At 35.9% G+C, this 144,179-nt stretch overlaps 1 protein-coding gene across 2 annotated transcripts; it reads left to right on the top strand.

Annotated features, from left to right (window-relative positions):
• Positions 1-39,989: 39,989 nt before the first annotated feature.
• On the top strand, positions 39,990-142,960 carry LOC149563504 (uncharacterized). Of its 2 annotated transcripts, none has more exons than XM_089826721.1 (7): positions 39,990-40,452; positions 40,542-40,606; positions 40,802-40,831; positions 41,022-41,231; positions 41,318-42,440; positions 42,681-42,875; positions 142,464-142,960. In XM_089826721.1, the coding sequence occupies exons 1-7, from the start codon at positions 40,354-40,356 to the stop codon at positions 142,560-142,562; spliced, it is 1,821 nt and encodes a 606-aa protein (XP_089682847.1). In that variant the 5' UTR covers positions 39,990-40,353; the 3' UTR covers positions 142,563-142,960. The 2 variants fall into 2 exon arrangements, with proteins under 2 accessions (XP_089682847.1, XP_089682846.1); XM_089826720.1 differs by having other exon boundaries at positions 40,216-40,452; positions 40,748-40,831.
• The last annotated feature ends 1,219 nt before the right edge of the window (positions 142,961-144,179 follow it).

Genomic DNA, 144,179 nt, shown 5'->3' with positions numbered 1-144,179 from the left:
ATTTAGAGCATATTGCATATGAATTAGTACATAAGGTACATTATGATTTCAAACGTCTTTTTCCTTTGGCAATTGATATCAAAGAGGGAGATTTTAGTGTCAACATGGAAGATGGTGAAAATTTTAGTATTAATGAGATTGAGGGAATGTCATGATAATGGAATATACATCTAAGAGGGTGAAAATGATAGAAGAGTAGTAACAAAAAATCAACAGAGATAAATCCTAGCAAACTCTTAGAGGGAGCTAGTATGGATGAGAATTAGAATGAAACTAAGGATATGATATAATTGCTTATACTTTTATCAGCTTATGTTGACATGTTGTGTTGTCATCAATTCCAAATAGGGAGTTCATTGGAAACAATTATCCAATTGTATATTATCATTGATGCTTACACAAATGTTAGTATTAACCAACCAATATAGAGTTTGTAGTATTAACCTTGTATATCTTAGTATTAACTGAGTTGTTAGGTAATGAAGACTTTCCAACATTAACCAAGTAGTTGATTAATTAAAGGATTTCTACTTGCAGTATTGACCGAGTGGTTGAGCAATGAAGAAGTCATAGTGTCAATCGAGTGTTCAATTCTAGTGTTGACCAAGTGATAGCAAATTGAAATTACAAAATGTGTTATTATTTGAGGCCAACTATATAGATATTTATTGACATTTTGAAAGGGTTTTCCAGCTGACTTTTCCTAGCTTATGATATATAAGAAAGGTTAATTTGTGAGGATAAAGTGTATTATTTTAGAATATTAAAAGGATAGATATTTGAGCAGAGGCAAAAGGCAACGAAAGAAAGTGTGGAAGATAAGTTGCAAAGAAACATATGATCAAGAATGATCCAAAGGTTAGGCTAGAACAAATATTTAAATCAACAAAGGAAGTTGCTTCATGAATTAGGTCAAATTGTTGTTGCTTTCTAACTATTGTAGTAGTAAAGAAATATCTTAACAGAGTTGACTTAACAGTCATTTTGTAAATCCTCTAACAAGGTGACATTTCAAGATTGAAGTGTTTGAAGACCTCTAACCATTAGAATTAGTATAATATGATTTAATAAAATATGCATGTTCAATTCTTTATACATCTTCATGCAAGTTGAAAGGTCACTTTATCTACATCTTCATTAGAAATTGAATGGACAATTCCAAATTGAAAAGTCATTAGAATTAGTATAATATGATTTAATAAAATATGCATGTTCAATTCTTTATACATCTTCATGGAAGTTGAAAGGTCACTTTATCTACATCTTCGTTAGAAATTGAATGGAAATTTCCAAATTGAAAAGTCATTAGAATTAGTATAATATGATTTAATAAAATATGCATGTTTGGTTCTAATCATTCCTCCCCTCTTATGAGGCAATGAACCCCATTGTCTTATCACCTTCTAGAGGATATAATCAATAATGATTCTACCATGTAGCCTAATAATGAGATCTTTATTAAATATGTTTATCCGGATGCCTTTCCAAATCTACTTTTAACCATCTCTTCTTTGTTAGTTTTGATGTGACTTATGAGATCAAGTTCAAGAAGTTGAGTGGATCAGATATGAAACCCTTTGAAGTACAGTTTTCAAGCTAAACATGTCTCTATCAGATGTGGATAGATGCCTGGAAAATTATAGAGGAGATGCATTAACAGTCAACTTGGAGGAAAATTTGTCATCCTTTATCAAAAGCTATGGCCACCATCTAGATGTTCACAGTCGATGATAAGAACCCTAATCCTCACAATGGGGTTTGCTTTTACTTGGTAGATGTCCTAGACCAATTGGAAGGTGTTATGAGTGTCTGTGTTTGTCTACAAGGCAAATGCAATTGTGGCTCAACATGGTAGATGCAGTTGAGTGTTATGTTAATTATGTAAAAGATAGCACTTATGAAGTAAATTTGTTTCTCTTCGAGGAGGAGATGATGCAACATTGCTTGGTGATGGGCACGGGAAGACCAAGATTGCATCTTACAAAAATGTTGTAGCTGCACCAATAAATTCACAACATGCTTACAAATATAACACTTTTCTCCTCCAATCCAACTAGTGTCTTTAACAAAGAGTTATGCATTAGGGTTTAATGGAATTTATCATCTTCATCAAAGGAGGGCTTTTCTTCCTCCCTCACTTCCTCAGTTTCTTTAACTGGTGTAGATGCATTAGTAACCTCCATTTTCTTCAATAGATGCAACTGCTTTAGTAGACTACTTGTTAAGGTTGATGACAACTTGTGGCTCGACCTTGACTTCCTCTGTAGAGGCAATATTTTTGGTGAGTGGCATTGCTCTAGTGCTCTTGGGAGTCTTTTTTGGGGTTTTCCTCAACCCTTCTTGGGAGTGGGCATCCCTTCTACTTTCTTCAGTATGCGGGGAGGTATGTTTATGGCCTATTCATACACAACAATGTAATTTAGGAGATTCAAAATCATGATACCATTAATCTGAACATGAACATGAATGAAACCATGAGCCCTTGATGATAAATCTTCTATGATATGTGAACTACCATCTTGTAAAGTTTAAAAAAAAAAAAAAAAGCTTCAACCATCAATATGAACTTCTCAAACTGAAATACTACATAAGCTTATCAACACAGAGATACAAAACATGTTGCTTTCTTGTTGATGCAATTAAAATGATCAAACTTGGCTCTGACACCACTGATTTGAATCATTTTTTCAATTTAGAGGACAATACCAAAGCAACAAATAATGGTATTGTGAACAAATAATAAACAATATCAAGAAACTAATTTATTCATAAAATAAAATTTCATACAATTGTGGACAATCTTGTAAGTGAGATGTATGCTTGCAAATCAATCAATTTTGGACAAACTCGTGGAGGAGTTGTGTGTCGAAGCCCATAAAATTTGGGTTATCTCATGAATGAGATTTATGCCTATGAACTCTTTAGGAGTTGGGCAATCTTGTGGTTGAGATGTCTGCCCATGAACTTTGTATATAAGATCTTATACAAATTAGCAATCTCAACAAATAAGATGTATGTCCATATCATTCTCCCCTGTTGAATTCAACTTAAGCCTCTTTCTACATCTTCATGGATTTTGAAAGGTCACTTTATCTACATCTTCATTAGAAATTGAATGGACAATTCCAAATTGAAAAATCATTAGAATTAGTATAAATATGATTTAATAAAATATGCATGTTTAATTCTGATCAATGTCACTCCTAACAGGATCATACTTAATAGTCCTCTTCATCTAATCTAGTAGGGTATCTTCCCTCCTTAATCTCTCCAATGCTCTATCTTTCTCCCTCAGAGCCTCTACCAATTGTCCCTCTAGTCTCTTTATCCACTTCTCTAGTTGAGATACTCTATCTACTTGTCTCTCTACCTCTAAAAATGACTCTATGACCCACTCCATCTCATCCTCCATACCTACACCCTAAACATAAACATCATTTCCCCTCATCTCCTTATCATGTCACTAACCTTGCAATAAATCATCATGTCTAGGCCTCTCTACCTCCTCTCCCTCTTTGGTTGCTCTTGGCTCCTATATAGGCCTCTACCCTTGTATTAGATGGAGTGGAGAAGTTGGTCTCTCTCCTATACCTCATACCTATCCTCCTCATGTGCAAACCTACCTCAATCTTCCCCCATCACCTCCATCTCCTCTCCCTCTTCCATCTCTTCAAACCTATCTCCTCCTTCTTTAGCCTCTCCTTTTCAACTCTCACAACTCAGGGTGGCTAATCTAGAGAATATATTTGTAAGATTGGGCATCTCTAAAGATACCTCTTATACACTCCTATCATACCTAGATCCACCACATCCCTCCTCATCATCCATTCTTGGAAGGGTATATGAAAAAATTCATGTATTGACACCTCGTGTGATGTCATCAGTCCCCAACCTCTCCTCTCTTGATGTGTCTGCAAAAACTCAATCATGCCCTAGGGAATCCCTTGCATTCATCCAAATTGTCTCTAGATGTGACACACTAACTGTCCCTCTGGGATATGTGGTGTGTGAGCAATCAACCATCATGTCTGAAAACAAAATCCTAACTCCATTTCATCATCCAATTACTCACAATCCAAGTAAGATCTCCATACCACCCCATCTAATGTGTCCAATACATATCTCCAATGTTCTAAGTGTTTCAACCTTGGTTAAGACTGTATCAAAGTATATAAGTGCATATAAGCTTGCCTCTCACCTCTAAATCTCATAAGAATGAGACGTGTCACCACTATATGTTCCTAGGCCCACATATGTAATAGAGTAACCTGACTGATAATGATGCACCTCCTCAATACATCACCTTGTGTAAATCATGATATAGGTGTACTAATATGCACACTCCCTAGAAAATTGGGTCCCCTCATCAAACATTTGCTACAATGTATGTCCCCATCCCATGGGGAATCCTTTGGATCTCATGTCAAGGCTAATATACCCAGCTATCATACCTGCTAGTATTATAGGTAATGGCTTGTAAGCCTCTACCATGAACTCCCAACTGATCTCATAGTCCTCTAGATCCTCATCTCCAAAAACATCTTGACACTCCTCTAATCTCCCACGTTGATCATACTACACTTACTCTTTGTTGATCAGGAGTCTAAGGATCATGTATACATCCTCAAGTGTCCCACTTATCTCCCCTATCAAATGACGAAAGGAACTAGTCTTTGAATGTCACCTCCCTATATGACACATTAGTAAACCAAGATTTGTCCTAGTAATGGGCCAAAACATAGCATGATATAGTCTATATGCAACAATCAACACTTGATCACTCTCACTTAATAGAGGCCTCAAAAATTATGTATCTGGAAATCTCTCTCTCAACATCTAAATATATGACAAGTCCTCCTACACAAATCAATAGAACACAACATCAACTATCTTCAAATTCTTTGTTCTACATGTTCTATCAAACAATTGATCCCATCACATGTTCATTGACAAATTTATCATTTGTCTACACCTAATGGGGTTTCTAGCTAACATTTCTACAATGATACATGCATTGGTCACATTAGCTATTCTATTTGAATGCTTGAATAGAGTACTATCCTATCCCTTGAATCATTTTTTAGCATATTCTAAATTCTAGATAACCATTTCTACCAATAGTATAGATGTACAACTTTGTTTGACAGATGTGTAGTATCAAACAACACTTGTGCATTTATAACACTTACAAAACAATCCAATACATATGTGTCTAATCTATCAACACATGTGCATTTATAACAAATACGCAGAATCCCTAATCAACCATGCATCAACACACCAAGGTTGCACATTTTTAGCAAATGTGCAACATCCCTAAACCTATGTGCAGCTTTCACATATGCAACCATTTACATAACCCATGCACAATTTACACCTACAAATGTGATCATAAATGTATAAACAAATAGACATGTAGTATAGTTACGCATTTGTGTGTTGCAATTGTGCACTCATCCGCGAAAATAAAAACAAAATCAATTTTTTTCCTAACTATCCTACAATCCTATCAAAAATATGTCAAAACCTACAAATCTATCATAAATTCTACCTAAATATATCAATTGATTAAGAGGGATAGACTACCTACCATCTCTTCATAGTTAGTTGGCCATTGATATCTTTGCACTCGCTCAAATCGATGATTTACAATCAGGAATGGCATCTTCGCTCTACTCACTCTCCACCAATCTCCTATCGCCAAGTGTGCAAATGATGACTCGTCCACCTTGTCTTTTTCCTATATATACCTATAGGACCCCTTTTCTTGGGAGTGCTACCATACAACATCACTTTTTATTATTTTCTATCACCTGGTCCATTACTTTTCGTCGCTTATCAAAACATTGCTCGAATTAACATTCTAATCAATCTTTCGAGAGGGTAGGGTCAATAGGGTCAATTTTTGGTTTTCTTTGCAATAATGTGTTATCCACACATTATGCCAAAGAGGGGGTAAATATATACACCCAAAAACTGTCAAGTTAATTAATCAAATATTTTAATATTTATTTAATAAAACCCCTTCTATTAACTTTACTAGATTATTTAATTTATTAAGTTAATTCACCTTTTTTTCCTAATTAATTAGATATTTTTATATTTAATTAATAAATTTTCCTCTATTAACTTTTTAAAATTGTTTAATTTATTAGATTAATTCACCTTCTAACAATTAATTAAATATTTTTATATTTAATTAATATTGTTCCTCTATCAATATTAATAAAGTATTTGATTTATTAAACTAATTCACCTTAGTTAATTACATTATCCTTAGTCTCCTAAATAATCCTACTAAATAATTTATTTAAATTACTTAATTATCTACTTTCCCAAATGACTGAGTCTTACACTCCACCTAGTTAGTCCATTTTATGTGTCACTTCATAGTTTCACCAATAATTGATCTTAATTAATTAATAAAAATCTTATTTATTCTCACCCATGTGTCCTATTTTATGGGGCAAAGAGGGGAGATGTGGCTTTGACTAACTCAACCTCTAAGACACATGTCTCTGGGTGGCTAAGTCATCTTCTTCTTCTACTACTAAATTGGAGTTAGTCAATCCACCTCATGCAATTGACAAGGGCTCATGAGACACTTGTCCATGGAGTCTTCTCGAGAGGTCTTTGATGAGATGTATGTTAGGTGTCTTTCCTCTCCCTAACTTTTCTCTCACAACTCAACTAAATCTTTGATGTCCTCCATCTCTCCAACCAAATCAATCTCATTTGTCAATGTATCCTTAATTATCTCTCCACTAACGGTTGTTTCCACCTAGTCTAGAGTCTGCCCACATTCTATAAAAGGGACCTCTATCTCCTCGTTCCATAATCTAGAATCATACTAAACTTTAGAATTTTGAATTAGCATTAGAAGCATTCTCAAGAAATTAGTTATGAATTCCATAGATGCATTTGCATCTAAATTCTCTCATCATTCATCTTCATCTTCATTTAGTCATTTTAGGATTATTCCATTTGACCTTACACTGAAATTCACAAACTCCAACACCTTGAAGCATCTTGAAGAAGGGAGCTGATCACAATATGAGGGCTCACGTAATTGTAGATGCTTAAAATCATCCCAAACACTATATTAATCTATTTAATATTTCCTGTGACATTATAATTAATTAATTATTAGTTAATTATATTTTCCATATTCTTCTACTTATTTAATTAAATTTATTTAATTAGATAGGTTCATTTCCTAATGTATTTAAATTTAATTTAAATATTTCACCTCTAATGTATTAAATTCATTTAATGCATAGTGCTCCATAAATCCCCTTTTAAATAAACTCTAATTTATTTAATCCCCTCCATTTTATTAAATTCTTTAATCTATGATTAAGTTAAATCCTATTTAATTTAATCCTAATCTCATCCTAAAACCTAGTCTACACCCATCACTCTCATCCTTTTAAGCCTACCCACTACTTAATCCCACTTATTTATCTTAAACACCTTTTAGCTCCTAAGTGTTTGCTCACACATGTGTGAGAAGATAATGATCCAATAAATCTTCCACTTCATTTGCGCTTCTTACACCTTTGTCCCCCACTCCTTCCCCCAAGGTTGCTCACACATGTGTGAGCACACCTTGAGTCTCTCAATCATAAAGGCTATTTTTGACTTTTGCATGGCTTTGTCCTTTAACCCATATGTCTCCCTTGTGGGACCTATGTGGATGCCACATAGATACCACCTCTCCAAGGCCTCTCTCAAACCTATAAATAGAACCCTTGTCTCAAGCATTTTTCATCTCCCTCATTTGCATTGTTATCATGCTAGTCAAGCTTTTGAGTTTTTAGAGATTTTATGCTTAGAGCTAACCTTTGCTAGTTGTTTGCATTGCTTAAATTTCTAGATTTTGCATTAGTTTCATGGTAGTATGATATTGTTAGGTTTCTCTCTCCATTACATTCCATCCACATTCACATCCATGGAATCCTTTGAGGGTGGCTTGCTTACAACCATTGTTTAAAGGCATTTCGCATACATTTTAGTGTAGCTTCACATTTGCATACTTACTTTCATTTGTGTCGGTTTGAAGGGATTCATTCATAGTTGTGTTTGAGGAGAGCACATCCACATCCCTACAATCTAAAGCACACCAACAAGGCCTCTTGGGTGCCTTTTGTTGAGCTACTTTGAGGTTGCATGAGGACTTTTCATTTCGATTGCATCAAGTTGTAAAACTCAAGTATAGATAGTTGTATTTCAATCTCATTTAAATATTTGATATACATGTGCAACAAACTTTGCTTGTTTACACGTGCTCCTGACAGATTAGGTTTTCACGCATACAGTAATAAGGAAACTCAAAACTAGGAGGACAATGGAGGCATGTTGCATATGGTAAGGGAAGGTAAAGATTCCATTTTGATTAACAATCCTTCATTGTGTATGTATTTATTGGCTTAGATTAGTTGTTTAGGCATTGACACCTCTCTCTCTCTCTCTCTCTCTCTCTCTCTCTCTCTCTCTCTCTCTCTCTCTCTCTCTCTCTCTCTCTCTCTCTCACACACACACACACACACACACACACACACACACACACACACACATATATATTGTGTGTGTGTGTGTGTGTATGTATATGTATATCATTTCTCCTATCTTTATGATATATCTTGGTTGTATGTGATGGTTTTGATTATTAGAGTAATTGATTATAATGGCATCATGATACTTTTGATTTCATGATATGCAAATAGATGCACGTGGATGTTTCTATTTGATTATGCACATGTATGCATTTTTTTGTATTGTTCACATGTTTATAGATGTATGGATGCAACACTAGATATGTGGACTAAGTATTTTTCTGTGTAGTGTTTATCTTATGTATGGAATGTAATGCAATGGTATGAATGCCAAAATGTTATTGGATGAGAATTATTATGAGATAGATTATTGATATCTTTGGATGCAGGAAATAACAGTTGATGTAGTATTAAGCCATTATGTTAGTTTGATGTAAATTTTGATTAACTGAAGAATCTTTGAGTTTCAATGTATAATAATCAGATTCATGTTAACCATCCATCGATAAGAAAAATGAATTGAAGATCAAGTAACCCATGCAACTATATTAATCATGAATGCATCTAAATTAAAATGAATGCAACATACACTTGTCACTAATTAATCAAAGTGGGGTCATACTTTCATCATTGGGCATTTTTTCATAATAGAATCATAGGTTACTACAACCTTCATTGGTAGATTTAACAACCATGAAGATATAACCTAAGAATCAAGACGTGTGTCAAGATGACTCGTTAAATACTTCCTTTTGATTTGATAATTGTCTTATGTTCATGTGTAAAATATGATCACTAACCCACAATGACCCTTATTTTTGTTCATATCCTTGGGTACATAATCTCGCATACATATTTACAAGGAATTTGATTTGTAATATCTAACAAAGAGACAAGGAGAATGAACCAACCTCACCAAATTTTCTATATAAAATGAGTTGACATATATGAGGCCATCCAATACATGACGGAGGAAATTATAGTGGACACGCAGATAATGTGGGTCCTAGGGATAATTGGAACAATCACCAAAAATAGAAAACAAAGAAAACATCATGCCCTCAAGCCTTGCAACTCTAGTCTTTTAAACATCCTTAAGTTGCTCAAAGTTTATGACAAGCAAAAAATCATCAATGGATAAAAAAAGACTTAAAATTCAATCACACTTCTCTAGTCATTGAGACATCATAGAGATAAGCACATAGATGTAAAGCAATCCTTGTTTAAGTTTTTGTCAAATGGTTGTGTCATGATTTCAACATGTTTTAGGACTTGTTTATGTGTATGTGAATGCTTGTTTCAAAGAAATGTTGAGAAATAGTTTTATTTTAGGTTCAATTGTCAATGTAATCTAATTGGATTATTGAGAAACATTATGGATTAAAGTTTTGAGAAACATTATTTTTGATGTCTATTATAGGAGTGTGGTGTTGAGAAACTCCTTTTTTTGTTTGTAGTAATGTTTATGACTATTGATGCATTTGGACTGTTAAGAAACACTTTTCTAATGTTATTGGAAAAACTTCCCTAGACCACAACTTAGGCATACAAAAGTTTGGTGGATCAGCCACAAATGGAAAGAAACACTTGACAACTAGATTGACTATGAGAGAGGTGCACAATGAGATACTTCATCCTAGGGCTTTGGTATGTACAAATTCTAGACTTAGGTGGATTTAGAATTACAAGGTTCATGTCAAGTTTTGTATTGTCAAGAAAGTGACTGAAGGATGTATATAAGATTAAAAGAAGAAGCCCAAGTGGTCAAGCAATATATTGATAGATGGAGTGTTGATCACAAGTGACACATGTTTACTAGGTTTTCACCATTTGGTAAAGATTCTATTCTTGCTACCAAGACGCCTATTTACCAAGTTTTCATCATGACACATTTTTTTCCTTTTCAAATTTTTTTCTTTTTTTTTCATTTAAAAAAATAAAATTGATACATCAAAGTGTTTGTTTGTCATTTTTTCACTAATATGGTCCATTTTATGAACTTTTCCATTATTTTTTCTTTTCTTTAGGATCCATTTTTGTTGTACAAGGTCTTGCCCCTACACTCTCAAGCATAAAACCATTTCAAATGTTGAGTGTTAATGTGATCTAGGAGAATGTCACCTTTAGCTGTGGCCAATTGATAGACACCTGATCCAAATGTCGTGATAAAAAAAAAGGGAGCCATCCAATTAGGTTCACATTTTCCCTTTTGGGACCAAATCTCCCACTTCAAACACTCTTTGTTTTACTTTCTTGTTTTATATGCTAGACATTTTGGTTTGATAGACCTTTAAATGTTCAACTGCATGTTGTCTACATTCATCATGTTTGTTGTCTACATTCATCATGTAATTATAGTTCTTGTAATCTTAGGATTTTGCAGTCCTCATCAATGACTAGAATTATTGGTGATATTCTTAGTAAAGGAATCTTGACTTTAATTACAAGAACAACCTCTGACCCATAGAAAAGTGCAAAAGGAGTATCCCTTGTAGGTATTTTGTTGTTTGTTCTATAAGTCCAAAATGATGGGTTCATTTGGAGATGCCTATCTCATCTAGACTTATTCACATTTTTGTGTATCTTTAGTAGTGTCATGTTAGAAGCTTCAACTTGGCCATTACCTTGAGGAAAATATATTGAAGACCAATGGTGTTTGATTTTGAACTATTTATAAATTTCACTCATGTCCTTATTCTTGAATTCCCCCCCCTTGTTAGTCATAATTGATGAGGGTACAACATATTGATAAATGATGTAGTTTGGAATGAACATAGATACTTGTTTACCCATTACATTGGATAAAGGTATCGCTTCTACCCACTTTGTGAAGTAATCTATGGCAATTATGAAGAAATTATGTCCATTAGATGAATTTGGGAAAATTTATCCCACCAAGTCAAATACCCATTGTTGAAATGACCATTGTGCTATAAAATAAATGAGCTCCCTAGATGGAGCATGAATCAAATTACCATGTGTCTAGTATTTAACAAAACATTTGACATAGTTTATAGCATCTTTCTCAATAGTGGGCCAATAGTATCCCATTCTTAGCAACTTCTTTGCTAATGAGAAACCATTCGAATGAGATCCACACACACCTTCATGAACTCATTCTAATGCACAATTCAATCTATCACACTCAAGACATCTTAGTAAGATACATTCAAGAGATCATTTATACAAATCATTGGCAATAAGTACATATCATGATGCAAGTTAGATAAAGCAATGTTTTTCATTTTTTTAATAATTTTCAGGAAAGGATTGATTTTTTAGATAGTTAATAATGTGTGCATATTGGGAATTTTCTTAGAAAATTGAACAAACTATATGAGAATCAAGTGAATCATAAGCATGGAAAGGTAATTCTTCCACTAAGAAGTTGTAGCAAAATTGGTGCTTTTCAAGTTGTAACATGGATCTTAAGGTGGTCATCACATTTGCTACTTTATTTTCTAATCTGAACACTTGTTGGAAACTAATGTGCACAAAGTATTTCTTCAATTCGTCAACCATTCTCTTATAAGTCACAATCTTGTCATCCTTAGTACGATATTCATCATTTAATTGGTTTATTATCAATTGGGAATCTTTGTAGATGAGTAGTTCTCCTGTCTTCCATATTCAACAATATTATTTGTACAAGGGAATATCATTTTGTATGCCTTTTGTATTTTATACCATGATGAGGTGATGAAAAATGAGACCTACTCATGGTCCTTGTTGAGTAAAAAATCTATCAAAATACGTTTTCCATGGATGCTTGATGAGATGCATTATTGTTGAATCTAGAAAATCCACTTGTAGAGGTTCATTATTAATCAACGAGGATTATGCTAGTTTATCTTCTATCACTTGTCTTTCAATTTCTTTTCATTTAACATATTCAATGCAAACTCACTTAAGGTGAGGACCTACTTTTCCAATCTTCCAGTTAGTGTTTTTTTTCATAACAATTACTTAAGTGGATCAATTTTAGCAATCATATTTACTTTGTGTGCTAACATGTAATGTCTAAAAAAATATAATGCAAAGACAACTACTAAAAATGTCTTATCTATTAGTAAGTAATTGAGTTCATAAGATACTAACATCCTTATAATGTAGTATAATTTTCTTTCTTTATTTCTTTCATCCTCTTGAGTGAGTAAGATGCCCAAAGATGTATTTATTGTTGATATATAGAGAAGTAGTGGTTTTCCTTGAATAGGGGGCATTAATACTAGAGGATGTGCTACGTAGTTCTTGATTTGAGTGAAATTGTTCTCACAATCCTCAGTCCATAAAATATTCTCTCCTTTGTTTAGCATCTTTGTAAAATTTTGAGCTTTATCCACAAGTTGTGAAATAAATCTTCTTATTGATTTTAGCTTTCCTTTTAATGTCCTCATTTAACTTATAGTTCTTGGAGGTTGCATCTCTAGTATTGTTTTCACCTTTACCGGATCTACTTCAATGCTTTTTACCAAAATAATGAATTACCAGATGATACCCTAAATGCACACTTTTTTGGATTTAACCTGAGGTTAAATTATTCCATTCTATCAAGGATTTCTCTCAAATATTCAAAATGTGTACTCCTTTCTTTTGACTTAACCAAGGCATCATATATATAGTCCTCCATGTTTTTATGGATCATATCATATAAAATTACTGTCATCACTTTTTGATATATTGATCCTACATTTTTTAGCCCAAAAGTCATATCATTCCAATAGAAAGTGCCCCATGCACATGTGAATACCATTTTCTCTTGATCTTCAGGAGCTATTTTGATTTTTTTATACCCCAAGAAGCTATCCATGAGGGAGTACATTTCATAAATTGTTGTCATGTCTACTATGATATGAAATTTTGGAAATGGAAAGTCATCTTTAGGACATGCCTTAATGTTCAGATCTCCAAAATTTGTACATACTCTTATGGACTTGTAAAATTTGCAAATGAGTACAATATTTGAAATCCATGTTGCATAATATATTTCTCTCATGAATTCTACTTTTAGGAGTTTTTCTACCTTTACTAGAAATGCCAAATGAGGATTCATCTTCTGTAAATTTTGTTTGAAAGTTTTTACTCATGGAGAAATAGATAAATGATGCATTATGATATTTTTCTAATATTGGCATATTAGAATAAGACCAAGAAAATTTGATATTATTTTCTCATAAGAATTGTGTAAACTATTATTTTTCTTCTTCTATAAGTGACTGAGCAAGTGTATGATTTTTGGCTTCTCTGTTGTACCCAAGTTGATAGGTTTAGTAGGATCAATCAATACTAAAGATTATTCTTGGAAATAATCAAGAATGATATCAAGTGTACCATCCTTTGGTTCCTTAGAGAGGTTTTCACCTTGGTATTTATCATTTATTTTTATTATTTTCAGATATAACACTACCATAATGTGGTTTTCACCACCAGGTCACTTTTTCTTTTTATTTCTTTGTTTGTGATTGAGAAAATTGACATCCCCTTCTATTATATTAATGCTCATTATGTTGGTGGAAGAAGTGCAAGGTTCACAAGCATTATGGTAGAAAGCCAAGGTATAGTCATTATCAAAGGATAATAGGTTGTTAGGTTTAGATTCGGTCCAACCTATAAGTTCAGGATTCACTAGTTAGGAACATTAAGTTATTTCCAAGAGAATAATCAGGAACATTAGTCATCTCTTTTTCATCATCAGAGTCCAAGTTAGGAATGTTGAACTATACCTAATTGGTCTAACATCAGAATTAGGAAATTTTCCTTGTTCAAATTATACCATGATATCATATGTATGTATCACATCCACCTCAATATCCATGGTGTAATTGGAAAACTTTTTGAATTCATATTCATGGGAGTTTTTTTCACTACCTAGATTCCACCCAATATATTTTTTCACTATCATGCGTTGACCTTTTTCTTCATTTGTTTCTTCCATTGTGTGATCAACATCATTATTTTTTTAATTCTTGCATAGAAAAATCATATTGTGTTTCAGGTTGTTATCTTTTTGTACATTACCTTCTTCGAGATTTTCTTCCATGGCTTGTTCTTGTAGTTTTTCATTAGTCAGTTATGATTGAAATGTTTTAGGTAAATGGTATAACTCTCCTTGATATCTAGAGAGTTGATTTTGAATATGAATTAATCTTTAATAAGTCATAGGATATGTTTCTTCTACTTATTCATTGAAACTATCATCATCATTAAATATGGGTTCATCATGAGTATTTATGCAAGGGTGAGATCTCTCTTGTTTAAATCCAACTCCAGTTTTGTCTTTATATTTTTTATCACTTGTGTGGCTCATGGGTTTAGATAAACATCTTTGATTTTTCCAAGGGGACCTTTTCCATTATATCAAATCTTTTTCAATAATTCATAAACTTTTCCATATCTTCTTGGTGAAATTTCAACATGTTTTACATTTTATGCTTCCTCTGTAGCTTCCTTCTAAATTCATGTCAAGACACCTTTATCTTTTTTTTTTTCTTATTTTAAAGGAATGTTACCTTTTACCTTTCCTATCATCACACTAAGTTGTGGTTTAATAGAGCTTGAAGGTTTGAATTCATCTTATGGTTTTTCATAGGACCTTAGTGAGATTGAAATGTTTGTTATGGAAGGTGTCATGTCTAGCTTGTATGTTCCCATTCCATTATTTTTTACATTTTTATTTTCTTAGGAAACTCTCTTAGTACCACATGTTTTGAATACTCTTTATTATGAGGTATCATACTATAAATTTTCTTTAGATTGTTGCAAGAATAAGTTGAATCTATTTGTATAGTTACTTCAATTTTTCTTTAGATTGTTGTGAGAATAAGTTCAATTTGTTTATATAGTTACTTCAATTTTGTTGTGTGGGAATTTGATGAATTGATGATACATTGATGGGACTACCCACATGGTATGTATCTGTATCCTTCTAATAATAATATTATATGCCAAAGGAAGATCAAAGACTTGACAAAAAAACATCTCTTTCAATAGGTCATACTCTAATGGGTAAGACCACAAGTCCTTTGGAATATATATCTTCTTCATCATAAGCTTTTATTGTGATTTCTCTTCTTGGATCTATTGCATAATCTAAGAAACCCAATTGTCTTACCAAATTTAAGGTACAAACATTTAGATGTGCACCTCCATCTGTCGAGACACATTTAACATGGTGTTTTTGAATTAGGACCTCGATGTGCAAAGCTTGATTATGTATGCAGTTTAGAGATTTTTCATCTTCTTCTGAGAATGATAAATAATGTGGGGAAGTAAAATGTCTTACCATAACCTACAACTCATCCACATATAAATATTTTTGTCCATTGGTTGTTTTAAACGATTGATCCAAGATTGATCTATGATTAGGAGATATTTTCAACAACTCCAAAATTGAAACCTTAGTAGGTGCTAGTTGTAATTGATCCATTAAACAATAATTATTGGTTGTTGATGAAGTCACTTATTTTGAAATGTTTGTAGTTTGATCATTATTTTCCATTGATTTTTTCTTAGATTAAGATGATCCTCTAAATATGAGTCTAACTTGGATTCTTGTTACTACATTTGAAGTATTGGTTTCATATTGATTTTGAACTCCTTTGAGAGTGATAATTGTAGTTTTATCTTGTACTCCTTTGAGAGTGATAATTTTAGTTTTGTCTTGTTCTCCTTTGAGAGTGATAATTTTAGTTTTGTCTTGTTCTCCTTTGAGAGTGAGAATTTCAGTTTTGTCTTGTACTCCTTTGAGAGTGAGAATTGTAGTTTTGTCGTATACTCCCTTGAGAGTAAATTATTTTGATTTCTTTGATATCCCTTTGAGGGTAATCATGTTAACTATTGTAGACGCTCAAAAATGGTTCGCATCTATGATTTCATCACTTCTTCATACTAATTTGTCCCATTTTCTTATTCTACTAACTCTGATCTTTTGGCCAAATTGATCATACTTTATTATTTGTATCCTCTTTCACATCAATTTCATGTCATTTCAAAATCATTTCAAATCAACTCGAAACCATTTCAAATCAACTCAGAATCACCCCAAATCAACTTAGAACCATCTAGAATCAACCATAATCATCACAAAATGTATCAAACATCTCAAATCAATCATCATCTATCCAATCCTAGGCATTTTTGTGGCTTTCAGTGCCTTGGAAACTTATCAATCTATCAAATCTTATCAATCTGACCTTAGTACTGTCATGGCTCTCAGTGCTAGGTCAACCTGTCATTCATGTCATCTAATTTTTGACATTGTTGAGGCTTTCAATGTTGGATCATGGAATTATCAACCAATTTTAATAATATTGATAGTGTCCATCAATATTATTATGATCGACCTTATCAATCAATCTCAATCTTGTAGCATTTACGATATCGATTAAATGTTACGTATCTTTAATTCATGTCATGTGTCCTTGGCATGTTATCAATTTAAATCAATCAATCAATTTGACCATGGATTTGATCTATCTATCATCATCATATTCAATCCATATGATTATCACATATTCATCAAAGGATACTGTTGCACTAACTTAAGCAAATTGGCCAATCACCTACTAATTTTCTCTATAGGATTAAATAACCCATAATTTAATCCTATCATTCTTACTAGTTATTTTTTCTAATTCTCACCCTCAATTAATTAATTAATTTTATTAATTAATTAATTTATCATTTGCAAACCATGGAAATTCTTAATTTCCTAAGTCACATTTTCCTCCATTAATCCCATTTTTACTAATTTCTATTTTGTGGAATAAAGGATTTTTAATTCAAATATTCCATGAAATATTGACATCATCATGACACATGGGTACAACACCTCATGGATTCTCCTTTGACATTTGGCTAAGATATGTCATAATCCAATATTCTTATTCCCTTACACATGTCTATCTTTAGCTTCGTTTGTCATAGATTCTTGGCTTTAAGTGGGCTTGAGGTGTCTTATGACATGTCATAGATTCTCTCCCACATTTAGCCAAGTTTGACTTCCATGTGTCATAGAATCTTACACTTGACATCTTGTATCATATGTGTCATAGATTCTCAAAGGAATCTTGTGCCAAGTTTCGTATCTATGGGTGACAAATCCAATGCTCTCACCTTGAGTGTTGATTATAAAATGAGCACTCTTTCTCTCATTTCCGGTCCCTAATTCTTGAGTTCTTGAGTCCCTAGTTTTCTCATCTTTTGCACTCTTTCTCTCACACTAAAATCACAACTTCAAGTATTCTCATAGCATTATCATAATCTTAGGCTTTTTCTTCATAATTGTGTGCACTATAGGCAATTTTGGAGCTACATCATTTGGAGAAGAAAGAAGGACATGGGAGCTACAAATGAAAGAGGGAGTTTTAATATTGTTTTGCTTCCTTTCTATTAGTTTGGCTTTCATGGTAGACTAGAGGGTGCTAGTGTATGTTTATTGAGTTTGTGATTTTCTTATAGTATGTTAGACATTAGCCCATTTTCTAGGTACTACATTTTGGTGAACCCGATGTGAACATGCTTATCTAACTTGAGTTTTCTTGTTTTGTGCTTGTAGGTGCAAGGAACGAGCTCACTTGGAGAGGTATAATGCTTATTCTCTCTTTTTTATCACACCTAGTCTAATTAGGGGGCCCAGTATTATGATCTTATGCTCTCATTTAGACATTTTGTTAGCTTGGTGTCCTGGGGTGCACTCTGCTCTGTCAGGGCACACTTAGGACCGCTAGAAGTAATTTTAAGGGCCTAGGAGCCACCAAACCCCCTTTCTGTTGTTATGAGTTTACCAACTGCACCCAAAACTTACTAACTGCACCCTTTTGGGCCCCAACTATGTCATGGGCACACTTTTCACTATCTAAGTGCACTTGGGAGTATAGGTTTTAAAATTTGCAGTTTCTAGGTCTTATTCAAGTACCCTTTCCCCACAACTTGCCTCTGACTTCCCAACTATGCCCAGAAACTACCAAGTGTGCCCTAGTGGGCCCCAAATATGTCATGGTCATAGCCTGTACTGTCTGAGCACACTTGGGCATGTTCTGAGTCATTTTGGCCTTCTAGGGTGCAGCCTGCTCTATCAAAGCACACCTAGTTCACAGAAAACACACACATAATACAGAATCTGCATCTAAGGTTTCTATCACTCTCTAGGACATAACTTAGAGGTTTTTGTATTATTGATGGCTTGTTTGTAGCATGTGGCGATCATTGGATGAAGACTAAGCATTGAAAAACTACTACTGTTTGTTTGTAGGACGTTGTTAAAGACCATTGTGTGCTTGTCAAAACCATGTGTGTGGATTTCCTAGATTAGATAACACTTCGTTTGGTGCTTAAAATAAAAATTTTCTTTTCTGTATGGTGTGTCTATGGTGTTTAAACCCTAGGGGTTACATTGGAAATATCCTCTCCCCTCACTATTCATGGATCTTGGGTGTAAGAGAAATTTGTGTAACTTCTATAGGAGGCCTACCTTGGACCACGATACTCGATATTGGGTATGCCATGGGATGACCTTAGAGTGATAACAGGCCAAAAGCTAGTCAACATTTCAGCCACTATATAAAATTTGATTACGATGAAAGCCATGTCAGCGATATTGCTGCTTGATAGCTCTCCTTAGTACCCTTGTGGTGCGTCAAACCCCGATTCTCGAGACTGGGAGACCTTCTACAAAAGTTTATCATTCACTTTCCAAACAAAATGCCCTTACTAAAAACCATGTTTTAGTGGCCAAAATCCTTTCTATCTGCTGCCTCAAGGGGCCACCCATGCTCATAAAGGCATCCTACATTCTCGTGGTCCTTAGTAGAGGAAACAATCCCTTGGGAAGTAGATCTTGGTAGCCCCGAGAAGTGAGTGCACCGTAAGGGGGAGCCTGTGGTGCCAAGATCCTAGGTTGTCTACTCTGGATAAGCATGGCTGAACTTCTATTCAAGTAGGGATTCAGTGGATATAGTCTTAAAGCCTAGGTTTTGGTGTGACTATTCACTTTTAACAACAACTATTCGTGTCTTAATTTGTCTTGTGTGTGTGTAAAACATAATCAAGATAAAAGCCAATTTACAAATTTACACCTTGGAACTTGCAAAACCTTGTCAAAACATTACACATTGTCAAAACATTACACATTGTCAAAACATTTAAACCTTGTCAAAACTTTACAAACTTTGGTTCAACACATACAAATCTTGGAAAACATGGCAACTTATGATCCTAAACATGCTTGGTAAAACATAGATTTTATCCTTGCATAGAACCCACTTACATTCACCCTAGTCTAGGCCTCATACTTGCATCATACAAGCTTTATCTTGCATTTTTTAGTCCTCATTCAGTATGCCTTACCTTTCACATTGCATCCATAGGGGTTTAGTTTGCCTCCCTTAGTTTTTGCATTCCCATCTCAAAATCATCACCTTGCTTCTCCCATTTTGCACCTTTCCATGCCAAACCCTCATCTTGCCCACTTTACCATCATTCTGGGTGTCCTATAATCATTTTGAACCTCCATTGTAGTCTTAGCATTTCCCTCTACTATCTAGCTCACTGTGGCAATAATCTGGAAAACATAGCACCTAGAATTGCCTTAGTTTCAACCCAGTTTACCAACTACACCCTAAAACTACCAACTGCACCCAAACTGGCCCCAACTGCACCATAGGAATAGTTGGTACTTTTTGAGTGCACTTGGTGGTTTGAGGACCCAGTTTGGGATTCCAGATAACATTTTGAGGCTTCAACAGTGTCCCTAAGTACCTGGGTAGGTCCCCTTGCATTAGCATGCCTTGATTTGCATCCTGTATCTCCTAGTCTTCATTGCCTTCACTTAGGACATCATTCCTTAGGTCATAACCCCTGTTCTGAACCTCCTAACCCATCATAACCTCAACCCCAACATCTTAGCTTCCTGGCATATCAATTTGGCAACCACATTACTCAGAATCAGCAAACCTTTAACCCAGCTTCCCAACTACACCCAAAAACTACCGGCTATGCCCAAACTAGCCCCAACTACACCATAGGCATATTTGGTGTTTCTAGAGTGCACTTGGCATTTTAATGGTGCACTTGGGAACCTACATGACCATTTTGGGCCTCCAAACTACATTTTGGGACCCTAAAACTGCATCTAGAAGCCTTTGTACATCTTCATTCTGCATTTGACCCAAAACCACATCTTGCACCCAAAATCTCATTTTACACCTTAGGACCATTGCATAGTGCATATCCAATCAGCATAACCACCATTTAGACTCCCTGAAACATCATTTTGAACCCCCAAAACCTTTGAACTTAGTCAAAAATCTGAACAAAAGTATGGACCCTAGAGTATTACATTGTGTCAATGGATAATGGATATTGACCATGGTCATTTTATCATTTTCTTTGGTCAAATGTTACCTATTTCAAGGTATATTTGACTTTGTCATTTTGATCTTATCACTTTTTGTCTTTTGTTTTGGTCAAGATCCAAAGTCTATTGTCATAACATTACACTCTTAGGTTAATACCTTTAAAAGATTTCACTTAAGTTCAAGAAACCTTGCATATACCTTTATCATTAGCACAATCGTATTCCTAGTGTACCTAAATGTCATTTTGACTTACCTTAGTGGTACATCTCCCCTCATCTTGCATTGTTCAAAACATTAGCATCATTCTCACTATCAAACACTATCAACTTGTCTATCAACCAAGTTGTCTTCTTGATCACTTATCCTCATTTTGCATATCCCAAACGACATTATCAAGCCTAGAACACCATCTCTTGCATAGTACACCTTTCATACATGAACCCCCTAACATCATTACCAAGTCCAAAATCCAACCCTAACCTTCATTTTTCATACTATAGGGTCATTTTCATCTCCTTTAGTCAATCTCCAAAACGTCACTTTGCATTTGCATTTGCATAGTGTTCCTAGGACATTGGCATCTTGCATATCAAAACCCCACTTCATTTGGCATTTTCCTAGGTTGCATAACATCCTTAAACACTTTAAAAGCCAAAAAAAAGTCATATCTTGCATACCCACATCCTCATTATCAAGTTTTGACTCGTTTTACCAACTGCACCCCTATTTTACCAACTGCACACTTCAGGTGCATAGTTGGTAGTTTCAGAGTGCACTTGGTAATTAGGCATTTCATAATCTGCACTTCCATAGGCTTCATTGCGTCCCAAAACTTTGTAAAACACTCTAAATCACTCAAAACATTCACATTTTGTATTTTAGGCACTATAACACCTCTGTTTACCCATTGCATACCTCTTACCAACTGCTTACCTTCAGGCCCCCAAGTGCAGCAAGGGCACACTTGGTACTGTCTGAGCATAGTTGGTAGTTTAGGTGTGCACTTGGGAGAAAAAAATCCATTTAGGCTTTCCTCCACTTCATCTGCATCCTTAGGTATCATGCCAGCACTCACTAGGACACAATCAGCTCAAAGGCATGAAGAACTTTATTAATCCTTATTTTTTGACGCACCAACACAACCAAAACCTTGTCCAAGATAGAAGAAGAGAAAGAAAACCCAAAAAACTTTTGATGAAGAACAATTTGAGGCATCACAACCATTACTTGCAGACCCCTTGAACATGTATCCACAAGATCACCATAATCAAGCTATGATACAACACACCTTAAACAATACACCTACTATGAGGTTTCCTTCAAACACTTCCCCTACACATGGGATGATTCAATGGAGTCCTAAATTTGAACCAATATTTGTGCCAATACCACTAGGAGGAGGAAGTGTACCAACCACACCTTAGGATGAACAAACACACTCCTTTGAATTCAGCAAACCCAACACTAGTACCTTCAACCCTAATACGTCAAACACACAACAAGGTATTGTACACCTAAGTGATGACTCTGACACTAACTATGGCATCACTAATGAAGAAATGGCTAGGGCATGTCAAGACAAAAACTTCCACAAGAACTTCAAACTTTTGGGAGCCCGAGAAATTGTCAAATTCAACCCAACTGTGGAGGGACCTAAGTCCAAACATCAAACCAACACAAAAATTGAAAACATACAACCCATGATCAATTTGGACTTACATGAGGGAAAACAACCTTTGAAGTTTTCAAACACAATAATGGCACCTATAAGACCCCATCAAGAACCCACAATCGAAATCCTCCAAAGTACATTTGAACACATCAACATTAATCCCTTGTTTGATGAACCACAACCAATGAAGGGAAACTAGAATCTCCCTAAATATCCCAAGAGGACATTAAGACTTGATTTTAGTCAGATGGTGCAACAATAAGATGCACCTAAAGGGACTTGTGCTCTAGCGATGCCAGATATACCTCCTTTGGAAACAAATAAAAAAAGTGCACCTTTGCCCCTAACTCTACCAAGTGTTATAACATCAAATGTTCTGGAGCCTCCCATAAGTACAATATGTGAAACATCAACTACAACAATCCCTATTGATGCACAAAGGAAAAGTCTTATTGACATTACACCTATTCCAAAAAGGAGTGCACCTCAGTGTCAAATCATCATGATGTCCCAAGGTGAAACCTCTAACACACAAAGGTGCCAAAGCAACAATACCAACATGGTGGTCAATTCACAAGGACACAATCAACCACCTCAACAAAATCAACCTACAAAAGTCCAAGGACCTAATGTTTCCAACACATATGCGACATGTCAAAAACAAAATCAACCACAACAATAACAACCTCAAATGGTACAAGCATCCAACATCCCTAACACACAACCCAACATAAACCCACTTGACTTCTATGCAATCTATCAACAAAAAATCCAACAACAAGCCATGTTTGCTAAACAACAAGAGCAACTCAAGCAACAACTGGAATACCAAAGATGCCTTGAGCAACAAATTACATACCAACAATATTTGTTACAACAACAACATGTTCCACAACAACCCCAACAGATACCTCTAAAACAACAATCACACACATGGCCTCACATGCAACCAATAGAGGTATCCCAACAACAACCACAACAAATGGAACAACAACAATGTATGGTACACCAATCACAATCGATACTACAACAAGTTCCACATCAAATACCACAACAAGTACCCCAACATGTGTTACAACAAGGACCCTTTTGTCTTCAAGGTGCCAACATACCTCCACCACCTAGTGACACATCACCAGACTCATAGACACAAAAATGTCAAAACTGAGTAGACATAGCTCCCGCCACAACAAACGATCTACTCGTAGGAACAAAAGACATGAAGGGAAAGCTATCATGCAAAACCCTAATGAAGAGGTATTACAACAATTCAAACAACTTTCCAAAAAAGTCAAGGCAATGGGAGTCCAAAAGAAACAAGCTCTATATACAGAGAGGGACCTACATCCTAATCCATTTGACAAAAGTCGGTATATGCCTCCATTCCCAAAACACTTTGAGGCTTTAAGGTTTGAAAAATATCACGGAAAAGGCAACCCTGTTGATCACATTTAAGAATTTTGTGCCTCTTGTACTGAACTCAGTGATGAGCCCACTTACCTCATGAGATTGTTCCCTCGTTCTCTAGGTGGGCCCACACTTGAATGGTACTCCAAACTTCCTGGTACTATCAAATCTTGGTCAAAGCTAGTAGACAAGTTCATCTCCCACTTTGCCTTTAACATTACGAATAAGGTGACACTTTCCAATTTGTGCTCAACTAAACAAAAGATGGGAGAACCATTCATCGCATTCTTACTATGCTAGAGAAGCTTAGTCAGTCAATGCTTACTAGACATCCCTGAAGAACAACAAGTTAACCTATGCATTGAAAAATTAGTCCCAAACTTAATGTACAAACTCAAAATCAAGAGTCCAAGCACCATTTCTAAATTGATGAAAAAAGGGGCTAGTATTGAAGATGCTCTTATCTGTAAGGGAATCCTCAAGATAAACAAGTAAAACACAAACACCAACTCGTCTAATGACAAGGCAATTTTTTTCTCCAAAAACAAGAATGTGACCAATGATGGCATTGTGGATGCTTGCATGATTAGCGCAACACAACCTCAACTAACTTCAAAAGGTGCAAACCCTACAAAATCACAAACTCCCAATCAAACATCAGCTCCACAACACAAAACTGAGACTTCCACGCAGGACAAACCCCGAAGACATCCTAGAACCAAAGATAGGAAATTCACACCATTGGGCATACCTCTTGAGACTGCACTACAATAGTTACTCAATAATAACTTCCTATAGTTACCCCCAATCAAAGATGAGCCATTAACTAACGCAAATTGGTGGGATGACAAAAAAATTTGTGATTACCACCGCACCAAAGGACATAAGACCTCATCATGTTTCCAACTAATGAATGCAATACAAGACCTCATTGATGATGGTATAATCACAATTGATCCATCATTGTTAGCATCCAATTCTGATCACACTATTTTCAAAGATCCTTTAGGTAATCATGACAAAGAGAAAATCTTCAGTTCAAACTCAAACTCACAAGGTAATGTGAATTACACACGCACTGGATATGACTACACCATCAATTGCTTTAATGAGTCTGATTCCTGCATATCCACATTCACATTGAAGGCTGAAGACCCTCGTTGTGCTGTCACTACATGTCATACCAAGATAACCCTACCTGCAACCCCATCTAGACCTACTGCTTCTACTAGACCTGCACCCCCTAGTAGACTTGTTGCTCCCACTTCATTTGATTATAGCCTTGTTGAACAGCTCGGCAAGACCCTTGTGCAAATATCCATCTTGAACCTTTTACGTGCATCTCCCCAACATCAGAAGATCTTGGATCAAGCCCTTAAAGAGTCAGTAGTCCCAGATAACATTGATGTTGCCCAGTTCCAAGCCATGGTTGGAAACCTATCTACATCACAACATATCACATTTTCCCCTCAAGATATTCCTAAAGATAGACCCAACCATAATGATCCCCTTCATCTAGAAGTCTTCATCCATAATGCCAAAGTCAAACGTGTCTTGATAGATGGTGGAGCAGGGCTGAATATTTGCACACTTAAAATAGTCAAAGGTTTGGGTTATTCTAAAAATGATGTGGATCCCTCTCGAAGGATCACAATCAAAGCCTGTGATGATGGTGAACACTTCTCTGAGGGTGTTATCATATTATCCATAAGGATTGGTCCAGCTACTGAAGACACATTATTCCATGTCCTAGATATTGAAATGAATTGCAACATGATATTAGGATGCCCTTGGCTTCATGCTATGAAAACAATGCCCTCTACATATCATCAATGTTTGAAGTTTTCCTACAATAATGTGGAGGTTACCATCCCTGGTGATCCAGACCCTTTCCATCTTTGTGCAAATCTGAGAGATGCTACTATGTACCAAGTCCCAGCAAATAATGAATCACAACCCACATATTCCTCCAAATATGTGGATGCTAATATACTCCTCAGTAAGGCTAAGGAAAAGTTAAAGATTGAAGACAACGGGTGTGGAGAATACTTTATGTCTCAAGTATCCCACATTAGGGAGTCACCACTTTCTCCCCAATCTTATGGTAGATCACATCTATTACAAGACCAACATTCTAAGATCAGTACAAAAAATTCCACTTCTATCAACTTTAGTAGTGGAGGTAGCCTAGTTGAAGAACATGTCTATGAGAATACATCTATTTGTATTGAGAAAGAAAAAGCAGAACAAAAACCCACTTTGATATCTCCTAGCAAGTATGGACTTGGGTTTACTATCATGCAAAAATAAGGCTATGATGGCTATAGTGGTCTTGAATGTCAGAAACAAGGAATAATTGAACCTATCACTACAAAAGGATGACCTCCTTGTTTGGGGCTTGGATTTAAACCATTACAAATAGGTCCTCCTAGTACTATGGTACCTACGTGTAAGACTATGGATGTTTTGAATGATGAAAAGGCACTTGAGGATATCCCACCTAAAACCAACAATCCTCTAGCTACTAATCATGAAAACTTTAGGAATTGTTGAGGTTCGCAGAACTGGTGAAGACCTTATCAAGGTTGGAGCAATTATTGATGCTATTAATTGGTGAATTTAAGCAGGAGGCTAAGAAGAGCTATGGAGAGGTGAAGAGTGACTTTTTGAAGGGTTTCTAAGAAAATTTGAGATAGAGATGACAATGAAGGCCAGTTAGTGGATCAACATGTGAGTCGAACTATGATCTGTCTTTATAAAGTGAGTTGTATTTGTTAGATCAAAACCTGTTGTTACTTTCTAACCATTGTATTGATATTGAAATGCTTCAATAAAGGTTGACATAACAGTTATATGTAAATCATTTAATCAAGGTGACATTCTAATGGAATGTTCTAAAGCCTTCTAACAAGGCCTCTCCTAACAGGGTGATTAAATTGTTTGAACAAGGTCACATTTAACAATATGTTTTATAACCCTTAATAGGGTTGGCTCCTAATAGAGCTCACTTCAGAAGAGTGAAATATTGGTGACATTTTACTAGTGGTCCAAATTGGGTTCCCATGTTAAATCCTAGTGTCAAACTTGTTTGGATGTTGTTCTAGTGATGATTTAAAGTTAAAGTTTTATATTTTGCAAGTCTATTATAATTAGGGTAGTTGACTTCTAGTTGATGTTATTGATAATTTACAATAGAGGCTAAGCTAATGGATGTTAAGATTAGAAGTGTTGAAGTGTTTATTTGTTCAATTGGTACACATGGACCTTGGATACCCCCCCCCCCCCCCCGCCCTCTTAGTTATTCTAAACATTCTAACAATGGGCTAAAGGGAAAGCCATGCAAAAGTTAAAAAGAGTCTTTTAAGGTTCGAGTGGCTCAACATGTGTGAGCAACCTTGGGGAAAGAAATGGGGGACAAAGGTGTAAGAGTGCCTTTTGGAGAAGTTAATGAAAGGGGGACTCCTTAAGATTGAGTTGCTCACACACGTGTGAGAAACCACTTAGAGGGTAAATAGGGATTAAAAGGAGATTTAGGATAAATAAGTGGGATTCACTAGTCGGTAGGCTTAGGAGGATGAGAGTGATGGGTGGTAGCCTAGGCTTTAAGTAGGATTTTAGATTAAATTAAATAGGATTTCATTTAATGGTGAATTTATGAACTTTTTTTATATTAGTAAATAGTTGTAGCCTTGATTGATTTTATTAATAAAAATTTAAAAATTTAAAAATTCCACCATTTTGATGGGCACTGGTAGGAAAGAATGGGGAAAGAAAACCTCCAGTCTTGCTCGGGACCATAGTCCTATATTATACATTGATAAAAGGGGCATACCCCAATTTTATTAAATCTTACATCGTGTCAAATTTATTACATCAAAAGAGATTCAAATATGTCTATAAACCAATCTAAATTTATAGCTGCAAAGGACCTAATTATAAGACATCACATAATAAACAACAAGGAGTGTCAAGGGTTAGTGAAAAACAAAGTGAATTAAGAATATCATTAAGTGGAATCTGGAGGGAGCAAACTCCATCAAATAGTAGATACTTGAAAGATTTTGAGGTACTTAGAAATTGTGACAATTAAGAGAGTAATCATGAAAAGGAATGCAGGCAAAAACAAAATTGAATTTGTATCACTTCATCAATGGTTTAAGTGATTGAACGATAATCAATGCCAAATTCACGTGTTAGGAAAATAAAAATGAGAGTGCCACTAAAGCAAAAAATGGGAACTCCAAATAATTGACAATAATGAATTCCACACCCAAATACTGAGATTTGAAAACCAGATAGAGAGGCTGGAAAATAGATAAAATACTATCTTCATTTATATTGGTTTAGATATATACATTTCAAAAACATTTATGTGCAGAATTCGGTTTGAGATGAGGATAGCTTATAAAATGTGTCCTTTCAACTAGCTAGTCAAATAGTATGTTAGGATAGTTCAACTATCAACAGTATGTAAATACCCAAACCTATTAGAAATATTAAAACCTATTATAATTGGGTCATATTTACTACCAAAATGACCCAAATACTACATTTGTCAATACATTTTCTTAAAAACCATGATAATCTCTGAAGCCTCATGCATATTTGTGGCATTTGAGCTTGGAGGAAACTCATAGGTTGTCCTTCCTCTGCTTAGGTAAATAGAATTCCACATTTTCCAGATTGGAGAGATTAGTGTCTGGGGGAATCTATGCATCAAAGGCCCTTAAGTAATTCATGAACCAATCTCTACTTGGGTCTTCAATAATACCTCTCCATCTAAGCAGGAAGTTGATGCTCATTTCCATCTTTGGCCACTCTTTAAAGAATTGAATGTTATCCCTAATAACTAGACATGGACACCTCAGGCTTCTTGCAAGCTCTAGACTATCCAGCTTGAGTTCCATGTATGCCTCAGGGAGGGGGATCCAAAGCCTAGTGTCGATGTTGGCTACCATAATTTCTAGCCCTATTAACCAACAGGGGTCAAAAATGTTGTAGGTTAGCCTTATAATGTCCCATTTCTCCACCCTTGCCCTAGCTAAGCAACCTACCCAGAGCCCTATGATATCACTATTAGTCCCCCATGAATACTCATAGTAAAAAAACCTCTTCTCCCAGTGCTTGGTTGACTGTGATTCGGCTCATATCATCAATTGGCTAAAATAGCCTATTCAATATTTCTTGCTTAATTGGGCCACAGAAAGCCATAGTACAATTTTCAAAAGCATGAAAAAGGCATATGTTAGTATCCATGGAGGACTGAAATTGTAGACCATGGGCTTCAACTAAAATGAGAAAAAGAGGTTTGATATTGATGTATATAGATATATGGAAAAAGGATCTTGATGCCCAAATAATGACTATGACACCCTAATGAGTGCGGGAGCGCCTCTTGAAATCATAATAACAAGGATAATTTAATACGAGAGAAAGATATTCCTCATCATCTGGTACAAGGCTTGATTGAGGTTTTATAAACTCTCACAAGGGGAATAAAGTGGCAATGCATAAAAACCAAGGACGAAGAAGTTTATAAACTTTGGTTATACATTAAAGAATTTATTCTATCTATTCCTTTATTATCTAGCCTATTGGTTTCCTCGTTGCCTTCTCTACATATATGTGAGAACCTTCTTCAAAAAAAATTAGATGTTTGATAATCGTTTCTAATTTAGAGTTTAGGATCCAGTTTGGGGTTTCTCCTTTTTTGAGAGCATTTATTATGATCTAAGAATCCCCTTCAATCATAATCCTTTTAATATTAAGGCTAATGCATAGTTTAATTCCTTCTTCTACTACTTCAAGTTCTGCTACATTATTAGTTGACATTTCCAGAGATTTAGATCTTTTTGCTAACTAGTTACCTGATTCATCCCTTATGATGCATCCTATGCCTGCCTTACCAGGATTTCCTCTTGAAGCCCCGTCAAAATTCACTTTCTTCCATCCAGGCGGTGGGGGTTCCCATTTGCAAGTTTGCCTAGCTAGATTGTTTTTCTTTTTATAATAGACGACAAGATTAATTAGTAGTGGCCATAATTTTTTGATCTCTGCATCTTAATTAGAAAATGTTCCTTCTTCTCTAGGTCTCTTCCTAAGATCACTATTCATAACTTATGTAATAGCCACTTCTATTTTTGCAATGAGAGCTTACTCATTAAGACTTTGATTTTGGAAGATGCGGCAATTTTTTTCTTTCCAAATCTCCCATATTAGAATTGCTAGGGAAATATTCCACAATTCTCCATATATTTTATTTGAAGTGTCTTTTGACCAGCCCAATAGGTGATCTATCCATTTGCCAGTAAGAGGGGTAGTCCAATTCAGTTTGCATTGGAGCCACCTCCAACATTCCTGAGTAAATTTACAACCATATAGGAGATGTTCTAAATTTTCTTCGTTATCTTTGCATAATATGCATCTTGAAGGTCTTTAAAAGCCCATTTTTAAAATTCCATCTGCTGTTAGTATTCTCATTTGTATGGCAGCTTAAAGGAAAATACCTGCTTTGGGGAGTCCTACTAGGTCCCAACATAGATTAATTGGGAGAGTGCTAGCTTCCCATCTTTGTGAATTTGTAATCAATCTGTACCCTTCTTTGACTTTATAAATCCCATCTTTAGAGGCTACCCAAATTAGTTTGTCCTCCCTATTTTTGATTGAAATTTGTCAGTTTTTCATAATGTTTTCAAATTTCTCTCTATCCATTTGGTTTAGTTCACATTTGGAAATGGTTTTCCATTTCCATATCTTACTTGAGTCAAAGTTAGATTCCTCTATATAATCTTCCATAAAGCTTTGTCGTCTTTCCTTATATCCCAAGTGAGGTATTTGGATATCAAATTTCAACAATTAATAAGGAAATTCCATCCCGCAGAGCCTTTGGGGGATTCTCTAATTTTGAATAAAGATGTACTATCTAAGGGGTTGAGATATTTATTGAATAAGATTCTGGCCCATTTCCTATCCCTTTCTTGATACAATCTCCATACTTGTTTAGCACCTAGTGCTTCGTTCTGCCATTCTAGATTTTTGATTCCTAGGCCCCCAGATTCTTTAGGTTTGCAAATATTGCTCCAACTGATTAAGGTCACTTTTTTCTTGTCCTCCAATCCATTCCAAAAAAAATCATGCAGTTTTTTTTTTTTCCATTTTAAGGTTTATATTCTTAGGTACTTGAGAATAAGAGAGTTGATAGGTGGGAATTGCTGATAAAACTACTTTGATTTTTGTAGTTCTCCCAACCGTGGTCAACAATCTTCCTTTCCATGATTTTGTTTGATTATCGATTTTCCTAAGAATGTGTTCCCAACCAAGATTGGATTTGTTACTCTTGTCAAGGTATATTCCTAGGTACTTAAATGGCATAGTGCTTTTTTTGAACCCAAATTTATTGCAAATTTGATCTTCTTGTTCTTTGGGTGTGTTTAAGAAGAAGATTTTTGATTTCTAGGCATTGATTATTTACCTTGAAGCTTTGGTGTATGTTTATAAAATATGTTGCATTTGATCTGCCTCATTCAAGGTGATGATTCCTGCTAGTATAGTATCATTAGCAAATTGTTGATGGGTCGTATTTTCTACATCTTTAGTGACTTTAACACCTTTAATTTTGTTTTCTACTTGCGCAACTTTGATTGCCCTTCCAAATGATTCTGCCATTATGATGAATAGAAATGGAGATATCGGGTCTCCTTGTCTGATGCCTCTGGAGGTACTAAAGAATCCTTCTGGGGTGCCATTGATGATTAGAGAAATTTTGGGGGTAGAAATACATTGGAAGATGATGTTTATCCATTGTTTAGAGAAACCAAAGGCCTCCAAGGTTTTACAAAGGAATCTCCAGTCTACTTTATCAAATGCTTTTGAATGTATAGTTTTAATAACATGCAAGCTTTGTTATTTTTAATTGCAAAGTGTATAGTTTCTTGAATGATAGATATATACTGTCTAATATAGATCTACCAAGGACAAAACCTGTTTGTTTTTCTGAAATAAGCTTTGGAAGGAAACTTTTGAGACGATTAGCCAAGATTTTTGAGAAAACTTTATAAATAGTATTACATAAGGCAATTGGTCTAAAATCCCCAGGCAGTACACTTTCATTTTTTTGGGGAATAAGTGTAAGAAAAGTGGGATTGATTTATGTTAATATTGAACCTCCATTTCGAGTTGCTTCCAGAGCTTTCCATAGTTGTTCTCCTAATATATCCCAGCATTGCTGGAAGAAGAATGCTTGAAAGCCATTAGGTCCTGGTGATTTATTTGGATTAATATTGAAGAGTGCAGTTTTAACTTCTTGAAGAGTGAAGGGTTCATTTAAGAATTTATTGTCCTCTTCTGGAATCAGCTAAGGAATATAATTTAGCATTTCCTCTTGAGCAATTTTATTTGATGAGTCATAATTGTTAAGGGTATCATTGAAATACTTAACGAAGATATCTACTATTTCTTCTGGGTTTTCCATTTGCTCACCCTCTAAATTCTTAATCTTTGAAATGTTAATATGGTTTCTATTATGAATAGTGTTGTTATGAAAGAATTTTGTGTTACGATCTCCTTTTAGTAGCCATTTTTCTATGGATTTTTTTCTCCAAAATATCTCTTCTTTAGCTAGTATTTCTTCATGTTTTAATAGGTACTCTTTTTCTAGTTGGTAAGCTTCATTATTCATACCTTTCATTATGATTTCTTTATTTAGGTTACTTATTTTTTCTTCAATGTCTAATTTTTCCTTAAAAATATTTTAAAAATGTGTATTGTTCCACTTTAAGATTTTTTCTTTAACACTTTTTAATTTGGATACAAAGTAGAACCATTTTGATCCTTGAAACTGTTCCTCCTGCCACCATCCTTTTATCTGATCCATAAAAGATTTATCCATGAACCACATTTTCTCGCATTTGAAGGGGTTCTTGCTTGGTTTGAGTTGCTCTTTGATTTCCAATTTTATTGGGAAATGATCTGAACCTGCCATTGGTAGGATTTCAACATCTACTACTTTGTCCATTATACTAAGCTCACCTTTTATAAGAAATCCGTCTAGATGTTCTGCTATGTAACATAATCCTTTCCTTCTATTGTTCCAAGTACATACTCTATTCTTAGTGGTGATATCAATGAGGGAGTCATCCTGGATCCAAGTTTTAAAATCTTCCATGGCTCTAGATATTGAATTGCTTCCTCCGTGTTTTTCCTCCTTTCTTAAGACAACATTAAAATCTCCTCCTAAGATGAATGTCTCTTGAGGTTTTTAGTTGATAAAAGTGCTAATTTTGTTCCAAAGCGCTAATTTGTCTACTAACTGCGTGGGTCCGTAAACATTTATTATAATTGACTGTAAGTTTGATTTTTTGCTGATTGCTCTACATCCCATCCAGTTAGTATGGGAGGTAATTACTTCAATATTAATTTTTCGAGGATTCCAAATAATTCCAAGTCCTCCTGAGGCTCCCTGTGACTGATTAAATTCTAATTTCCATTTCCCCAATTTATGACTTAACTTTATTCCCTCTTCTTTGTTTAATTTAGTTTCTTGTAATAGTGAAATATCTAAGTTAAACAAGGTGAGGTTACACTTTGATAAGCATTTTTTACTAGGGGCATTTAAGCCCCTAGCAATCGAGGTTGTGATTCTCATTGTTCATTGGGAAGGATCTTCCCATTCCTACTTTGTAGAATATCGAGGATCTTAGTTTGTTCCTTTACCTACCCTGCTGCCTCTCTAAGTTCTTTTAGCAATTTCCTTTCGCATTTCTGCTTTGTTTTTCCACAATTTGGAGTCTTCATTCCTTCCCGATTCATTGAAATGCCTATTCTTTCAAGATTTTGTTCTTTTATTACTTTTCCTACTATTACTGAATCCTCTCTTTCCTGTATGTCTTTTGTGATGATTTCTTTGATTATCAATTTATTAATTTGATAATCCTTGCTTTCAGAGACTTGGTCTTTCCCTAAATCCTTGTCCTCTATACTGTTCTTACCTTCACTAAGGCTATCCTCTGATTCACTCCACATCATTTGCTCTTCATTTAATGTATTTGATGGCTCTGACGATATTCCTCTCATTTTTTATTCTGATTCTAATCCTTCTATGGTTGGTGCAAGCATATCCTTTTCATTACTGGGAGTTTGCCAGAATTTGTAACTTTTCTTTTTCCCTTTTATTTTGATAGTTATGTTGCTCCAATGGGCAGAGTCTGCCGATGGGATATTAACCTCTTGCTCTGCATTTTGTCTTTAGAGGGCTTTTCCTTGTAAGTTGTTAGTTGTCTGTTCATTTCTTTTATCTATTCTTTGTTCCAACTGCTCGATTTCTGCATTTTCAACTTGCTCTCTTGCTTGATCTTTTCTTGGGTCCTCATTCTGATTATTTCCCTTTTCTGATGTTTCCCCTATTTCTATAGTTTTTATCCTTTTCCCTTTATGTTCCTTGTGAACTTCTTCCGCTAATAAGCTTTGATCTATTAGATCATTTTGTATCAAAAGGATTTCATGAAAAAGCTTGTTTAGTTATTTGATATTGAAATCCATTTCTTCAATAGTTTTTTTTTCCATTTGGCAATCCTTACACCTTTTAAGTTTGTTCAGAGAGTGCTAGTAGCTTATATTGCCCATCCAATCTTTTCCCATCAGTCTATCTTTATCCATTTGCTCTTGTAATATTGCTTTACCATTTTCTAGATTTCTTTTATCAGAGTTGTTGATTTCTTCTACTGCTCTTTGGCCTCCTCTGTTATTCTTTGACGTTAAGATTACCTCTTCTTTCCATGCTTTCCTTTTACCTTTGCTCCCTTTTGAGATTATGTTGTCTTTGATGTTATTTTTGATATGCAATTTAGTTAAGTTTGAATCCTTAATTTTTTCTATGTCTACTAAATATTCCCTAAATGATAAATTATAAATGGATATGTTAGTGATAATTTTCCTGCTTACTGTATTGCTTAGATTTGATTTTACTAGGACCCTAATTTTGTTTGCTTTATCTGTGTTATCTTCAAAACCTATGACAGATCCTAATGATTCACCAATTTTCTTAATGATATTATCCTCCATTAATTCTAATGTAATTTCTAAGCTTTCCATCCATTTGTTAGATTTTATGTTTTTAATATGGTTTTTATTAAAATTTGGTTTCCATGCTAAAAAATTAATGTGATGTCCTTTGTAAAACTAATTATCAAAAATCAGAATTTCATCTTTATCCTTTGAGTTTCAACATAAAATAAACCAATATTTATCTTTAAAAGAGGTTATATTACTTACCTTATTGCCCCATTTTTTAGATATGATGCGTACTAGCTTGATTTTCTTTCTTGGTGGACCATTCCAGTACATGTAGGTGCCCTTTTCTTCGCAATCCTTCCATCTTCCTTCACTATGTGGATTGCTGACGATAATTTCTTCGTAGTCTTTGTTCATGATTGGGAATCTTTGCTTAGGGTTTCTTGTCTCTCCTTGATTTATTGTTGCTCGATAGTTCTTCCGGTGTGGTGGAATGTAAACTTCTTTTTCTTGGTAGGATATTTCCTTTCATGGGTTGAAGTCACGGTTGCTCTTTAATGGATCTGTGGTACCCTTTGTTTTTGGCATACTCTTTGACGTCGGCCGTAAAGGGACATAGTTAGCCTTTGAGATAGTTTTGGGCCGTTCTTCTTGCTTCATCTGATAAGGTAATTTGCACATCTTGGGGCTAGGGTTTTGCTCTGATGGTGGAGCATACTTAGTTTTACTGAACAAATCTTTTTGGATTTGAAGTTTTGCTAAGCTTCCTTCTTGTTTTTGCCAAAAATGAGATCGTTTCTTCCTACTTTGCACGATCTGCTATCCTTCTTCATTTTTGCAATTTTGCTTGTCGAGGATTTCTACATTTCGTTTGTTATGTTGCCTGAATAGGTTTTCAAACTTGCTTGCACCTGTGCTGCTATTGTTTTCTCGGCATCAAATTTATTGCTCATGTTCAAAAGAATGAACGGTTTCTTTTGCTGCTGGAACACAAAATGGCATGATTTGGGGCGATTTGAGATTGCACGCAAATTTGCCATATTCGCAGAGTAGAATAAATTTCATGTGAATTTATGAATTTTAATCATGTGGAGGGATTCAATTAAATTAAATTTATTTAAAAAGGGGATTCATGGAGCACCTTGTATTAAATAAATTTAACACACCTAGAGGGATGTATTTGAATTAAAATAATACGTGAGGGAAGTGAACCTATTTAATTAAATATGTAGAAGAATATGAAAAAATAAATAATTAATAAATAATCAATTATAACGTCACAAGAAATATTAAATAAATTAATATAGCATTTGGAACAATTTTAAGCATCTACATTTTGCCCCTCTTTGATGTACTATCAGAACGACATTGCATCAAAGAAAATAAAGTATAGGTTACCCCAAAGAAGAGAGAAATCCTAGGAGTTGTGTTGTAGTGACAATAGGGTAGGAGGGTGCCCCCTTTAAAAAAATAGGGTTCAAAGGACCCATTTTGCCCAATTTTCTTGAACAAGAGCACGAAAGAAAAAATGGCATAAAGACATAAATTAGAATTTTGCATGACTTGTGGGATAAATGGGATAGTGATCAATTATCTTGAAAAACATGCATAATGAATCTAGTTCATCCTAACTACACGATACCGTGGGATTTGGTTGTGTTCATATGGGAGAGCACACCCTAGTTTGATTTTGTAGTTAACACTATGCACCAAGGTATGAGGAACCAAGATGACAATGTGTCAAGTACATGCAAAAAAGGGTCTAGTACAACCATATGCCTTGTGACACCATGATATGGAAGACCATGATGCTCATGACACTAGGATGCAAAGATCATGATATATGCAAAAAAATGCTCATGACTACAAGGAACAAGCAAACATGCACAACAAACCAAAAGAAAACCAAAATTTTGCCCCTAGTCAAGGTGAAAACCAATTGATGGATTGATTGATGATGAATGATTAAGGATGACAAAGCTAAGGATAAGAACAATGTACACACTAGGGTTGGGAAGGAAACATCCCACGATGGTGATTAAATTTGGTCAATGAATTATCAGATGATTCAAGTCAAAATGATGAAGTGATTAAGAAATGATGTTTTACATTCTGCAAGTTTGTTATATTTAGGATAGTGGACTGCTAGTTTATGTTATTGAAAGTTTACAGTAGAGATCGAGCTAATGGATACTAAGATCTGAAGTAGCTGAAGTGTTTGTTTGTTCAATTGGTTTTCTAGAAATATAAAACTATAAAAGGAAACAAAATAACACTTATGAAAATTCTTTTGCTAAAAACACTATAGCTTCATATTAAACAAATATGACACCATAAACAATTTTTTTGATGTAGAATACAAATGGAGGTTTACTGCTACCAAGTGTAGATTAAGTAAATATATCATTATTGTATATAATCCCAAGTACAATAGGGTAACATTTTATATATTCTTGATATGTTAAAAGTTGATTTCATCTTCATAAACATAAACATTTTATGTGAAAAATATAAACTTAAGTAAATACATTCATATTTTAAAGTTCATATGCATCTCATTTTAATATTTTCATCTGAAGTTGATACCTAGGACAACAATATGGGCTAAGATCTTGCAAGTTGATGTCATTCATAAAGGTCTCATAGCTTAAAAAATACCATGTGATGGAAAAATTGATTAATTTATTCATCATATGAATCATATTAATCACAAGTTATGTCCTCACTACAAGAATACTTAGAGGTAGAAAAAAAATCAAGAATAAAATTAGAGAATAGGGAACGTGGTTGGTATTAATTTTAAGAAGGTAAATCTAGAGACACGAAGGTGAAGGAGATGGACTAAAATATAATTTACCCTCTGGGTCATATTGATTGTCTTGAACTACCTTATTTGGGTCAAAGCTTAGTGAGTGGAACTTGTTAAGGAATTGGGGATGATGGATGAGGTGGTAAAGGTCATGGTTGGGAATGAGAACATCCTTCAAGTTATTTCATCTTTCAATTTATTTTTGAAAATCTATTAGATGCCCATTTCTCCACCTTGAATATCTATTATTTGGCTTGCTTCCATCATATGAAGTCAATATGCTTGAAAAAATACTTGTCGAGTCCCTTTGATGAGTTAAAGACCCTTATGGATGTTAATGTTCCCTCATAATGGGTGGTGCAATCAAGGAAAAAAAGAAGTAAATCATTCAAAACCTAAACACTTTTATCCCACCATTGTAATATGGTGTTCCAACTACCAATGATTAAAAATGGTTTACAAAGATTTTTTCTTTGAGCCTTGATGTTGTAGAATCCAATAGAAGATGAAAATAAAGAGTTGTCAAAAGAGGGAAGCAATATGCCTTGCTATGTGTAGAAGTGTTTCCTATATAGTTTATGCAACACCAACCTCTTCTTTTATGTTTATGCAGGGCTTGGTTGTTTCAAGAGTTCTCTCAAATTGAGCCTTCATTTTGTTGTTAAATATTGTACCTTTATACCCACTTGCTTGTCTCTATCACTAACAATGTGCTTGTCCCTACCACAACAAGTCAATATAACCAAGAAGAAGGGGAAATAAACCATGCACAATTAAAAAGGTTATTTTTTACTCGTTTTACTTTTTCTTGCACATTTCATCTTGGTGGAAAATAAAAGTTACATTCTATTTTGGTCACAAGTGCATATTAAAGTGCGTAACTCTAGCTCAATATATGTGAATTTATTTATGATATTTATTTTTGACTATGGTTTCCTTACGAGTTTCTAGAATGTAGTGCATTTCTTGCAATTCTTTTATTTCCTCCAGGCTAATTTTTGCCTTTCGAACTTGTTTGGACGGTCCATCTTTTCTTTTATGGATTAGCATTTGTACTCTTCTCCTAGAGATTATCCTCCCAAGTGTTGGTATATCCTTTTCAATAGTTGTGAATTTCATTGTACGTAGTTCACAATATGAAGACACACATAATTTATTCCCTTTACATTTTTCTTTCCTTTGGTATAGCTTTTCAACTTAATGCTTCACTTTTTAAAACTATACATTATCATATCCAATGATGTGGATAACTTTCTTTTTAGGCAACACCTTTTATAGAAGTTCTCAAAGGCTCTTGCCTAGGTGGACTTTCATGTTTTAATATTTGTTTAGGTTCACCTATAATATATTTTTGTAAGGAATTCCTTGGCCATAAAGATTGCTAAGATTCCCTTAAGATTATTTTATTCTTACTTTCATAATTTTATCTAAGCAAAAAAGTTGAATCCACACATTTCATGTGACCCATGTCCGACACTTATCGTAATGACCTTAATGACTAGATTCTCTAGGTTCTCTTGCATGAACTTTATTGAAGCAAACACTTGAATTGTGACAACCACCATGAACTTCAGTGGAATGATTGAGTTTCTAGTCCCCACACATTTAATACCCAACCAAAAATCCATAATATATTCAAATAATCATTGTCTAGATGTTCAAGATATACAAATGTTTATCCTCTATTTCTCTTTCCTTTCCAATGGCATGTACGTGTATCAACATTATCTTCTTTTAAATATTTTTTGACTTTTGAAACAATGAAAGAACTATTTTTGGCTTTGTCGTCCATTTCTTGATTCAAGTAGTTTCTTCATTCCTAAACTTCAACATGTTGTCCCATTTATTTTCTTTCTATATGCATCAACCTCGTCCGAACTATTTCCTTCCTACAATAGATTAACTATTAAACTAAGTTATTTTATAAAATTACTTAATATTAAATTAGAAGACGAAGTTAACCTTCTCTAAAAATTCTTACAAAATTTGTAAAAGTAAAAAATACATAAATTTATGTATTATCAAGATTTCAAAAAACTAACAAATCCACAATTACAAATCTTTTATGAAATCCAAAATATTAGGTTACAATTTCATTTTTTATATCTTTTATTTTTTCCTATTTTTCCTTTTATATGTTAGAATTTTATTTAAAAGAAAAGAAAAGGTAACGACTCATAGAGAACCAAGGAAAAGCTTTAAACGTAACTCTGGTGACCCGCCTCCAGTCAGTTTATCGACGAGAGACGTTAAACGGGATAAATTTGAAAATTTTATTACAATTATATATATTTGAAAATTTCACCTCAATAATATATATTTGAGAATTTCCCACAGAGCCATGAATTTAAAATCACAGCATCAATATTCATAGTGCTCTCAGAGGTCTGTCCCGTTATTTTGAACCAGGCAGGAGGGAGAGCTCAATTCTACACGGGGACACAAATTTGTAGCAATCGAGGAGGATAGACAAGATTATTTTTATGGAGGACCCAAATGCACATATGGCGAGATGAAGGTTCAGGCAGGTGAATACGAGCCGCTGAAATGATGCAGAAATTCAAAATGAAAACGGCCAAGGTGCCTAGTACACGAGAAATTGTTCGGAAGCCGAAGCCCGCATCGCCCGACTTTTGGGCATTCCTGGTTAGCCAAAGATTAGAGAGAATCTATTTTAGATTTCAGTTTTCAAGAAATGGATGCGTAGTTTTAACCCAGTTTTTGGGTGTTGACAGGAGGAAATAGATGCGCCTCAGTGGGTTGATTTGGATTTGGAAAGAACTTCCGATTGCCAAGAACGGTAAAACCCATTTCGAATTCATTGTTGTTTTTTCAAATGCGACCATTCACGGTAGATTTGTCCATTTATTTGAAAATTTTAAGGCAGATGTTTTTCAAATTTCAAATGTTTAGTTTAGGTTTTAGTTATGTTTTATACCAGGTTAGACAAAAAGGCCAGCTACTTAATATTTTGGTGTTGCTCAAACGTGATCAGGGATGATAGCTGGTTCGACACTGTGCATTCGTAAGATCTTAACCTCGTTTTGTTTAAATTTAAGCTTGTTTATTTGAAGAAGTAGTTGTTTAAAACAAGGGCATCTTGATTCTGTGTATGTAATTTTTCTTTGATCCATGATCGGCACAGTGATGGTGGTTAGTCTCTAAATTATTTGAATATAGTTAATGACATACACAATGCTGGTGATTCCTGTCAGGTTTCATCAGAAATCATTCCATGAACTAGTGTCTGCTTCCCCACTTGCCTTACAAACGAAGGGTAAGGTCAGAAAACCAGTTCATTTTAATACGGGCCTTGTTAACTCTGTTTCAAAAACAAGGGGCAGCAAGCAGTTGCCGAGGAGCAAGTTGGCAGGGATTCCTATAGATTTAGCAGGAATGGATAAACCACTTAACTGCCATACCAGGTGAAATCCTAGATTACAATTGAAATACTCTACTATGTACTATCCGTGTGACGTTTTTAAATTATTTTTCTGGATTCATCTATCAGGACAGCAAAGGGTAAATCAATGCCATTCAAATCAAATGGTCATATTAAAACAGGTAGGAGCGCTTTTCTGCAGAAGCTGAGTGATAACACTACAACCACATCTCGCTCACAGATTCCTATTATTGGAAACGGACTGGAAAATGCAAGATATGAACAAGTCAAGTCATCAACTGTTTATTGCCTCAACAATCAATCAACTGCTTGCAAACAAATCCCTGGCAAGGGAAATGAATCCAAAAATCAAATGGACGAAAAAGTTATGCCGTCAATGGCTGCTGGCATTTCCAATCAATCAGCTGAAGCTTGCTCCCAAATACCCAGTAAGGGAAATCAAATGGAAAACCAAATAGATGAACAAGTTCAATCATCAACAGTTGGTACCCTTTCTAATCAATCAGACGAAGCTTGCTCACAGATGCCCAGTGAGGGAAATGAGTTGAGAAATCAAATAGACGAACAAGCTAATTCATTAACAATTTCTGATCGCATCAGCTCATCAACTGAAACTTGCTCCCATATGTCCAGTAAGAGACATGAATTTAAAAATCAAACTGACGTACAACTCAATTCATCAAAAGTTGGTGACCTCAATAATCAATCAATGGCTGTTGAGATTAGAGCTACATTGTCTAGAACTACCGGACTGCTGTCGATGCTTAAAATGGCTAGCTTGAGGAGAAGTTGTGGAATGTTGCCAGTGAGGGTGGAGGTGAAGGATACTGAGGAACCAAAAGACAGGAGTTCTTCTAATAAGGTGAGCATTGGATCTTTGAGTGCGAGAAATAGAAAATGGTCTAGTATTGGATCAAGCAACAACAATATGCAACAGGTCAAGAAAGAGGGAAAAGTTAAACTACTGGAAAATCCAGTTCAAAATAGCACCAATTCTCCAATTGAACACAATGGGAAGAAGTCAAGCATTGGGTCATCTAGTACTATTGTAGAGAAAACTCAGAAAGGACGTGAAGCAGCAGTGGACCAAAAGAAAGCCAGAGGAGCTTTACAAGCAGCAGGAAGAAAGCAAGGGCAACCAGTCAGGGAAGTTTCACGAGATTTGGCAAGAAGGCAAGGGCAGTTTATTGGAAGTAGGAATTGTGATGTTCCTTCCACGCTAACAAAACACGTAAGCAAACATTTATTCTGATTACCTCATAATTTGAGTTCAAAATCAAACCGTGAAGAATGTGATATATATTGATAGTTGGGTTTCATTTCTTAAAATATAATGCTAGCCTAATATATCTGGTGTCAGATGCTTTTAGTTTGACATTTCTTTTGTCTTCTTTTATTTTCTATTTTCTTATATTTGGTAGCTAATTATTCCATGTATTTTCCATTTTAAAAACTTTTTCTTTCATCACAGGCATCTAGAAAACCTCTACAGAATGTACAAAATGCAGTCCTGTCTCAACGCAAGGTTGGCATGCTTCAAAACCAGGGGTTTGCTGGAAAAGAAAACAATCATTTGAGAACCATCCAAATCTCGAAAGTCAAGAGGGTAGAAGAAAAGAAGCGTCTTGCAACTGTAAAGGGCACCATGCAGCATCAGACGGGTCAAGTAAATATTATTATAACTTGTACTACCTTTTGACTAGGGCAAATTATTTGGACTGATTGTGTTTAATTCTGAATTCTGACACCTTAAGAGTTCTAGAATTTCATAGAAAAGCTTATTAACGCTTAGTCACTTTTTTTTGAATGGGATCTTGGAACTTATCTTTAAACATATATTCCCTGGTGTTTCCGGGATGGGGATAAGAAGCCATTGTTTGGGGATGACAATTTGAAAAAGGGAACATTTGGAAAATAAAGGAAATTCAAATTATTCATTTTATAAGGTATTCATTATATTCAACTATAAAGCCAGATTACATTATGTTAGAAATGAATTGAGTTGACCTGAGAGTTGACACAAATTAACAGAATATTACTGTTTTTTTATTGCAAATGGGCATATCCAACAAGTACAACTAAAGCTCCAGGGGCTACAACTATGAAAAAAACACTTTTTTTTTTGGGGGGGAAGGGTACTTTGCCAGACTTAGAATGTCAATCAACTTTATCAAACACGCACTGTAATTGAGTGTGCTATTGTATTTCATATTCCATTGATTTATCGAGCATTTCAATCATTAATGGTAATTTTTGACAGCCTAGATGTCTTTTCACAATGATTGAGCTATGTAGGGATCATCAAGCATGGCCAATCTTGTAGATATGTGACAAATAGGCAAGTCAGTCTTGAGGAATGAAAATCAGGCTCCTTTTCTATTCAAGCTCTAAGCCTGATTGACAGAGGGGAAAAGGGGAGGGATGCAAAATATAAATAACTGAAGTTAAAAGGTCCGTAATAGATATTCTTTTGCAATCCTTCCCAAGCCATTGCAACTCATGGTACAATAAGCAATAGAAGAATAAAAACGCATTCATAAGCATCCACCATATGATCTATTCATAACAAATAAGCCTTAGAACTGCTAGAATCTCCACAATTTATATTTATTCCTTCAAAACATATGATTTAACAATATACAAGATGAAAGGCCATGCATTTGGGACAAATATACAGAGGTTCCCTTGGAGCCTAATTATAAAAGAACAGAGAAAGCAACATGTGTTGAAGGCTCTTAGAGCTCATCTATGCAAAGCAAGGTCTGATTACAATTTGGAACATAGGCCTTTATTTACCATAGTTACACCACCCTGGGGGACGGGGGGACGGCGAAACGAGGGGACAAGTTTCCGGGACGGGGGGACAGAGGGGCCTTAATTTGGGGACGGCGGGGGGACGGTGGGGGGACGGCGGCAGGGGACAAGAGCAGTGTATATATCTATGCATATGGTATTTAAAAATGTTAGTTATGAAAATATGTATTGCAATATAGGATGTAAAGATGTAAAAGAGTGAATACTTGAAACATTGCATTGAATTGGAACATCGAACATTAAACATAAATAGTCGAATTTGCAAATAGTGAATAGCAGGATGTCCCCCATCCTCGGTGGAGGTGGTGGAATCTAGTGGCACCGCTGGGGACGGGGAGACGGAGTCCCCAAGTCTCCGGTGCGTTGAAGTCTCCGAGACGTCGGGCAAAAAGGGGGGGGACGCGTCCCCGTGTTACTATGTTATTTACAGAAAATTCTCAGTCCACAATAGAATTTCCCTCCAAAATGTCAAGAATTTGAGTTTGAATCTGGTGGAAGAAGAAATCCTGTTGGAGGTGTGTGGCAAAAAAAGCCAAGACTAAGAAGAATGGCAGGCATGAATGCACATCTTGTTTGTTGGAGTACTTCTTAGATAGATGAAGGTGTTCAATTTTGAATTCAATCTCTTTGCTCTATAGATGCAATAGTTAGGGTGGATGGGATAGATTGTTGCACTAGGAGAGGTGGCTGCTGGACTTGGAGAGCTTCTCAAAACCTACCTGCACAACGGCAGAGATTTGAAAATGAGCAGCAAAATCCTCATTGAATGTTTGCATTTTTCGTATTTGAAAGGCATATAAAGTGCGTATAGATGCTTCAAGCTTCAATAACTAGTTGCTGGGTTCAATTACTATCAAGCTCAGATACCGATTCTTCTTGCATAGGCCATGCTTCCGCATCCGAAGCGGACGGATGCTTGGTGCTTCTGGAAGCCCTGTGGAAGCTGGCAGGAAGCTAGCCACAAGCTTCCGGATACATGTGGAAGCCTGTGGCTAGCTTCCTGCCAGTTTCCATAGGGCTTCCGGAAGCACCAAGCAGCACGTATAGGCCTAGCAGCCAATAATGTGAAGAAAAACCCAAAAACAACTTAAGTTCCCTATTATGCATGTGCCTAACTTGATTTTTTAAAGTTAGTTTTTCCTATGAAACCCTAAAGGTGAATTTTAAGGCATTCACAACTCATTTTGGAACATAACCTATTTGAACTTATTGTCTAAGACTAAACTCTAATGTTGGACAAACACATATTGATATATGATATATCATATGAATTTTGAAATATCTTGAATTTTGATGAAGGGTGAAGTATCATAGTCATACCATCAAATGATTTGTTTTTGTATATTTCTTGCATTTCTTTATATATATATGTGTGTGTATAGATATATACACACACACATATATATCTATAGATATAGATATAGATATAGATATAGATATAGATATAGATATATATGTGTATATATATACATATACACACATAGATATATATGTGTATATAGATATATATGTGTATATCTATGTGTGTATATGTCTATATATACACATATATATCTATATCTATAGATATGTGTGTGTGTGTGTGTGTGTGTGTGTGTGTGTATACATACATATATATCTATATCTGTATCTATACACACACACGCATATCTATATATATATATATATATATGGGCTCCACTTGTTGTGGGCTGTTTGACCTTGATTGACCTAGCATTTTAGACAAATCATACTACTATGGGAGGGAAGTACTGTAACCTTCTGCCTTGATGTCCGAGAAGCATGCAATGTGGCATTTGTTAGGAAGCCTCATGGACAAAACCCAAGGAAATGAGAGTTGGGGCTTATAGCCAACACGGACTTTGGCATTGTAAAATGAGCGATTGGCCTGCCACACTCAAATGGTGCAACTTTGGGGACCTGCCTAAGAAAATATTCATAGAAAACCATGAATCCTTGTGCATCATTAGATGATGAATGATGTGGTGTGATCATACAACACCTAGTGCTCAAACTTTCCAAGCTACTGAAAAACCTAGTTTAAATATTTTTTTTGTTGCAAAACTATTAAGGCAAAAAGGAATCTGCCTTAGTTTCAAACCATGCGATCAAAATTATATTGAGGAAACAGGATTTTTCCATTTGCAGTGAAAATTCACTGTAGTTATGGCAACTTGCAAATGTTATTCTTTTGCACATGAAAGAGCAAGGAACCCAAATCTACACTATCCATTCTTTATGTATAGGTACTTCAATTTTTTTAGTGTTCTAAAGTAATGCTCTTGCCTATTAGATTTCCTATTGGAAATTTCTTAAACCTTGGTCATGCTTGTTGAATGAATATCTCCAACTCTGTTAAGGTCTTGAAAAATTATAGCATATTATCAATAAAGGGCGCTCGAGACTGTTGAGAATTAGTCCTCGCATTGGTTATTAGGATTATCATATTGTAAAATTATTTATATTTTGTTAACATGGTTTGAATATTGTGTTTATTGGTTAGTATAATATTGTTATATTTCGTTGTATTAGTGTTTGTAGCATTTTGAGTTGTTACAACTACTCATGTAATTAGGTGGTGGTCTGTATAATGTTGGACATTAAATTTCTATATTTAGGTAGAGGTTTATATAATGTTGAACAGTAATTTTTTAATATAAGTGTAATATGTATTGAATGAAGTGAAATATCAATATAATATTGTTTGTGTGCAGCTATTTAAAACTATCATGGTATTAGAGTGCCCCATTTCTCAAATGAGAAGGGCTGGAATATGGGCTTATTATAATTATTCTAGTTCTAGGATTAGAGAGGCATTGTGTCATGTCTGCGACATGAAAATACCCAATCAAACAACTAGAATCAAGAAATTTAGTATTACTAAATGCAGTGAATGTGTATTTAAGGAAGAAGCGATATCGTTAATAACTTTTTTGATAAAACAATTTAGCAATGATTATTTGAAACAAGCTTGGTTTGCAATAATCTCAGAAGGTAGCATTTTGTGCAGTAGTTAATACAAAGCATGGGGAGTTGATACAAAGTTTGGTTTGAAATTACCCAATCAAACAACTGGAATCAAGAAATTTAGTATTACTAAATGCAGTGAATGTGTATTTAACGAAGAAGCGATATCGTTAGTAACTTTTTTGATAAAACAATATAGCAGTGATTATTTGAAACTGTTAAGTGACACGGATCATTTCTGCAAATGTAATTATATTGCCACTGTTATAGATACTTTCCAAATGCAGATTTGAGGACTCATAAATATGAGAGGAAGAGACATGTCTCTATAGTTAAGCATTATTAGTTTGTGTGTGTGTGTGTATAAAAGAATATTTATCTAATGATAATTTACCATCAATAATGAATCTTATGATCATATCAATATGACAGTAACTACAACTTAACACTCCCTCTTAATTACTGTTGGTGTAAATAAGTATTTACTTATTACACTTAAGTTTACTTAGGTTAATGCATTATTTAATTATTTTGCATTATTTTATTATTGTTTTAGGTGAGACACTTAGGAGTTTGTGTACTCTCATTGAGTTACGCAACTCTAATTTTGCACACGGTGTCTACAACACAGGAATATGCATCATTCACTGAGTTGTCATATTGACAACACAGTTATCCGCACTCCTCATTTAGCACATGTTGTCTACACCATTGATTTGCGTGCTACACCATTGTAGGCTTATCCTCACATCATCGCACTTAATCCCGTGCTCAATTGAGGATAACCCATATCTGGTGGACATGTGCCTGGTTGTATGACATATCATGATGCTGACTTCTATGCATTCTAGAAGCTCTCCTGAGGCCTTTATATACAGGCACTCCTAGTGTACTCTCAAGCTGGCATATTGAATAAATATCGTCATTCTGATCATACTCTGTCTATTTTGGTCTACTGTGTGCTTGTGTTGAGTTCTTTAGTGCTTAGGTGAATTCTGGCCTAAGCCAAATTCTTACATGGTATCAGAGCTGAGGGAGATTCTCTGCACATAGCCGATTGAGACCGTTCATGCTTTAGCACCTCGACACGAATCCAAAGGATCCACAGAAATTGGTAGCGTCTAGAGCCAGATTTGACCTCACTGTTGCGTCTGGAGCATCGATTTGGTGAAGCTCGACTATAAATTTGCCTATGTTGGGTGAAAGTTGATCGTGAGGCAAATTTTTTTTGCAAATCGGAACCCGGAGGCCCCGATTTGCAGTTCGGGTATGGTCATTTCATTGATCTGATTGTTTGATTTTCGGATTTGAATTAATCTATTGCTGCCATTTTTGGGCATTTTTTGAATTGTTATTTTCGGAATTTTTTATATACTCCAAGAAGAGAATTTTTTTTAACGAACGGGGAAGTGACACCTCGACTCGGCTCTATAGTTGTGTTTGGTGGAATTTTTCGGATTAATTTATTGTAGGTTTAATTTTATCTGCGACCCATTAATCAAATTTGGGATATAATCCGTGGCCGTACACCTGCGAATTCCGGCATCAAATCTGCGCTCAACAGAGCGGCCCATTCAACAAATCTGCACCACCGGAGCATTGAAATTTTTGGCACCTATCCTGACAAAGCCCCTCAATGTCAAGCGGGCTTTTGGTTTAACTGTTATGCACTAAGTGTTTTAAACACTGTTCTCACTCCAATCCTAACGAATGTGGGATAAATCCCACAAAATTCGGCACGGGAAAAACCCATCGGCGGCAACCTGCAGTTAAAACCCGCCAATTGCAAACTTGAAACCAGCAGCAGCATTCAGGGCATATTCCGACAATTTTCCAGCAACAAGTACCCAAATTCCGGTGCATATTCTCTGCTAGCGGTGACTGCTGCAACATCCGACACACATTACCCCGCAGGCATGTAGCATTCACAGACATGCTCGCATTGACAGCGATGCTGCCACACGGCAAAATCCTACACTGTTGCGTCATCATTTGTAGCATCCACTTGGTGCCTGACACTTGGCATGAAACTTGCCACGCTGTACTGCTTGCCAACGCACGCAACACATCATCCTATACACGTCATCCAATCAGCATTCGAGCACCCTGACACGTTGGATTTTTCCATGCACTCCGTATGGTTCCGTACAGTACGTGGACACGTCATCTGCCACGTCACCAGGCCCTGACATTTTTTGCTGACATCATCAATCCACTGTACTAAAATTGACGGCCATCTGGACATCAAAACAGAGAAAATTATAACTACTACGACGGCCATATGACCATCAAATTTAACCCCATCATTCGCTGATGCAACCCCTCTCCAGATTCATTTTGGTTTTCGCAGTCCAACTTTGAGAGGCCATAACTCGGACATCTGGACTCCAAATCAGGTGCGATTTTTTTTGAAATTGGGTAGAATTTTCTAAATTTTTCAGTGGTGCAACTATTTTCTGGTTTTGGTGCAAGGATTGTTCAAAAATTGTGTTTTTTGGCAACTGTACCTGCATAATCCTACATTTTGCAACTTCAAACACTCCGTATGGGCACATTTGGAGTCAAAAACAGGTTTTGTTTTTTTTGAAAGTGTGTTATTTTTTGTTTACTTTCCATATCTGGTATCAGATAATAGGGTTGTGTGGACAAAATTGTCACTTTCAGCAATAGGGCCTTTCTTTGCTTTGTAATGCTTCAGAATTGTAGCACATTGTAAAGTTTCAGATTTGTACTCCATTAAGAGGTTGTAACAAGCAAAATCAGAAGTCCACGAAGGCCAAAATTGGCAAGTGGCCCATTGTAATCGCACTACTGATAAAGTGCCCAAAGCATCTATTTTGGGGGGTTTCTTGATTTAGTGAAAACGGGGGGCGTTCTTGGTGTTGTGTTCTCTTTTTTTTGCACTTTTCTTTCATTTTTTGCATTATTGGCAACTTTAAGTTTCCTAAATTAACTCCTCATAACTATGCTTTGTGGTGAATCAAAATGTTGTATCACTTAATTCACAATGGAGTTTCACAATATGTAGATGGTACTCTTCCTAAACCAGCAGGTGATAAAGTTTCGGATAGTGATATTTCAGCTTGGGTAGCAATGGATAGGAAAGCCCTAGGTGATATTTGTTTGGGGGTAGATGATAAGATCATGTATCAAATCAAGAAGTGTACTACATCCAAGGAAGCTTGTGATACCCTCGAAAACCTCTATGGTAAAGTGTCTGAAGAGGATGTTTTCAAGATTGAAGATGAGGTTGTATCCTTAGATCCTAAGTCATATGACTCAATACAGGATTTCATCATCAAGGTGAATGAATTAAGGACAAAGCTTACTAATTGTGGGAGTTCTATCAAAGATGACAGACTGATCTATCTCATACATAACAAGCTGCCATCGGAGTATTCCACATTTGTATCTTCTTTTAACACCTCAAAGACTACCTTAGGGTCAGCCTACAAGAAAGTCACTTTTGATGAATATGCTAAATTGTTGGATGATGAAGAAAAGAAGCTGAAATCAATGGGGATTCTCAAATCACCTTAGTCCAAAGCATTGGTGGCCAACAATGAGGGTTCTCAGCTGGATAGTCTTCAAATAAAGAAAAGGGTAAGAAGAAATGGAAGAAGGACAAATTTGAGGATGCAGAAAAGACAACACCTCAATCCAATCAACAAGGCAAGTCTTCAAATTCCCACAAGAAGGGGGACAACAATAAGGAGAAGAAGAAGTGTGCTTATTGCAAAAAATCGGGTCATGAAGAGCATGAGTGTTATCTCAAGAAGATTGATGAATTGACGAACATCATTAAGAAACATAATCTTCCATTGCCTAATGCTTACAAGGATAAAGGGTCGTCTTCAGATTCAAAGGACAAAGGGCAACCACTCATGGCTAATTTGAACTCTTCAAAGGAATGGATATTTGACTCAGGCGCCTCATATCACATGGGTTCTTCAAAGGAGGATTTTTCTTCAATAATGCAGTCCAAGGTACTGCACATCTTCATGGGAAATGATAGCAAAATGGAAGTTGAAGGAAAAGGAAACGTGGAAATGGAAAATGGAGAGTTTCAAGAGGTTCTCTATGTTCCAAACCTCAGTTCAAATCTCCTCTCAATCTACCAAATCACTTACCTTGGAGATGGACATAGAGTTGAGTTCCTTCCAGACTCAGTAAAGGTGCATAGTCTTAAAGATGATTCCTTGGTTGTAGTGGGGAAAGTGAATCATAACAAAAGGTTGTACTCTTTCTCTCATTTTGTACCCAAGTCTCCTTCAAAGGCCTTGTTATCTCAATCGAATTCAAACATGCAATTATGGCATGAGCGGTATGGTCATCTTGACTACCGCTATCTTCAACAACTTTGCACATACCACATGGTGAAAGGTCTACCTCAAATCAACTTTTCTAAGGGTGAGTGTTCAATAGATTCAATGGATATGCATCCAGAGGGGAAGTTACAGAGAGGGAAGTCTTCTAGAGCAATTGGTGTTCTACAGATGGTTCACATGGTATTAGCAAGTCCTTTTGCATTCTGCCAGGGTCGCTACATACTGACCTTCGTTGATGACTTTTCGAGGTTCACTTGGGTCTACTTTCTACATAACAAGAATGAAGTGTTGGACACATTTCTAGCCTTCAAGACTCATGTAGAACAGAAATCTAGAAAAGCCATCAAAGTACTCTAAATGGACAATGGAAGCATGTATGTGAATAGAAGACTTATGGACTTTTGTAGACTCGAGGGCATTGATCTTCAGACTCTGCCAACATTCAATCCGCATAAGACAGATGTTGCAGCTTTGAGGATCCGCACTCTTAAGTCTATGGCAAGTTGCATGATTCATGCCAAGTCTCTAGATCCATCATTAGAAGTCGAAGCAATCTCCATTGCCACTCACATTCTTAATCGTTCTCCTCATCCAGCCTTAGATGACAAAACTCCTTTTGAGGCATGGTGCGGCAGAAACCTATTGTGACACACTTTAGAGTCTTCGGTTGTCCTGCATGGGCAAACACATCCTCTAGGGGATGCAAGGCACAGTCATCTCGGCCTTGTACTCTCATTGGTTATGAAGATAGTGTGAAGGCATACAGACTTCTAGATCCAGAGACACATCAAATATTTGTGGAGAAGGATGTACATTTTGAGGACAGTTCACCCAGCTTGTCCTCTACTCCTCTTCGCACATCATACAGTGTGGAACTTGATAATGACACCAACGATAATGCTTCAACAGATTCAAACAGGTGGGGTTCTATCTATAGTTGCAATGAGAGGTCACTTCATTAGTTTAGTCCACATGCATACATAGCCATAGTGATAGATCTAGAACAACAGGGTACATCTAGTCTTCCAGATACACGTTTAGTGACAGATTTGGGGGACAGTATTGATGATTTGCCTCTTCTTCTTGATGCAAAATTACCTTCTTCAGTTGTCACGAGGGATCCATCCAACTCTCTTGTTCATTCTCTACATGATTGATCCTCACAGGTTGAAGTGATTGTGGATACTTATGATCAACAGTTGCAGCAGGGTTCTTCATCAGTTGCAGAGATAGACATTTCTTTGGGATAGGTTCTTTAGTCAGTTGAGCAGGTTTAAGAGACATCACTTTTCCATGAGATTCTTTCCACACACAGCGGAAGTGTCTCATTTGTACCCTTGGCATTGTTTCTTCCTAAGGGGAGGAACACCATTCTGCAGTCTTGGATTAACTTCTTCATCGGAGCAATCACTGTTGGGCATTCTTCTTTGGGGGGGGGGGGAGCCTATCCTGTCTCTCTTCCTCTTCTCATCATTCTCTTATGTATATACTGGATGTATGTCGTAATGGGGGGGTCTTGATTACTCCATCCATCCATGCATCCCCTTTATCTCTTTTTGGGGGAGGGTTTTTCCCATGAGGTTTTCCCTCTTTCCCCGCTTTATGGGAGATCGCATATCATTATGTATATGGGTACCTAGCATGGCCTAGTAGTCGAGACCCATTTTGCATTGCATCCTAGATTTCGTAAGCTTAAGGGCATTCCCCTAAGTTGCACTTAAGGGGGGGTGTTGGTGTAAATAAGTATTTACTTATTACGCTTACTTAAGTTTACTTAGGCTAATGCATTATTTAATTATTTTGCATTATTTTATTATTATTTTAGGTGAGACACTTAAGAGTTTGTGTACTCTCATTGAGTTACGCAACTCTAATTATGCACATGGTGTTTACAACATAGGAGTATGCATCATTCACTGAGTTGTCATGTTGACAACACAGTTATCCGCACTCCTCATTTAGCACATGTTGTCTACACCATTGATTTGCATGCTACACCATTGTAGGCTTATCCTCACATCATTGCACTTAATCCCGTGCTCAATGGAGGATAACCCATATCTGGTGGACATGTGCCTGGTTGTATGACATATCATGATGTTGACTTCCATGTATTCTAGAAGCTCTCTTGAGGCCTTTATATACAGGCACTCCTATTGTACTCTCAAGCTGGCATATTGAATGAATATCGTCATTTTGATCATACTCTGTCTATTTTGGTCTACTGTGTGGTTGTGTTGAGTTCTTTAGTTCTTGGGTGAATTCTGGCCTAAGCCAAATTCTTACAATTAGGAAGGATTGATATAGAACATATTATGTTCTTGAGTATACGAAGAGATATCATCTTAGTATGATATTTCTAGAATGGCATATTTAAGGATATCAACATAAATCCATCAACACACACATATATTTGTTGATGTCAGTTTTGTACCACTACATAACATATAACAATTGAATACTTGATATAGAATACCAAACACTCAACCCTCTCTTGAAAAGTAAATACTCATGAAGAACATGAGAAAAACTCCAAGGTTCCTTACACCTGTGGATACTAACTTAGTTATATTAATGTGATTTGCTGGTTAATCATGTAGGCGGGCTTACATTGTTCTTTCAAGGATGTGGAACTTTTGTTGTGATGGTGATGAAATCTAGCTTTATAACGTATATTAGTGCCAAATAATGTTGATGGCGGTGATGGAGGGTTTGTGCATTATCAATGCTCGAATTTTCTAACTTTCTTCTTGAACGAACTCCAAGTACTAAACGACTTACTACTTTACTTCTACTCCTATGAATGGAACGATTAGCAGATGGACGGGGACCAAATTTGATGAAAGCTTACTAGCGGCGCTACCTCCATAGATGCAATGATTCAAGGAAAAAAAGACTAGATTACCACGCAAGGCTTCCTAACAGGCTGCTAGGATGCTAGTGGCCTAGTTTATGGATCCCTATCAAACATTCACTAATATCACCATACAACTATCCATCTATTCTTACTCTTGCTTAACAACTTTCTTAAAATAAAATCTACTTTAACAACTTCAATAGAATTTAAGTTTAACTATTGGAAGTAGAAACCATGCAATAACACCAAGTGTTCTTAATCACCATGCAAGACACAACAATGATAAAGAGAAGCAATTTTGGTACTATCTTAATCAACAATTTTCTTCAACCTTTTACAAATGAGGGAAAATGGCCTTATATAGGGGCCAAAAATACAACCAACGGTAGAGATTAAGAGGCAAAATCAACAATCCAGATCAAATCCTGGAAACCTTAACTAGAGTTGCCACCCCATCGGCCAATGAGAAGATGCCACCTCATCAATGGACCAATGAAAAAAAGGAAAAGTGGCAACCAATGAGAAGGCACCAAAATGGTAGCCAATCAGAATCACACACCTATCCTACACAAGAAGAAAGGCGAATTTGCCACTTGGGCTTACATCAAATGATTCTCTAATATAATTCTACCCTTTTCTTTCATCTTCTTAGCCAAGGCAATGAACTTGGCTAGCCTGTCATTGACTTCCTTTATGGGAGGGCAAGGCGTGTGCTTCATCTTGAGCTCAGTTGAATTCATCATGTTGCTTGCTGCTTGCAGTGTCTTCTCATGATCTTTCTCATTTTCTTTCGCATATCCGATAAAGGCATTGAGGGAGACAAGGGTGCCCAAATGCTTCTTCCTGATGACAACCTTCCCAAACTCATCTAATCTCAATCCAAACTCTGTCTCATTGACATTCTGCTCTTTGATATCTTCAAAATCAAGTGCAACCCCAACATTGCTCATCATGGTTGAAATGGAAATGTCAACGCTTGGGCTATGTTGTGCAATCTTATTTCGTATCTCTTCAAGTATCCTCAATCCGATGGTCAAGGCTACATACCAAGACTCCATTGTACTCATTCCTACTTCATCCACCAACTTGGTTCTCTCCAAATATCTCTTTAGTAGCCCGATAATTGCCCGTAGCCTAGGAATGGCTGAGTCCTTGACTAGAAGGAAATCCTTCCACTACCTCTTCAAATGTTTTGAATTTGTCTCTAATTGCTACTAATGACCTGAATGCCGAGATATAGGAAGGAAATAAATTTTGCCCATCTCAAATTATATCACTGATCCAATCTTTGATTTTGTACAGTTGAGCTGATATCTCTTCTATGTTGCTCCCGCTGTCTTGCGAAAGGGCTGCTTGATACAACTGTTGGATAGGTTGGCAATCTCTCTAATACTTGTTTTCGGCCTCCAACTTTACAATCCTCTCGTTTGCCTTCCTCGATCTTTCTCTAATTGAAACCATGCCTTCCTGGATCTCCTCACACTCCATGTCATCTGTGATTCTTCCCAAGTTATGCTCTATTATCTCATATTCCTGGGCTACAATCTCATCCACTGCCTTGCTAACCTTTGGTATAGCAATTTGAACTTTTCGGTGACCCTCATCATCACTCCTGATTACCTTTGCCACCGTTTTTGCAATTGGTTTCTGTTTCTCACTATCTTCCTTTTCCACTAACCCTTGAATATCTTCAACTGTTCAGACAATCACCACCTCGCCTCTTGGCATAAGCATTTGCCTTAACCATAGTGGTGCAGTGCATCTCGCCAAATCTAGATTCGTTTCGACTAGCAAAGCATCACCAATAGCCTCAGGTGCTTGGCTTACTTCCTCAGTATCAATTGGTCTATCCTCTTGTTCACTAGTGACTGCCATATCATCTCCATGCTGGTTCTTCGAGAGAGGAGAGTATTCTGTACTGTCATTGTAACTACTTGATTTCGAATCAGAGCTCACCTCTACTGAGACCCTTTGTCCACTTGTATTAACCCCTTGGCTCCTAGCCTCAATTATGCTCTCCCTTAACGGTGTTGCATTTTGTCTCTTTGCTGGTGGCTTCTAATGTTCTTTACTTTTCTCAACCTCCAAATTTCTCTTGTTGCTCTTAACTATTCTTTGTTGTTGGCTACTGCCCCCACCTTTTTGTTTGATTGAATTCGCTAGACCTTCTTCCTCCGCTTTCATCTTCTCATAAGTAAGGCGCACCTTCTGAATTTGTAATTGCCTTAACTTCTTATTGTACCACGACTCAGTGTGTAGATCAACTGTCCTTGCAACTACCTCTAAGGAAGGATCTTGATGATCATCCCAATCCACTAGACCCAATTCTGTTCCATCCGCTATATCATAATCTTCGCTTAGCACATATTCATCATCTTCTACCTGATTGGGAATATCAAGGCCTCTCCATCTGATTGCCCTCATCATGCCTATTGACAATCTTGAGAAAGCTAGCTTCCTCACATGAAAGTCATCTTGTGCATTGGCCCAAAAATCTTCTATAGTATGAACATGTTTGAATGTCTTTTCGTTAGATGCCTTGATAAGACGATTAGGATAGAATCCCTATCTTGCTCTATACAATCCTAGATGATATTGCTCTAACTCCTTCTCTGTAGCTGCAAAAATGACGGGATTGGGGCAAGTATCATTGCCTATTCCAAATGAGAAGGTAATCCCTATCTCACCTTTAAGTTTCTTCATCTTGTCATAATGCTCAAGTTGCTTGGCCAACTCCATCAAAACTATTCTGTTGGGTGGGTACCTTGGAAGTCTCTTGGGACAAATTGTACTTCCTGCTACTCTAATATATGTGAATTGCGGAAATTGGATGAACCAACTCCCATACTTCTTAACTGTTGCTTCCGCTTCTGATGAGAGCCTCCTAGCAGGCATCCCTTGTAATATCGATACTGTCTTCATAGCAAAGGCATCATAAAACATCTTATAATCACTCATGCACCAAACATTGCCCCAATCCATTACCAATCACTCCTAAGGCCTTAAGTCCAGGATGTTCATATAGTCTTGCAATCAGATAGAAAAGGTAGGACCCCATGTAGAATTGCTTTTGAATTTGTATTGTCCTTAGTTGCAACTCCAAATTTTCACTTATATTTCTAACCCAATCAAACTCTCTCTTTCCATTTTTAATTTCATCAATAAAATAGTACATCTAGTTCTCAAATTGCATACCTTGAGCCATGTCCATGATTTGGCTGAGAAGCACAATAAGGTTGCCATACTCTGATTTGAAATCTGACCTGGTGAGCTTTGTCAACTTGGTAACTCCCTTCTTGCCTTCATGTAACCAATTCTGTTTTAGATGAAAAAAGTAGGCATCCTAATTATCCTAAAAGAACTTGGTTGTTTGATCCATCATTATTACTATCATGTCTTTATGTTGGGGAATATTGAATACTTCTTTGACCCCTTGTCCGCTGATGTTAGCCGACACTCTCTTCCCTTCATCAAAAATGATGGACTTGGTCACAATATCAAACTGGAATGCACACTCCATTACCAATTTCTGACAAGGCAAAGTAGGAGGGAAAGCCACCGCATGTACAATTCTGCTCTTGTAGATCTTCTTTACCATGGGGGATTGTCCTTCCTTCTATCTATCCTTCAACTGTACCATGTTCACCATACTGATATTGGTATCACTTATTCGCCTCACTTTCGAGAAGAAGGTGGTCTTAGGCATCGTGTCTTCCTTGTCTTTTTTTGGTATTTGTTCCCTTTGGATTCTTGCTTGTATTAACATCCACCATCCTAAACACTTATTTTTGCCTCTTCGTTCTAAATGATATGGACTACACTTATAAATCTCCCAACTTCTTTCTATCGATGGAATGTAACTTATTTCTGCCTCTTCAAATGTCCTATCTCTATATTTATAATCGTCTTTCCAGCCTAGGGGTAGGACTACCACGTATTTCTGTCTCTTCATTACCTTAGGATGGACTACACTTATATCTCCCAACTTAAATCCTAGGGTGGTCTTGCTTATTTCTGCCTCTCCAAATGTCCTATCATGAAATCTACACTTATATCTCCCAACTTCAACCTATCAATGGAGATGATGAAGTGGTGGATGAAAAGTGCAAGAAGAAGATAAGGGAAACTAACCAAGCAAGAACAAGGAATAAAATCGGCCTATAAAACCAACCTTCACCTCTAAAGATGAACGAAAATCTATCTTTAAATCTACCTTTTACCAACAATCGGGCCTCTTCAAATTTAGATCTTTAAGTCCTCCAAAATGTGATGCCCTGGCAAATGGATTACTTGGAAAAATCTGCCTTTTTCACCAAATTCTGACCTCCTTGCCAAAATCGCCCAACTAGAAGGAAAATCGCGGCTCTAGGGCAGAAAAGTCTGCTCCTAATCAGAATTTTGCCCCTTCTAAATTCGCCCACAATTGCAAAAAATCAGACCTGAAAGCACCTTGTCTCTCCACCAAACAAAATCGCCCCAGCTAAAGGAAAACAATTGCTGCCCTAGGAGGAAAATCAAGCTTCCTAAAATTGCTCAATTCTGCAAAAATCAGATCTTCACCTCCAAATTCGCCTTAGGGCAGAAATCGCCCATCCTCTAGGAAGAAATCGCTGCCATGGAAAAAATTAGACCTCCAAAAATCGGTGCCAAGGAGAAATTTGCCCAACAGTAGAAAATCACTCAATCTCTAGCAAAGGGAGTGGAAATGAATGGGAAATAAGAGGGGGGAAGCCTCTTATATCCTCCTGTTAGTCTCCAGAGTGGGCCGACCTGCCTGGAGGGAAACAAAAACTTAAGTTAGATCCCCAAAATGACCCACTTTTAAATAAAATATGAAAATAACTAAGCACCATAGTGAAATTGACCCCTTTAATTGTCGGTTTGACCCAAAATTGCAAAATAGAAATAAGGTAAGCTTAGGAGATGTCAAAATTTCCATTCAACAACATTTTGGCAATTAAAATAACATTAAAAGCTAATCTAGCAAGCAAAAAATCAATTTTCAATTCCAAATTACCAATTTCCTGTAACATTTCTAAAATCCTCTAGGCAAAATTTCAACCAAATTAATAAGATTTTGCAATTTAATCCAATTTCAATTTTGCAATACAATTTCAAATTTTTAACAAAATAAATCATTTTCCTGGGAATCAAAATTGAAACTTTAAATTCAATTTCACTATAAAAAATTTCTTTTCACCAAAAAATTTCAAGATTTTCCAAAAACGACAAAATTTAAAATTCATTTTGAAAATGTTCAAGTTTGTTCAATTAAATCAAATTTTCAAAATCCTTCTAAGTCCAAAATTTGCAATTTTATCTTGCCAAATATCGTTTTAGCCATCAAAAAAATGTTGTTGATTGAACCTGTTAGGCCTAAGGACAAAATTACATGTTCTAGAAAATCAAGTTTCGCACTATGTGAAAACAAACCAAATCCCTTCCCTGGTCCAAAGGCATTCAAGGTGTAAAATCGCCAATTCAAAAACCTCTGGACAACTCCAAATTTTGCTAAGGCAACTGAAAAATTCCCAACACCTGCGAAATTTGGCAAGGCTTGCCCAAAAAAGGGGTCCCCAAAAATTTTGGGGTGATAGTGTGAAAATCTCACAACAATATTATATATATAGAATTGACTACGATTCACAATGAGGTTAAATTTCTTAAGACTTTTTCTTTTAGCAAAGAGGCAAATTAAGCAATTTCTATAACTTTAATATAAGTTTAAATACCACTTTAAGTGTGGTCTATAATAGATTTAAGTTATGGTGTCCGACAAGATCCAACCTGAAGAACCATAACAACTTTTATGGTGTTCAGCAAAATCCGGCCCGAAGAACCATGATAAGTTGGTTATCAAGGTGTCTGGCAAAATCTGGCCCGAAGAACCAAGATAACACTTGCTCCAACACATTTGGTGTTAGGAGATAGGTCAACTATTGATAAGATTGTTACCTTACAATAGCTACCTTCTATTCGTTATCATAACTTTCGGGACTCTAGGACAACAACTTAATGTATTTTGTTATGATAATAGGTCCAGCTATTGATAAGATTGTCACCTTTCAATAGCTCCCCTCTAAATATATACATCAATCAAAGATCGTCACCTTTCATGACATAATCACACCATCATGTAGTAACTCACATAATATCCACCATGAACCAAGTTAGAGGGTGGACCCACCATAGCTACTACTAGAGGGTGGAATAAGGTTTTCACCTTAGACTTCTCTCTCATAGAGGAGAGCACATCACAAAGAATTCACTTAGAACTTCTCCTCATAGAGAAGATATCATCCACAAAGGATTGTATCTCAAAATTTCTCCCTTTGAACAATGATCCTAGGAAGTTAGGTCTTGTAGTTACTCCCTTTGAGGCTCTCTTCAACCAAGGATGCCTCTCGGACTCTCTCTTAATCTAATATTAATCTTTAAACCTTCAACATAAGTTGTTATTCCCTCATGATGTATATAGGGGTTGGCCCATCAAAATCATGTAGTCACATACATGTATTTTTAGACTCCCTCTGAATATCAATCTTCTAAGCTACTGCGTTGCTTTAGAGGAAGTGTCATACGCCCTCTTAATGTAGAAGGATCTCATAATCTCAACCATCAAAGATGTTTGTTTCAAGGGCGTCACTTTAACCATCTTGTTCATTAGGGTCTTTGGAACTACTATCAATAGATTAGGTCTGCACAATATTTGGCAACATATGTAAAGTACCAATCTTCTTTTCTTGTAAGAACATCCTCAAACACAAAGTAAAAATCAAGGCAAATAACCGTTATAGTATGTATAGAATTACAAATAGAAGAGAGACTACAATGAGCAGATAAAATGTAAAAGATAAGAATGCTTATCTGTACATCAACATCCTTGATACTAATTGCTCCAATGAAGGTCCATATGCATCACATCATGAAATGTCTCTAATGGGAACGAAACATTGGTTAGGATAATTATTTACCCCTTACAATGTAAAACTCCCACATATTTAATAGAGTCAGATTATTTCTTCCAATTTGCTTTAGGAGTGAGCCTATAATCCATCTGTGATCTTAGTATATATTTTCTTTGTATAACATATCATCGAGTAAGCTATATGTATCATCAACTTTGACTGTCATGTAAAAACTTCATTAAATCTAAAATCTGGTAAGCATCCTCCAATCCTCATATATAATTTTCAGCTTCCAATATTGGCTAAAATAACTTTTGGCAGTCTTAGCAAATCTCACTGGTAATATTAACCAACCAACCTGTAAGTCCCTCATTGATGAATCAAATGTATACAATTTTGAATTTGTTGAATTTTCTTCTACGCATGTTGCATAGGAACATAGATAAGATAATGATATTAATGTCCAACAAGAGACCAACAAGGGTCTAAGGGATTGAAAGATACAATAGTACAATAAAGTAAAGAAACCAACAGGATCACCAAATGATGACTGGAAAAAGAGCACACAACAAAGGAAAGAGACAAACAAAAGAGAGAAGGGAGAAGGACTTTCAGTCCTTTCTCAATACAAAGAATCCCGTATAAAGGGATATGGGCTAGGATGAGCAAGGGTTTGTGTTTAGCATCGTCTCTGTCTCTGTCGTCGCATAACCGTGGGGGTAGGGTGCTACTGTCTAAGGAATCCAAGCCAAGGTTTGACTGATTTGGTGTGTTGAAGACAATCGGGTGAGGTCGTTTCCTACCCCCGAAAGTGGTCGTGGAAGGAAAGAAGTCCGTGATGAGCTGATCTAAGGTCTGGTGTTGAGGGAACCAGAGCTGTAAGGTGTGATCTTTGAGATATGAGGCCTCCTGGAGATACAACACCAGGCACCTTTGGTTGAAATAACTGGAAAAAGCCGAAAGGGATCTATAGTCTTTGAAAAGACAATAAAATCTACCTTTGATGTCATAGTAGATGGGACATTTAAAGATAAAATGGGTCTTTGTTTCCATTTCTAATAATATGCAAAGGAGGCACACACGTTCCTCTCTAGATAGGTGGTGATCGGTTTGGCAACAGAGTCGGTGGGCTCCGACTCTAAATGATCCCAAGGCAATGCAAAGGGCATGACACCAACGACGGCTCAAATAAGAGGGGCAAACAATGATACCATCTTGGCTCTGAGTAGAATGCCATTCGAGGGCGTAACCCGCAAGGGGGGCTGATCCAAGTCGTAGAAATGTACTACCTATAAATGTTGAGTCTGATGTGGCTGTTCAGCTCCTGGCGAGAGGGGAGGAGGTGGGTGGGAGCATCCAATGAGAACTAGTATAGTGGAAGATGGTCAATGTCAATCTCGATTGAGCTTAGTAAGATAGTGGCCTGTGTATACCAAAAGCGAGCCCTAGTTGTCCCCGTCAAGTTGGTTAAGTCTTGTGAAGAGAAGCAAGCAAGGTATGAGTATCTGTGTCGGCCCTCCGATGAATCCACAAAGCCTCTGAGTCGGTGGATGAACCAAATCAAGTCAAAAATGGCGTTGAGCTGGAAAGGATGAGCTCCAAACTTAGCTAGAACAATACTGTGTGGGGTGAAATGGTGGCAACGGATGATCCGATGGAGGAGAAGTGTCTGTACCACTCAATCAAGGCCCAATTGGAGTCCAGAAGAGACAGACGCCATACCATTGCACCTTAAAGAACTGTGGGTCTGATCAAAGAGTCCATGATAGAGAGCTTGGACTTAATATCCTGGAAGTGGTGTCGGAAGCACTATCTCTCAAGGAGGGCAAGGGAGCCCATGCCCTTAGCCACTCTAGGAAGGTGGGCCAGTCTCATGCTGAAACGAGGGTCGGAAAACTTGACCCCCAAGTAGGTGTAGGAAGAGACAATCTCAATCTATTGACCCTAGAAGCTGAAATGGAGATGCGAGTTCTTCAAACAATTGAAGACCATGATTCAAGTCTTGCTCAAGTTCATCGTGAGCTAATGCTGAACACAAAACAAAGCAAGTCTATCAATAATCCTTTGGAGCCCCTTTGGTGATGAGGCCAGGAGGACCACATTGTCAACGAACAAGAGAATGGAGATCAGAATCTGGTACAAGTAACAACCATCCTCGGGGAGCGAAACCTCGCGAAGGAATTACTCCAGCTCATCAATATAGATGCCCAAAGGTGTAGGTGAAAGTGGGCAACCCTGCTTCACCCCAATGGTGTCGTATATCGGGTCCAAAAATCCCTTTGGAGTCCTAAATCTACCGATCACTGTCTCATAGAGTCTCATTATTGCTGTCACAAGAATATCAGGAGTGTCAATATCTTTGAGTCTCTGAAAGAGGGCTCCCCTAGGTACTGAGTCAAAAGCCTTACGAAAGTCTACGAAACAACAGTAAACTTTCGCAGAATGGTGCCGAGCCTCCTTAATGATAGCCCGTAAAGCTAGGATATGATCCATGGTTTGGTAGTCCGCACGAAATCTAGTCTGTCCACTAGCACAGCATTGATGACTATCAAATTGTCTGGTAAGGATAATGTTCAGCACCGTGGCATAAAGTTATGCCCAATCATGATGGTCCTGTAGTTACCAGGGTCGGAAGCTAGCCTGGATTTATGAATTAGGTAAATCACATGTCTCGACCAAGAAGCCGGAAACCAGTACAAACCACCATGTTGAAGAGCATCAGTAGAATGGGGCAGAGGATCAGAGTACCAAGCTTGAGAAGCTTAGCCTGAAAACCATCTTACTCAGCCGCTGTATTGCATCTCATGAGTCTAATGGCCTCACTAACCAGGGAGCGGGTGAAGTCTTTTATCAATGTGTATTCATCCTCCCAACTCATATTCAAGGAAGAGGAATGTAACTTCATTAAAGAACTTTTTAACCAACACATGCAATTCGATTCCCAAACAAGAGGCTCATGGTTGTCTTACTGATCATATCACATGCTTAAACTTTATCATTTAGATTAATAGCTTATCTTTAAATATATACCTTTGATTATTAGGGATGCTTGTTAACCCTACTGTGGACATGTGGTTGACTTGTCTTATGTTTGATATAATTCTTCAAAGAAAAATATTTATTTGTTAGCTCAAAGGATATATATTAAATGTCCTATCTCATTCGTATGTAAATCTTCAAGTTAATAATACCATCTTCTCCAATGAGAAGCCATTGTGATAGTAAAAGAGGGGCAAAGCTGTGACATTTTAAAAACTGACTGCAATGTGATTCTTGATCTGTGACGATGCTCACTGTGGCTTGCTCTCAAATTGAATGACATACGAGCCTTTGAAGATGATGCATCTCAAGAAGCTACTATTCATCATCGGATTCGCTATCATAATTCCACAACTACCTCTCCATTTTGCGACTTCGAAGAGATTGTATTGTTAATTTTATGCCCACTAATAATAACATGGCTCTATGATTTAACCATTAAAAACATTTTGGATGAATATATACTCGGTGTCCTTCAAGGTACTCTGATTTTCAATACTAGTTTTTCCCTTGCATTCATCATGATACTAAAGTATAGTCATCACCAATACTAGTTCTTCTTATGTAGAACTCCTAAAATGCGGATAACTTTGCATCATCTTCTTTGAATTGGTACGATTGCCATGTGTAGCAAATTGATTTTGCTCTTCTGTGTCCTCATCTTGCCAATGACTCTCCGTGTTGTCTAGTTGAGGCGGGTATTACTAAAAAATTTCATCGCCTTCTATATAAACCACCAACAAGAAGCAATGAAATACAATTGTTCCAACAAATTTCCTTTGTTCATATTGATTTCACATCGATTCTAAAGTATACTTCCCCTCCAAGGAAAAAAACTCAACCATATAAGTGCCTTCATAGAATGCTTCCACCTTATATTTGCCAAGTGGGATGTCCTAATAGAGAGGTATGAATGCCTCTCTTTTCCTTCCGTATTCCTTCCTACTCACGAGTCGCCCATAACAGTGGCTTCGGTGATAATCTCTTGCGTTGGGTCCCCAAATGTATATAAAGTTGCCACCTTTGGTAACATATAATCCTATCACCCTTTTATAATATTTGACCCATAGATTTAGTAATAGGCAATGATGGGTCAGTCCATGCCATACCCTTTTCAACTGCTTCAATTTGTATATTGGTTTCATAAACCTTAATGAAGGGGCTACTCCACGTTAGTCTATCTTTTCATGATTTGGCGCTCCATTAGTCATGTCTTCGATATAATTAGGAGGTGAGTGTGTAGGGATATTATGCTTTCATAATGCCCTGTCTCCATTATATTGTAGGTGTATTATTGGTCCGATGCTTGCTTCAATAGAGTGACCTAAGTGTATTCTATTTTAAATGCATTCCAAGTGCATTCGATGCCTTTGTAAATAGTATTCCTCACAGCGGTGACTTGGACATGTTGACCATCCACCTATTTACTTCGTATAACTCCTTTCTTGGAGCTTGGTTCATGTCGCCTTTTGCTTGACTTAATCCACGTTATTTCTAGGCTTATGATGGATTTTATTTATGTTGGATGCTCTACGATGATAACAATAACTTTGTGGTATTGTAAGGTGATGCTATTTGTTCGAACCGTTTCCATAGTCAACATATGACCATATAACTCCATTTACATATCTTTGGTAGCCACGTCATTAGTTCTCAATTGTCTCGTTGCATATCTCCTATGTTCTGGCTTTATCTCCTCACATCTCTCTCCAATCGACCGGTTTCCCTATGCCATGGTGGCAGTATGATGTTGAATATACAAAGGGGAGTCAAAACAATAGACCCATGTTGAATTTGCCAATCCTCATTCTGGTTTTGTATTCTTCATTTTATATTCCTTCAATTTTATTTTCTCATAGATTGGATTGTAATTAGACCTCAATTATTAAAAGGAGCATTACTTCCAATCCCTATTCGCATTCCTACGTGTGTTGTAGGTTCCTTCTGATATGGTCACGTAAATTACCTTCTTTCTGCGTGTTTGAACTCAGCTTGTGCTTTAGTTACTTCTTATCTTTTTAATAACATGTGGAGACATTCATACATATTCACTTCCTTTATGTTTGAAAGCAATCAATAAATGCATTTCTTCCCCATAATCAATAGTCCATCTATTTTATACAATCTCATATTGCCCAAGGTCATAGAGTTGTTAACAATGTCGTGTTTGACATATATACATAGGCGGGTTTGTAAAAGTAGTGCTCTTTATTATTGCTCGTGGCTCGCCACTTTCTAGTTCGAGCTCGGTCTGATTAATATAATTGCTGGCTAGAGCAAATCAATATAGATATCAAAGATCGATCTGTGCCTTCATACTTCTGACATTTCATGATGTGATGAAGTATGTTAAAGAGGAATGTCATCTTGTTACGTATTCATCTGAAGAGCCATTACTAAACACATCAATTTCCTATCTCAGCGTATTGTGCAAGATGATGTCGGCTTCTACCCATTAGCTATGTACAATTTGTCTTCTATCTTGCTCTATATGTTGCTTTTTTAACGTACTGCTCTCCAAAGACGTTTCAAATAGAAAAGAATCATCAGCCTTTTCCTTCATGACTTTCTTACATGTGCAATCTAGCTCTGATACCATGTCAAGTGACATGGATCGTTTCTGCAAATGTAGTTATATTGCCATTGTTATAGATATTTTCCAAATGCAGATTTGAGAACTCATAAATATGAGAGGAAGAGACATGTCTCATGAAAAGACATGTCTCTATAGTTACGCATCATTAGTTAGTATAACCATATATATATATATATATATATATAATGATAATTTACCATCAATAATGAATCTTGTGATCATATCAATCTGACAGTAACTACAACTTAATAGAAATAATTTTGGTTTGCAATAATATTAGAAGGTAGCAATTTGTGCAATAGTTAATACAAAGCATGGGGATTTTATAGAATTAAGGCAGAAACGATTCATAAAGAGAAAATGATTACGGTTAGGATTAGAGAGGAAGCAACAGAGATCATTATGATTAATAACACAATGATTCATTGTATGAGAAGGTTGTGCTTTTAAAGAGAGTTATTACTTCCTAGTGAGGAGCGAGAATTTATAGGAAACAATAACTCAATATGGCCGACTCTTCAATTGGTTGTCTTCAATTATTTTGGGTGTCTCAATTTCCATGCCTCAAAGTTTGTGACATTAAAATTTGTTCCTTAATTTGTCTGTGTATTCGACACATTCAAATTTTTGCATTCAACCATCTTGTCTTCTTGTTTTTCATACCTTGAAAAACATGCAAATGACATCTTTGTTCAAATTTTGTTGGAAGGCAGTAAAGAATTCAATGGCAAGTACTACAATACCTAGAAGCAATGTATGATGACAAATTTTGAGTATAGGTATCATGACAAAATTGTGTTGGACACAACTAAATGTTGCAGGATGTAGGTAAAGAGCAAGATAAATTTGATGAGAAGAGTTGAGAATTTGTCATGGTCATCAAGCTTTTTGTCACTGATCATCACTCTGATAGGTTTCTTTTGGTAAACTAGTTGCATAAATCCGGAGCTATCTGAAAGGTTTGCATGAAACCTCAGGTAAAAGCCATGCATTCTTTCTAAAGAACATGCTTTTTTTGATCATGAGGATGATAGGTATATCTACAAGAAATTTCAACAAAATCAAAGATAACTGTGATCAAGTTGGAAGCCATTGGACGTATAATGGAAGAAGACATGTTGGTAATTGCCTTGAAGAGTTTCCAATCTTCCTATGAGCAATGTTTTGAAATGTTCAACATTGCTTCCACTCATTCCAATAATTTTGTTTTTTGATCTCTATATAATGCTTCTACAACAAGATTGTTGGAAACAACAATTCAACAATGGTCCTAGCTCAACTTATACCACTTGAGCCTTCTCAGCTAGATCTACCTATAATTATTAGTTCTCTTAGTCTTCTTAGCATGATCTTTCTCCTCAGTTAGCAGAAGGCTTAAGCCAAGCAATCTAGTTCACAGCTTCAAGTGCATGCTTCAAAGCACACTAAGCCAAAGGAATCTGCCTTTTACACCTTCATGGCTAAAAGACTTGCAAATCATGTAAAACCCTTTGCTTGACATATTGATTTAGGTGCCTCCGGCCACTAAACTCATTTTCGGGATTTGTTCATAGATTTGCAACCATTCTTAGGTTTAGTTATTTTTGGAGGAGAAGAGTATACCTTTGCTGACACAGGCAATATCCAAATTTTGTCTAGAGGAAGGAATTTGATTCCCTTGACATGTGCTATGTTCCAGGCATGGAACTTAATTTTCTCTGCATTGGTCGAATCTTGAGACATTCTTCTTGGCTTAATGTGACCTTTAGTTCACATTAGTGTAGTATTATTGATCGGGAAAATCAGTTGACAACTGTCGTTGGTGTTGAAGATCATGCTCGTTTCAGACTTGTTGACTCTAGGGATTCTTAGGAGCCTGCTAAGGCAGTCCATTGCTCCTCCATTAGTACTCTTTGGCATCAACTGTGGGCACTCAAATGTGCACTATCTTTCTTTCTTAGCTTGTTAAGAAAGATCTTGTCACTTGACTGCAGAGATTCAGACCTAGAAACTTGGAATTTGCGGAGCATGCCATGTTGGGAAGCAACACCACATTCCTTTTACTGATGTTGACTCTACGAGAGCTTCTAAGGTATTTACAATCGGTCCATCTAGATGTTTGTGGACCTATGACTAATCCCTTTGTTACTCGATCCAAGTACTTTTAACTTTTTGTTGATGATTTTAGTCATAAAATGTAGGTGTATTTTCTTTATAAAGAATTAGAGGTGTTTATGTATTTCAAAAGTCCAAATCACTTGTGGAAAAAGATTTAGGTCAACACACTATTACTCGTAAAATTGACGATGTGGGAGAGTTTTGTTCCTCGACCTTCTCCTGCTTTTGTGATCAACATGATGTAAATCGCCAATTAACAACACCCTACACCCCTTAGCACAATAGTGATGCAGGAGCATCTTGCATTGGAAAATTATTGGAAAAAAAAAAAAAAAAATTGGAAAAAAGAAATTTTTTTTTTTTTTTTTTTGGAGAGAGAAAGTGACGAAAATTAGAGGAGAAATAATAAAAAATAAAAAGGAGAAAAGAAAGGAAAAGAGGATTTTTATTTTCGAGGTGCATAGGTGGCATAAATAGAAAAATTAAAAAAAATAGTTGTCATTACATTAATCGAGGTGTGTAGGTGGCATCTTAGAAGCTTGTGGAAAGTTTCTTAAATCTTGCATTTAATATTTGTTGTGATCCATAAAAGAAATGTAATTTTCTAATTGGGCCACATGGTGGTGCTTAGTTGTAATTCTAGAAGGTTATGGAAGTTGTAGAAGGTTGTGGATATTGTGTAGGTGGAATTCTAGAAGGTTGTGGATAAGTCATGCATTGGGTGGTAAGTGCCTATTTAAGCAAGGGATATGAGCATTTCTAATCAAGTTTGAGAAGTAGAAGCTAGAAGGCGTGAAGACTTCAAGGTGTGAAAGCTCTAAAGGTGTAGCTCTTAAAGTAGAAATTCTTGGTGAAGCTCTTGGTTTGAAGACTCTTATTTAGGATTTCTCTTATGTTGAAGAAGTCATATCATCTTGTGGGTGTTGTAAGGATTTTTCAAGTATAATAAAATTATTTGTGAAGCATTTTTTTTTTTTTCTTGGTCTTTATATTGTTGCATTCTTGCTTGTGAGTTGTTAGAGTGGTGTGGCCCTCCATCAAGTGGTATCAGAGCATACTTCATCAAGTGGTATCAGAGCGTACCTTCATCAGTGGTATCAGAGCTGTACTTCATCAAGTGGTATCAGAGTAGGAGTTCCTGAGTGTACAAGCAGATCGTCGAAGTGTGAGGCAGTTTGTACCAGGACCTTGGTTGGGCAAAGTTTATCAGAGCTGGTGGATTGCAAATCCGTTGTCCTAGACTTGTGATGTGGTTCCTGATTGTTCGTGCGAGGTGGCAGGTTGCGATCTGACTTGCAAACAATTTGGTTGTCACAAGGAGCGTGGGAAGGATTTGTTGCAGAGGGTTTACGAAGATCTTGGAAGATGGCTCCAAGAGGATTGGACCCTAAGATGATTGCGAAAATTCATGATATAGTGGAGAGAAATTATTCTAAGATGATTTCTCGGTTGGATGATAGATTGGCTGATCAAGTTAAGGAGGTTCGTGAGAGAAGATGGCATTGCAAGGTTGAGGTGGAAGAGGTTGGTTTTGCTGATCAGTCTGTGGAGTCTGATGCAGAACCTGTAGAGCAAATAGAGGTTGTTGCTAAAGATATTCCTAATGTTGTTGGGATAGAGGTTGGTTTTCATGATCAGTTGGTTGAGTCTGACATGGAGATTGTGGAGCACTCGGTTGTGGATGAACCAGTTGTTGTTGGTGGTGACTTGTATGTTGCAGAGCATCTTGTTGTGAGCAATGAGGTTGTTGGTGTTGAGAGTTTGGCATGTATTGATGGAGATCTACATGTTGGTGCTGATATGAAGTTTGTTGTTGCTGATGCGAGGTTTGTTGCTGCTGGTGTGGATTCACTAGTTGTTGATGTGAATGGGAGTTTGCTAATGAAGCATTATGTTCAGTTTGTTCTTGTGCATGAGCTTGTTGATTGGATGGTTGAGATGTTGGTGTGGAAGATTTGCATGGTGGTTTTGTTGTCCCTATTGAGGTGGAAGCCTTTGGTGAAAATGAAGATGGTGGTAGATCTTACTTTTGGCGTCAAAGTGTGGGACACACTTTTCTATCTACCGGGGGAGTCTGATGCAGGAGCATCTTGCATTGGAAAATTATTGGTAAAAAAAAAAAAAAAATAAAAAATTTTTTTTTTTGGAGAGAGAAAGTGACGAAAATTAGAGGAGAAATAATAAAAAATAAAAAGGAGAAAAGAAAGGAAAAGAGGATTTTTATTTTCGAGGTGCATAGGTGGCATAAATAGAAAAATTAAAAAAAAAAGTTGTCATTACATTAATCGAGGTGTGTAGGTGGCATCTTAGAAGCTTGTGGAAAGTTTCTTAAATCTTGCATTTAATATTTGTTGTGATCCATAAAAGAAATGTAATTTTCTAATTGGGCCACATGGTGGTGCTTAGTTGTAATTCTAGAAGGTTATGGAAGTTGTAGAAAGTTGTGGATATTGTGTAGGTGGAATTCTAGAAGGTTGTGGATAAGTCATGCATTGGGTGGTAAGTGCCTATTTAAGCAAGGGATATGAGCATTTCTAATCAAGTTTGAGAAGTAGAAGCTAGAAGGCGTGAAGACTTCAAGGTGTGAAAGCTCTAAAGGTGTAGCTCTTAAAGTAGAAATTCTTGGTGAAGCTCTTGGTTTGAAGACTCTTACTTAGGATTTCTCTTATGTTGAAGAAGTCATATCATCTTGTGGGTGTTGTAAGGATTTTTCAAGTATAATAAAATTATTTGTGAAGCATTTTTTTTTTTTTTCTTGGTCTCTATATTGTTGCATTCTTGCTTGTGAGTTGTTAGAGTGGTGTGGCCCTCTATCAAATAGTGTCATTGAACGTCAGAACTACAGGATCATAAAAATGGCTTAGTCTATGCTTAAACACAAGTGATGAAGGGTAATCCCCTTATTCACACAAACACATACAATAGAATAGAGAAATAACAACTTGCAAGAACAAACAATGGACTTCTTATTATCTCCAATAAAATGGGATTACATTATTCAAAAATAAAACATGCACAACCACGTGGGCATTTTGCTTACAATCTTCTGTAGGCCAGAGATTGTCCTAGACAACCCTACAAGCCCTCTTTTTTTATGCATTTTTCCATTGCCCAAGAAGGTTCTAGAGATTTTAGCCCTAACCTTTGAGGCCTATTAACCCTAAAATCTTTTTGTTCATATTTTATTATATTAGAGTAGTACCCAACAACTTTCAAAACACAAAAACAATTTTGAAAGAATTTCATTTTCTACATTTCAAGTGACATAACTTCTGGAGACCATAACTCATTGCCTATTGGTCTGATTGCCTATTATGACCCTATATTGGAAATGCCACAAAGTAATCAACAACTCGTTCCTTAAGCAGGCTCCAATCAACCGAGGTTTCACCCCTTTTCAGAGCCTCTAAAGCCTTCAAAATTGAGTTCAAAGTTTTTATACTCTATCGCCAATACCAATTTTTTCCAATATCTTCACAATTAGACATGATCTTGCATTGGAACTTTACTGGCAGGGTAATATATCTAAAATGAAGCTCCAGGGAAGAAATGAGAACATTCTGAGCTCAAATAACCAACTTACTAAAAATACTAAATGTGCACTGAGACAACCCTTTATTGAAAAAGACAACAAAAATAATTTTGGGTGATGCACAATTGCCCTTACATCTAGGATGCTCTTGCATCGACAAGCACATTTCCAAGAAATTATTGGGGTAAAGCCGTTTACACTACTATCAATTTTATCAATTGATCTGCTTTAGTGGTTGACAAGAAACAAACTCTAGAAGAGGCTTGTTCAAGCCCTAAACCTAGAATTAGTCATCTAAAAGTTTTGTGCTCCATTGCAATTTGTTTGGATCCCTAATGCTAAACACACTAGGTTAGATTCCAAGAGCCTTAAACTCATGCTAATTGGCTATTGTGATAATCACAAAGCCTATTGCTTGGTCGACATCGAGATTGATCATCTCATCTTTAGTTGGAATGTGGTATCTAATGAGGAATAAGGGCCATTTCAGCTCTCCTCCAGCTATGAACATTGCATATCCATCTCCCATTAGGTTCACCTGATGGGAGAGTTTCAACTGAGAAGGCTCCAATAGTTCCTACTACACCACTTGGTTTTGCTTAGGATTTATCTGACCTTCTGATGATGATGATGCTCTCCTTGTTGACAATTTGGCTAATGTAAAGTATTAGAGTTGTCATTTGTGTCAAAACTAGAGCTCAGAAATCCATAAAGATAACCAGCGACAATAAAAGAGAGAAAACTGAAACAAAGAACACCAAAATTATCTTGTGAAAACCCTTCGAGATTGAAGGGGAAAAACCAAGCCACACAATACAAAAAATCTTTATTGATATTGAAATGATCAAGTGTACAATATCCTTTGCTTGATACAAATATATAACAATAGGAGAGACTCTTCACATTATAACCAAAGGTCTCTTGAGATTCCCATAACTCCTATAATTAATTATAACTCTTCGAATATTCATGCCTCAATGCATGCAAATGACACATGTCATTTACATTTAATATTACAAATTAAACTAAGTGTCCTTTTTAGCTGAAGATGACAATAATGGTAATAATGTCCATATTTCAAGAGATACAGATCTCTATCACAACTACAAACTTTAACACTCCCTCTTAGCAAGAGAGAGATCTTTAGGTGAACAATCACACAAAGGGACAATGAAAAATGTCAATGATAAATTCTGATCATATGAATTCAAAAATAATTCATGGAGTTTACTCAACATGAAAACCTGTAACAATTACTCATATTCATGGAATCACTCAACATGAAAACTTGTAACAATTACTCATATTCATGGAATCACTCAACAGGAAAACTTATAACAATTATTCATATTCATGGAATTACTCAACATGAAAAGATTTGTAAGACTCATAGTTAAGCCTTTAATCACGGACCCTCTCAACATGAACTGTCATGGAATCTCTCAACATTACATCTAACTCCCATCACGGATTCTCTCAATGTGATGACATCATGGACTCTCTCAACATGATGTTTACTATCGCATAGTGAAAGAGGCATCATAGCTGATCTTACAATCTCATTTATTCACAAGAGAATAAAATAGGTAATAACAAACTAAGACTTGATTCCATTTAAGTCTCAAATTTTATAAATACCATAAGCATCACAAGCATCTATGAGTGTGGTGGGGATTCCATAAGTACTCCGTCTTAATTATAAAGCCTCTGTTTGAAGCTAAAATCTTCTTCTCAAGCTCAACATCTCCCTATGGAGCTATATTTCTTATCTGGTTACTTCCTGAAAGTAACCAAGAGAGATTAATAAAGAAATATATATACATTATGACAACCACCAATTAATAGAAGGCTTATCTCTTCTTCCCTTTTTTTAATTACGATTTTGAGCTTCATAAAATGGCAGGTTACTATGTCATTGCTTAATATTTCAACTTTGCATGCTCATGCAATTATCCCATGTGCAGACTAAAACACAGCTTAGTACTATAAATTCTCAAACAGCTCTACCAATGAAATATATCTGTCTGCCTGAAGGTATACCAAATGAACACATTCAATACATAAGGATGAAGCCTACAGGAATTTGATCAACAAAGATCAAATTTAAGTACCGCAAAACAAGTATACAGAGATTCTGTAGACGCCAAAAATGATTAGAATAAAATAACCATCGTGAATATCATAATTTTCTAGCCAAAGGAATACACTAGACAATTTGTATAACTTTAGTCAAGAAGAATGATAGACATGGTTTTGGAAAAATGTTTTTTAGTACAAAAAAAAACTCTCTTATCAATTAGAATGTGCCATGCAACCACGAGAGATTAATAAGTATTAATGACTTATAATATTAACTCTAAAAAGTTATGCACTATTCCTAGTAAAATGAATGATTATCTCTTTCGTATTTTTCTCCATAGAAACCTCTTGATACGCTAGATATTTGCTTGAGACTGTAAGAGGAAAGAACTTAGCTTGCCCGATCATAACGAGCAAACGCAAGAGGGGAGTGATTTGACTTTTATTCTGCCGCGTAATATACCCGACCATATATGTGGAAACATAAGGAATGACAATCTTGGCATATACTATCTTTACCGTTTCATAGGAATTGACTAGAATAATCCACCGAGGAGAATAATATAAATTACAGTTACGGAGGTGACAAAAGATTGGAATAAATAAGACAACTGAAACCAGTCGAACTGAATCCAACAGAGATAATGGGAGGAGAGTCAATGCATGAAAATAGAAGAACGCTTGATGCTGCCACAAGAAATGTGAGCTGGAGATGACACTCGTCCATGCATGATCATCTGCAATATCAATGTTGAACATATAATTATGAATATTTATCGCAGGTATGAAGATAGCAAAGATTGAGCCATTCCCTTGACATCGCAAGCAAGGGTTAGGAATTGACGGGTGCCTTGAATATCAAAATGAGGCCAATATGACACAATAGGAATGCTCTCTCATCTTTCAAATGACCAAGACGATGGAGACCAAGAATGTTCGATAAAAATAAATAAAACTTTATTGGCCTCCGCTAATCTAATAAACACCGTTTGATTGCATGGAGACAAAGAACCAAGATAATGAAGAGACACATGATGCCACAGTTCGATCTTATTTTCCATAACATATAAGTTTATAACCTTATTCTCTTGTACACTTCCATATACAGAGGTCTGTTCACTTTCTATTGACACAAAACCTCCATATGCCTGCGTTGCCTATCTCTCTCCCTTGAGAAAATATTATCTCATATGCTTATGCATAATCCACAAGCCACACAAGCACGAGCCACCAATAGATAATTAAATAAGCATAGCACAAATATGATTTACTGAAATTTATGAACAGGACTTTAATATCTGCTTGTTGAGCTGTTTCCAGATTTTGATTTCTATAACTTCAATATGCTTCTGCCTTTTCCTCTAACATGCAACTCTTGATCAGCATCACTCCTAAGATTGCTATTATCCAACCTAGCTTTGATACCATGTCAAAACTAGAGCCCAGAAATCCATAAAGATAACCAACAATAAGAAAAGAGAGAAAACTGAAACAAAGAACACCAAAATTATCTTGGGAAAACCCTTCAAGATTGAAGGGAAAAAACCCAGCCACACAACACAAAAAATCTTTATTGAAAATGAAATGATCAAGTGTACAATATCCTTTGCTTGATGCAAATATATAACAATAGGAGAGACTTTTCACATTATAAGCGAAGGTCTCTTGAGATTCCCATAACTCCTATAATTAATTATAACTTTTCGAATATTCATGCCTCAATGCATGCGAACGACACATGTTATTTACATTTAATATTACAAATCAAACTTAAGTGTCTTTTTTAGCCGAAGATGACAATAATGGTAATAACGTCTAGATTTCAAGAGATATAGATCTCTATCGCAGCTACAAACTTTAACAATTTGTGACAACATATAGTCTACTTTAAGATGGTAGAAGCTAATATGAAGTTTGAATTACAAAATTGTCTAAGTCTTAAAAAGGGAAACTATGTATAGGAAGATACTTTTGTTTGGTGCGCTTCACTGGAAGCACTTGAAGACTTGCACACTTGAGGGAAGGTAGTACATATAGTATAAAGCACGAGTATAAGAGTCCTAAAAGTAATATTAAGTTTTGTATGAGTTATGGAGAATTTATTAGTAGTAGGTTAACAAGGCAGAACGGAGTAAAAGGTAGTATAATGAATTTTTGGTTAAGGGATTGTTTTGCTTTACCAAAATAATTGTTTAACAATGTTGGGTTGACATCCTAGATGTTAACCCACACATGGTAGAACATTATTTAAAGATTTGGTAATGTGCAAGGCACCACAAGGCCGACTTTTATGAGATTTGGTATAAAGGAAATAAATTTTGTTAAGTGAAGTATGGCATTGTATTGTAATGATATGATTTTTATTTTGGTATTCTGTATGATTGAAAAATACATGAATTTGACGTTAGAGTACAGCATAGCAGCTTTGAAGAAGAACTACAAAGACTGACTAGATATTGAAGATATGTATCTATCTCTATTGATAGTATTGTACAATTGTATATGCATGTTTGAGCTATGGGCACTTCTTGCACTTTTCTATTGTAATAACAACTCCTAACAGGGTTGAGGCTTCTAACAAAGCCTAGTCCTCTAACAAGGACAAATACACTCTACGGATGTAATAGGCTCTTAACAGGCTCAATATCTTTCACAAGATACTTTTGATTAGTGGATCTTTTTGTGGGTACCAACCCACCGAGGTTTTCCTTTGGTTGGAGTTTTCCCTAGTTAACAAATAATGGTGTTATGCGTAAATTTACTTTTCAGTTTGATCATCTATGTAATGTTAAAGATTGTTAATAATACCCATAGTTGAGCAAAAGTTTGTGAAACAATGATTCAGACCACCTCTCAATATTCCCTATTTCTAACACTTCGTGCACCTCCTGCTTCAGATGTTAGCACTTCTACTCTAGCTTAAATGGTGGGTTAAGATGATTGGTAATCTTCATGATGATAAGCTCATCAAAGGTCAAACTACTTGGAAAAAGAGGAAACCTTTTGACTTGGTAAATTTTGTTCTCATGGCCAACATTCACAGTGTTTATGAACCTCAAGAATATACAAAGGCAAATAAACAGTTGAGTGGGAAGAAGCTGGGAATATTGAGGTTCATAGCCTGTTAAAAAACAATATTTGGGTTCTATCAAATCTTCCTTCAAGAAAGAAACCCATCGGTTGCAAATAGGTCTACAAGGTCAAATTCAAAGTTGATGGTACTTTAGATAAGTAGAAGGTTCGTCTTGTTGCCAAAGGCTTCTTTCAGCAGGAAAGAATTGACTATGATTGGACCTTCACTCCCACTACAAAGATGAGCACCATCAGATTAGTCCTTGCCATGACGACTTAGTGTGATTAGAAGGTCCATCAAATGGATGTCAAGAGTTTGGTTCCTGAATGATGAGTTACAGGAGAAAGTGTATATGACGCAACCTTGTGGGTTCAAGCTTACTGGTAAAGAACACCAAGTACTCAAATTGGTGGAAGCACTTTATGGCCTCAAATATGCTCCTTGAGGATAGTACCTGTGGTCTTGCATTTTGTCACCACAAAATGTAGGTAACAGTACGAAACTTTTTCAAATTAGTTTCGCATTTCTCTGAGTTTATTTCATTATTTAATTGGTTAGTATTGATCAACCAATCGGTACCAATTGATACAATGAATTTTTTATTGAAGGCCTTTGTCAAGTTTTTTTTTTTTTTTTTTTTGCTTTTTGTCGAGCCTTTGCTTGATTTTTGAAGCCTTCACAGTCCGTTCTTTGCTTTTGAGTTTGTGTTTTCTTGTTTTTGGTCTTTTGAATTTGCTCATGTTATGCCTTTTGTTTTTCCCTTCGATTCGATCTAACCTAGAGGTCAATCGGAGTAGTCAGTCAAGAGATATGGTCATTTTAGTGCCTCAAAAGTGGACATTTTAGGTGCAACAGCACGAATTAAAAGAATGATGTTATATTTTCATTTTGACATTCACTTTTTGAAAATATAACATTTTATTCATTTTTTGTTATGTTTTGAAGTTACTTTTCATTTAAATTTATAACTTAAAGTGACTATAGTGCACTTTATGTTATACTTTTAAGTTGAGTTACTTTTTAATTTTTCACTTAAAGTGACTATAGAACTATAGAGTTACTTTTTGAATTTTTGATATTTAAATCAAATACTTATATAAATGTCACTTTAACTTAATGTTTATTACTTATATTGATTAATATAATGCATAAATGTTATTTTTGACCCATATTGTTGACATTTTTATAAAAATAAGTGAAATGCATAACTTAAAAGCCTAAAAGTGGACATTTTATGTGCATATGCATGTAAAAAACTATGAAAAGTGGAAACTTTTCATGCTAATGCATATAAAAACTCATTTTGAAGACCTTTTTCATGCCATTACATCAAATGCTTGTAAAAGTGGATATTTTTGATGCAATGACATGAAAAGTTGAGTTTTTATGCTTGTGCATAAAAAATGTGAGATATGTTTATAAAATATGTAAGTGACTCCAAAAAGTGAGATTTTGGAGACTTGCACATTTTAAAATATGTAATGGGCTTCAAAAAGTGAGATTATATCTCAAGACATATTTTAAAACATGCATTGGACTCAAAAAGGTCCTATTTTGCCTTCCTACATGTTTTAAAATATGTAATGAATATAAAAATGTCCTATTATGTGAAGAAAACATGTTTTTGCTCCAAAAACCTCCTATTTTGATCATAACTTTTGATTTTCTCCATGGATTTGAATGAAACCAATTGCATTCATCATGTTTTGGAGAGGTGATCATTTTGCCCTCATCAAAAATCAAGTTATTGCACTCAAAAACGTGTTTGAAACTCCTAAGCTAGGGCACTTTTTTGCATAAAACTCCATAAATCTTCAATTTGGAACATGTTTTTGTTTGGAATCAAATCGTTTTGACCTTATTTGCTGATTCCATTACATTGTGATCATTATTTTGGTGTTAAAACCCCAAATCGTTTTTGCTTGGAGAAACACGTTTTTGCTTAGAATGCCCAGAAAATTGGGGTTTTAATCCACTTTTATGCATTTTGAAGCCACTTTTTTGCATTTTGATCCATGTATATCCATTTGGGGAAGTCGTTTTTGCATTCACAAGTCAAAAATGACTTTAAAACATGCATTTTTTAGTCACGTTTTTGAAATAACGGCCCAGATTTTTGAATAAAAAAGTCATATTTTTGTTCAAAAAATTCAAAAAATTGCATTTTCAGCCCATACGTTTGATCAAAAGGGATTGTTTTGGAGTTTTAAATGCATGACATTGTTTTTGGAGACCATTTATTTGGCACTTTCATGTCAAATCCGACCATTGAATGTCCATTACATGCAAGTGCGGAAAAAGTCAAAAGATTGTTTGAAAATTCGGATTTAAGGGAGAATTTGTCTTAAGTTTATAAAACTTGCTATTTTAGCTCTTTCTCCTTCATTTTTGGCACATATTCATCATGTAAGTGGACCTCTTCATTCTTACATTTTAATTCATGCTTATCCTTGCTGATTTTATGCATGAAATCGTTGAATGGATGCCATTTGTGAGAATCTTTGCCTTAGAATGTGCATTTTTCCTTTAAATATGAATTTCTCTTTCATTTTGATGTTTTTGGTTCTTCCCCAAGTTCCAAATTCAAATTTCATCTTTGGAGTGCATTGCATCTTGGCATGTTTTGAGTTGTTTTCAAAGGTATGTTTTTCTTTTGTTTTGGTTTTGTGTTTTTGTTTGCTGATTTTTCTCCATTTGGAGAAGTTGCAAGTTTTTTTCCCAAAAACTTGTTTTTCCTTCACTACATGCGAAAGCGTTATCATTTTTCGTATTCCATTTCCATGTCATTACATCTCACATTTCATCCGACAAATGCGATTACATGTTTTTCACTTCATTCGCCATCCACATATGCATGTAATCCCATTTTCCACTTCCGTTTTCACCCATCTCACCTTTCATTTCCATTCGCACGACACGATTACATAAAATGTCTTACGTGTAATTGCATCTAAAAGGTTAAATTTTGACTAAAAGTCACTTTTTGTAAAGTCAAAAAGATGTCATTTTCTCCTCTCCATATGCACTCGCATCTCCATGAGCAAATACATGTTTATGTATCTTTCCATGCTTTTCATCTTAGCCTTCATCTGCATATGCATGTAAAGTGTATCTCACACTCACACTTGCATCTCATTTCACCCTCCACCTTCCGTTACATGTTGCATTTACATGTAATCCATTTTCCGTGCAGTGACATCTTGAAAGCCGAAGTCACTTTTTGAAAATCGGCAATCTCCATTTACATGCATTCCCATGTGCCAAGCACTTTACTTCAAAAGAAAAAAAAAAAAAAGGGAGTTAAAGGTGCTGATGGAAAGTTGTTTCGAGTGTACATCCGAACATCGTCAAGAAGGTTTTCAAAGTGTCAAAGACTCCAGTTTGTGCTGATCTACAAAGGAGAATTCACGACAACTTGAGCGAGAAAAGATGGATCACATCAAGTTTCCACATGATAATGGACAATTCATCAAAGAGAGCTAGAGGTTATCAAAAGACGCAACACTATGGTTATCAACGTGAATGCAGCAATACAAGGTACAGGAACTCCCAATCCTGTTATCATCTGGGATTGCATCGTCAAGTACAAGGCCCTTTAGAATTGTTCTTTTCTCTTTTGTCTTCTTTCTTCTTCTTTCATGTTTGTAGTTGGAGAAGATGCATTACATGAAAAAGTGTAATTACATGTAATGCGAGTTGCATATGCAGTTGCATGTAACCCTTTATTTTCTGTAGTTAGATTTGGTCAAAGTTGGTTGAGTTGCTCTCACTTTTTCCTCCCCCTTTTTCTCAACTTCTTTGCCTGTATAAAGGAGTGCCCCCTCATTGTAAAAATTACCTTTTGTTGTATGCAAGAAAGCTCTACCACATTTGTGCAAGCATAACTTTGATTGTGTAGTACAAATTTGGGAGAAAAGTGAATAAAAGAAGCAATTGGATTCAAAGCTTTGACTAGAAGCAATTGTGATAGAAAAAATTAGAAGCTTTGACTATAATTTGTGCCTATTGTCTTGATTCATGTTATTATTGTGTGTTCAATAAAAGAGCATAGAAAGTTAAGAAACAATTGAAGCTTGAGCTTTGACCAGGAACAATTGTGAAAATCCATAGCTAGAAGCTTTGTCTGTGGCTTGTATTTTCATCTTAATTCGCAAAATAGTTAGATTGTTCTTACTTTTAGGAGTCTTTGTGCCCTAATTGTAGAGATTTTACCACATAGAAGTACAACAGGACTTAGAGCCAAATTGGTATGTTTTGGCTAGTCTTTGAGTTAGTTAAAATTTATCGGTATCACTGTTTCCAGCTCGTGATAGAAGTGTAATTAGAGATTCACCTTGCCCATTATTCGCCTTACGAATAAGTGGATCTTTTCTTGAAAGTTAAGAAGAAAAGATAATAGTAACACCCAATTTATAAATCTCTCAATTTCTTGCTTACCTTGAGTTGATCCAAGGAACAGTGAGAAGGGGAAGCTTTCCCTTTAAGGTAGGAGAGACTCTGTTTCACACGCTGTGGCTGGTCATCTTATTTTGCGACTGAATTTTTACTCAAAACTATCGGTTGCAAAATATCCACCCAACAGTACCTAAGAATTGATAAGTTCCTCACAAATCAGAGTTTCCATAGGAGTCCTAATTAAAATTTGTAAGTCAGGACTATGAGCAATGATATTATCATTCTAGTTATGTATGTTGATGTTTTGATTATCACTAGGAGTTCTTCTGAATAGTTGTTTTAGGGAATCAAATAGAATCTTTGTCAGTCTTTGGACATAACTGACTTGGACTTCTTCATTACTGTCTAAGTGTCGAGGAGAGACATTAAGCACATGGCATCTTCATCGTTCAATCTAAGTATCTACAAGCTTTGTTGGACAAATTCAAAATTTAGGATTGTAAGCTTGCATCGACATCTATGGAGTTTGGTCTCATCTGCCAAATTTGGTTTTGTTGAGTATGAATCCACATGTAGACAACTAGTTGGGTGTTTGATATATCTCACTGTCACTTGACCTAATCTCCGCTTTGCAGTGAGTTAAATTTTTCACTTCAAGACAACTTCCACTTCATATCATTGGGGTACAACGAAGTGCATCCTACATTATGTCAAGGGCACTCTTGATTTTGGTATCCTATATGGACAAAACACAAATGCCCTATTTATCAGTTACACAAACTCAGATTAGGGAGGCTTAGTTGATGACAAAAACTCTACTTTTGGACATGTTTTCGATTTGGGTAGAGGTCCTATCACTTGGAGCCATAAGTAGTAGGCTTTATATATTTCCTCAGATAAAGCTGAATTTAAGGGAGCAATCAAAGCTCATTGTGAGGCAGTTTGGCTTTTTAGGATGGTTTTTGACATCCATATGCCTCATGAAGTCCCTTCACCCCTCTTTTTCAACAAACAAGGGGTCCTCATACTAGTTGAAGATGGATCTGTGGGTTTGTAGGTTGTTCCAACAATTGACCAGACTACTGGTATTCTCACCAAGTCCTTACTTTCAGAGATTTTTTTCAAATTTATGGGGCAGCTTGGTGTCATTGATAAGACCATTAAGTGCAGGTATAAATATAATATCTGCTAAGTTATTTTATTTCTATTTTAATGGTTACTTCTAGACATTGTAAATGTCTTGTCTAATAGATTCTTTCTATTATTTGTATTTTTTTAAAGAAACATCTCAATTGTAAACTGTACAAGAACATATTTTTTTTGTTAATAGATCATTTGTTGATAATTCCTTTCTCCTTCCACTAATCCTTCTTTAATTCCTTGCTCTCCTCTTCTTCTTTCCTCTACATCCCCTTTCAAATGAAAGCTCCTTCCATTAATATCTTATTTTGAGGGATTCACAGTTCTTTGTTATGTATCTTTTGGCTTTTCATTAAATTTAATTATTATTATTATAATTTTTAAATTTTTTTTGATTGGTAGACAGCTGAAGCCTGGATTATTTATTATTTATTGGAATTAATTATTATTATTTGTTAAGCTCGAGTAAACTTGAACACAAGACCTTCCAGATAAGAGTCTCACAATTTGTTGTTGTGTTGTAGGCTCTTGCCTATTAAATTTTGAATAATTTATTTTTTATTATATGAATGAATGAATTAGTTTATATTTTAATTTATTATTATTATTTATTATTAATTTCTCATTTTAGATAGGGGACATCATAGTTTGTTAGTATAGTTTGAATATCATGTGTATAGTTTTTACTTCTATATTTGATGAATGACATACATGAAACAATAATAAAGATGGTAGTACAAGAGTAAAATATATCTTTAATTGCTCATAAAATTATTATAGAGAAGAAGACCATAGACTGTTAGCCAACGCCTCTAGTTCCTCTGACTCTATAATGACCCTTCTAGGATTTGATTCAAATTTGTTCTAAATCGCCAAACTTGGGTCAAAATTTTAATGGTCCCTTAAAAACTATTTTGAGGTTAATTTATTTCTATTATTTGCTTGAACTTATTCAATGGATAATGTGAGTATATTTATTGGCTATACCACTGATTTGTACAAAAAAATTGAAGCAAATAATAAGATTGCTTGAATACTTCTTATAATGATAGGTATGAACTTTTTATAGATTCTAAATTTTGATTTCCAAAGGGAATATCTAAATATGTAATGTTCCCGTCATTAAATAAATATTTAATCAAACATTTGTTAACGAGCCGATTGATTTAGTATATCTCAGACCCATTTTTATTTTTGTTTCCATAGGTAGGTGTAGTTGTTGGCTATGTTTGTACACTCACGAAAAGGTTTCCCCGACAGGTATTCAAGCACGGCTCATAGGTTGTTGTTAGTTTGTGATTTGGATTATTTTCTTTGTGAATTCCTATGGGAGTTCTGATTGTTTGCCATTTCAGAAGTGAAAGATCTTCCCTACTTGGCTCTCACGGTTTCGGTGGGATTCAACCCTCACCCTATTCCGTCTCTGTATCACTTGCTTGGATCTAGCAAATCGGAGCATTATTGCTATTTAAAAGTATTATTCTGGAATATCGTTGTGTCTGGACTTCATTTAGATCTATCTTTGTTTGTGTATTAACAAGATTGCATTCGCAGAAGGTGGTTAATCGTCCCAATCTCAAGCCCTTTTCTGTATGGCTAACAATCATCATCGTGCTTCTTTCTCCCTTACCGTACAACCAAGTTAGTAACCAAATTCATCACTGTACGGACTGTCTTCCTTCGTGCCATACGGCCACATGCCTCTTCCGTATGGCCACCCAACTACTACACACACCATTGCACTTGTTCACCGTACATCTCTTCCAGAGATCGTACGACCCACACACCTATCCACCATACATCTCTTCCAGAGACTGTACGACTCACATACCATCTGCGTACGGCCTGCATGTTCATCTACTCGCCCTCCTCGCATACCATATGACCTCCATAGCATCCGAAGAAGATATCGTACGACCTATCCAAGCTTCCCTGTATGGTCACTGTGACCCGTGCACGTTTGGTCGAGTTTGATTTGGGCATTTGCTAGGATCACGCATGGACAAATCTGGTCCTTAAGGTTGGTCAGACAACAGAACATTACAAAATATAGGCGAGATGAAAGATAAATTAATTCTGTTCCTGCCAAATATTTGTCAAATCCTTTCAACAGCATATAACATATTCTGTTGACTTCAGATTTTGAATGGAGATCTCATTTTTATCTTTGATAGGCTAGGTTCTATTGCTGACATGTCTCTCAAAATGTGATTGATTATAAAAGTCTGATGTTTCCTCATTTCCAGAAATGATTGAGAGTTGTAGTCTGATTACTGTAGACAATCTTACTGTAGTCCAACCTTATGTTCCCTGATTTGCCACAAAACTCCTCTTTGTTATTTTATGGATGTCATCCCCATTTTCGAGTTTTGTTTTACACGTGATTGATTTCCACACTAAACCAGGCACTCTTATTGAGTGATACCCAAAAGGAAGAGATTAGCAATTGATGATTGATTTGATGGACCTTATCTGATGCTATCAATGGAGGTATATATCTGTTTCCCGTTGATGTGATTTTGGTAATAACTGCTGATTATCTATTAAGTGTCAATTTGGATTCTCTGATCTCGTTATGTGCGCACTCCCACAATGGTCTGATAAATACATTTATTGTAATCCTGGTGCATTATTTATTCATTCAGTCACTGTCATATATTCTGCTAATTCCCACTGTTATCTTCTACCTTCCTAGTCTATTCTCTGCAAACATGGGATCTATTCGCACTTATATCTTGTACGGTGGGACTGCGTGTGATTAGAGAGGTATCTCTTCTTCATGAGTAGTTTGTATCTCCCCATAATCATTTACAAATGAGGTCCTTTTAATAAATCGATCTTATTGTTGAATCCATTGATTAATAATTACTTAGACCTGATAATACATAGATTGTCAGATATATGCTTATTGTGAATGTTAATTTACTCTTCCCAACCAGATGACTAATTCAAATCGGTATTTTCTGTTTTTCCATTACATTAGAAATGCTTAGTCCCTATCGACTTTAGTTAACTTTAAATGATCGATATTGGTCCGTTATGTGTACCTAGATATTGTCCATACTTACATTGGCATTGTATCATTAGTCCTTTATGAGAGTATTGATTAGTTTCATATGATTTTTCTTTTAATTAGCATCATATATTTGTGGGAGTTGTTTGTGCTTATGTAGGTATATGTTGATGATTTGTACTAATATTCCATCGATGACATTACAAATCTGGAGCCAATGAAAATAATAACTTGACAAACATTTGGAGTATAATTATCTTTGGACCAAGGATTGCTAATGGAGATTGCTGTTTTGATTATTTTCCTCAATCGATCTTATTGACTATGAATTTGGTCTTCATTTGTCATGCTTAGCATTCCTTTCCATTTTTTAATTTAAACTTATTAAGTTTTATACCATTTGTGTGTATATATATCAAAAATATTATTATTATTTAATTATTATTTCGTATTTATTAATAATTTAATAAAATAATAATAATATTATTAATAATTTTAAGATGTTATCAATATTGTATTATCAATATTAATAGTTAATTATACTACTCCTATATCAATTGATATAATATTATTTTATTATATCAATTTGATAAATTACAATAATAAATATAAATATAATAATAAATAATGTTATACTATTTGTGCATCAATTTTATTTATTTATTCATAATTTATTATTATTGTTGAAGTATGTAGCTTCAGTTAGTCTATCTGTATAAATATGGAATTGAACCATATTCTGCATGTAATGATCACTGCATCAAAACCATGGTGTACATATATATTTCCATTTGAGATCATATCTCAGTTCTATATGGTGATCGTTATAAACCGATCCTTATTTCTTTAAACAATCTGCAAGATATAATACTCAGGCTGTGAGTGAATCATCGACACTAATATAGTTGTCAATCTGTGATTAACTTTTGTTATGTATTAACAACTATCGAAAGGGTATGGTGGTGAATGGTCATGTTTCCATTCAGAGACATGCCCATTCACTTCCATTCCCTTCTGTGATATTTGCTAGGTATCGAAATCAGTAAATGCCGAAGCATATCTGAAGGAACATAAGCATCATAAATTTGGAGCATATTTCTATTGTATCACTGTAGTATAAAGACAAAGATTCTCGAAGTAAATCAGATCCATTGCAATTGAAGGTTGAACTTGAAAATAGATCAGTTATCAGTCAGTAATATACTGAAATAGTAAACATATTAATAAATCTGATATAAACTTGGTAAAACTTTACATGGTATTAGAGCCTTGTTAAGGAAAGATCAAATTAAGTTTGAGACATCAGATTTACACTTTGAATTACATTCACATATTATTCTTCTAAAATATCAAACATGATAAGATTCAAAGACCGTCTTGCAAATGCTGACAACTTCGTATCTTGGAAACTTCGAACAATAATGTTGCTAAAAGAGAACAAATTGGAATCTTTTGTGAAAGAAGAAAAGGAAGAACCAAAAGATGATCTAGAGAAAACTCAATGGATTGAGAACAATGAGAAGGCCATGAAACTTGTAGTGGATGCAGTTCGAGATCATATAGTACCTATAATAGCAAAGCATGAAACAGCATACTGCATTTTCAAAGCCCTCTAAAAATGTATTTGTAGTAAATAATACTGGTAGAAGACTTGCCCTTAAGAGACAAATGAATCATATAAATATGAATAGAGGAGAATCGATAAATGCTTTTTTCATGAGAATCATAGAAGTAAGAGATCAAAAGTCATTAGTTGGATGCGAAATTGACAATCAATAGTTATCCCTAATAACATTGGGAGGACTGCCAAATTCATGGGAACCATTTGTACAAGGTATAAGTGCGATCTAAACTTCCAAAATTGGATCAATTAAGATTTGATTGTCTTCAAGAAGAGTCGAGACAAATGACTAAAGGAAAACAAAAGCCTATAGATGAAGACATTCATGTTCTTAACACCAACTCCCATAAGAAGGGCAAGAAGAAGAACTTTAAAAGGAAATGGAATTTTCATGGAAAGGGATCATCCAAACAAAAGAAAGACTTGTCTAAAATCCAATGCTTCAGATGTGATCAATATGGACATTATGCATTAAATTGCCTTGATCGATTGAAACCTCAAGCTTCATTTGCCAAAACTGATAGGGCAAATGTAGATCAGGATCCTGAGAAGTTTGCCTTCTACTATCATTGTCCTGTTAAGTGTCAAACAAATCCACCACTTGGATAATTGATAGTGAATTTTCAAGGCATGTCATAGGATACCGAGATAATCTAGAGAGCATGCAAGTAGAAACAGATGAAGAAGTTACAATTGGGGACGATTCTGCACATTCTGTGAAAGGGATTGAGACCTGCACTATCGAATTGAAATCAAGAAACTCTATTCAACTCTCTGGAGTACTATACGTACTAGGTATTAGAAGAAACCTAATATCTACATCAGCCCTTGAAGATGATGGATATAGAGTCACATTCATGGAAGATAAAGTACTAACATGGACAAATAATACAACTATAAAGAAGGCTCAAACTATAGGTATGAGACAAGGACTATTATATGAACTTTGCACTAAATCAAGCCAAGCTCTTATTCATGAGAATTCAGATTCAAATGAAATCTGACATCAAAGATTAGGCAATATCAACTTTCGTACCCTAATTCTATGGGGAAATTAGTAATTGGACTACCTAAATTAAGTCAATCTCATAATGAGTCTTGTAAAGGTTGTGCCTTGGGAAAAAACACAAATAGTTCATTTCCTAATAGTTTGAGTAAAACTAAAGATGTGTTAGAATTAGTACACCCTAACCTATGTGGACCCATGTCAATATCATCCTTAGGAGGATCTTTGTACTATGTAATCTTTGTCGATGACTTCTCTAGGAAGACATGGATATACTTGCTTAAGTGCAAGGAATCATAAGAAATTCCTAGAAAGTTTAAAGTATTCAAAGCCATCATTGAAAACTCCTTAGGAAAGAAAATTAAAATTCTAAGAACAAATTATGGAAGAGAATACAATCTGAAATATTTAAAGAACTTTATACAACAATATACATTCAAAACAGATGCCCTTACTCACATATGGGCAACAAAACTCCTGAAGAAGCCTTTTCAGGTGTAAAATCAGACATTAGCCATTTGATAATATTTGGCTGCCTTGTTTACATCCATGTACCTAATGAGAAAAGGACAAAATTAGAACCTACTAGAAGGAAAGGAATCATTATTGGTTATAGTGAAACTACGAAGGGTTATAGAGTATATATACCTGGACAAAAACAAATAGAACTCAGTAGAGATGTCATATTTGAAGAAGCCATTGCTTTCAAAAGGGCAAACGGTTCAAATGAAATAAAGATTTATGACACTTGAAACCATAGAAGAGGTTCCCAGTCTTGAGATTTAGAGGGAGTACCCATAAGAGACTACAAGTGAATATGAGACTCCTCCTGAGATTTAAGAAAAGAATCTTGACAGTAACTCTAAGAGGCCACTTTGGGCAAGTAAGATAATAGAGGAAGGAGATCAATTTGCAGCAGCTGAAGGGACATTTAGAGAAAGCAAAAGACCTCGCAATTTAACATATAATGCTTCAATGTGTGAGGTTCCTGACTCGGAACTTGCTGATGTTTTTGAAGCCATCAAGCATCAAGTTTGGAAAGATGCTATGACTGAAGAATATCAATCTATTCTAAAGAATAATGCTTGGGATATGGTTCCTAGACCAAAAGGGAAATCTGTTGTTTCATCCAAGTGGCTTTTCAAAGTAAAACATGTTGCAAATGGTAGCATTGAAAACACAAAGCACAATTTGTAGCTAGAGGATTCTCTCAAAAGGAAGGAATCGATTATACTAGTTGTTAGATATACCTCAGTTAGAGCAATAATAGCCATTGTAGCTGCGAAAGGTTGATAAATCCATCAAATGGATGTGAAAACTACCTTTCTAAATGGTACCATTGAGGAAGAAGTATGTTTAGAACAACTTGAAGGGTTTATGTGTCATGATGCAACCTCTTATGTTTGTAAATTGAAGAAATCTTTATATGGACTTAAACTGGCTCCCTAAGCCTGTTCTGAAAGGATTGATATTTATCTACTAGGTCTTGGTTTCTTCAAGAATGATGATGATCCAAAGTTTTATTTTAAAGTAACTAACGGTGATATGTTGATATTAACTCTTTATGTTGATGACCTTCTGATTACAGGAGAAGATCACCTCATTAATTAGTGTAAGAAAGAATTGGCTTCTCAATTTGACATGAAGGATTTAGGCAGTCATAATTACTTCCTTGGATTAGGCAGTCTTCATTATTTCCTTGGATTGGAAGTCAGACAAAAGCTAGGGAGTATCTTCCCAAATCAAGGAAACTACACTATTGATATTCTAAAAAGGTTTGGAATATGGAACTATCGACCTATGTCAACACTTATGGAAACCAATTTACATAAACTAAAAGAAGCAACAACCAAGTCGAAACTTATAGATCCTACTCTATATAGACAGATGATTGGATCTTTGATGTATCTTGTGAATACTCGACTCGATATTTGCTATGCCGTGAATGCCTTGAGCTAGTTCATGCGTGAACCTCGAGAGATATCTTGTTGCTGTGAAACATATATTGAGGTACCTTCAGGGTACCATTTGGTATGAACTCATATATCTGTATACTAGTTTGGAACTACATGGATAGCTGGATTTTGATTGGGCTGGAAGTGTGATGGACTAGAAAAGCACATCAAAATTTTGATTTAGTTTGGGATCAGCTATTATCTCATGGATTTACAAAAAGCAATATTTACAAAAAGGGTCTTTGTACTGCTTTCAAACCCCTTTCGCAGTTACGTCATCGAGTTCCTCCCCTTAAAGACACCAAAGACTCTTTCCTCGACTCAGGAGTCTACAAGATTGAGTGCTCTTGTGGGGCCCCTTACATAGGGGAAACAGGCCGTTCTTTTCGTACCAGAATTCGTGAGCATGGTGCAGATATCAGACATGACAAAGCCCATAAATCTGCCCTTCCTGAGCATTCCTCGGCCACCAAACATCACATTTGTCTGGAGAACGCCAAAATTCTTTCCAAGGAGGATAACTTCTTCAAAAGAAAACTTAAGGAAGCTATTGAAATTAACTATCATCCCATCAACCTCAATCGAGATGATGGATGGTCCATTAGCTTGTCTTGGCAACCTCTTCTGGGCTCGCTTAATACTCAGCATCACCCTTGATGCTTCTCGTGCTTTTCTGCCCCCCTTGGTGTGTCCCCGAGTCTTTCCTTGTCCCTCCTCCGTTTTGGCCTTTTTGGTTTTTGGGGGAGCCCCCCCCCCCCCCTTCGTCTTTAGTCTCTTGGCCCCACCTTTTGTTCTCCGAGCTCCTCCCTCCTCATGTTCTCTATGTTCTTTCTTTAGTTTGTTTCTTCTTGTCTCTCCTCTCTTTTTTCGTTTCTTCTTAGCCCTCTGTGTCGCTCTAACCCTCGAGCTCTTTCCTGTGCCTTTGGTTTCAGCCTTGAGTTTTTCCTCTTGATTTCATGTTTTTTATTTTTATTATTATTATCCTCATTTATTTATTTATGTTTTGTTTTTTATCTCTTTGTGCTTGTATTCTTTAATCGTGGTTGGTTCTAGTTTTGTGTCTTTTTCACATATATGGCATATTTACGCATTTTCTTATAGTAGCTTTTATATTTTTTAGGTTCTATTTATTTATTTAGAGCTTTTTGCTCCTTAGCTTAATTTCTTTTTTGATTTATTTTGTTTTTAGCTTCTTTGTTTTGGTATTAGGGTCCTTGCTGTTGTTTCTCTTCTTGTTTTTTCTCTTGGGGTCATTTTCCTTTGTCTTTTTCGATTTTATATCTATATAGTTGTATATAAATACATATACATTTATATTTGCAGATGCTTATAGTTATTTATTTTTTGTGCATTTATATATATATATATATGTAAGTGCATAGATCTATTTTATTTATTATTATTATTAATTAAAAAATTTATTTTTAATTTTTTAATTTTTAACCTCTTTTATTTATTTATTTTCATAATCGTGTGCTCCTTCCTTTTTCACACTGATCCTTAATTTTTTATTTTTATTATTTTTTAAAAAATAAAATAAAATTCCTATATATATATATAGTTATGTATATGCATATATTTATTTATAATTGTATATATATATTTGTATATACTTACATATATATATATTTGTATATATATTTATTCATTTAGTTATAGATGCGTATATATCTATATATATTAGTACATTGGTTTAGTTATTTATATGCATGTATATACATATACTCTGTTATATATTTATATTTATATATTTATTTTCTTTTTTGTGTGTTCTATCTTTTTCTCGTTGATCTTGAATTTTTTAATAATTCTTCACCTTCTCCAGTGTCCAATTGAACCTTTTCTACTTAATTTTATTGGTTTTGCTCCTGCCATTTTCTCATTGTTTATTCTGTACCTTTTCTCTTTGTGGTTGTGTCTTTATTTTTGGTCTTCTTGGTTTTTGTGCCCTTCCTTCCCTCTCCTTTTAGGACTGCTTGTGGTTTCCTGGTCTGCACATTTCATATTCTGATGCTCTCTCATCCTGATGATGGATCATGTAGTATGATCCGAAATGTTGATGCTAAAAAAACTCACACAATCTAATCCAGAAACATTGCTCACAGCTCTAAGTTCAACTGAAACAGAATATACTACAGCCACAATGGGAGCAAGAGAACTAGTGTGGGTTTGAAATGCTTGTAGAACTATTTGGTGAGCCTTTGAAGCCTACCATCATTCATTGTGACAATCAAAGTTGCATCAAGTTATCTGTGAATCCGATTTTTCATGATAGATCAAAGCATATAGAGATTCTTTACCATTATGTAAGAGACATGGTGGAAAGGAAAGTAATCCGATTGGATTATATTAATACTAGCATCAAACAACTGACATTGTCACCAAGCCTCTCTTCCTAAAGAAATTTTGTATGGTTGAAATGTAAATTTCTGAGATTAAGTCTCAAAATTTGTATTAATATATACATAGATGTTTAAAGTGTAAACTCTTTTATCATATGTTTGACTATGATTTATGGGCCTATCCTATGCACATTATTGAAAGGTGACGATTGTTAATAATGAATTGTTAACTCTAACATTATAAGGTGATGGCATTATAATGACTAGATTACTATCATGATAATTATTATGAGACTTGATATTAATGGACATGCGATGGCAGTTAATTGGACATATTGACATATATCATGAGACTTGATATCAATTGAATATCATTATATTTTTATCATGGTCGATATTATGAGACATAATATCCATGAATATATCATGAACTCTTATGATAGGCATCATGAGATCTGATGTCAGTGCACAAGATATACATATAAGAAGAATAGCTTGTGACTTGATGTTCTTAAGCATATTATATCCTTTGATATCATGAGTTAGGTGATATCACTCTTTTCAAATAATGCGAACTTGTTGACATATACATGTACTTTGTCTTCCCTAGCTAAGAGGGAGTGTTCAAGTATATAGCTTCAGTTAAACAATCTCTGTGATTGATAATATGAGAATAAATACATATGTATATTTACCAATATGTCAACACAACTATCAACCAACGCACATATTACTGCCTAAGCGTGACAACAAATCTAATTTGGCGAATCAATAAATTGTTGGGCACATAATATTATGAAACATAGCAATATGGATTGTACCTTGAGTGCATCATTCCCCGCAAAAGAAGTTGTCTTCTACATGACAAGCATATATTAAGTAATATTCAGGCAAACTAATGACTAGAGTGTAGACAAAGGCTTTTATTGTACAAACTTAATGTTGTAGTGTGTTTCAAAAATCAAATGGGTATCTAGGGGCAATGCACCCAACAAAGTCAAGGGGTAGCACGCTTAGTAAGGTTGAGGGGCAAAGCCCCTCTTGGTGTCTTGAGGCAATGCCCAACCACTCTCCCTATAGCAATATATGACGAGGTCGAGGGGTAGAGCTCGTACCTCCAAGCCTTCAAAGCCACATAGAAGTGTGCATTTATCTTTTTCCTCAATCTTCACACTAACAAAGCTAATTTAGAGACCAACATATCAAATACATTCAATGATCCCCAATGGATCTTCCTTCCTCCAACCTTAGAGAATACAACTTCTTTCTTAGGAATAACTTATATATTGTAGCTCAACTAAAGTCTTCTCTTGTGAACATTCAAGAGTATAACATCAACCAAAGAAGGTCTTGTCAAACCCTTGGCTTTCCAATCTATTGTATTTCATACATTGAGTTGTACTTGAGATTTCGTTGATGAAGCTGCAACCCCTAGATCTCTACTACAAGCTTGTCCTCCATTTTGAGTTTCTACTACTCAAAATTGGTGTCATTAAACTTCATTTCAATTATGCTAGATGTTCTTGAAATCTCTAAAAATAACCTGAAGTGTCACAAAAACAACTTAAGTACCAACACATATCTAGAACCCATAAAAGAAAGGGAGGTGTCCATAACACGTTGCAAAGAGAACTTTCTCATCAACTAACTCCTTTCCTTCCACAACGATAATTTTCTCTATACAAAACACTTGTTACATAGTAAGTTGCCAAATCCACATTTGGGCATCCAATTGCATAAATGTACCTGGTAAAATGAACTCATCGTAAATGTACACTACCAAATGTTAACTCCTTTCAATCGACAAATCTTGAAGCAACAGTTTCCATATCATGCCAAAAGTTATCTCCTAACAAGGACACTGGGACCCAATCACACACCTTTGAGAGGTATTTTGAACTCCTCTCTCCAAATGAGCACCCAAGTGCTAATTAGCACAATTTCATCTTTTGTGCTACACATTTTGTAAGTCATTACTCAAACAAGCGCCGTAAATTGACATGACAACTCAGAAACATCTCTTAGGATATAATAGTTAAAATATGCAACATGGGATCCAAGAAATCAATTAAATAAATTCTAAGGATCTAAAAGGTTGAGACACCTTAATCTCAACAAAAGCAGAAAGTTAGGACATCATGAAATCAATGAAAGAAAACTTGCAGCAAGCACAAAATTAGAAAAAAAAGGTATATGCTGATTATCATCGAATAGAAGTGCAGTTGTGAGGTTGGTGACAAGGTATATTGGAGGACGGTACCATAGAGTCAGTCCACTCTCAAGAAAAGCGAGTTAGAAAAACTTAAGCCTGAATTTTTTACCCTTTTAGAATCTCCAAGAGGATTGGAGAAGTGATTTATGAGCTAGAACTATCGGCAAAAAGTTAGTACATAATGTGTTCCATGTGTCATGACTTAAAAAGGTACTTCGGAATGATGTGATTCCTTCTTTGGAGTTGCCACCATTAGATGAGGAGGGTAAATTAATTTTGATTCTTGAGGCTATTATTGATTCCGAGCATACACTATTGAAAGGATTATCAAAAAATATTTGGTCAAGTAGAGGAAACTGTCAGTGGAGGGTGCAACATGTTAGAGTGATAAAATTTTGTAGCATATAGAGTTCCAGTTGCTTGGGTAGAAGCAATATTGGGGAGGGTTGATTAAAATGTCCCCTTCCTAAGCACTAATGACTCAATGACTGTTAGCCTGTCCAATGGATTCTTGCGGGCTGATAAGTAAGTGTTAGAGAACTCAGGGTTTTGGTGATTGTTCGATTCAACTAATCTGGTATTAACAGTTGTTTCCATAATAACACGGGGACACATCCTTGCTGTTTTTGGTTGCCACACTTGAGATGGTGACGCATCTAGGATGGGGGGACGATGTTCTTGTGTTCCCAACAATGCCAAAAGCTTGCCGTTGGGAAGGGGACGTCCTCACATCCCTTGTTTGGGGAGTTGGGGACGGGGACGTGTCCCCCAACCTAGCTAGGGACGGCTTGCCTTTTTGGCACATAGAAAAAATGTAAAAAAATTAATTTTTTAGAAGGTTTTGTTTTGTTGTTTTTTATTGTTTGCTAACCCTAGGGCATGTGGCGCCCATTTAGAGGTTGAAATCCCATTAAATCTCTATGTTTTCTCATTTCTATTCATTTCATAGTTTTCTAATTTTTGCAACAGCAGCAACAAGAAGAGTTTTCATAGTTTTTTAAGTTTGTAGTTTGTATTTGAGACTTGGATATTTGAAGTTTGAAACATTGAACATTGAACATTGTGATCATATCAAGGTTGTTGCTATTTGATGTAATTAAGTGTATGATGCCATTAAATGATTGATGAGATAATGATACTCATACTTTTTCTAAATCGATAATATGATATATCATAATAGATATCTATGACTTTTATGTTTTGAATTTGAATTTTCAAGCTTTAATTAATTAGGTTATTTGATAGAAGTTAGAAGTTAGAATCTAGATCTCTTTCATAGTTCATTGTTCAATGTTCAATACAATGTAAAACAAATCTAGCAATAGCGGATTTGCTGAACTTATATTTCATATTTATGTCTTATATTGTTATACATATTTTCATAATTAGCATTTTAAGTATCATATGTATAGTATATACTATATACCCCCTGTCCCCCCGCCGTCCCCAAATTGAGGCCCCTTATAATTAACATTTTAAATATTATATGTATGGAATATACTATATAACCCCCATCCCCGTCCTCTCGTCCCCCGTCACCGTCCCCAAATTGAGGCCCCTTTGTCCGCCTTCTCGGAAACTTGTCCCCCTGTCTCCACATCTGTCATGTCCCCAAATTTTAATGTAATTTTTTAATTAAATTAATTAATTAACTGATCCCAGAATTCAAATAATACAAGGACCTTTAATTAGTTACTTTAATTAATTAATATAGGACTCAAGTTAATATTTGTATTTGTGGTTCTAATTGATTTATAATATATCTCAGACCTATTTTTATTTTAGTTTCTGTTGGTAAGTGTTGCCGTAGACTATCTTTGTACACCCTTGGAAATTTTTTCCTCAATGGGTATTTAAGTACGGCTTGTAGGTAGTTGTAGATATGCAATTTGGATTATTTTTTTTGTACTGCGAATTCCAGTTGGGATTCTTTGTAGTTCGCCATTTTGGAAGTGAAAGATCTTCCCTACTTGGCTATTTTTGGTTTCAGTGGCATTCAACCCTCACCCTATTCCGTCACCTATAAAACTTTGCTTGGATCTGGCAAGTCGGAGCTTCATTCTTGTTGTAAGCTATTAATTATCTGATCTATATATATATATATATATTTTTTTTTTGTGTTCTGGATACTTCAAGTTGGTAGTATTCATGTGTTGGTATCGTCTCCCTCTGGCATCACAACCATCTCTGTATCTCCCTCCATTGTACGTACAACCTTCTATATCAATCTATACATCCATCCATTCACATCTCTGACAACTTACTTCATCATTGTCAACATATGTTTCCCTGCATCGTATGACATCGTTTGTGTACATCTTTCATCTCCCACTATATGACTTCCCATCCCCCATCCGTACGACCTCCTATATCATCCGTATGACATTCCTTGCTAACCGTACGACCACTTCTAGACTTCGTATGACCTTTCCTAAGCACTATACGGCCAGTCCATACTATCATAGGGACATCCATCCTTTTGCTCTACCATACTATATACTGTACAACATTTTCTGTAGTCTGCACCACTATCCAGCTCATCGTACGACCCTTGCAATAGTGCCATCACATGATTTTTCCTGTAGTGGACGGAAGAAGATTAGTTCTGAGTAGTTGTGGACATGGGGTCATTACAATGGTATCAGAGCAATTGCCTTTGTATCAATTTCCCCTTCGGACTGATTTTGCCTTCGTATCAAGCTCCTGAAGCATTGACTTGAAGCACTGACCTGAAGCACTGGCCATCCGAAGCACTGACTTGAGGCTCTGACCTGTAGCACTGGCCACCCGAAGCACTGAGGGATACTACTTGGAGCACACAACCAGACTACTTGAAGCATACTACGAGATTTCATAAGGAAACTCTACAGCAAAACATTACAGTGGTATCAAAGCAAAAACCGATCTGGAGCATCTCCAAAATTTTTGGGAACATTATCGAAACCGTTCAAGGGCATCCTCGAAACTTTTAGGAACATGACCGAAACTGTTTAGGGGCATCTCCAAAACTTTCAAGAACATTACGGAAACCGTTCGAAACATTACAGTGGTATCAAAGCTGGCGATCTTGCAGCCTGTTGGGATGATTGAGAGATTTTGGTACTTGGATCACACAATGGCCCCTAATAGCGATGGAGAGTAGTGGTTGAAGGCACTACAAAGGATTGGCAAAGATCTCAGTGAGGGTGTTGATCTTCCATTAGATATATTGGAAGTTTGTTTGTGTCAGGTGAACCAATTACCTTCAAAATTTATACAGAGAATCCTCTCGCCGATTAAGGAGGCCTTAATTCAACCCAGGCTTTTGAGTCACCATAATGACAAGGATAAAAGATTGGCAATTGCAGCATGTCTCAGTGAGGTCTTCAGAATTTTGGCTCCTAAAGCACCGTATGATGATAACACCATGATAGAGATATTGCAATTGACAGTTAACAACTTTGAGATGCTTAATGACTTCAGTAGTGACCCTTTTGGTAGGAGATCTACAATATTGGAGAATTGTGCAAATGTCAAAGTACGTAACCTTCTCTTATATCTCGAATTGCAACATTTGGTCCATGATATGTTTCATCACTTCTTGGTCACCATCAAGGAAGATCATGATACTAAGATTTTAGTTGCTATGGAGAGTCTTATGATTTCATGCATTGAAGAGATGAATGAAATATCCCAACCCATCACATCTATGTCATTGGCTATTCATAATCTAGAATGTATTCCCTCTATAGCAGCATATAGATTGGTTAGTAATGTTTTCAAGCATTGTGACAAAAAATTAATATCTCATTTGCACAAGTGGGAGAAAATGATTGATACTGATAAGGGTGATGCTTTACGTGAGGAGAATGAAGGCATGATTACAGGGCCGCTCTAGGAGGATTTGCTAAATCTTTCTACTACACCAACATGGGGAGAACAAAAAAATGAAGTTTCTTGCATGGATCTTGTGAAGACATGGACGGATCAAGTTGTCCCATCATCGAAGTTGTGCTCAAGGCTGTGTTTGTCACGGAGGTTGTGTTTGTTGCCGAGGCTTTGTGTTTGTCACTGAAGCTATGTCCATCATCATGGTCTTGTTCGTCGCTGAGGTTGTATGTCCATCACTGTCTTGTGTCATTGTCGTGTCCATCACCATCATGTTCGACCAATGTCAAGTTTGTGTCCGTTGTCAAGTTTGTGTCTGTCACTGATGTCGAGTCCATCATTGAGTTCGTGTCTGTCACCGTTGTTGTGTCTATCACCGTAGTGTCCGTCATAGACATTGAGTTCGTATCCGTTATCGTCGTATGCATCAACAATGTTGAGTCCGTGTTCGTCGTCGAGTTTATGTCCATCACCGTCGTCGTATCTGTTATTGTCGTGTTTGTCATCGATGCCGAGTCCGATGTCGAGTCTGTGTCCATCGTCGAGTTTGTGTTCATCACCATTGTGTCCATCACCGTCATGTCTGTCACCAATGTCAAGTTTGTGTCCGTTGTCGAGTTCATGTATGTCATCGACGTCGAGTCCATTGTCGAGTTCGTGTTCATCACCATTATCTTGTCTGTCACCAACGTTGAATTCGTGTCCGTTACTGTCGTGTCCATTATTGATGCTGAGTTTGTGTCCCTCGTCAAGTTTGTATTCGTCACCATCATGTTTGCCATTGACATCGAGTTTGTGTCTGTCGTTGAGTTCATGTTTGTTACCGTTGTGTCCGTTGTTGTCACTATCTCAATATCCGTCATCGTCATTGTGTCCGTTGTCATCACCGCCGCCTTGTCTATTGCCATGTCTGACACCGTCGTCGTCATGTATGTCATCTTCATTGTCTCCATTGTTGTCACTGTAGCCATGTCTATTGCCGAGTCCATCATCATGTTCGTCATCGTCATTGCATCTATCAATGTCATTGTGTTTGTCACCAACTTAAAGTCTGTATCTGTCATTGTAATTGTATCCATTGACGACGTCATGGATGTCTTTGTCATCATTGTGTGTCTGTCATTGTGGTTGCATCAGTCGCAATAGCTACATTTATTGCCATTGAGACATTGCTCGCTGTTGAGGCTTTATCGATCATTGAGGCTTTAGCCAAGGTTCTGCGTGCCATTGAGGTTTTATTTGTAGCTAAAATTTGGTTTGCCACTGAGGTACTCTTCGTTGAGGTTTTTTTTGCCAAGGTTCCCTTTACTGAGGTACTCTTTGCTGAGGCTCCCATCATCGCGACACCATTCATCAAAGCTCATGTCGTCGAGGTTCTCATAGTCGAGCCCCACTTCGTCGACATTCTCACCATTGAAGCTCTCTTTGTGAAGGTTTCATCTGTCAAGAATATAATAGTGATCGTTGTGGTTGTGTCAATGAGTAAGTTTGTGCCAACATCAGCGTTTGTGTGCATGACCATACCCAAAGAGATTTTTGAACATAATGACATGAAAGATTTCATCAATTTGTGTCATTGGGATTCTGGTGAAGGCTACGACAATGTTTATATCAAAATGGCACAATGGATGCTTAATGACAGTGAGGTGCAAGGGAGGTTTGATGACAATTCACTCATTTTGCCTGCGTGTTTGGTTTGGGATCTTGGTGACTCGGGATATGATAATATTTATATCAGAGTGGTGCAACGAAAGTTTGATAGCAATGTGATGCTCCAGAGGATTGATGTCATTTCACTTGTCTTGCCTGCGCGTTTGAATTGGGACCCTGGAGCTGTTAGTGTTTCGTTAGATGACGAATTGCTTCAGGGCAAGCAATCTTTGGGTAGCGAAGATTTGTCATGTCCCCAAATTTTAATGTAATTTTTTAATTAATTTAATTAATTAACTGGTCCCAGAATTTAAATAATATAAGGACCTTTAATTAGTTACTTTAATTAATTAATATGGGGCCTAAGTTAATATTTGTATTTGTGGTTCTGATTGATTTAATATATCTCAGACCTAATTTTATTTTAGTTTCCATTGGTAAGTGTTGCCATCGGCTATCTTTGTACACCCTCAGAAAGGTTTTCCCTGACGGGTATTCAAGCGGAACTTGTAGGTAGTCGTAGATATGCAATTTGGATTATTTTCTTTGTACTTCGAATTACAGTTGGGATTCTCTGTAGTTCGCCATTTCAGAAGTGAAAGATCTTCCCTACTTGGCTATTTTTGGTTTCGGTGGGATTCAACCCTTACCTTATTCCATCACTTGTAACACTTCGCTCAAATCTGTTAAGTCAGAGCTTCATTCTTGTTGTAAGCTATTTATTATCTGATATATATATATATATATATATATATATATATATATATATATATATATATATATATATATATATTTTCTGTGTTTTGGTTACTTAAAGTTGGTAGTATCTATGTGTTGGTTTCATCTCCCTCGGGCATCACAACCATCTTCGTATCTCCCTCCATTGTAGGTACAACCTTCTATATCAATTCATACCTCCATCCATTCACGTCTCTGACAACTTACTTCATCATTGTCAACATCTGTTTCCCTCCACCATACGACATTGTTTGTGGACATCTTTCATCTCTTGCCATATAGCCTCCCATCCTCCATTCGTACAACCTCCTTATATCATCCATACAACATTCCTTGCTAACCGTATGGCCACTTCTAGACTCTGTATGACCTTTCCTAAGCACTATACGGCCAGTCCATACTACCGTACGGACATCTGTCCTCTTGCTCCACCACACTATATATTGTACGGCTACTATTCCCTTGGCTTCCATACAACATTTTCTTTGGTTTGTACCACTATACAGCTAGTTGTACGACCCTTGCAATAATGCTACCACATGAGTTTTCCTGTAGCGGATGGAAGAAGATTAGTCTAGAGTAGTCGTGGGACATGGGGTCATTACAATGGTATCAGAGCAATTGCCTTCGGATCAATTTCCCCTTCGAATTGAGTTTCCCTTCGGATCAAGCTCTTGAAGCACTAACCCAAAGCACTGACCTGAAGCACTGGCCATCTGAAACATTGACCTGAAGCATCGACCTGAAGCACTGACCTGCAACACTGGACATCTGAAGCACTAAGGGAGGATTACCTGAAGCACTGGCCACCCAAAGCATTAAGGGATACTACTTGGAGCACACAGCCAGACTACCTGAAGCACACGACAAGAGTACCTAAAGCATATTACAGGGTTTCATAAGGAAACTCTAGAACAAAACATCATAGTGGTATCAGAGCAAAAACCGTTCGGGAGCATCTCTGAAACTTTCGGGAACATTATTGAAACTATTCAGGAGCATCTTCGAAACTTTTAGGAACATCATCGAAACTGTTTAGAACATTACAATGTCCCCCAAGCCGGTGTAACTATGGTTGTTTCCTTTTGCTCCGTTTTTGAGATTTTCATAATGACACTTTTTGGAAGGGGGTTTTGGACAATTTAGCTATTTTTGCTACTTCTAGTAAGTGATAGCTTTTATATTGACTTGGTCAATTGGCAAAGGTGTTTATTTAGTGATTGTATTGGATGATGGCAATTTGGTGATTATGACGTACAAAGGTATTAGTTTAAATAACTTTAATGCCTTAATGTTAATTTAACTATATAACACAACGTTATTTAATTTTATAAAGTTATTTTACTTTGACGCCTAGGGCGTATGAAGTGTTGAAATAAATCAAATAAAGTCAAATATCATTCTTGGTAGATTTGGTTGGGGGTTTCATTAAAAACTATATCTGGGCTTCATTGAGAGAGATTTCTTCGTTTGTGTCTTTTGATTCCAAAGGAGATTCAGTGGTCAGATTTATGAAGACTTGAATACTGGATTTGTGGTGAAGAAAATGATTGTTTCAGATTTCATTTTGCTGGGTTCACCCCCTTTTTATTGGCTGTGTACCCTCATAGCTTATAGGGAGTGAGTTTCCTAGCTTTGAAGGCCTATGGTTTGGGGCTGTTTTGTGCATTATTTTGGTCACCTTGGTTATTAATATGCTTGGTTTCCATTTTGGAGGTGTTTAAAGGGTTTAGCTTCATTTTTGAGTCCTAGTTTGATATCCTTAAACCTACATCAGTCCCACTTTGCACAGCAGCACATGGGTATGTTTGCATTATGATTTTAATACATTTTGGCCATCTATGTATTGTTCTATTTAATGATGTATCTCTTGTTCATGAGACTCCCATCAAAAGATCTCTCACCTTTATACCCTGACGTAATATTTCAATGATTGAGGATCTTAGGAAAAACAATTTAATATTAGATAGAGCCTCAACATATTGCATATATATAAGATTAATGTGACATATAATTCAAACCTGATGCTTCTCTACGTAAGGACCAAGAACCATTTTACATTATTAAGTTTGCTCCAATTTCAATCGAGAATAACCTATGCTCTGCCTTTATTTCCAAAGATGTCCACAACAATAATAGGCTTTGAAGATTTCAAAACCGACATTAGAAGACTAACAAATAAGGTCGAGCCCCACCCTAGAACATTGTGCCAATAAGATACGCGATGAAATATTTACTCAATGGCATTTATCACTAAACTTAAATATAATCCATTCTAGGAAAGTGATCATTTTACATATTTGTAATAGTAGACTCCATCAAATTATCTTGAGAATTATGGTAATGAATGAGCACTTAAGTTGTTATTGACAGCGGCCCATAAAATTATCAATCTCCTTGTTACATTCACAACAAATATTTTTTTGTTTTGTTTTAAAAGCCACAATAAAGTCAATAGTCACCAATTACAATAGTAAGCTTAGACAACAATTAAGCAAATCAAATGTGGATATTAAATACCTGCAAATACGCTTATATAACAAATTTATACTCTTATTCTTAGCCAATGGAACTCACAAGAATCTCATAGGTTGGCAAGAAAATTAACTCTAGTACCATTGTAATATCCCCCTAGGATATTTGTTCCAGTTTCAAAATGTACCACAAAAATTTAAACAAACATTTTGCATGCAACTAATTTCTTTTAAATCAGCATATTACATTGAAAAGTCATGTACTTTTGTGTCTGAAATAGATATCTGAATTAAATATGAAGATAGATCATTACTGTCTTGTTTATGAAATACCTGTATCACGAATTTGTCCAATCATGAAATCTATCGTAAATCAACCAATAATTCTGAATTGAAAGCTTGAAGCTTCCAAATTCTCGCAAAGAACAATAACCATACATAAACCAAGCATACCCTGTAATGAGCCTCTCCATATTTTTTATAACCCATCATGTAACCTATCTCTTGGAATTCCTTTTCTACATCTCTTTATTATTCCCCTTTGAATTAAAATAGTTCTTTTAATTTTCACTAAGCTCGATTAACGTCATTTTATTACTTCGTTTAATAATTAAGTTAATTCATCATTAAATTTGATACAATTTGACAACCTGAAATTTAATAATTGAATTGACTTCTATTGTCCCAAAAAGGGGACACTACACAGTTATCGACGATCAACTGCCATTAGATAAGATAATTGTAGAGATCTGGACTATTTCGAAGGATCTCCTTGAGACATTAAATAAGAGCCGTGTGTTCTTCTTGAAGAACCAACTATTTTATATCATGATAAACGAGCATATGTCTTTATAGGAGCATCTGACAATGATTAACGACAATCGAGATACGCTAGAAGCCATTGGTAAAAAAATAGAGGAAGAGGATATCGTGGCATATCGTTTTAAATTGGAAGCGCTGCATCTTAATGAAGGGTTTAGCACCTATTTAATGCGAGATCATCAATCTCCTTCGCCTTTCCTTATTTCTTCCCTTTCTGTCCTTTCTCCTAGGTGGAATTGGAATAGATCCTCTTTTAGAGCTTCTATTTTCATGGCAAAGAGCTCAAGGTAGGATCTATCCATCTAGGCCCTTCCATCTGTAATGTACCCCATCTTCTAGACCCTCAATGGAGTTCTTAACTTTTCATTCTCCGAAAGCTAAGTGGAGAAATAAAGAGAAATAAATTAAATTAAAGTCAACAAATAAATAAATCTATAGGTGACTCTATATTTAATCAATTTAATTTTCTAGAAGCACAACTAATTATTGTATTGGAAAGGGGGAAGCTTCTAGAGAGTGCAATTAGATAATATTTTATTTCCTTCTAGAAGGGTGAAGGAAAAGAATAAATAGAGGCGAGAGCTTCACTGTTAAGCATCCGATTATTGTCAATTGCATTTGATATAAACTTGAGAAAAGAAACTAAGGGTTTTTTATTTCAGTTAGTCATTGGAGAGCATCAATTCTTCAGTCTTGCAACCATTTGAGGTGGTGACATATCCACTGAATTTAACATTCAGAAGAGCGTCATTCTGGAGTTCTATTTGTGCTTAAATTGGAGAATACATTTATTGCTGGCTGCTATAGTGTCGTGAACATTGACATGAATAATGTTGTGAATAGTACCTGCGCTACAGTACTTGGCTTGATTATTATTGCAATTTCATCTCCTTCTTTGGGCAATTTGTATATAAGGCTCTATAATCAATTTGCATCATTTAAATTGGTCATTGTCATTGTAAATGTGGCTGTCATAAGTAGTTGTAGATGCACATTTTATATCAGATTTATAATGTCATTTCTACCTAGTTTTTTTTAGGGTTGCAAAGCCAAGAGCCTTGGAATAGTATGTTAAGCATTGAATTAAAAAATATCTCACTAAAGGAGTGATAAGTTGCAAGTCTATATATTTGATGTAATGTGCATATTTATATCTTCCATGATTGACATAATAGTATTCATGCCAAGTGTTTCACAAAATACCAGTTGGCTGTAAGTGCACATTTTTCATTTAGAATTCATCTATATGCATTTGAAAAGCCAAAAGAGAATTGCATATGCATTTAGTTCTTTTCATAGATATAGTAATAATCAATTCCAGGCTTTTAGATTCCCTTTGATATCATTTCAAGCAAGCATAATCAGTTTGAAACTCAGAAACATAAAGCATAGAGATCATATTGGAACTGTTTGACAATTTTCCTTGACCTACAAATCAACAAGTTGAGGTTTGAATTGACAAGGGATATTGCAGTGGTATTAGAGCTTGCTTGCATAGTGTTTGACAAAATGTCAAATAATTGAATTTGAGAAGGATTTGGTGTTTCACAAAGTTATAACCGGTTGGGGTTATTACATATCCCTTCGTTTAATTACTCAAAATCTACTCTCAGTGTCGAAATGGTCTTTTCTTGAGCTCTGTACCTGGTTTGTGGGATTTGGGACGTTATTTGGGACCCCAAGGGTCTCCCAAATGTTCCAGGCCTTGGTTCTCAGGGATGTAGTGCATCCTTGGTTGGGCTTGCTTTTGGGTCCTTTGTCCTGATTCCATGCTCTGTTAACTATGAGGTGTTAATTTCTAGGTGGATTGGCTTGTAGGAGTTGGTCAATTCCAAGCCCTTTATAAACCATTCCATTTCCTCCATTTTGCATCTCATCTCTCATATCCACACACAAGCAATCTAAGCTCATTCACACACAAGCACTCTAGCACTTATGTTCTCAAGATTTTAGGTGTTCAAGTTTTCAAGCCTTCAAGCATCCTTTAAGCAATTCCTCCATTGACGATCAAGGATTCAAGCATTCAAACAAATGAGGAACGCATCTTCATGATCTCCTTTGATCCATTCAAGATCCTTTGTTGCGTGTTCTACATTAAATCATTTCATCACCTTGATCCAAATCAATTGGTGAAGTAAGCACATTGCTTTCGATTCAAGAGATCCTACTATTGTAAGTTGAATTAATACATTTGTTTTGCACATATGCAATTTCAATTATTTAATTCAAGGTAAATTCCTAAATTGTGGTTTGACCAAGGCAAACCCCCCAACAATAACAAAAACCCCTTTTCATTACAGGTTGCATAGATTGGATTGGTGAATATGTTGCATATCTCAGTACCCTTTTTAGCTTTCTTCAGAACTACAAAATCAGAATAGCGTCACACTTGTTGATCCAAGGTTGATCGAGTCACTCTTGGTGTCCAACATTGATCAGGTCACCTTGGTCATCCAATTTGACCTTGGCAAATTGTTGAATAGTCTACATATCTAACCCTAGCTTATCGTATCATTTAGGGTTTCCAAAGATTTGGTTATCTCTTCCCCTATTCTTCCCTAGACTTAGTTTGCATTGGTGCTCCTTTCTCATTTGGCCAACACTATTCTTTCTAGATCCAATCCTTTAGGATTGGGATTGAAAGGGCCTATCTACTTGACTTCTCCCTTTCAGTTGTTTAACTGTGGTTATGTGATGAACTTAGGTTTTCTTATCATTGATTCACATTCCCCCCCTATATAGGTAGTCATAATCTTGAAGAGTCTACCTTAATCCTATGAGCACGTCATCAAAATGATGAAGATAATTGCAAGTAATTTTGACGTGAAGCTCTTAGATTTACACAACAAACTTTTGTAGTTTCTCATCAGTTTAGTATCAGTGCCACTTCATTTTGCTCATATAAGACTTCACATCCACAAATCTCAATCAGACTACTAGAAATGCTCTAGTTATTCTCAAGATACGTCAAAAAAGAGGAAAATTAAGTGTAGCTAGTGGCACAATTTGTTTCACTTGATAAAGTATTCTCAGAATCAAATTGCTTATGAACATCGGAAGCAAAAGGGTCTCAGCTCGCTGCCAATATCATAGAGCAGTAAGAGCGTAAAGAATTTGCATTTTATGCTTTCATGGTAAAATACCTGGTAGACCATGAAAGTCTTCTGGTTGATACATAGACTCCGATGCTTCTTGAAGCTTGAGCCATTGACATGGTTCACATAGTTCTCACCTTTAATTGATTCAATCATTTTTGGTGGAGAAGAGTATATCGTTGACTATAAAGGCTATGTACAAGTACAGTTTAGTGGGAGCAATCCCATATTTCTCAATGTATACTACTTGCTTCGTATGGAACTAAATCTTCTCTCAATGAGCTAGATTATATGGCACTCTCCTTAGTTTGATGTAGTCTTCAACTCACACAAGTGTTTGATTTTTGATCGCACACCTTGGTCTATTGTGGCTATCACATTGAGATCATGGTTTGTACTGACTTATCGATGAAAGTCAGTACAAACTTGTAGATTTGTGTAATTCTCTTGAGCATGCCTTTGCAATTAAATCATCTTCCATTAGGAGTCTCTGGCATCATTGATATGGCCACGATATGGCCACCTGAATAGTCACTGTCTTGCTCAACTTGTTAAGGAGGATCTAGTTCATGGCTTACCTGAGATTCAGACTTAACATCATCAAGTTTGTGGAGCTTGTTAGGCTAGGAAGCAATATAGGGCACCATTCAACGATGGTGACTTATGGGGAACCTAAAAGGTATTGTAGTTGGTTCATCTTGTGATGTATCTGGTCCAAAAAATACATCTCTTGTTACTAGTGCTAGGTATTTATTTAATGTTCTAGCTAATTTTAGTTGTAAAATGTAGGTGTGCTTTCTTAGACAAAAACTAGATGTGTTTATTGTATGCACCATTCAACGATGGTGACTCATGGTGATGTAGGAGCATCGAGCTTGGATTTTGTAGACCATGTATTCTGTGTGATTAGGCTTATGTTCAAGACATTTGTGGACCTTGTCGTATGTATGCATAATGATTGGATGGATTGTATTGGAGTTAGTGCTCTTTTGGTGGCTGCTAGTAACATGTTCTTTGTTTCTTGGGTGGAATTTGGAGATTGTTTTCTGTGAGCTTTGCTCCATGGGAGTTAGCTTATGCGATCTTAGATGTGGATCGTTAGATGGTGTGTGGGCCTATATCAAAGGTCACGTACTATTATTTTGTCTTATGAGTTAGTTATGATTGTGAACTCGGGGCTTGTCCTAAGTGTTTATTTAATTTAGTTTGACAGGACGACTTGTGGCTTGAGTGTTTATTGAATGTAATTTTCCAGGTCAACTGGTGGCTTGATTTGGTATAAGTAGAGTGTCTTGCCTTGCCTAGAGGCATTCGTTTGTTGATCAGGAAGCATAGAATAACTAGTGGCATCTTGAGGGATTATACCTAGGAGTTGGATCTTCGCATATGATGATTAAGTTGCATTCTTCTTTGTAATGGCCATAACTAGGAAGGCCTTACAGCTCGACATGTTGGATATAGATTATCTCTCCATTGCTTCGCTGATTCCTCTATAGATCTAGTGTATTATCTCTATTCGGTGGCTTTGTGTGTAACTCTGAGCAAGGGTAGTTGAGAGGTGTCCTCTTTCGTTCTCTAGCCTTGCGTCACATGGTGAACCTAAAAGGTATTGTAGTTGGTTCATGCTGATGTATGTGGTCCTATGAATACATCTCCTATTAATGAATGCCAGGTATTTCTTTCTTTTTGTTGATGATTTTAGTTGTGTGTTTTCTTAGATAGATGTCGAATGTGTTTTTTGTATTTCAGAACTTTAAGGCCTTATAAGGAAAAGAGTCAGGTTGTGCAATAGTCACTCTTAGGTCGGATAGTGGGGGGAAGTTTTGTTTTAATGCTTTCTCCAACATCAATGATACACATGACATCAAACACCAACTAACCACATGTTACACTTCAAAGTAGAATGGTGTTATTGAATGTCAAAATCACGCTAGAACTGAAATGGCTAGGCCAATGATGAAATGCGATTGTTCCTAAATTATTTTTGGGCAGAATAATATTCATTGTAGTCTATCTCTATAATTAGTCTCCCAAAAAATGTTATTAAGGAGAAGACTCTGGGGGAAGCTTCGACTAGTTGCAAACCTAGGATTGATCATGTGACAATTCAAGTTGGATTCCAAGAGCCAAAACTTATGTTCACATGGTAGAGTGCTATCCAGAAGGCTTACCAATTGATTGATGTAGACACTTTTGTCTAATTTTCAGTTGTGATGCTTTCATTGATGAAGAACGAGGACCTTTAGCTCTCCTTGTCTATACAAAATTTTGCGGATCAATCTTTAGGTTGTTGATTTGGCAATTGTCTTCTGTTTGGTTCACTTGATGGGAGGGATGGTGCAAACTTTGAATTTGATGATGTACTACTTGAGTTACCTCCAGATGATGTTCCTTCCATTCATCCCATTCTAGCTATTCCTCTTGCCTCTAATCTTAGTGCCAAAATCATCAATGATCTCCTTGATGCGATCATCGAGGGTAGGTCTTTCCGAAACAAAAGTAGGAAACTGAATACAAGCATATTTTTTTAGCATCAAACATATACTGAGGCCAAAGGGATTCATGAGGGAGAAAATACTATGGAAGCTAAACATCATATTTTTTTTAAATATAACACTTTGGTTCTTTTTGATCTTCCTCTAGGGAAGAAACACAGTAGTTGCAAATGGGTGTATAAAGTCAAGTACAAAGTTGATGGAACCCTTGGCAAGTACAATGCGTGTCTCGTTGCTAGGGGTTTTTCCATAGTCACACAAAGATGTGTCCTCGCCAACCTTCCCCCTCCTCTTTTGTCCTAGTTCTCAGAGACGGGAACGCACTAGGGACTCTGTCCCCCCATCCCCAATGACGCTACTAGATTCTGTCACCTCCATCGAGGATGAGGGGACGTTCCGATGTTGACTATTTACTGATTCAACTATTTATGTTCAATATTCCAATTCAATGCAATGTTCAAGTATTTATTCTTGCACATTTTTGCACCTTATGTTGCCATACATCTTTTTGTAACTAACATTTTAAGTACCTTATGTATAGTACATACAGCCCCCCTATCCTATGCAACCGTCCCCCCGCCATCCCCCCACTGTCCCCAAATTTAGTCCTCTTTGTACCCCTGTCTTGGAAACTTGTCCCCTCGTTTTGCCATCCCCCTGTCCCTCAGCGAGGTGTAACTATGGGGTTTTTCACAAAAAGAAGTCATTGCCTATTAGTAGAATTTTGCTCCCACAACTAAATTGAGTACCATTTGGCTCGCCCTTGTCCTAACAACTTAGTGTGGTTGGAAAGTTCATTAGATGGATGTTAAGTGTGCCGTCTTCAATGGTCTGTTGTGAGAAGAGGTCTACATGATGCTGCCGCCTAGCTTTGAGTTTGTTGGAAAAAAATATTAGGTGTGCAAACTGGTGAAAGCACTCTATGACTTGAAACAAGCTCCTTCAAATCTGTACATCAAAATTGGCAAGTACCTTACAGATAATGGCTTTTAGAGGAGTCATTTGGTTTTAATATGTATGTCAAATATACTAGTGGTGATATTATTCATCGTGTTGTCTATGTTGATGAGCTAATTACCATTGATAGTTTAACACTTTTGATCGATTAGATCAAATAGAATTTGTGTCAATGCTTTGGCATGATAGATTTGGGACTTTTATACTATTGTTTAGGTGCTTAAGTTTGGCAAATTGAAAGTGTTGAACCTGATTGCCAAATGAGATTCACCTGTGGTGAATGAATCAACATTATTACCACTAGGCCTGATCTCATTTTTGTAGTCACCTATATTTCACGCTTCACGACAATCCCCAAGGCTGATTGTTGGGTAGGAACGAAGCATGGGTTGCACTATGTGAAGGCACTTCTAATTTCGGTCTTTTGTACAGTAGAAGTCACGATTCTAGACTTATTGGTTAATAGAGTTAGACTGATTAGGTTACATTGATGACAGATTATCACCATCTAGGTATGTTTTCAGTTTGGGATGTGGTCCAATTACGTGGACTAGCAAGAAGCAACATGCAGTGGCTCTTTTCTCGACAGAAGTTGAGTATCAAGGAATAGTTAAGGCAACTTGTGATGCTGTTTGGTACTGGAGGACGCTTTTAGGTATCCAGATGTCTTAGAAGATCCCCCTCCTCTTTACTGTGACAATCAAGTGGTGTGCTCAAATTGGCCAAGAATTTGGCCTTCCACAAAAGAAACAAGCATCTTGACTGTTCCAAGGTAGTTGAGTATTGACATTTCATTTGGCAGCAGGTTGAAGACAGATCAATGCAGACTGCGGATTAGACAACAGATTTTCTCACTGAGTCTCTGAGCCGAGACATGTTTGTAAAATGTAGGGAGCAACTTGGTGTAGTTGATTGACTTATCATTATGAGAGGGTATTAGAAGAATATCTTTATTGTTTATTATTTAATGGTCAATATTGTAACTTACATAAATATTAGATGCTTTCTAATTTACGATCGTTTCCTTATAGAAAGATTGCTATTTGTAGTCCTATAAATGATCGTTTAATCATGAATTTATTTCATTCAATAGTTTACGAAAGCATTCATCATGTCTGCCATTTGCAATGGTCACAGCCTTTTTCTGTTACCACCCTTAGTCACAACCCTTCATTCATGCCATTGGAGAGAGTCGCAACCCTTCATCATTGCTGCCTTCAAAAGAATTACAACCTTATTTTGTTCCCATTCCTTTCTTCTTTCATCAATCCTTTCTAATTTCTCTGCTCCATTCTTTTCTTCTTTTCTTCCTTATTCCCTTTCATATCTCCCTTTTATATTTCATGTTTGAGGAAGTGACAACTTTTCATTTCACTTATTCTGACCATTCATTAAATCTAAATAGATTTTAATTATGCTGTAATTTAATTTTATTCTTTTATATTCCAATTTCATTATTATTGTTCATCAATAAATACTTAGAAAGGGGAACATTACAGCTGTGATGCTTATTTACTGAAAATTTAATTTGAAAGGGGAATAGAAATTTGCATTTATAAATATATCCAGTGAAAAAGACCGCTACAATAAAGACAAGAAGTTATTTTGTTTGCATGTGGGGTTCAGAAACAGTCTAATTACAATATCTGTGGGATTCAGAGATAAGTCTAATTACAATATCTGTGGGTTTCAGAAAAAATCTAATTACATGTTTGTGGGATTCAAAAATAATTTTAAATTCTTATCTGAGTTATACCACTGGATCAGTAACTATCAATCACCCAAGGAAGATTTTAGTAGTTTGGCTCTCTTAGCTATGGTTAACTTGTGGAGGAAGAGTTATGTTTAGAATACAACTTACAAATCATGCTTAACAAAGCAAGCACCGACAGAGTTGGATAAGCATTCTGCATCTTTTCAACAAAAGTAATGTACATTGCTTCATGGGATTGAATTTTATTTTAAATACCTAGTTTGATCATCGGAATGATCAGTATGAACCCAAGAAAATCTTAGTGGTTTTGGCTCTCCTATATATTGCATGCTTCAGGAGAAGAGTTTTCTTCATTTTACAACATATAGAACATGCTGATCAAAACAAACACTCAACACAAAGATCTTTTGTGATTTTCACCAAAACGGACAAACAAATGAGAAGAGATCTAAATCACATTGCTGTTAATGTTATAGCTTCAGTCAGATAGAATTGATCTTGAAATAAGACTGTGTTAATCAGTTACTGTGATTACTAGTTAATCATTGTTATATCTGTTTTAATAAACATTAGATAATTCATATATATACACACACACATTTGTGTTTTATTTATATCATCTAATGATTATTAATACATGTAAAATTATTGATCAATATTCAGATCTGATTGTATCAATGATATGTATTGAACACATTGTTATTTACCAAATACAAATTGATATTATTATCATGGAGATTGTGTCTCTAATCACAGCAATTATTCATTTGTATTAAAACGGCACTTGGTGATTGCGGTGAAGCAATGGCTATAGTCCATCGGACATGCCTTATGTAGGGTCATGTCTCTAGGTGGCTAAGGCAACATAGTGATAGAGCCCTCCATGGGAAATCTCTGTTCCATTGTCTATAAATACTATGAAGATCGTTGCAGTTGAAAAACAAATGCAACAGCAGTGCCATTACAATTAGCAGCAATCTCTCATATACATCCGACATTATATTGACAATAACTTTAAAGATATACTTAAAGGTTGGCTGTAAAATTATAAACACAAACCTGCAAAAATAAAACAATTTATAAATATCTTCATCGAGGAGATTCGAGTTAGATTACATTCATTGTATTATATGCATTGTATGTATGCATTGTATGTATGTATGTATGTATTTGGTATAAGTCAGATTCTATTTCCTTAACAATTGCTGGCTGAATATGTGGTACAAAAGATTTATATGGTGCGACCCTCAATAAACTTTATGCATATCCCTAAAGACTATTATATTTTGCCGAGGATTCATTATTGAAGTAGGCAGAAATTGATATAATTATTCAAATCGTGAAACATATGTAGTGTAACCATTTAACGAAATGCATTCATGCCATTGTAATAGCCATTGGGTTAATTCTTCTAAGACATGATGGTTTTAGTAAGATATATTAGGCAGTAATAATCATGGCACCTTGGCTGTTGCTACATTCTCTATATTATGAGCGAAATATAATATCTATATTGTATTAAACAGTTAAGCTTTGAGACGAGAATGTTCTTGGGGTCCCCAGTTACACTGCCGATTTCTGTCCAAGGCCTGACCTCCCAAGGGATGATTAGAGGCCTCCCTTCACTATGTTTTTTTTCTATTAATTATAATGAAGAGAGCTAGTCCATTACATTACTACATAGAGTTCTACTACTGTTAGATATATTGGATAGCATTAAAATACATATCGATCTATGGCTAAGTCAGATCTACGTTAACAACCCATACAAGGAGCCAATTTCAAAGTGTGTAAAACAAGAAGTCAGAATTAGTCATCCTATTTGAACCAAGCGGTCCATGGTTGGGGAATATATGCCCATTTAAGCCTGATACCATCTTGCTGAATGACACTATATGGGTTTGAAAACCATGCTTTCCATGGCAGTGCAGGAGGACATTATTTTATTTTGTACTAGTTTTGATAACATGCTGCTCTATTCAGTATATTACTACATAATAGTCTTATATATCTATTCATAACTAGCATTTTAAGTACCATATGTATAGTATATAGACCCCCAGCCCCCCTTGCTGCCCCCTATCATCCCCAAATTGAGATTCCTTTGTCCCCCCATTCTGGAAACCTGCCCCACCCACTCCCTCTGCCCCTCCACCCCATTTTGGTGTTCCCCCATCCCCGACAATGGGGTAACTATGGTTGCAACAATTGTTTATGAAGACTTTGGGAAAGGCATCAATATTCTTGGAATCAATGAATATCATTGGCAAATAGAATGTGTTGTTATTGTAGTGATATTTGTATCCTTGATAACTTACAATGAAGAATATAGCAGTCAGCAAACATGCCAATGTGATATCCTTGGAGCAGCTATATTCCATATTGGCAGCGATGATATTAGAGAGGTGTAAGAGTAGTGATTTCAGCAATAAAGATTTGTATCTTTGTGTCACTGTTAATTTGGCAATGATAAGTGAAAATAAGGGAAGCTGCAATTTATGATTTTGAGGTGATTAGAGAAATCTATGCCATCTTATGTATTGATATAGTATTCTAGTGGCACAGTCTACAAAAGTAATGCAGCGACTAGTTAAGAAGGATCGATAAAAAGAGAACTTCGTCAAACACAATTGTTACTTACACTTTCAACTTATGCTCAAAATTGCAGAAAACACTTCTTATTCATATTGAAAGAATAGATAATGTTCTTGTATTATTCATCATGAATATAAAATTGATGTTTACAAACATGAAATGATAAAAACAATGCTGAAAATAAAATTCTCTCACACAATCGACTGTGAGAGTAGTTCCTAAGCTACTGATATATATTCCTACTCTACCAAAATAAATAACATGAAAGAAGTAAAAAGAGAGTAAAGGTCATGGGCACCAGTCATTGCTTGTAATGACTGGTTGAGTTGCATCCACTTGCTTCCATTCATTCGCTGCCTCGAACCGCTTCCCTTCCATGCATCCGAACCCTGCGTTCACAGAAAAAAGTTTGTTAGATCCAATGGATCTAAGCAATACCAACGCCTCACCTTGCCTCACATTCATATTCCTATCATGCTACTCATCTCAGCAAAATAAAAACATATATCTACAGAAAGGGAAAACAATCACAATACAATGCTTTATTACTACCATGTTTGTTTCCTGTGCAACACGATCATCAATGAAGAGCTAATTTAAATAGTTTAACAAAAACATTAAAGGGACAAGTCATTTTGATTTGAAACCTTTTGCTGTCAATACCAAAAAGTAAACATTAAAGGGACAAGTCTTTTTAGGCTTGAAACCTTTTGTTTCAAATGGATTAATAGAGCTGAAAGCATCAAGTTGCAGGAAAGAACAAATAAAAGTGTATTGAAAGTGAAGTCAAAGCTAAACAACAAGGAATGATACAGCTGTATATGCAAAACAAAACAGAAGAAGTTGACAAGTACAATCAACAGAACAAGAAGAAAGGAGGAACCTGCAAAGGCTATTTCAACCATCTATGTGCATGAAATCTATAGCTGATTGTATAATGAAAAGGATGGAGGTTCTGTGTATCATCAGTAACGGGGAATTAATGAGTTCAACAGAATGCATCAAAGAAAGTAAAAGGGACTGATATTCCGGTATTTAAAATTTGTGTGATCACATATTGTGCTGAATAAAATCTTTGTTGCAAATATCCTTTTAAAGACAACTATAAAAGCAGATTCAAGTGAGCATATACAGTGATTGTTTAAAAGATAATGCAAATTTGCAAAAAAGAATGAAACCCTGAACAAAAGCCCTCAAAAGGAAGATTGTGAAAGAAGGAAACAGGCATATAGAGGGTTTCAGCTTCACAATAAAAGGCAGAAATGTGCGTGTTACTAATAAAAAAAATGAGATCTTTCAAAACAGCTCTAAAATAGCATCATATTGCATGAATTTTAGACAAATACATTCATGATTATCAGGTAATGCTGAAGATGGAAACACTAAATAAGTGACAGGACTAGATATTGTGAAGGTGTGTTATTAAGAGAATATTTAACAGCCAACCAGCAAGATAGAATGAAGAGAAAGTCCTAGTATTTTCCCAAAAAAATTTAAAGAAAAACCAGGATGAAGATTTCACTGCCATTCACATAAATCTATCAGAATCTGGATTTTCCGAACTATAGCAGCATATAAGAAACAAAGAAACTACTCATTGCTCTATGATTTTTTGGAAAAAAACAGAAAGTGAACAAGGCATATTTCTTCTTTTATTATGTCAAAACTGTAAGAGGTTTATCACCCAAGCAGTATAACGACACAACAAACTCTCAAACAACAAGAGCATACAATGCTACAACGCCTATCAAAGAAAATACCCAGTTTGAGTTTTGATCTTAGAGCAAAGAAGAGCAAAATAGGTGTCATTTTCTATCAAGAAAAATCATGTTCTTACCTTGTATAGGCAGCTTCTGGCAATTGTGAGATTTTAGAGCAAAAAGGCAAAACAAAACATCAGATCAAGTGCCATCAAGAAGTGGAGGGATAGCCACGCCTTCCTCATGTCACAGCATCCAGTAGCGGCTACAACACCAAGAGATAAAGCTCCAGACTTACATTTTAAAAATAACAAAAATGTGATGACTGGAGAAAAATGTAAATGCTGAACACCATGACAATCAGCAAAAAAACGCAAAAGATGATCTTCAAAAAATGGCAAGCTTTCCTTCAGAAATGGCGGTTCAAATACCAGATAGACGATAAACATCAGAAATAATTCAGCTGAAATGTCCAGAATAAGGCTTGAAATGGGAGTAGATTCAACACCATGCTTCCAATGAACAAAGAAAAAATGAGAGAAATCATATGGCCTTAGCAAAAATGTTAGAGTTCTCTACCATGGCTGCATGGGTTTCTTCAAACCCTACTTCCCTTATTTTCCGCATGAATCAACAAAACGATGAAGTGAATAATATGTTTTGGCTTTGCTTTTGCTATAACATATTAACTCACACTTTGAGGGTGTAATTTATTAATTAAAGGATAATGTAAGACTTAAGTATTTAAGTCTATATTGTTTTCTTAATTAATTTATTATTGTTGCATGTTTTATTTTAATTGTAATTTTATTATTTTTTAGTTGATATTATATAAATCAACTATTTAATAAATAATAAATTAAATGCAACAAGGGTAGAAAGAGAGTTTGTATTTTAATTCAGTTGATAAAGTCAGCTTTTTTGACGAAGCATCACATGGGATAGGTGGAGTTCCATTTTGCCTAGTCATGGGGAGTTAGGTTCAGTTCGAATTTGTGAACTAAAGTGACTTGTAGTGCTGGCGTTTTTGCTTTGCCAAGTGTCCTAGTGATTGCATTTTGATCAAAAGTCCTAACTAATGATTGTGGAGACATTCTTGGAGATTCTGGAGTTATTATTGAGTGGTCATCATAGACCTATGGTTGAGACACAGTTTGACGAACAGTTGACATCATTTTTCAGATTGGGGACTCCTTTTTTGAGGAGATCTCTCTGATATCCGACCCTCACTTCCTAATTTTGTGGGAAGATGATTGGGTTTCATTATTGTTATATACTTCTCTTTTTGATAGAGAAGAGGTTCAGATTTTGAGAGAAGGGATGCATGTGTGATTTTCTGTCCTTGGCATCTTTTTCTAAAATGTTTTTAGCTATCCATGCAAATAGATGTATTGTTCTTTGGGCTTTTGATCGTAATACAGTTTTGAATGGACTCTGCTCTTTGGAGTAAAGATTTGGTTGTATGTCTTTGGTGATTGATGTTATCTGATTGTGTTTTATTCAAAAAGCTTTTGGATAATGTCTCTTTTTACATCTTCCATGTCTGATATCTATTATTCATAGGTCTTGAGTTGTGTTTCCTTGGTGATGTATTTGATTGTGATGTATTTCTTTTCACAATTTTCATCTTTTAACCTTCTCTTGAAATATTTATATGAATTAACATTTCCTTCAAGGGATGTTTTTTGGTTATCTGTTGAAAGCGTTCATTGTGTTACATAATATAATAGTAATCTGCATTATTGTTTTGGTGTATCAACTTAACTTTCATCAGTTTAGGTTTTCCATTTACAATCCTACCCTTTCCCCTTTTCCATGCAAATTTCACATCTTTTATTAGTATAGGTGAATTCATCAAATATATCAGAGAAGAACCGGCCAAGAATCGAGAGGTTCAGTTAGGTCATAGGTTACCCACAACCTCTAATTGATCCTATGTTGCTGCAATATTGCTAAAATTTCAAGAACTAAGCATTAGGATGCAAATTTCGGAGATAACAATAATTAGTACCCAAGGGAAGTGAAAACTAGTTAAATAACAAGTAAACCTATTTCTAGATTGTAAGATATATAATGGGAATCGATCCCATGCTCAACATCATTGAATCATTTTTATCTCTTTTATATATCCTTATTGGATCATTCTATTGAGCAATTGACCTTGTGTCAAAACTGGTTGCACATATATCATGTTCGACTCTAGGAAGATGATTGTTGCAGGTTCATAAAGACATCAAAAACATCATATTGCTCTTGGCTATATCATATATGCATTTGCATATTCATCAAGATAAATTAGGAGCAAAAAATTAACCATCACTATAAACAATTGGAATGATAACTGCATGTATTTCTTGAGCAAGATCAGACATAGTAATGCCATCTCCGTAAGTAATATTGAGAACGGTTGTAGGTTTATATGGTCAGATCAGGAATAGCATTCATAATGTAGCATACTTTCCATTGTCATATTAGAGAAGATTAGTAGAAACACATATTGGATATTAAGATCAGCCTTACTAGGCTTGGACTTGGCAAACCCAAATCGGGCTCAGACTTGGACTTGATAGCATGACTCGGCAAATTAAAAAACCCATGAAATTCAATTATCTGTAAGGATTTTAAGTTTTTCTTCATGTATCATTTAGCTAATTACATCAAATACACAATAAATGAGATAAATAAAAGCTACTTTGCATATAAACATAGCTTTTTTATAGATCACATCAGTATAAATGTGAAGTTTTGAAAGAAATTACTTAGAGTCAAACTGAATAACATAATAGAAATATGGTGTGACTGTCAAATGTGTACAATATTCATGGGATATGCAATCCATGGAATCAAAATTTCAAAACATATACAGAAATAAAGGATCATAGTAGCCTATCTCCTCTTACAAGTACGTCTAAGATAGGTCTTGGAAGACTCTAGAGCCATCTTCTCTCCCTATGTTTGAGGTTGAACATTAGTGCCATGCTCACCATTCTCATCCTCCTCATCCTCATAATCCTCATCATCAGAGTCAAATTCATCACTCTCGGCCTTAGGGTCTTGCATTGGGTCTCCTCGTCCTTTAGCCTCCTCTATCATCGCCATTGCCTCTATCTCTCAATCTACTTGATCAACCTAGTCCAAGTCTTCATTACTGAAGACATGATCGTCACCCTCTGTGTTCCACCTTGCTTGTATATCAACCTTCTGCAATACAATAAGAGATGTGTCAATGCCCAAAATCTGTTTGTGACGAAAGCAAAGGTTGTAGTGAACAAACACAAGATCATTCAACTTGTTTCTCCAACTTGTTCTGCTTCTTCAAGTATATATGCTCGAACATACTCCAATTGTGTTCACATCCTAAAGCACTAGATGGCTGGCTTAATATACAAACTGTAATCCTTTGTAGATTTGGCACCCTAGTGCCAAACATCTCCCACCATATATTTGAAACAAGAAAATTTTAAATCACTTTTATAACTTCGACTTTATTAATCTTGCTTCTAGATTCTAAAGTGGAAATAAAATTTAGAAATTAGAATTTGGAATCATAAATTTTTACCAAGCTTCAATTTTGTCTATGTTTTCTTGTTTAGGTCTCGTGCAAATAGGTCTCCTTGTGCTTTCTTATACATTTCTATCTGACGGATTTTAATTGTTCCAACAATTTTATCGAGGGACATTCTTTCTATAACGACATAAAGCGCACTCCGCAGCTCATCATCAAGCTTAAAACTTGGGCTTAATAAATTGATTTGTATGCCATATTAAGAAAGTGGGTAGCTGCATGTATATGCCTATGGAGTAGATTGTGCCATCGCCTATCAATGACATCCGATATGGGACCACATTTATCTCGATCCCGTGCATAAAAAGGTCGAATGGCCTATTTTGCCCATCTATGCCCTCATTAATATAACCCATTGAGGGCTTCTCTCCATCAACAATTCATAGGATAACGATAAGAGACTCTATGAACTGTAATTATTGTGAAAATCAAAACATTAAGCTTTAAATTTTCCTTTTAAAAAGGAATAGTGTGAATGTTTATGAAGTTATAAACATAAACAAGTGTTTAAAACTTTAACAAAAATGGTGAAATGAAATGGAAATGAGGACAAAAAGGAAATTTACCTCCACAATTTCCTTGGCGGGTTTCCAAAAGCCACTCTCATCAAAAACCCTATCTATCACCTCAACCACTACATTGAGTTTTTCATATGATGAACTTGTTCAATCCCCACATACAAACACGCCTTTCAAACTAGCCTTTGACATAAGCAAAGATTGGAAGATGAGAAAATTTGTTGCAAACTAGTAACCCTTGGATGAGACCTTTGTTATTTCTGTGTGTTGTCTCGTATGGTTGAGAACCCAAGCATGATTATATTTGAATTCACAAATATTCCTTGCTTGCTCTACACATTTTTTCATCCAAGGAATTTTACCTAGATCCTCCAACATGAGGTCAATGAAATGGGCAGCACAAGGGGTCCAAAACAAGTGGTGGTGGCTCTCCATAAGAAGCTTACCAGGAGCAACTATCAAAATTTGCACCACATTCTCCTCACCCACCTCCTTCAACACTTCCTGCATTATCTCACAAAGATACTTTGCATTTATGGTCTTCCCCAAGGCATCAATTGATTTCCAAAATACTGTGAAACTTGAGAAAAGATAAAGAAATTTAGTACAATCACAATGATCAATCAATTTACTACTAACTTACTAACTTCTAACTTTCTAATTACAATATTGAATTTTCTAATGAAGAGACAAGAAAATTCAGCAGTTTTCTATTGTTTCTATTGTTTCAATCAATCATGATGGTGCAACCCTTCATGGCCCATACTTTACGCTACTGCTCAATTTCAACTTTTACATTAGCCACTCTTTGGGCCAAAATAGAACCTTATAGCTCCTCACCATTACAAGCTTTGAACCCCTGACCACAAACAAGAACGTCTATGGTAATTTGCCAATAAAGAGACCTAAAACAAATTAAATAAACAAATAAGTATGCTTACTAAATTACTAGTTAGAGAAATAAGACATACAAATTCTGAGTCTTGAAAGCAACAGAAGGCATACAAATTAACATAATAAGTACCTTGCTACATTAAATGGAAGGTTGTTGTAGAAGAATAAATCTCCAAGTGCCAACTTTGCTTGCTTACGCTTCTCGTTATTCCAAGCCATGCCCTCAAGCGATGGTTGTGCAGTTGGAGTTGTGTGTGGAACAAAGATGGAATCAAGTGAGGATCTTTGCTTAAGCGCCCGAGCCTAATGCTCACACTCTGAGATGTACTAGTATGTGGAACTCGAGGGTGACCATGATGACTTAAAGAGCCCTCTACACTTCTAGTTCTAACCAATTGTGCCATCTCTTCTTGTTGCTTATTTTTTAATTCTTTCTTCTCTTGAGATTCCTTTAAAAGAGCTTGTATATCACACGACATCTTGGGGTATTGCCTTGCATGTTTTGATATCACGTGTTGGTATATGCGCAAGGTGATATTTCAATCTATTAATGCCTCACCCATTATATGTTACCATACAGTGCCAACATGTAACAACTCATATTTTAATGGCCAAGAATGACATGTTTTTGAGCCCTATCCCTTGCTATTGCAATAGGGGCATCATCAAGGTTAGTTTAAGGCCTAATTCCACTATCTTTAGGTTGAGACACAATGCTGCTGCTGCTGCAATATACCACAAATAAAAAAAACAAGAATCTAGAGTATAGAAAATGAGATTTACAAACTACTATAGGGCTGCATACTTTTCAAAATTTTCACTAGCATAAAATGGAACAAATCTAAAGAGTCCAAACAAATGCAAATGCAAATAAGATTCACGAATGTAATAAACATTACAAAATAACACAAAAATGTATCTTACCTCTTCAAATTTGCTCTAGAAATGGAAATGCAATTCAAGTTTGAAGAAGCCTCCTCCAAATGCATCTGTTAACTCCTCTCAATGCTTAGATGCAAGCAACAAAGAATCACAAACAATCAGCAACCGGTATATGAGAGGCAACTGATTTGCTAATCTAGCTCTTAAAACCCCAATTCTCTTCTCTCAAGTCTTCCTTCTCTATTGTTTTTGTTTGCAAGTGGTAGAATGACCTTTTTAGGTCTTAGACATGCAATATGAACCAAAGAAATAAAGGTTAGATCATTTAACCGATGTGCACTGACTGAATCAACCCAATAGGACTAAGCGAGTCAACTGAGTCTGCTAACTAAACAAGTCAAGGCAGACTCGCCCAGGACTTAGCCGAGTCCAAGTCCAGAGTCACCTAACCTCAGCAAGGTAGACTTGCCTTGGGATTGGTTGTGTCCTAGTTAGACTCGCTGAGTCCTATAAGGTTAGTTAAGATCATTCTTGCACATTGTCATCAATCATATATGAGACAATAGAGAGAACCTTAACATTGTTTGCGTTGCACTAAGTGTAGTTATAGAGAACAAATATCATCTTGCATATACCTTAGTGTTTATCCGAAAATATAAGTGACATTGTTTTCATATATCATATCAATTGTATTTACAACATTGATTGTTTAGAAGTGGTATCATATACTATTATTCTTACTTTGATCATTATCATTTAAGTGTTATTTGGGACTTCAAGGGAAGAAGTCTCTTGCAATTGATCTTTGAAAGTTAATTGTCCCTATTTTATAAGATCTAATAAAAGGAGACCACATCTTGCTCTAGAACAATTTTGTGCATACTGTGTTCTCTTATTTGGAACTCACACAATATTTTCTCCAATGGCTACATCCCATGAAATTAGCTTCTCCCTTGGGTTATCTCATTCCATTTGGAAGTATCTCATAAACGTGGTTTATATAATATTTTGAAGGATGGTCTCCAAACGATTACACCCTTTTATAAAGAATTTTTCTTGTGTATCCACACGTTTATTTTCATTGTCTTTTAAAGTATAATTCAATAAATTTTTTTTATGCTCTTTGAATTTAAGTGTAATTACGTATAACTTTCATTTGCATTTCCTATTTTATTCCAATTGGTTTTCTGTATAAAAAAAAATGTACTATTTTTCACTCTGTGAACAAAGTTCTAGAACACTTTAACATTCGTTTTGTTTACAATATGTAACTATTATTACCATAATGTGGTTGTCTAAATTTAATTCTTGGTTTCCAGCTTAAACACATATATTATGATTTTTAATATTTTTAATATTTTTCTAGACATATTCATCCAACCTCCCATTTTTAAAAATTTTTTTTGCTATACTTATATTGACTCCTTGTACGTGAAACAAAATTCCAACCCAAATTGGTAACATACCTTATAATTTTAAATTCCCCAATTTTTTAGCTCCCAAGCCCTTGCAATATTAATTGTTTAGTTTCTTGCTTTTAGAAATGATGGTCTTTTTTCTAATTGAAAAGCCAAATTAAAAATCACAGTAAACACAAAATACAAAGCCCCTAATCTTCACAATGTTGAATAGATGTGCAACACATTAACAATGGTAAACCTAACTTTATTGTAATGTTAACAATGGTTTAAAACGCTCCAGTGGTAAAAAGCTTTGCAACTCCAGCAATCCTAACTTTTCCCACTTGTTTTCAAACTGTTTACGGTCATGCTGACAATTTCAGGGTTGGACTTTGTGTCCCCCTAGCTTGGCCCCCGATCAGATATAGACAAGATTCCTTTTGTCAAAGCGCATGGAGTGTCTGTTGATGCCTCAGTTGGGTTCAAAACTGCTTTTGAGGTTACTCCAATTGGGATTTCTGGGGCCTCCTCTTTTGACATCATTCATGAATCTGTTGCAAATGGCCTCCCAAGACTCACTGGAAGGGTGCTCTAGTGGGCTTGCATAACAATACTCTTGAACTATTCTTCTCTGACTTTTTCACAAACATAAGTGGGAACTGAAATTTCTCATCTAGACGTGATAGTTGACAAGATCACCTCTATGATCCACTTAGCACTATTAGGGCGTTTCTTTACATTTAGACCAAAGAACCAAAAATCAGAATCGGCAAGGCTTACTCAAATCTTGAATCACTTATGAATTGACAAAGTGAAAAAACCCTTGAAATTTAAAGATTTTAACGATTTAAAACTTGTTTCATGCACCCTTTATTGAATATAACTAAAACAACTATAACATCATCAAATAGAAGTTAGCATACATAAACAAGAAACCTAATTGAGAAACCCATCACATACATAAAATGTATATTGTAGCTTAAGTAAATAGAAATCATAGGATCATAATGAGTTATGAAATAGATATATAGAATTATAAATGTTGTCAAATCATAAATGTGTGTAAGACGAAGATCCATAATGATAAAACCAAATCAAAATGACAAGTCATAATGTATGTAAGATGAAGATCCATGATGGTGAAACACATGTCTATCTATAAAGTCAAAATGCAAACAAAATGAAAGAACAAGGCTCTAGCTCAAGCCTCATCATCATCATGATCATCCTCAAGTTCAGCTGCAGCCTCAGACTCAACCTCTAAATGCCTTATACAAAGGTGTTTAAGGTAAGTCCTAGAGGACTGATGAACCATAGCCCCTGCGTGTGAGATGGGTGCATGAAAATCACTAGGTTTTGTGTCAATGGTGTGCTCTGTGCGTGCATGTGTGTGTCTGGCAGTGCCTTAACATGCTCTAGCCTGCTTTGACATGGCCACAGCCTCAGCCTCTCTATCTACCTAGTCAACCTACTCATGGTCTTCCTTATTGAAGACTGCAACATCTATAGCCTCAGTGAGCCACTTTGACTTTGGATCAATCTCCTCTAGAATGATTAGAGAGGAGTCAGTGGCCAAAATCTATCTGGTCCTAAGTCGGAGGTTGTAATGAACATATACATGATTATTCAACCTCTGCACAGACAACCTATTTCGCCTCTTTGAGTGGATATGCTCAAACATGGACCAACTGTGCTCACATCTAGAAGCACTGCTAGGTTGACTCAAAATATGGATGACAATCTTCTGAAGATTTTGGGTTGATTGCCCAAACATTTGCCACCATCTATTTGAAATAAGGGAAAAGAAAGACAATTAATCTCATTTACAAGCACAACTTTAAAGCTAAATTACAAAATCAAAAACTAAAATGCATAAGTTGTAACAATTATGAATTAACTTTAAGAATATATTGGTTTTACCTGGCTGTAATCATGTGTGAGCCTCTATGGCCATCTTGCTAGAGAAAAGCGGCCCCTCCTTATTATTGAAAATGTCCAACTCAATGGTTGCAGTTGCGGTACTACCATCAGGACTCAACCTCCATTATTGTGTATAGGCCAGTAAGAACCTCCTCATCTGCCCTGAAGTTAGGAAGGAAACAATATGCTGGATTATGGTAATAGGCAGTTGCATGGATGGGCCTATGGAGCCGATTTTGTCATCTCCTATCAATAATGTCCCAAATGGGCGATACTTCTTCAACACTCCTGCATATTTGGCTCCTTCTTGGCTCTATCCATGCCCTCATATATGTAGCCTATAGAGTGCTTCTCCCCATTAGCAGTTCGGAGGAGAGATACAAGGGGCTCACTATCTGTACATAATGTAAATTTTTTTTTGAGTCAAAACTAAATTATAAAGCTAAATCATTAAATAATTAAATAGTAAATAACAATACTAAATGTTAAATTGTAAAAAATTCACCTTGATTATTTCTTGAGTAGGTGTCCAAAAATCATCCTCATCAAATAGGATATTCGCCACAACTATCCCCGCAGTGGTCGTAGCATAGGAAGAAGAAACAAACTCCTCCCCAACAATCATGCGCCTCAATTCTTCCCTTGATGTTATCAAAGACTTTAGTGTGATGAAATTCGAGGCAAATCTCGTGATGCCCGAACGACCTAACTCCCTATTTCGCATGTACTTCATTGTGGTGAGGACAAATGCATGATTGTATATAAACTTGCATATATTTTTGGCCTTCTCTACACATGATTTGATCCACTCAATCTTACCAATATCCTCCAACATGAGGCCAAGGCAATGTGCGGCACAAGGAGTCCAAAATATTGTGGGGTGCCTCTCTATCAATAGTTTGTCTGTAGCAATTTTAAAATTATTTAGAATTTTACACATGTTAAGAAACTTAGAATTAGAAAAGTTCAAAATTTGTTAAACTTAAAACTTAAAAGTTTACCTGCAGCAAGATAACTTGCTACATTATCTGTCACCACCTGCATCACATGTTCTTCTCCCAGCTCTACTATGAGTTTCTTAATAGCCTCACACAAGTATGTGGCGTCTTTGACTTGAGAGGAAGCATCAATAGATTTGATGAACATGGTGGATCCTACAAAATTGAAATAGAGTGAAACATTAATTATTATGATTCATGATTCATGGACCATCAAAAAATTAGTAATCAACAAATCAAAATTTAAATTAGCATGTAGAATGGTTAATCACCTCCACAGGAAATGAGGAGTGTTCTTCCCCTCCTATTTGTCCAACCATTGGTCATGATGGTGCAACCCTTTATGGTCCATTCCTTTCGGTGGTCAGCTAGCTCAAACTTCATGTCCTCTACCATTTCATCTAAGAGGTAGCCACTCAAATCAGCCTCAGTAGGGGGTTTAAAACCCGGACGACAAATAGTTACGACATCTATCATGCCTTGCCAATAAGGAGTCCTCTCACAAATAGATTATAGTTAGAAATTTAGATAACAAATCATTATGTAATATCAAATATGAAACTACGATTACACAAGTAGAAATATTAAATAATTAAAAAAGAGAACAGATAAAAAAGAGTTAATTACCTCACTGTAATAAATGGAATGTTGCAAAAGTACCAAAACTTGCAAATTTGTTTTCTGTCAGCATCATGAATCTCCTTGTTCAAACTACCCATGCTCTCAAGCGAGGGTTGTAAGCTAGGAGTAGTGCATGGCACAAAGTAACTATCCAATTTGAACTTCCACACTCTAGGCTGAAATATAATAGGCCCAGGTCCAGTATAAGAACTACTAGCACTAGGACGAAAGGGAGGCCTAGAAGAACCCTCTCCAACTCAATCTACGGATGCGGATGAGGGAACATGGGAGCTAATAGCACCTAACTGTTCAAGTTGTCTTTTCTTATTTAACTTTTCTTGTTCCAAAGCCTCTAATGCCATATAACATTTTCTTTTTGCCTCAGCTATTTGTTTAGTGCACGGGGTAATATCAAGTCCAGGTATGCTTGCAATATGATATTTGAATCTATAGATGCTAGTTGAGTTTTTTTTTTTACAAAGAAACATTTTGTTTGATATTTTGTTCTTTCAAGAAATTGTTTAGTATAGATCCAAGCCACATTCTTTTTAGGCATTATGGAAAATGAAAGCTAAGGCTGCTGCAATAAGAAAAATCCATTACAAATTTGAACTAAAAAATACAGCAAGCTCTACATTATTTTTGAGCAAAAAATGTAAAATAAAACAGATGTTTGCAATTTGTTATAAAAACATTGCAGGGTTTGCAAGATTGCGCCTTGCAATTTAGTTAAAAAACATGTAGAAACTAAAACACATTCAAGATTTATAATGAAAACTAAAAAAAATTGACAAAAGAATGAAAAATACACTAACATACAAAAATAAATCAACACTTACCTCTTGTAAACGAGTTGAGGAGTGTTGCTATTGGCCCCTTAAAGCTCCCAATGCAATCTTATGGCCTTTCGAAATTGATTTTTGATCTCCTTAATGCTCTTCTTTCTTGCTGACTGCAACCCAATGGTTTCTCTTTTCTCTTATTCTCTCTCACTTTTCCTCTCTTCTTCTCATACTAAACAATTAGAAGGCCCTTTAGGGTTATAAGAAAGAGGAAAGGCAAAAGAAAAGATTAAAAAAGTGCTTTTAAATTTATTTTTTTGAGTTGACCCTTTATGCTAGCCTCGATCAATTTCACACACGGATTCATGGCGATTTTTGGCTAAAAAATCGGCGAGTTGATTCACCGACTCACCATGAATCGCATGGATTAAGTTAGATCGCAAAATCGCCTAAATCGCGATGATTCACGTCACTTTGATTTAGACCCACTAAGGATATGGTCTAAAGGTGGGTTGTTGTTCAATGGAAACTTAAGGGCAATGTCAGCGTTTTGACCATGCCTGGGGACCTTTCTCTTTTAAGATTTACTTTTGAAGAAGACCTCATTTTTTCTCTCTAGTGCTTGGGCTTATAATGAACATTCTCTTGTAGTGATGAAGTGGAAACCTAATTTTGATCCTTTTGCTTAGTTGAAAAAGTTGTTCCTGGTATGGGTACACTTGCCTGGCCTCCTACTTGAGTTCTAGGATGTGCATATCTCCTGTTGGGTGGGTGATTCTTTTGGTCAACATATTATGGTTGACTTTATCTCCCTCTTGAAGTCAAGGTTAGTTTTTACCCATTTCTGTGTAAATTTTGCTATCAATAAAGCCTTCCCCAATAGCATTACCTGAATGACCAAATGAGTAAATGGACCCAACCAATTGTTGATGAGACTGCCGCCCTTATTTGTCACGAGTGTGCCTAGCATGATCAACCATTGTAGATTGCAAAGCTCGTACGCCAAAGGACTCTAAAATGAAGGAACAATTCTCTTCACTAAAGATGACCAAATCTTTTGATCATCTCTAACCTCTAAAAGAAAAATCAACTCCCGCTAGTTTGGAAGGTCACTTTTTTATTGAGTATGTTTGTTACTTTCTCAAATTCTAGGGTCTTATTATCCAAGATAATATGGTTTTGGAGTTGGGCCCTTGAATACCCTTGAGGATGGGGAAATCCCACCACATGGTGCTAAATCGATGATAATGTTAATTGAGTTGAACACGGTGTCATAGAAGAACAAGGTTGTGCTTTGCACTTCCCTTGTTTCAAAAATGGATCTCCAAGTTTAGAAAGTGTTGGTGAAAAAGTGATTGAGATCTGACTACACTGTGACCCTAGATGTACCCCTATTAAACTGGTTAAACTACACGATCATCTTGCCCTTTTGCCCCCAACAATTTGGGGTTGATATGTGATTGAAGAAATTACAAAGTTGATAATCTCTACCCCTAACGGTAAAATCACCTGCTGTCAATTTGATGAAGATAAGGAGGAATGATATGCCCAAAAAAGAATGACCAAAATTATGAAAATTTACGTGGGTTTTGAAAGTATAGTTGGCAAACCATCAGCGAGGGTGTAAAGGCAGACAACAACCTCTAGGGACATTGCCAATTGTACGCAATCTACCCTAGATGTTACACATTGCATTAGAAAATGATGTTTCTATCTTGGAATATAAGGGGACTAAACAATCCTCAAAAACAATTTGCACCTAGGTAGTGTATTTTGTACCACAAAATTGATGTTGTCATCCTGGAAGTGAAAACGATTTTCCAAGTTTTTTCCTCTATTTCTAACAAAATTTGGTGGGGCTCTTATTTCTACTTCAGTGAAGTTGATGGGGCCTTTGGTGAAATTGCCACTATGTGGGATCCAAACAAGATTAGAGGCAAAGCTTTTGTTTTCTATCAATTCTACCTTGTTGTCACACTTGGGAATTTTTTTTGGAACCTCTTTGACATTCATGCTCCCAAAACTCAAGAAGGTAGAAAGGCTCTTTAGGAAAAATGCCTTACTATTTGTAGAATCAACAAGATGCTCTGTTCATGATGGCTAGCGATTTCAACTCCCCCCTTTCCCCTTTTGAGAATTTGGGTTTGGTTGACTTTAGTGATCACATGAATGATTTGTTGGACTTCGTCAACAACTCTAGTCTTTGGAATTGGATCTAAAGGGTTCCCCTTTGAACTTGTCTAATAATAGGAAAGGTAATCACCTCATCCAGATTGGGCTTGAACCATAACCCCATTTTGTTTCAATGGGCTAGCAAACCTTTTATCAGGGTTGAGATTATGTGGACCAAGCACCCAAAATCCCGTGATTGCATTTTTGATTGGTGGAATTCTTTGATCCAAGGTATTGTGAGGCAAAGAATCCATCACAAACTGAATAACATCAAAGGGAAGTTAAAGGCTGGTCTAAATCCTCTTCTGGGGACATTTTCAAACGGAAAAATAAATTGAAGTTAAGTTGGCTACTTTCCAAAACTCAATGGCTTAGGGGCATTTGACTTTGAATCTCCATGATGAAGAGGACTTGTGGGGGAAACAGTGGAAAGATAACCTCAACAAGGAGGAAATTTATCGGAAACAGAGGTCTAGAGTGTAGTGGCTTAAAGAGGGGGATTGTAATACCTCTATTTTTACAAAACGACGAGCACTCATTAAAAGAGGAACACCATTACGAGCCTCCTCAATGACTACAACCAATTGATTGATGAGAAAAACAAAATGGGTGAGATGGTGGTTAACGTTTTTAGATAGACTTTAATAAATAAGAACTGACAATTCTGTGATTCACGGCAAGTTTTTAGTCCACCTCCGGAGTGTGGTCACTAAAGCTGATCCTCCTTATGACCCCTATCTCGAAGGAGGAAGTTAGAACTGTTGTGTTTTCCATGGGTGCTTACAAGGCCCCTAGTCCTAATGGTGACCCTGGCTCTTTTCAAAGAGTTTTGGAATATTGTATGTTATGATGCTACCCTAAGGATTAGAGACTTTTTGAATGGGGAAACTGCTAACGAAACTGAAGAGTACTTACATTACTCTTGTTCCCAAGGACTCAGAGCCACAATCTTTGAATGACTTTAAGCCTATTGCTTTAAGTAATAACATCAACATTTTTTTTCGGAAGTCTTAGTGAATAGGTTAAAACTCCTTCTGGATAAATGCATCAGCCACAACCACAATGGTTTTGTTCCTTTCAGACAAATTCTTGATGCTTCCATTATGATCCATCAAATAATCCATTCTATGGATAAAAGCCACAACAAAGGTATGACTCTCAAACTTAATATTTCTAAGACTTATGATAAAATTAATTGGAAATTTCTTTATAAGGTGGTAACTAAGTTTGGTTTTAGCGATAAACTGATTAATATAATTAAGGTTTATATTGAGACTGTTCAATAATCTAACATTGTCAATGATACTGCTTTGGGTTTTCCCAGTGCAGGCAAAGGTCTTAGACAAGGTGACCCTTTGTCTCCTTACCTCTTTATTATTGTTGTTGAGGTTCTTAGCAGGAATTTAATGTTTCTTTCCGCTTCTAGCCATATCCATGTGATCATATCTGTTTCTTCTGTATCCCCTTATGTTCTGATGCAGTTCGTCAATGACATGTTCCTCTTTGATAACTCTTCTGTGGTTGAATCCAAAGAATAGAAGGGTCTCAAGTAGGAATTTGCTTTTGTCCAATGCATCATTTACTAGAAAAGCAAAATATACTTCTTCAACACTAGTGTGGATCTCCAAAATAAAATTTGGAACATCACTGGCTATTAGAGTGTCACTCTTCTTGATACCTATTTAGCCCCTATCCCCGCCCCCACCCCCACAGTTGAGAAAATTATCCCCAACTTCTGGAATGACATCTTGCAAAGGATACATAAAAAATTAGGCCGTTGAATAGGGAAGTTTCTTAGTATTGTTGGTAAACTCCAACTTCTCTTTACTTTCTTCCAAGGAATCCTAGTCTACTATCTCTCAATATTTAAAATCACTGGAGCTATGACTATCAAACTTGATAGAATCCAAAGAACCTTTTGGTGGACTGACATGGAAGAGAAGAAAAGTTTGGCATTGGTCAACTGGGATACTGTTTGCCATCGTAAATCTGAAGGGGGTTTGGGTGTTAGAAAAATTACTAACTTGAACAAGGCTTTGATTTGTGTAACAATTATGTAAGCCAAGTAACTCGACCTTGAGTGATTTTACAAGGTCCTTGGTGTGCATGGTCTCTTCACGGGTTCTGAAATTAGGAGGAAGTTAGAACTGTTGTGTTTTCCATGGGTGCTTACGAGGTCCCTAGTCCTAATAGTGACCTTGGCTTTTTTCCAAGAGTTTTTGAATATTGTATGTTATGATGCTACCCTGAGGATTTGAAACTTTTTCAATGGGGAAACTGCTAACGAAATTGAAGAATACTTACATTAGTCTTGTTCCCAAGAACTCGGAGCCACAATCTTTGAATGACTTTAGGCCTATTACTCTATGTAATAACATCAACATTTTTTTCGGAAGTCTTAGTGAATAGGTTAAAACTCCTTCTAGATAAATGCATCAGGCACAACCACAATGGTTTTGTTCCTTTTAGACAAATTCTTGATGCTACCATTATGACTCATCAAATAATCCATTCTATGGATAAAAGCCACAACAAAGGTATGACTCAAACTTAATATTTTTAAGACTTATGATAAAATTAATTGGCAATTTCTTTATAAGGTGCTAATTAAGTTTGGTTTTAGCGACAAACTGATTAATATAATTAAGATTTTTATTGAGATTGTTCAATAATCTATCATTGTCAATGATACTGCTTTGGGTTTTCCCAGTGCAGGCAAAGGTGTCAGACAAGGTGGTCCTTTGTCTTTGTTGGTTCCCAAAACTGTAGATTGGAAATCCAAGAGCCTGCCACTTCTCTAATAGGATTCCACAATCAATTTGGGCCAATGAACAGGAATACTTCTTGATTCCCTTCCACTTCAGGCTCCACTACACCCAGGCGGGTAAAACTTCACCTCAAACGCTGATTGTCTAGTTCAAGGCGTTTCTATAGCGAATTTAAGGTCCTTGAACTTGATGAAAATAGGATTGAATATTGAATGTTTGAATTGTATAATATTTGTAAATAATGGATTTGATGCTTGTAGGAAGGAAGATATCGATTTTCTGACTTCAATAATATAAAGACCAGTGCCTTTGCTCTTTCGGGCAATAGAGTCAACTTCAATGAATTTTCACGTACAACTTCATAAAGTTCTTATGCACTTATACTACTAACAATTAAATCATCAAGATGCAACAAACCAAATATTACGCAATCTTAAATTAGTCCAGATTGAGCTTTAACTCCTTTGGAAGGGAGACAAACTAGACACAGATACGGAAATGATTTAATATTTCACAATATCTGCAATGATCAAATTTAAAATGCTAAATGATCATGTTCATTTATCTAATATTTAAATTGTATACAAAATTCCAAAAAATAATTACAAAGGACGATTTGCTTACAGTTTAAATCTCCATGCCTTTAATAAAAAGAAAAGAACATTTTATTTTATTATTAAAATAAAATAATAGAATTTAAATTACAAAGTCATAATATAGCCCTTATACCTCCGTACAAGTAATATAAAATACTTATTCTTGAGAATATAAAATATTCGGATATGTTTTGTCCCAAATAATAAACTCATATTTATATCCTATGCAAATGAAAAAATGTGACTTTTGAAAAATGAAAATTCATATCCTTTGGAAATAAATTACACCTCTTAATCGTAATTACTCTTACTACTATGCTTTTACAATGACCTCAACCTATGGTAGTAATAAATATTTCAAGCGATATTATTATATTCTCGCTAACCTTTATTTCTTTCATATAAGCTTTAAAAAGAACTCTCAACGTCAACGCAGGGAAGATTTGTTGTTTTCCACGTAGTCTCCTTTAACTTTGTAGTTCAAAGAGGTATTACTCGAGAATAAAATATTTCTGAATATATGCCGTTTCTGAAGACTTCGACTCTTGTAGATATCGGGCTGCTAAGGAATATATACATCTCCATATTGTAGACGACATCAAACAATGCATACTTGGCTCTTAAATGTCTGTGTTGTCGGTTGATTTTTAGCCCGACGTGAATGCTATTTGTCACCATGCATCCATGACTTGGCAAAATTGTTTTCATAGTTCCTTCCAATACTTGCGGCAACAATATAATATATTTGGTATCTCTGGGAATTCTGGAAGAGTTTCTCTCCTCTTATTTGCCGTAAAATATTCTAACAGGGCTCTTCACTTTGTTTCCATCTTTACTTCACCGTCTGCCTATAAATACTCCTGATACCTTCAGTTAACCTGTAGAAGCCTTCTGATTCGATCTTTCAGTATTATCACTGCTCTTAACATTCGTTACCATCACTTTCTATTGCTCTTTGTCAATGATAGGGCCTTCTGGTTGTAGCTTTGTTAGCAGGAGTCCTTATCAGATACTTCATGTCTTTGGCCTGACATAATCTCCTTATTACAGTTCTGTTGATATAATAATGTGCAGTCCTTGATGTCTTTGATCTGCAGTCTTGGGGTTTTTCACATCCTTGTATGTGTATTTGTTGAATATGACTCTTGGATAAAGATAACATAACTGCAGTAGCTAGTATGTATCCATTGGCTATGAGTATTACTGTATGCTTGTTGGACATCCATTTGCCGTGGTCACCATATTGTGCTACGTGTTAATTCATAAGAATGAAGTTGCTTCCCTGATAAGTACCTCCAGTCAATTCATAAGACATCGATTGTCTTTGCATATGGTATTCTTGAGGAAGGTTACTATAGATATCTGAACTTTCCATTCGTGCTGATGCTAATTAGTAAGTTCTCTTATTTTTATTGTTGTATCTGGTTTATGGAATCACTTGTTCCTTTTAATATTGTTGATATCCTTAGTGAGGCAGGGTATCATTACAGAATTTTTCTGAATAACTGATGGTTTGTTTAATACAGTATGTTGTGTTCTACTTTTGTTAAAAATGGATGCCAAAATTTGGAAAATATGGGCACCATTAGTTGCTCTTGCTGAGGACATATGTCCCTTGTGGACATAATGAGATTGCAGCCATAATGAGATTCCAGCTATCTCTGGAGGAGCAGACCAAGCATCCATGCTTAACATTATGCAAGGTGAAATAGGGTGGCCCCTGGCCCTCCAAGAAATATAACATAGATCCTTCCTTCTATCAAACACATAGTTCTGATCACGTAACATTTTGAAGTTGTTGATTATGGTATGCTTTCCTTTCATCATTTCAGTCTGCTGCCCAAACATCAAACTTGTAGAAGGTGCACCATCCTCATGAAGAATATTCATTGGCTCCATTTCATCAATGAAGTTTTTGGCATCCGTCTTACTTGCCTTTGAGAGATCATGAGCTACAATGTGGTCTTTGCTGAATAGAAGATCTTTATGTACATAATCTGACCCATCTTCACAAAAAGAGTTCGAAGATAACTTGCATTCAAGAAATGTTACCTCTCTCTCATCAAGAACTCCATCCGATATGATAGCTGGAAAATTTTCAAAACTATTCTCCAACATATTCTCCTCACTACGCCTTTCTGATTCTATTGCTCCACATATTTGCCTCAACTCTTGCTCATAGGATGAATTGAAAGAAGTCTCATCTTCTGAATACACTTCATGAGTTTCATCAATTTCAAAATCAGACCTGCCATCTTCATCATTTGCTAGACTCTAGGTGAAGGCATGGCCTTCCGCGGGGATTAAAATTTTCTCTTTCAATTGGCAATCACGCCCTTTTTATTGAGCGAGGACTCTCAATTAATTATTGAAGCAACTAAGGGGACTTGTATTCTTGGCTAGTCTATCTGTAATCTAATTGAAGACATCCAAGTCCTTCTCAATGACTTTGACAAATTCATCATCCAACATACTTTGAGGGAATGAAATGTTGTTGTCGACCATCTTGCCTCTATTGGGTTGCATTTTATTGATATAACTGTTGGTGAAAGGAGAGCTCCCTACCTTAGAGTACTCTCACTGACCTTACTCAACATTTTAATGATAATTAGCAAAAGCTTTGATTGGGCTTTGTTGCTGGTGTTTAGTGTGTTGTTAGAGCTTTTTGTCATGCTCTTGTCTATTTACTATCTGTTAGAGACTTCTCTCTATCATGTTTCGAATTGGCCACATGAGCATATGCTTTTGTGCTTACGTGTCTCCTCTTTGTGGCATTATGAATTTTTGAGGTGAAGGTTTTATAATTTTTTGTACCACCTTGTGATATGTGGGATATTTTATTCGAATGTGAACTTTGTTAAAAATCTCACCCTATCCAAGACTAAAATAGCCTTTAGTACTTACTCTTTTCCTAACTTATTGCACACGCTATCATTGGGCAAATAGGTATGAGTCCTAAATCATCGTGGGTAAGGGTAAACGCGTAGGCAAGCAAGAGTATACTTTGGACGACCATGAGCTAACCGGTCAATAAATATGTATTATTGAAGAAAAGATCATTAAGCATTAAATTTAAAACTAAGAACTAATGTGTTACCTTATAAATTTGATGATCATAGAGCTCCTTGTAATATTAGTCATGTCTTAATATAACAATACCATATTATCTACATATGCTTGTATACATATATGCACACATATGTATGTATGTTTAAATTCGAATGAGACGTACATATACACGCACTTAATATATGGCATATGCATTAGATACGCTGTTGGAATATCACGCATATATATATGTGTGTAAATATATACACGTGTCTACATACATACACAAGTATAGGTAGTAATAGAATGATATTTTTATATGGAGGCATTAGTTTGAGTTATTGTTTTCTTCCTTGGCATTAAGTTTATTATTTGTCATGAGTGGCTATATTTCTATAGTATTCATCAACCCTTATATTGTTCGGTGGCCATTTTAATAATATTTCCACATATGTGCCAATGGCTTTTGGTTATAACTCCTTGCCACCTTCATACTTTCTTGCTTGCAACCGGGCATGCAACCGAGTAAGGAAAAGATTTCTTTTGAGCAATGGTTCATATAGAGCAACATTCATATCCTTGGCAGAGATATTACAATTTCATACTACCTGTATTGTTTTCAATATTGCATTAAATATTCTCAGTTCACCTCGGAATCCTCCATACTTTCTTGCAGTCACATACAATTGCTAATTCCATCTGCTTTGAATCATTCTTTTGCCTTAGATTCTTTCATTGGGCGTCACCATGGTGTAACAATACCACCAAGAATTCTCTTGTGCATTTTCCAGTGTCAGATTTTTTGTTGTAAGACATGCACGGGAGTGTCGTGAGAGGCATCAATAACTGTTTTCAATACTTCTCAGCTCCACGGTTGCAGCCTGCAGTCCTGCTTTCATCAGCCTTGCTTAAAGACTGGCTGAATAAGCAACATTATAGTTAGGTCACGAAATACTTCTGCATTTTTTAAGCTCTTTAAAATTTATATAAGAGGCTCGTTGTTCTTACACTGAATTAAGAAGGCAAGGTTAGCCTTGATAGAACCTTGATCTGAAATGTTCTATTTGTTTTCATCTATATAAGATTGTAAATATGCTCTAGATCGAGCAAACTATGGCACTTTGCATTGACATCTTTTTAGAATTATTATTTAACTTGGATTAAAATCCAATAGTGCAAGCTTATATAGAGGTATCTGCTATATACACTCTGAGATAAGAGACAACACTCTTATCAACAGTCAAGAATAAATTACAAGTATCATAAATCTTTTGTAAAGCCATTGGCCTAGGTCGGGCACAATGCATTGGCTGTGATTATATAATGTTTAAACGATACCCCAGAAGTTCATCAAGGAAGACCAGCATGGTTGAGATGAAGGGTGTGTATTGATAACCATTGAACCACAGGTTATCCCTACATGATAAGAGAAAGAACAATCAGTAACAAATAAGAAAGTAACAGTAACAAATTAGAAAGTAATAGAGTTTAAAACTGAGTCAGCCCATGGTAATTCATCGTATAGGTCTTGTTGTCAAGTCGGATGATGGCTTGACACTCTAACACCAAGATGCTCAGTGGCTGGACAGTGGTGTCCCTAGCCTAAATCTCTAGGTAGGGAGGGCCTTTTTTAGTAGAGATTGTGTGGGGATACTTAAGGGTCCGTGGTTGGGAGGTTAAGCCCTTGGCAATGCTTCTCCTCTCTACGAGACGCCAAGACTTGCAAAACACAGAGATATGGTTTGCATTCAAGTTATCTACTTTCAATAGGTTTTTGTTTTTTTCTTTTATTGTTATTTAAGTTCAGTTAAATATGAAATTATCACGTGACAATTACAAACATTTTCTTCAGTATTGATCAGTTGAATGTAGTAGTAAAAGACCTCTCTTTCCATTAAGTAACAGTTAGTTACAATGACAATTATATTTATCATATTTGTTGATTGAATACTCCTTCAATTGTTAGTTAAGATATTTCAGTTAAACTGATTATAACTGTTAATCTCTTTCATACAAATATGTAAAATAGTTGTTATAACTGCCTTCTTATGCTTATGAATATGGAAAAGTAATTGTGTTCAATGATATGATAGTTGTTAAATAAGGTTTGAAAAAGGGGATGTTAACATAAATGTTTAGCTACCAATTCATGAAACAAATCTGATTTGGGCACGTTAGTCGGATCCGTGGATTCGTGATTTTTTTTCCCAGTTATGATTCATGGAGGATTCGTGTATATATATATATATGCATTATATATACTAAAAAATGAGAGAAATATACATAATTCTAAAACTAAATCATTTCAAAGTATGAATCTATGATTTTAAATTATTTCATAGTATGAATTTATGATTCTGGTATGAATCTATAGATCAAATCCATAATGATTATAGGAAAATATTTGGAAAAAAAAAAAAAAAAAAAACAATTTTTTTTTTCAAAAAATCCAGACGAATCGAGCCTCTAGGGCATGAATCTGGTAACTAAGCATAAATGTGATGGTTGAAAGGCACAGTGTGGCATGTTTGTAAAGAGGGAGGAATTTCTCAATTTATAGAGCTCATGAATGGTTACAATGAAAGCCTTTCCAAACGGCTTGTCACTTTCTGAGAGGCCAAAAGGGTTACTATGGGTGGGATTTCCTTTGAGGTTAATGAGGAGCTTTCAGTGCAGGCCACTGGCCTATCCATTGAGGGCCATAAATGGAAGAAGACCACCAAGGTGTTGAATACTGCAAATCTCAACCAATTCTTCCAACTTGGTGATTTTGTCAAATTAATGGGTGGTTATGATTGTGAGTAGTTACCTAAACCTTGGGACCGCTTCTACTTAGTTGTCGTGAGGTATTTCACCCTCGAGGGCAGATTTGGTGTGTATTATTGCTACCAACTTCCTTTCTCAAATCATTGCAGAAATCATATTGCTATTTCCGTTCTGTTCTTCCTCTTCATTCAATTGAAGGCATGGTTAAAGATGTAAAGGAGGCTAAAACCATGGATTTATTTTACCATTCTCCGTCAGGGCCTTATGGTTTGCCTCTATTATTTTCACTTGGCTGTGTCCCCCTTGCCAAATCATTCTTGAGGAAGTGCTTGCATCCTCCACCCCCCCTTCAACACTAGTACTTTAGACACCCCGGGCCCTAGCTGTAAGCAATGTCTTTAAAACCCATCCCCTTAAATCAAATAGGAGCCTTGGCTGGACTCGCATAATGACAAGCTGGAAACGGGGGAAAAGAGGGCTGCCCCACCGCCCATTAAGGCCAAAAACTAGAAAAAAGCTCTTTGATGTGGAGATCACAGAGTAGACCAATGATCCCTGTAGGTCCACAAGACTGGCTTTTAAACCAGAGAAAGACAAATTTAAAATAACCCTCCGATTCAGACACTGGGAATGACAAATACAATAAAGCCTCTGAGAATCTTGGTGACGATGATGCATCCCTCTCTATTTGTAAGAGTAGCTCTTCTCATGTGTCTGCTACCATTAAGTCGGATTCCGGGGTACCCTCAAATATCCAGGAAAAATATAATACACGGAGACTATGGCCATTGATAGGGGATAGACTTTGGGGGAGGGTGAAAGTTAAGAAAATGATTCTGTGTGGGAGGAGGATAAGGTGATGAAAAGGCTGGGGGAGGTGGATAAAAGTTTGGTGGAGATGGATGAACATCTTTATCCCCATGTTTACAGTGTGTGCCATTTTGCGTTGAAAGTAATGCACAGTTCTGCCACTACTCTGTGTATGCTCTAGTCTCACAACAAGAAGGGGAAAAAGGATGCAGAAGATCAAAAGGAGCTCTTCCAGTTTCTCACGGAAGATTGAGCCACTGTGATGTTGACTAACAAATGGAAGAGGAAAAGAATTTCGGGCGGGGCCCTCTCTGCTGGTTCCACTTTTTGGCTTGCTACAGCCTCTATGGCCTTGATCTGGTTTTTATTTGTTTACTTAGTTTTGTCTGGACTTTTAATTTTGCTCAGAACGACCCTAAGTGGTATTGGCCTGAAACTGTTAATGCTAATATTTCTGGCTACTATGCTGAACTTTGTTACTTTTTTGATAACTATAACCTAGTTTATGGGTCTGGACATTATGCTCTACTACAGTGCTAGCTTAGTTATTCATATTGTTAAAGGTTCTGTTCTGTTCCTTGGGATGTTTTTGATAACTATAAGGGATGTTAGGGTGGCTGGTTATGTTTCCTGGCTAGTTAAACTGCTGATTATGCTCTTCTGCTGATGATGTTAATGTGCGGCTGATGTTCATTTCTGTTGATGTTTCTCTGCTGTTAGTCGCCATCTGGGCTGGTTGTAATGGAACGACACCCTTGTTTTGTTGCATTATTTTATCAAAAACAATGATTTTACTATCATTTTCTCTTTAGCTTAGTCACTTAGACTTCATGATATCAGTTATACCAGATGCAAAACAATGATGATGATTACTTGTAGTTTCCTGCATTGTGCAATAAGCAAGGTATAATCAGCAATATTTAGTAATATTTGGTATGTACAGAAGCCAAAGTTGGGATAGCTTTTAATAGATGATATTTACTTTTTGGCTAGCTTGTTTTCCTTTTGGCCTAAAACCATTGTCGTATAATATTGGCTTTGTTGCATACAAATTGCTGGCCGTTGTCTGAGCATGTTAGGGTGCATTATTCTCAGCTTCCTGCTACAACAATTTTTTTTTTTCAAGAATTTAAATTATTTAATATTTAGTTTTCAAAGCCAAGGTCACTTCTTTCAAGAAGCCACCATAGTGTTGCAGGTTATTGGTAAGACCCAGTCAATTGATGTGCTCATGGTAGACTTCAAATGAAAAATTGAATTTCTGGTATTTCACTTCCTTGGAAAAACATTCGTATTCTCTGCATGTTGTACCTGGATGGCTTTTAGGGTACTATGTTTTTGTTCCTGGTTCTGTGCTACTGATAGGAATGATTTCGGTTTTTAACTTTATGTCATTTTCCAAAATTCCTAATCTATCCTCTGTTGGATCACAGTGGGAAAAGAGCTCTGGGCACTCACATTTCAGCTTGAGCCAGATGCAGAAAGAGAAAGCAAACAGGGAGTTTCCAATTTCAAAATCTCAATATCGGTAGATTTCATTTCAAATTTGCCCTCATGTAACCTTATGTATCATTAGTTTAGTGTTATCTCTCCTCTCTGGTGTAAGATGTGTGAAATTCAATTGTATTATAATGGTCTCTGTGCGATAGTGTTGGATGGATTACCTGGTATGTTGAAAGATAATCTTAACTGAGATACTGAATGAATTTCTGCTTTGAGTTTTAGTTGCAATTGCTGTATATAAGCTGTAGATTTTATTTCTGATGTAGAAGCTGCCTGAATGATTAGTGATGTATAATCAACAGTCAAGCGAAAATTCCTCGTAATTACTAACCCATACAATCCAGCAAGATCAGCCTGGAGAAAATGTAATATTGTGCCTTTAATGCGGTAACTATCGTTCTTAAGCAATGGCTCCAATTGACTGTTATCAGCTTTCAAAACTTTTGTACCCTTTTTTTTTTTTCATTTTTTGCCCGGTAAACTTTTGTACTTTTATTCCATAGTGACAAATCGCTTGATTTTAAATATACCTAAAATGAAAAATCAGGTACGATATTTTTTCAAATTTTTGACAATATACCTAAGCAGCAAGCAACGCTGAAGGAATTCCTTTGAAAATATGGTATGTTTGCTAATTTTTATCCTAGGATGTTATCCACGAGGTAAACCATTATATTCAGTTACATGATTGATCCAATATTCATGGTCTGTGTTTGTTCTTCACAAAAACATTAGATTTTTTTGGATGTTAAAAGAGGAGGTAAATTAGTTGCCAGACTCCGAGTTCCTAATCCATTTTTGTAATGAGAATGTAGCATTTCAATTTTGCATCATGTGCACTATCATTCTCGTTTGACTATTAATTTTGAAGAAATAATTTCTTCATGATGTAAAATTTACACACTACCATTTTACAGTTATGTATAACGTGTTATAGTTTCTAACAAGTTTTATACATGAATTATTCCATCTTCCTAGCTTGGGAATACCACTATATTAGTATACTGTCTTATTTTTGAGTTCTTTTTATAAAACAAAACAAACCTAATCCTACACATTTTTCGAGCTATGATAGTCACAGTTTTTGATATTCTTTAAGGACTAAATTAATAATTTTTTGATATTCTAATCATTGCCCCTCAGCTTTTCCTCTGTCAAATCTCATATTCTGCATTACATTCAAGTTTTTGTAGTTAAACCAGATCATCAATTGATGTTATTATTATTTTCTATTTTTAATTATCAAGTGGAAAGTGGGCTACATGAAAAACAAAATATTTTAACATCCAATGGAGGTGGTGTTATTTTAAAATTCGAGAAATTTATGGAAATATCACACTAACCCACAACATTAGTTGTTATTTTATTTTAACATTCAACAAATTAATAACTTTGTTTTGCTCTGCAATTGTTCTGCTTGTTTCCCGCTCCTTTGGCATTTTGAATTCGGATGTGTGGGAATGGCCCCTAGGGGCCGGGCTTGGTCCCAGATTCCTGCCCAGACCTGCAACTTGTTCTAACCTTGTCTGAGGTAACCCAGGGAAGTATTGATGCTGGTAGTCCTGATGGTGGGGTGCCGGTGGAGTCAACGTGGCATCAATTGTGGGCTAGGAGGATAATACGAGTCATTTTGTGGCTCATGGATG

Source organism: Cupressus sempervirens, chromosome 4, assembly GCF_028749045.1.
Source record: "Cupressus sempervirens isolate cs-2001-9-10 chromosome 4, ASM2874904v1, whole genome shotgun sequence".
Classification (NCBI taxonomy): Eukaryota; Viridiplantae; Streptophyta; class Pinopsida; order Cupressales; family Cupressaceae; genus Cupressus; species Cupressus sempervirens.
The sequence above is the reverse complement of the archived record's forward strand: the minus strand, read 5'-3'. Positions and strand labels throughout refer to the sequence as shown.

Bases quoted from the DNA above. Each gene is read 5' to 3' on its own strand.
- LOC149563504 (XM_089826720.1), top strand. From the start codon at position 40,354: ATGATGCAGAAATTCAAAATGAAAACGGCCAAGGTGCCTAGTACACGA. The intron at 41,232-41,317 runs GTGAAATCCTAG...TTCATCTATCAG, and splicing joins CCACTTAACTGCCATACCAG to GACAGCAAAGGGTAAATCAA. The intron at 42,441-42,680 runs GTAAGCAAACAT...CTTTCATCACAG, and splicing joins CTTCCACGCTAACAAAACAC to GCATCTAGAAAACCTCTACA.